The sequence below is a fragment of the Podarcis gaigeae genome (assembly GCF_964106915.1).
Source record: "Podarcis gaigeae genome assembly, chromosome: 12".
Lineage (NCBI taxonomy): Eukaryota > Metazoa > Chordata > Lepidosauria > Squamata > Lacertidae > Podarcis > Podarcis gaigeae.
The window spans coordinates 61,366,555-61,510,733 of NC_139688.1; the positions used below are offsets into that span (position 1 = coordinate 61,366,555).

The window sequence follows — 144,179 nt, forward strand, 5'->3', positions numbered from 1 at the left end:
GCTGTGCCGCTCGCCTGTACATTTGAACTTGGCGCGCGCGCCCAGCCGGTAACCTTCCTCCTGACCGTTTCCCCGCTCTCCGATGGAGGCGTGGTCAAACCTGACTCATCTCCTCTCGCTGGTGGTGAGAACACTGGTCCCGATTCCTGGGACTCCCCCTCCCTACTGCGCTCTGGTGGGGAAGCTGGTCCTGATTTCCAACTGCTGCTCAGGGAGTCCCCGCTGGCCCCTTCCTCCTGGGGTTTTCCCCCTGGAGCCCCCCTTGCCCTGGCCATCGGCGCTCCCTTCTGTGAATCTTCCGATTCGCTGGAGAGGCTCGTGGAATGACTCTGGCCACTGTCACTGCCTCCATCCCACTCGGATTCCTCCTCCTCGCTCTCCATTTGCTCCCCCTCCTGTGTCTCTGCTCCTGAACCCCTGACACATATAAACACTGCATAGAAATCAGGTAGAAATTCGGACCTAAGTTAAAATGATTTCAGTTTTTAATAATAAATTATGCCAATTAAGATTGTTCAGGTTATTGAACTTAATGGTTGGAACATTGTTAGTGGATGATGGTCCATCAAAGGGGCTATTGTGGCTACCTAGCGTTCAAGGGAGGAAATGCACACAAATTCAAGGAAGTAGGGCCACTGAATATCCCGTCCATTTCCTGCAGCTGATTTTTTTAAGCCTCTGCTTTTTACTTCAGTCCTTATGACTAATACTGTGTGTTTCATGAGTCTCAAGTGTGTGTGCTGACTTGGCAGCAGCCACACTTGTTTTTAACAGCTTAATGGGAGCTGCCTTGTTCTCTAGAACAACTCTGGTCATCTGTGAGGCCTGCTTTGGTGGCTGTCTCAAACATGGTTGCTGTGATACACCCAATCTCACTGCTTGGAATAAGGCTTGCTGCCACCACAAAGGTAAAGGGAACCCCTGACCATTAGGTCCAGTCATGGCCGACTCAGGGGTTGCGGCGCTCATCTCGCTTTATTGGCCAAGGGAGCCAGCGTACAGCTTCCTGGTCATGTGGCCAGCATGACTAAGCTGCTTCTGGCGAACCAGAGCAGTGCATGGAAACACCGTTTACCTTCCCGCTTGCACTTTGACGGGCTTTCAAACCGCTAGGTTGGCAGGAGCTGGGACCGAGCAAAGGGAGCTCACCCCGTTATGGGCATTTGAACTGCCAACCTTCTTATCGGCAAGTCCTAGGCTCTGTGGTTTAACCCACAGCACCACCCGTGTCCCTGCTGCCACCAAAGCACACTGCAAATTTGCCTTTTCTAAAGCAGCAGCTGCTTCAGCACTTCATTGATCCTTCCAGTAACAACAGGGAGCCTGTCATGAACCTGATGCCTCCCTCCTGTTTTGTTTACTACTTCAGAAGTACTACAAAGGTGGAGGCATTTCTTGGGGCAAGCTCAGCCAAATTGTGCGAGCCTACCCAGATTCTGCAGCTATCCCTTCAAGCTCCTATTATGTATCCTGATGCCTGCTCAGTTCGCCCAAGTCTAACTAGCCTGCTCTTGAATGTCAACAGCTAGTGCCTTCCTTGGAGGTTTTTAAGGAGAGGTTGGATGATTCTGTGATAATACACAAATCTTTGGGTATTCTGGGAAGATTTAAAATTAGTTCTTATTTGTTGGGTGCTTTACAGAGATGACTTCACAAAGATGCATTTGATAGTTTAAGTTCAGTGGATAAATGTCAAATGTCCTAAAATTATGAAAACATTTATTCTTACTTTAGATCCTCTACAATCAAGCAGATGTTTAGGGAGACAAAGTCAGCTGTGTGATCAAGAAAAGGACATCTATACTTGAGGCCCTCACTGCTCATTGTGCTGTTGACTGAAGATGGGAAAAGGGATGAAAATTGCAAACCTGTAAGAGTGATGGTAGAATCAAAGTTGGAAGTGACCCCAAGGGTCATCTAGTCCAACCCACTGCAATTCAGGAATCTTCCACTAAAGCATCAGGACAGGTGGCCTTCCAACCTCTGCTTAAAAAAATCAAATGAAGGGTGGTTACTGGTGAAAGTTTCATGGGGGTTCATGGATTTGAACCTATGCCTCCAAGTTCTGCCAAGCATACTGATTCTTGTTGTCATCTTAGGTTGAATCCACCCCAGCTGTAAACTCAAGTATGTTTTTGATTCAACATTCTTCCTTTTTAGGAGGCGGGACAGTTTGCTAGCAGTAGCTGCAAATGATAGTTACAGGCTTTACTACAGGAGAATCCATTACATTCATTGACTCATAGAGTTGGAAGAGACCACAAGGGCCATTGAGTCCAACCCCCTGCCAAGCAGGAAACACCATCAGAGCACTCCTGACATATGGTTGTCAAGCCTCTGCTTAAAGACCTCCAAAGAAGGAGACTCCACCACACTCCTTGGCAGCAAATTCCACTGTCGAACAGCTCTTACTGTCAGGAAGTTCTTCTTAATGTTTAGGTGGAATCTTCTTTCTTGTAGTTTGGATCCATTGCTCCGTGTCCGCTTCTCTGGAGCAGCAGAAAACAACCTTTCTCCCTCCTCTATGTGACATCCTTTTATATATTTGAACATGGCTATCATATCACCCCTTAACCATTCAGTTTGATCTGTCATGGCGAGTACCTAACATGAGCTTTTTCTCAGCCAAAAGCTCAAACACACTTTCATCCAGGCTTGGACCTGGATTAATGATGGAAGTAGACCACTTAAATTCAAAGTTCAAGTATCCTTTATTCAAGGTTTAAAAATGTACCATACTGCATTATTGCAAAAGTTCCATGGTACAAAACAGGGTTGCAGCTGGTGAGAAGGCAATAAAAAGTTGATTTAAAATTTGTCACTATAAATTACAGGTACAGTACTTTGCAAATTCTGCATTTGAAATTGCATCAATTCAATCTTCAAAAAAATTGCCCACAGTACTAGAAACTCCTGAAGATAAGGCAGCTGTTTTACAGAAGAGGTAGTTGGTATCAAGGGATCTCCATTTCTCTTTCAATGCCTACGTACTTGAGGGCATCAGCCTGGCTGTATCTGAAACAAAGTACAAAATGATTTGTTAAATTTAGGAGTTTCTAAAGTGTCAAAACAAAAGGAAAAATAAAGATGAAAAGCAATTTGTCTGCAAATTGAGTTTACCACTCAAAACCTCTACACAAGTCAAGTCAGATTAACAGGGCAGTTTGTGGAAGATCCCAGGCTGGAGCAAGTGCTGTTGGGTGTCAGGGCAGAAATATTTTCTGGGTGGCACAGAAATGACTCCTGTAGTCAATCATTTCTGTCATCTGCTAGTTCTTTGGCTACCACACTTTCGGCATTCCCTTCTTGGTAAAATGATCAGCAGGTTGCATTCCGAAGACCTAAACGCTGAAACACTTGATAAATTTGGGCTGTTGAATGAGAAATGTGGTTGGTATTGAACACGCTATACATACCTATAATCAAAAAACAGTTCTTCACCAGTCTGAATGGCTCTCTTAGCAAATATGCCTATTCTGTGATCTCCATTAACCATCATAACTGTAAAACAAAAAGTGCAGTTGGTGCAAGGCTTTTAAAATATCTTGAGTGCTAATCGGATTCCTTGCTCATTTAGCTATACTCCCGTAAAATGTATAAACACTCACCTTTTGCATAGCAGTTGGGATTGACTGAATGGTTTGCAAATCTTATTTTGTTACCCTTCCTTGTTGCATCAACCACAAAATCTAAATAAAAAAACTGTTGTTAAAATGTCTGCAACAGACTGAAAAGTGGATACTATGGCAATATTCACTGAAATTGCTATTTGGAAGACTGTCACTACAGTTAAAATGCTATTGTCTCTGGCTTAACTTGTAATAACATTGAACACAGCCAGTTTATCTATGAAAATGTTTACTTGTAATCTTACATACGTGTCTAATGCTATACAAGAAACTTATCTTACACATGTTTTTAAAAGTTTTTAATTTCAAACAATGGATGCTTTTTAATGAAACACTTTCTCTGCTTCAGTGGTGTGGCCTGGGTTGCCAGGGCCCAGGGCCGCTCAGAGGGTGGGAGGGAAAAGGACGGAGTACGCCTGCGCATTCAAATGCCTAACGGCATCTACATCACCCAGGAGATTGCAGCCGCAGAGGTAAGAAAAGATGTTCCATTGTCTGGAGAGGTCACTTCCTGGTTCACATGGAGAAGCTGCTTTCAGCAGCAACCACTCCTGTGCCCCCCACCCCCACAGGCTACATCACGGCTCTGCTTTCCTTATATACCTTATATATATCCTTATATATCCTTATATATATAGCCTTGTTTATCACACCACCTAAAAAGGTTTGTTGTGACAATCTATGCAAGTCTGGACTAAATGTTGACACCCCCAACAAGGTAGCTAATTTAAATATAAATGCTGTTCTGATCCCATGCCCCTCCTACAGTCTGAAACCTGAGGATGCACTTTGCTGGAAACAGTCACATGAAAACAAGCAATTTTTTATATCCCAAGAGAGGCTAAATAGTGGAGGGATTAAGAGTAGCACACATACCGTTATTCAGATTGAAGAGAAAACTGCACATATATTTGTCATATACTTTGCCTCGTCTGTCTGCTTCATCCTGAGAAATTATCTGAAAGGAAGATTTTGACATTGTTTTGGTAACATGCACAAACAGAACTGTCTCTCATCCCCCAAATTACCAGCTATCTTTACACGATTGCTGATTCAGCAGTTGAGTAGAGAAACTGCCTTTTGGCAACTTTTGCAGAAAGTCTCACAGGGCTCAAAGCCAGATCAAACCTGTGTGCCTTCTAGGCAGGTGCATTCAGATACAGTGGTACCTTGGTTCCTAAACGGCTTGGCTCCCAAACAAATTGGCTCCCGAATGGCGCAAACCCGGAAGTAAGTTTGCGAACGTTTTTTGGAACCCAAATGTCAATTTCAGCTGTCAGCATTATTTCCAGGGCTAATCAACCAATTGGAAGCTGCGTCTTGGTTTATGAACGTTTTACAAATCGAACGGACTTCCAGAATGGATTGAGTTCGGGAAACAAGGTAACACTATATTTAGATATTTCCAGCAGTTGCATGCCAAAACTGACTTTTAATAAGATTCTAGGGAAAGCGTATCCTAATACTCAGTTTAAACCTTGGCATGCAGTACTTCATGCTGATATGTTAAAACAATAAAGTTGATACATTTTTATTGAAGATTTGTATTGCTTATTGGTACACCCTGAAAGGCATCTTATGTAAATAGGAAGGTGGGATTTTTTAAAAAATAGTAATTTATCATCCTCCACCACCACATTCTGTCAGCATTTGCAAGTCTGCTATTGCTTTAGGCTATCTGCACCAACAGCATAAAAATCAAGTTACTCTCTTTTTCACATCTGTCCCTGCTGTCTCTCAAAGTCATGATTTATTTGAAAAAGGTCTGAGGAACTGCAGCTTGACATACAGCAGAATTACAGTGGTACCTTGGGTTACGTTACCTTCTGGTAACATAGTTTTGAGTTATGAATGCAGCAAACCCAGAAAATGTATACTTCTGGGTTTTGCTGTGCACGCATGTGCAGAAGTGGCGCCTCCCGATAAGGATTTTTTGGGGTTAAGTACGGACCCCCACGACAAATTAAGTTCGTATCTGGAAGCTCCACTGTATTAACTAAGAGGCATGCAATACAGAGGACTTTCCTGAAGATTGGATTATGAAGTAGTAGATGAAAAGGCTAACTTTATTCAAATTTTGTTTCTTACCTCACCACAATATTCAGAGATGAATTCGTTTTTCTGCACTGGATCCTTAATGAAAATGCCCCAGCCTGCCACATCAGAAGGTGCTAGCAGCAAATGCTAGCAGAATGAAAAAGGAAGCCCCTTAAACATGCAGAAAAGATGTAACTCTATCCAAATACCTATGCAGCTGTTACAGAAAAGGAAACCAGCTGGAGTAAAGTAACACTTGCTTTGCTCAGACAAATGTTCCTGTCAGCAGTCTACTTGGGTGAATAGTGTCACGCTCTGGCTGAGACTGACAGAAGGGCTGGCATGTTCCAGAGGAGCATCTCCTCCCCAAAGCTTCCTTGCCAGAATGAGTCCAGCTCTGCAAGCCACGCCGCCAGGAATGGAACCTGGGTGTGCACACAAGGACTGTCTCAGGTGGTACAGAACGATCCCAAGAGCTAATCCCTGCAGAGCATGCTCCCAGGTAAGGCAGGCCCTAGACCATTCTTCTAGCAGTGTATAGCATTTATTTTATATAACTAGTTCACCTCTGCTGCTGTGTGTGTTCACAGCTCTACTGTCATGTATTTTATTTTCCCACCAAAATCAGTATCTGGAGATTAATAATATGTGAATTATATTGCCATAACCTCTAATCCTGGTTTTCTTTAAATACATAAAATTATTATTTTAAAAGTGTGTGGCCACTTTTCAGACATTAAATAATGAACGGAAATGGGAAAGCAAGCAAGAGGGAAGTTCAGTATTGGGATATAGGAAGGGCTTTGCAAGTGACAAATGAAAGATTAGGTAGCAGTCTTCTTGATAGTTATGTTACTTTAGAACTACCTGTTCACAAGAATTCTGAATCTGCTAATTTCTGTTGAAATTAATGTAGCAATCCCTAGAGCAGGGAATCTGTGACTCTCCTGACGTGGGGCTGCAGCTCCCACCAGCCCTAACCCCTGACCCCAGTGGCTGGAGCTGATGGGAGCAGGAATTCAACAGCAAGTACAAAGCCAGTTCTTGAATGCTCCCCTCCCCCCAGTTTCCTGCCTGCTACAAGAATGGCCCTGTTCACACATAACAGTAAGACAAACCACAGCTAAGTGTGAACAAACACATTTGTGGGTTCCTGGAGCAAGGATTGCAGCAGCAGCAGCCCACTCCCAGGCCATTCTTCCTGGGGCTAAACTATGGCTTGTCTTAGCATTACACCTGAACCCAAGCTTGCGATTTGTCTTCCCCAGAAACCTCAAGTTGTAAGAACAAACCTTGCTGGCTTCTCACGGTATGTCTAGAGCAAGACAAACCATGAGCCAAGTTCAAACAACACTAACCACAGCTTAGCCCCAAGAAGCCAGGGAGCAGCAGGTTTGGGAGAGGAGTGCTGCTGTCGTGATCGCTAGATAAGGAACCCACATCCTTGCCTCTGTGTGCAACATCATGGTTTGGGGCTTAGCATTACATGCAAACTAAGCTACTTAAGCTATCATGAACAAATTCTTCAAAGGTGGCCTAGGATTGGGGGGGTAGTTAACCCATATCTGGCGGTATTATGGACCAATCCTTATTAGAGTGCAGGTGGTTATTGCACGGAAGCAGTTCACACAACTGCACGAACCTACAATCACAAGTAGTGGTGTCTGTACAACTCCCCACTTGCTGTTGTCATCATTAAGCAGTTAAAAGGAAAGATTGGTTTACCTGAAGTGTAGATTTGTGAAATGGGGACACTGAGGACAGTGGATTGGGTATTTCCTCTCACATGACCTCAGGCAGGAGCAAAGACTTGTGGGAGGCAGGCACTTCCTCAGTTTTTTGGATTTGCCAAGCAGCAATGTTCACCGAAGCACCTGAAAGAATAGCAGCCTCCCTCCCTTCCCGGCTCATAAATCAATAAATAGAGCAGCAACTGAGTACCCCTATTATTGGGGAAAAAACCAGTGTGACTGCAGACCATCACAGGGATGGTTCCACTGTCCCCAGCATCCCGATTTAACAAATCTACACTTCAGGTAAGCCAATTGTTCTATTTATTTCATGGGACGCTGGGAACAGTGGATTGGAACATACCACAGCACTTCCCAATAACTGGGTGGGTCCACACGGCTGACACACTGATTACCAAACTTGGTATACACTGTGCGGCCAAAAGCTGCCTGAGCTGAAGACATTTAGTTTAACTCACAATGCCTAGTGAAAGTGGAAGGAGGAGACCAAGTGGCTGCCCTACAACTCTCTTTATCAGCCATAAAGGCAGCAGAAGTCGAGGCTGACCCAGAGGACTGCGCAAAATATGAGATGGGTGGGGCAATTTCATAGTATCATAAGCTAAGAAAATACACACCCTAATCCCTCTAGATAAGGAAACTGAAGTGACCTTTGCTCCTAAGCAAAGGACACAGTAGAGAGCTTTACTTTGGACGCGGAATCAGCATGTCTGTTCTTAAGCCAAAGCATGCATTGTGCCACTATTTGAGAGGCCATAGCTCTAGCTGCAAATTGTGTGTCCATAGTTGTGTCTGCCATAAAGGCTTGCGCTTGTAAAGGTTTAGAAATGGCTTGGCGCTGATGAATGGCACCTGGGGGAAGGGAGTGCAAAAGGTCCTTGAGCCACACACTGCCAGCGTCAGCGTGTGCAGGAAGATGCTGCGCAAGATGCCCTTATAGACAGGGCAGCTGCAGCATGGATTTTTCGAAGTGCAAACTCCAACTTCCTATCAGTTACATCCTTCAATTGGGCGTCTCTTTCTTTGGGAACAAGATTCCAAGAAGACAAAAGTAAAACAGGACTGTCTACTGTAGGTATCTTAATATATGATATGAAGTCAGGATCCAGATCATATTGTTTACAGGCTAGAGATAAATTCTTTTTGGACTGCATAGGGGAATCCAACTCTGATTTGACTACTGTTTTTAGCACTGAAGGAACTAGCATATAGTTAGATTTTGTGCGGTTATCAATGAGCAGAGTAACTGGACTCTCAGAGGCAGGACTGGGAATTGTGGTAGGCTTGGGGGCCATTTCCAGTGCATGCATTATGCATTTTGCGTTTTAAAATAGGAGCATTAGCTTCCTGGAACAATCTAGTGGAAAGACAGAACTATCAATCCACTCCGCCTCAATTTCTGACTCTAGAAAAGATATTTGGGAAGAAAGTGCTACTTCCTCAGCATCAGATAAATCCTCCCCCATAGAGGGAAATGGATTGGGCACAGAGCCCCCCCCCCCGATTTAGCCACACGTTGAGAGGAGGGCACCTTTTTAACCACAGAGGTAGATTTTTTAGGTTGTATGTTAAACTGTAAATCCTCTGATAATGAAGCAATCGGTGCCCGTTTCAACTGTTCAATTGGAGTGAATGGAAAGATGGGAGCTGAGAAAGCTGGCCTGGTCTGAGAGTGATGTTAAAGACCCTTTTGCACCCTGGTCATCCGTGAATCCTAACATTTCTGGTTCAGAATCAGATATATCTTCTATATAACGCCCCTTCCAGTAACATAGGGTGGAAGAGCAGAATCAATAGCAACACACACAGACTGATTCCTATGAACTGGAGTCTGTGGAGGGCCAGGCTCATTAGCTTGCAATAAAACTGCAGTTGAAATATTTTTTCTTGGGGCAACAGAAGTAGTAGAAGCTTCATTGCGCCTATTTCCCTTAGAGGGTAGGACGTGTTTAAGCTTTTGTTTAGCCTTTTTGGGAAGAGCTTCAGGGGCTCCTGGTATAGGCTCCATAATAAATCAATAAATGGAAACAAATGAATTGTTCTGCACGCAGCCTCACAGGGCAGACTGAGTAGCATTCCCTTCCAATGCCACAAAAGTGGACTATGGGAAAAGGAAAAATATACGTCTCTCCAATGCTGTCACAAGTGGACTAGGAGGAAATAGACCGCAAGTCACAGAATAATAAGTGTAAAGAATAATAATGAATGAATGAATCACTCCTTAACTAGGAGGTTCAGAAGCAATCTATCAGTGCCTGCTCACTCCATCAGCACAACTGCGAACCGGGAGGAGAATATACTGCTGAGGAACAATAACCCCTACTCCTTCTGCTGTGCCACGGACTAGGAGAGCAGTCAATATGAAGCCTTAAATGATACAGAAAATAATGGCTAAAGGCTGTAGAAATCACCAAAGAAATGAGGTGGTGATTTCAATGGCCAGCGGCCACTGAAAGTGAGATGCAATTGCAAAAAACCTCAGGTAGAATTCTGCCCCCCCAACTTATCTTTAAATCTGATTTGTAAAATGGCACGCGGCAAAACGGAGCCACAGTGTGCCAAAAACAAGCATATTCAACCCTGTAGGAGAGCAGTATACAGGGACGCTCTGCAAGAAAGTAAACTAAATAAAATAAAAGCGAGAAGAACTAAGGTTGCTAAAGGGAAAAAATGGTGGCAGGGAGGGACAAAATATTTTTTGGAAGATATATATTCTAAAAAAATATTTTGTGTGTGTGTGTGTGTGTATGCGTGCAAGACTCAAAGACAGGTGTTAAGTTGCTAAAACTAAGTAAGATTAGATAAAATAAAGCAACAATAAAATGAGATCCAAATTGAAAAACTTATCTGAAGAAGCAGGAGAGCCAGGCGAACCATACTACTGAGTCAGGCAGGAGAAAAAACTGAGGAGGAAGTGCCTGCCTCCCACAAGTCTCTGCTCCTGCCATAGGTCATGTGAGAGGAAATACCCAATCCACCGTCTCCAGCATCCCATGAAACGAATTACAAGCGTTAATCACCCTTGGGGTCAAAAATTAGAAACGGCCAATGTGAAAGTTCTAAAGGAATCTACGTGGTGCTATACAATTTGGTTTAAGTAGAAACCATATTCCAAACTGTTGGCCAAGAAAGCACTTGCTTTTATAGTGGGAGGCGTTTTCCTGAGCTGTTGGGGATTAGCATAAAAAGTAGAAGCACCTTTTTGGATCCTCGCTGAATGCTGCAGTTCTTGCAAGACACATTTTTGCTGTCCCAGTGATCTGCTGCTCCGCATGTCAAGCAAAGGTCTGGATCACACTCACGCACAGCCAAGTAGCACGGACACTGCTTCGTGTTGCACTGAGCTTTGCAGCGGCAGCCGGGAAACCTGTTTTGGCCTTTAAGAAGAACAAAGCAGGAAGAATGAGCAGCTTGGCCAACATTGTATTTTGCATGGAACAGACCTGCCCTGTACCTGAATTTTGTTCATCTGAAAAGTTACAAATGTCATTTAAGCTTCAATTTGATATGCTTAGTACATTAAAATAAATTTATTTTCACACTAGTAAATTTATTTCATGCAACATGAGACCTGATAAATCTCTGAAGTGGCAGACAGTATTTTCAAATAGGCAATCATCTACATTGGCGTGGGGGTTGTGTTCTGAGGCACCGTGTGTGTCAGCCCACCCCCTTCCGCCCCTTCCGGATCCGAAAACAGTGCACGTGTCAGTGGTTGTGAGTGCCTTGAACACATGCAAATGGGGAGTTGCCTGTACGTAGCTGGAGCTGTCTTCATTTCTCATATAGCAACAATAACTTTCTTTGACATGCCAAAAAAAAGATGTAGACAAAAGTCAAATTTGAAAATAGTCATAGCAAAATGGCTCTCTCAGAACTTCCTGGGACAGAGCCTTTTAAACTTTTCACCATCTGCAAACCCCTAACGTATTTGGTGAGGAACACTGCATCTAGTTTGGTCTGAACACTTCCATCCCTACAAGACATGAAACTTCCCAGAGCTTTTAAATTCCACCAACTCATGGAAGCATTGACTCTCATACAATATACCCATTTCCAAAATCACTTACATTCTGAACTGCACTGACAGAACTTCTCACAGAAATTTTGAGCAATTACACAGGGACACGAGCTGTCACAAGGCTGACGTGGGTGATCACATGGCTGGTAGTTGTAAACATGATTGGATGACCCATCTGAATAAAAAAAATAACATTAAGACAAATTTAAGAAAATGGCATTTGATAGAAAAGATCCTCTGAAAACCGTAGCTATAATACTTAAAAGTTTCAAGTTGGAACAGATGAACGTACTGTAAAATGAACCTAGGACTTTAACCGAGTTTACTTGTCTGGGCCTCATTACTTTACAATGTATTAAAGTTACACCGTTATGAATGTATTACAGAGAAAGCATTTCCATGCTTGTAAATTAACATAATACTGCAAACATGTCTATTTCACAGCGTATTTGCAGCATAACAGATAATGCAAATCTAGATGACAAAGCCACAATTTTATTTTTAGAATCAAAAGCCTACAGAGATAGAACACATGTACATATAGAGAAGTCACAATTAACAAGACAGCAACTTATACTTTTTCATCTCTCTCAAACTATCTTTAAAGCCTACCTCTTCTTTGCAATTCAGCACCCCACCTGCAATAGACATATAAATCTTCCTGCTCACCAGGACTCATGTTCCTATGCACACATTCCTTACTAGGGGGGGATACAGTTTGCTTCCCTGAAATCAACTGGGAAGCCCTGAGAGACAGGAAACTGCCATGTGTGAAAGGGAGAACGCTTGTTTACAAGGATTCCCTGGAAGAGGGATTTGTATGCTCTGGTTTCCCGGGTTGTTCAGTATTATTGTTATTTAAAAGAAACACCCTCTGAGAATTTCTGGACATAAAGTAGAATGTAAATATGCTTACCCTTTTTCAGCTGTATCTTTCTGCAATGAGCAGCCCACAATCTGTAAAAACACAAATGGAGCATGAGGTTGGCAGGCTGTACTGAGCTGGAAAATGCAACTGTCCAGCTGAATCTCAGAAAGTGTCTTTGAGAGCCTGTCTTGTACAAGTAAAACAACAAGCTAAACAAAGAGAAAAATTATCATTTTCTACATGTGGGTAATAAAATATCCTGTAAAGATAAAATTTATTAAAATGTTATCAGAAATCTAAATTTGCTCTGAAGTTGGGCTGAACAGATATTTTCACTAGTCAAACTATTCTACAGTATTTAATCATCCTACAGTTAAGTTAGAGGCTAAGATTTCAGGGACTTCCGGGACGCCGCGGCCGCAGAAAAGGAGTGTGAGATAACTCCTCTGGGGGAGTCTCGAACAGCATGGAGATTTAGAGGGGTCGCGAAGGCTACGTGAACCCTGAAACCACAGGAGGGAATCCTGCGGGACAAGGTACCCTGCGACGCTGCCTGTGCTCGCCTGTGTTGCCGGCGTTTAACAAGGCTGGAGCTGCAGTGTAAAGGGGAGGCAACAGACTCCATGCTGTGAAGCCTCAAGCTCCGAGGGAAAGCGGCGGACCTCCAACAACAGCGGAGAAGCTGGGAAGTAGCTATAAATCACTGTGGAAAAAGCAGTGGGGACAAAAGAAATATTGGAAATTACTTAGATAAGATTAAAGGAATGTTTTGATAAGAACCCAGCGGAGAAGAAATAATTGGTGAAAAGGAGGAGTCGTCCATTCCTGGCGGTAAGGTGAAAAGAAAGTATAGCAAGACGGTGGCAGAGAGGAAACAAAAGAGGAAAAGAGGAAACAAGCTGCCAGTGAGTGTGTGGTGGAAAGACCTCAGACGCAAAGTATAAAGTGTCAGAGGCAAGGCAACAGTTGAACTATTATATTGACTAGGGAGAGGGGAAAAAGACTTTTCTGTTTCATCGGGACGGAGAGCGCTTTAGCCAGCACAGGTTTCGGTGGAGGACTTTTGCTTTTAAACCTCAGGATTGGGGAGAATTGGGACTTAAACGGAGTGTGGAATATAGGTGCCTTAGCAGCACTCTGTGTTTAAAGACAGGGACTGTGAGACTGTGTTTAAAGTTTGTTTAAAGTTTGCTTAAAGATGGTGAGACTGTGAAAGGACTGCCATATTGAGTGAGTTAAAGGGGACCCGCCTTCTTCATCCCCAACCGGATACGTTCTTGAGCTTCAGAGACAGCTGTGATTCTCTTGATTCCTCGGGATTTAAAGAGACATACACCCCGGGATGCAAAGTTAAAGAATACGTTTTCGCAGGACCTTGCTCATGAGTTTTCGCAGGACCTTGCTCATGAGTTTGAGAACCCCCTGAATCTGGAAGTGTTTCTGGAGGTTCAGGTGTTTACTACATTTAATTATAAGACTCTGAGGATTCAAATACGTGTCTGAATTTAGGTACAGTTAAAACTGTATTATTAATATCTGATCTTAATTAAGGGTTAATTTTTGTGCTGTACCAATTTAGTCAATTTTGGAATCCTGTTGTAATATCTGAGAGACGTTAACCTTGTTAACCTTGTTACCTCTATATCTTACCCACATAGTATATTACATTATACAGTATACTAGGAAGAACTAAACTTAAATATACAAATGCCGAACGGTTCTAAGAAGGGGGTGGCAACACCAGTGGAAAGGAGGCCTTCAAGACAAGAAGAGGGGAAGGAGGCAAGAGAAATTAGAGATTATGATAGCTTGATGGCCGAAATAAGAAAGGAATTTAAAAATAATGAACAGTATATTGAGAGAAAATTGATGGAGGTACAAGATACTCTAGACAAAAAATTGGAGGAAGTGGTAGGGGAACTGAAAGGGAAAGTTAAGGATCTCTCGGTAAAAGCTAAGGTTTTGGAGGACTCAGTGAAAAGGGTTCAAAAGGATACGAAAGACAGTAGGAAAGAGATGGACAGGATTAGATTAGAAGTTAAAGAAATAGGAGCAACACAGGAAGAGTTGTTGGACAACATGGCTATGACGCAGTTGCGACAAAACCAATCTAACCTAAAACTTAGAGGAATACCAGAGGATCTAAATGAGAATATTAGAGTTAAAGTGGTGAAAGAGCTGGCAATATGGCTAGATAGAAAAGAAGAAGAGATAAACCATTGCTTGGTAAACATATTTCGAATAAGAACAAAATCGGCCAAGGCCAGAGGGAAAAAATTGCCAGGAGATGTAATAGCCATGTTTAACTCATTGGAGATAAGAAACGAAATTTTGAAACAGAACTATGTCAAAAGGTTATATATTGAAGAAAACCCAATTATTATTTACAAAGAGATTCCTTCGAGATTCCTTCGAAGGAGGGACCCATATAAAAAATTAACAAATCAACTGAAGAAAAATGGGATCTTGTATAGATGGGAGTTTCCGGAAGGTATTTCATTCTATTTCAAAGAAAAAAAGTTTAAACTGTCCACTATCTCAGAACTTCAAAAATTTGCAAGGAGATACGAGAAGGACCTGGGGAAAATGATGGGGGAGGAGGAGGTAGAGAACCAGCAAGGAGAAGAAAAAGGAGGGAGTGAAGAAGAAGAAAGAGAGGAGAGCTCAATAGGAGAAAGAGAAGAACTAGAGGAAGGAGACAAAGAACACTAAATTGTATATAGGTTTAATAAGTTAATTAAATAGTATATAACAGATGGCATTAAAAATACTAAACTGGAATGTGAATGGATTGAACAATAAAAATAAAAGGAATCAGATTACACACATATTACTGAAAAAGAACTGTGATTTAATATGTCTCCAAGAGACGCACATAATAAATAAGCATAAGAGATTACTAAGCAATAAGAGATTGGGAATAGATTTTGTGACATCAGATAGAGTGAAGAAAAGAGGGGTGGTAATATACATAAAGGAAAAATATGATCCACAATTATTATACAAAGATGACCAAGGGAGAGTAGTCATTGTTCAAATGGTGTTTCAGGGAGAAAAAATAATTGTTGTGGGAATATATGCTCCAAATGATAAAAAATCAGCCTTTTATTTTTAATTAGGAGACAAATTGATGGAATGGACGGACCAAAAAATGATATTGATGGGTGACTTTAACGGGGTGGTGTCCCCAAACCTAGATAAGTCAACAAAAAAACATGAGAAGAAGGAAGGTAAATTACCGAGATCCTTCTTTGATATGGTAAGCAATCTGGGACTGATTGATGCGTGGAGACTTAAAAACCCCATTACAAAACAATATACTTTCTTCTCAAACCCAAATCAGAGTTGGGGAAGAATAGACAGCATTTGGATTTCGAAGGAACTAACTCAAAATCTAACTAAATCGGAAATTCTTCCAAGAACTATATCTGATCATAATGCGGTCTCCATTGAGCTAAAAGGTAGGGATATCCGAACGGTTAGATGGAGAATGAATGAATTTTTATTTAATGATCAGAAGATTGTAAATAAGGCAACAGAGACAATAGAAGACTATTTTAAATGGAATCTAAATGGGGAAACTGCTATAGAGACTGTGTGGGACGCAGGAAAGGCAGTTATGAGGGTCTTCTTAATACAGAAAAATAGTCAAGTAAGAAAAGAAAAAGAGACAAAGAAGGAACAGATCCTAACACAGATTATGGAAAATGAAAGAAAGTTGACTATCAACCCCAATGAGGAGATTGCAAAACAGAATATAAAGATATTACAAGCTAAATTTTCTACAATAATCGACCAAGAGGTAGAATGGAAAATTAAAATGATGAATCAGAGAACGTTTGAGTCAGCAAATAAGATAGGAAAATACCTGGCGTGGCAAATAAGAGAAAGAAGAAAACAAAATACGATTAGTAGGATAAGGGAAGGAGAAAGGATTGTGGAAGAGCCAAAAGAGATAAGAAAGATATTTCAAAAATATTACAAGGATTTATATAAAAGAGGAAAGGAAACAAAGCAAGAAATAGACCACTTTTTGCAAATGCATCACCTAAAACGAATTTCAAAAGAAGAAAATGAGATATTAGACCAGACTATTACTCAAGAAGAGATAAAAAAGGCTATTAAAAGGATGAAAAGTGGGAAAGTCCCAGGGCCAGATGGCCTTTCGGCCAAATACTATAAAACACTAAGTAACCAAATATCCCCAGTGCTAGGAGAAGTGATGAATAATATATTAAAGGAAGGAAGGATCCCGAACACCTGGAAGGAAGCATATATTACCTTGATTCCTAAAAAAGATGCAGATACCCTGGAAGTGAAAAACTATAGGCCAATTTCATTATTAAATAATGATTATAAATTATTCACAGATATAATGGCAGAAAGACTAAAAAAGGTTTTGAACAACAAAATACATAAAGATCAAACGGGTTTCCTTCCAGGGAGGCAATTAAGGGAAAATGTAAGGAATCTGATAGATATTATTGAATATTTGGATATGAATATAGACAGACAAGCGGCCTTGGTATTTATAGACGCTGAAAAGGCGTTTGATAACATCTCATGGGAGTTCTTGAAGAAAAGTCTGGAAACGATGGGAATGGGAGAGAAATTTAGAAGAGGGATAGAAGCAATATATAAGGAACAGAAGGCAAAATTGGTAATAAACAACATCACAACAGAATATTTTGGTATATATAAAGGAACTAGACAGGGTTGCCCCCTGTCTCCTTTACTGTTTATAACGGTACTAGAAATATTGAATGAGAGACTGAGGGGGGCAACAGAAATAAAAGATTTCAAAGTTCAACCATGAGAAGGCTTTTGACCCTTTGTATTTCTATTTACACATCTAGTTTATTTTTGCTAGCCTAAATAAAGTCAAGATAACAAGAGATTTCAATATGTTCCATTTTTAAAGAAATCTATCTGAATACTGTACATGTATTTTTCTTAGTAAATAAAAAACTTCAATAAACAAACACTGTTACCTAAGAACCATCAGTGAATATTTCAAATGAACAGGGACACCTTTTGGGGGGTACAGAATTCTGTCAACTTTCTATTCAATACAGGGCTAGATCACACAATACTTTCTCTATGCAAACAGCCTCTCCTTGGCTACACAAATGTACTAAGATAACAATAAATGTTTGAATAGAATGATCACTGAAAATGGAAGCAGTAAGTCCTATGATTCTGCATGCTGTGTGTGTAATATTTCATGTTCACTTCAGTGCATATCTTAATATTTTTACAATTTGAATCATAGTCATTTCAAGCACAATCCAATTCAGTTAGGTATGCTTGTCCATCAATTTCAGTGGGCTTAAACACATTTAAGTGTACGTTTCAATTTGGATAGTTGCTCAGTACAATGGTACCTCTACTTATGTTCACCTCCGGTTACATATCCTTTGGGATACATGCACGGCAAACCTGGGAGTATTTTTCCGGGTTTCGCTGTGTGTGTGTGTGTGTGTGTGTGCGTGTGTGCACGTGCGTGCGTGCGTAGAAGCGTTAAACTGCACGCATGTGCAGAAGCGGCATCTCGGGATCCGACCAGAGCTCTGGAACGGATCCCGTGTGCAACCAGAGGTACCACTGTATATGAGTCTTTGTCTTTGAAAGTCAATGCTATCATAAATCATTGTTAACTCTACAGCTGGGAAATTGAGACAAAAACCTAAGTTTATCAACACAGACATGGAACTTTATGGATGGATTGCCTGGGGTACATTGCATCTTATACATGATATTTCCTAAACTATGAAGCCAGATTTAATTTATTTACATCATACATGGCACTTTACTTGGTTGGACAATGAATTAAATACTGAAATGGAATGATACATATCAAAATGCTTTCTGGTACATTGCTGAGTTTTGCACTCTTTTCTACCCATTGTTATAAAGAAAAGAAGTCATATCAACACAGTATCTACTGGACCAATAGTGTGTCTAAAGTTCTCTCCACCCACGCAAGCCTTTCTCTGATTTGGCTTATGCTCAAAATTAGACAGGATATCTGAAGCGGAGGCACGAGAGGCCTATCCTATTGAGGGTGGCCTACTAGGGTGAAAGTCTTATAGCACAACCAGTGATTGGGATTCGTTATCTCCTAATAAGTGTGAGGGGCTTAATGGGGTAGGGGAACTCCTGGAAAGAAAGAAAGGGTGAATTGGATGTTGCTGGAGTGAGTGGCATAGCTGTGCACATGTATATCTATGTATGCTGGCTGGTTTAGCATTTTGGTCACCATCCCTGATGCCCAGCAATCATATTAGTTTTACATTACTGCCTGTTTGATAGCTTATTGCAAATTATAGTTTTTATTGAGCTTTGCATTTTAAGAATATTTCTGGTGCGCTCTGATGCTGGTGGCGTAGGCCCTTGCTTCCTATTTACCAAGAGGATCTATCAGAACTCTTATAGCTGTGGTGTGGCATTGGAGAGCCTCAGCTCATCTAATATCCTTTTCCTGGCCAGTCAGGTCCTTGTCCCGCCCCTCCATAATGTGCCTGCTCTGAGGGACTGCAGCATCCACACCAAGGATGCCTTCAGTGGGCTATTTCAGGACTCTATGGCTGCCAGAGAGCTGTTTTCGTAAATCATGGCTCCAACATGTAGCACAGGCAGTGCCTTTGATCTGGTGTTTGCCACAGGATGGGGGGAGGGGTGCTCTGGAATGAGGTGGGTTGTGATGACCTCACTATCATAGTCAGACCACTTCCTGGTCAGATTCAAATTGATATTGGCAGTGATTGCCTAAACATCACAATCACAGTACTAATTTGAATTCTCTGCTTCTCCAAAGTGGATGATAGGGAGTGTTAATGAGAAAGATAGTGACCGAGTCATTCAGAGAGCTGAGAAAAAGCTGGTGGCTTACTCTCTTATTACTCCAAGGTAAAGAGAAAACATTATTAGTACAAGACCACAAACGCAAGGTGGGATTTCCAGAACAAAAATTCCACCAGGATTTGCTTGCAATGCCTGAGCAAACACTGCATTGGTCATTTTATGGGCAGGTTTGTGGCTGATCTACCAAAAGCACTTATATTCACGTACAGAAAATTTTGTGATCAGGCCATAAAACATGCAAATACAATTAAAAATGTGTTTTCTACATTGGAAAGTTAATATTTGTTTAGTCCCCCACCTGTTTGATTGTGGCATTACTTTTTCAGTGCTGTTCTTTCCCCTTAAAAAGCTTTTTAGCCCTCAGTTTGCCAGGAAGCCGGCAGTCCATTGGTTTACCTGTGTTTCCTCTTCTTCTTTCTTGGAGGAGTATCAACATCTTCAGCCGGGGCAGGAGCAATAATACTAGATTCCTTTACTCTAAACTCATAAACCTGTAAAGACAAACATACTGTGGACTAGATCCTCAATGGCAGACGTCAGCCAATTCCCATTAGCATATATGTGCTTCTTCCACCTTGGGCGAGACTGCATATTTACATAGGCAACATATTAACATAATGAATTAATTAATTCTGTTAATTAATCCTGTTGTTAAAAGTTATTTCTCTACTTTTGGGAGGTAACCAGGGTAACCTTGATCACTGCACTGTGCTACATCTGGCATGACTGGATGTAAACAGTGTAAACCAGAAGGGGCTTGGTGTGGCTGCAGGAACTGACTGAATTTGCTAACTCAGCCTCTGCCTCCACAGAAGGTGACAGATGGGAGAGAGGTAAGCAGAGCAGCAGTGAGCAGTGGCTCAGGAGGAAATTCACCACAGCCCCAGAGGCAGCAAAGAAAGGGGCAGACCTACTGAGTGGAGCAACTGCACAACCCTAGGGAGCAGAGGTGGGCAGGGAGGGAACAGTGGCTTTAGAGCCTGGAAGGTGTTTAATGATGCACAACTAGGTTTTTATTAAAACAGTGTGTCATTTGCTTGAACTCTACAAAAAAGGCTAAGCATCAAGGCACTACTCAGTTGGAAAGCATTCTCTTTTAGTTACCATTTCACTCTTACCTGCCTACAAGTTTTGGTCCCAATTAACCTCGCAATTGCACAGAAATTGTCATAGTAGGTACCAATGAGAACTCTAAACATGGAAGCTTCAGCTCCACTCCACTCCACGTTCTCAGGAGGCTCAATATTTGGCTTCATCTTGATTGGCGTTTGACACCTGGAATTTGCTTCTGCAATATCAAAAACAAAACACTGAAGCAGTTCTTAAAAGACTCCTGAAATAACACCTATGTACAAAAAAACAGAGACCATATATGGAATAGGCTGCTGCTTCATATATAAAAGCACATGATTTGACTTGACTTTGGCCCCAGATGAGCTCCTAAAAGGTAGCCTAGCTCAGGGTTCCCAAAACATCTGTCAGCTGAGGGACACAATATTTTTACTTTAAACTAGCAGCACCTCCAGAGCAACGACACAGCTATTTCCTTGTGGGGTAGACAATCATATTATTCATTCACACCTGATTCAGCGAGAAAGCAGGATAACATGCCCTCAGAGGAGTCAAGACTGGAAGGAGGCATGGCTGGAGCCTATGGGGAACCTTTAAGTGTATAATTAAATTGATTTCTCATGGTACCCCAGAGGTTCTCTCAAGTCACACTTGCGTGCCTCAATACACAGTTGGAGAATGACTAATCTAGCTTTTTCAACCGTCCCTGCAGGAGACATGCATGGACTGATTGCCACACTTGACCTCTTGGTTTTAAACCTCAGCATCCCAGGAAGAGTGCCCTGTTCACGCAGGGCCCTGTACACAAGGAGACCATATCCTTTGGAGCACTGAAACCTGAAACACAAACTTGAACTGTCTGGAGTTCAACTCAGCCCTTCAAACTCTCATTCTCCACAGAATCTATAGCAACATAATGCAAGGAATTAAAGTGCTGCAAATCAATTTTAAAGTTTCACAAGCAGATAGGTAAAGGTAAAGGTACCCCTGCCCGTACGAGCCAGTCTTGCCAGACTCTGGGGTTGTGCGCCCATCTCACTTAAGAGGCCAGGGGCCAGCGCTGTCCGGAGACACTTCCGGGTCACGTGGCCAGCGTGACATCGCTACTCTGGCAAGCCAGAGCCGCACACGGAAACGCCGTTTACCTTCCCGCTGGTAAGCGGTCCCTATTTATCTACTTGCACCCGGAGGTGCTTTCGAACTGCTAGGTTGGCAGGCGCTGGGACCGAGCAGCAGGAGCGCACCCCGCGGCAGGGATTTGAACCGCTGACCTTTCGATCGGCAAGTCCTAGGCGCTGAGGCTTTAACCCACAGCGCCACCTGCGTCCCTTCACAAGCAGATACTTGAATACAAAAATCTGTAAGGAGCCTCCTGTCCATCAAACACACACATCCCCCCTCCCAATATGGAGTGACTGGGGCAACCTAGTCAGATGGGCGGGGTACAAATAATAAAATTGTAGTTGTTGTTATTACTGGAAGAAACAAGCATTTTAAAATATGACTATTTTTAGTAAAATCAGCAACCCTCCACATTTGTCTCACCAGAGGAGCTTGAAGTCTCATCTTTCTTCTCTTCCTCTTCCTTGTCATTATTTTCACCTCCTGTTTCAGTCCCAGCTTCTCTGTCACTGTCTGTATCCTTAGATTCCAGCACATTTATAGTGGGAGTGCTAGGCCTGCTGGTGTTATTTGGGAGCCTTCCCCTTCGACGACCTCCTGGGCGTTTTGGCGGTGTTTTTATTCGCTCAGCAGTCAAAGCAGCTGCAAATTCTTTGGCTCCTTCCTACGTAGGAATAGAAACACATGCACGACATGGATTTTTAAGGAAAGGAGAAAAAAGTATGGCTAATGTATCCTAGCTGAAAAGAGGCTGACCAGAGCCAAAGAGCTGCAATGGGGGCTCAGGGTGATTTCCTGCTTGCTGCCTTTTGCACCTTTGGAAAACAGATGCTTACTTTTGTGCCAGACCTTAAAATGTAACATTGCTCTTGAAAAATCCAAGTTCAACCTTCCTTGGATGCACAGTGGTAGTCAGTTCTTTGGCTGAAGTTATATTCCGTTATTATTCTATTGTTTAGACAGCAAATGTTGAGTGCTTGTAAATGCAACTGCTTAGCTGAATTTCAACTCAGGATAATTTTCAGAGAATCCTAGAACTGTAGACATGGAAAGAACCCCGAGGGTCCTCTAGTCTAACCCCCTGCAATGCAGGAATATCAACTAAAGCATCCTTGACAGATGCCACTCAACCTCATACTCACAAGGTACACAAGAGGGATGCACTATTAAGAAATATTTGTTTTATGTAGCTTTCATTTTAGTGGTCCACCTACATTCTCTTTTTAGTTATGTTCTGAGCAATATTTTTGTTCAAAATAAATAAATAACAGTTCAGTATAAATGCTACTCATATAAGTGGCTGCAGGAACCATTAGCCTGATTTGTTCATTCAACACATGGGGTGATTCTCATTAACTCCCTAAGCTGATGAAGTTATTGAAAAGCAGTCCACTCTTGTCATAAAGTAGAGTCCACGCTTCTCCAGTCTTAGAAGCCTCAGTGTTAGGAGGCTTTCAGTGTCTGAACTACTGAGCAGCTGAAGTGACAATGGGAGGGCATTCCTGCTATCAATGTAGCATGGAAAGATGGGGATACTTTCCAGGCACTTTCACTTGTAGGTAATTTCTTTTCATCTAGTGTACACCATCTGATCGAATAATGAAAAGCAAAGTCCTTCATACAGAAAGGAAGATATGAAAGTGGTGAAACTCTGATGAGAGAACAATCCTTCCAAAGAACTGAGATTATCTGGTGTCATATCTTTGTTACTGAAAGTGAAGATACAGTGGTACCTCGGGTTACAGACGCTTCAGGTTACAGACTCTGCTAACCCAGAAATTGTACCTCGGGTTAAGAACTTTACCTCAGGATGAGAACAGAAATTGCATGGTGGCAGCAGGAGGCCCCATTAGCTAAGTGGTGCTTCAGGTTAAGAACAGTTTCAGGTTAAGAATGGACCTCCAGAACGAATTAAGTTCTTAACCCAAGGTACCACTGTACTCATCTCATCACATGACAGATTTTTTTAGAAAGAAAAGCAAGAAAGCAGCTTTTTCAGACATAGCTATTTCTTCACAGGACTGTGCCACTTGACCTGCGGCCTGGACAAGGACAAAGGGAAGACAGCTGATTCGTTCTTCTCTTCTCTCTAAAGAACAAAGTGAGGGTGCAAAATCTGGAAGTGAAAAGCTTTAAGCAAAGTGGGGTCATGAGACATAGATCAACCTATAGAAAGGTAATAAGTAGGAGGGATAACCCAGAGAGCTCAATTTGTGACAATTTTTATTGGGTGTGAGAAGAATTAATGGATCATGGCCTTCAGAGCTAAACAAAGCAGGAAGATGATTACTGCTGGTCAAATAAATGGCTGAAATTAAAGAGGAACTGAAAAGCCACCTAGCCTTGCATACGAAGCACTGCAATGTGCTTATTCCCAAGGGCTCTGTGAGTTTGAGTGTAGAAAGTAGGTAACATTTGACAGTTTTCACAAAATTACTAAAGACTGCTGCTAGTAGAGATCAAAAAGCCAAGCAGTATGGAGGCCAAGGCTTTCTCCATTTGTTTCCCCATAAACCACTCCACTTCTCCAGTGCTTTTGTTCTGCATATTAAGGTAGGTGTAAGAGGCATCTAATGCGTCCAATCAAGCTCCTATGTATAAACTCTCTCTTTTAATTATAAACTGCCTTTATAGTCCTACAAATACCCTCAGTGTAATATGAATCAGTTATGAGTGCGAAATGGTTTAGCTCAGAAAAACACACACTGCTACCAGGAAAGAAGCAACGATAAATATTAGCTTCATCACAAAATTTGGTATTCCAACACTGCCAGCACAAAACTCTAAGTGCGCCCAAGCTCTGAAGAAATATCCCAGAATCAGCACATACTTGCTCACTAGTCTTGCAAGACCAAGGTCTCTCTGACCATGTGTAGACAGCTTGTGGTCAAGAAAACCCCAAAGTGTGAAAGTGGGAGGTGTAAGCCAAATTAGGTCAACCTTTTTAAAAATTATGCATCCCAACCATAGAATCTGAAAAATACAGAGTTTTGAGCTTTTGTTGAAGAATTCACAAATTAGTTGACAGCAACAGCAACACGCAATGATCAGAACAGTGCCAGTTTATTCAGCCCCATCTCTAGCCAAATGACAGCTCAATCGACACAAGGATAAGCCAAAGATGCTGTTCAAAGCCAGTAGGAGGTTCCTCAGGAATTTTCCCATAAAGATGTTAGCATTCAGCAAATAATAAATCCTATTTGATTCCAGCACTTTTTTCCTGGGAACAGCTAAATAAAATCAACTTTATCATCAGCTGTACCTTTCTTTCTATTCCAAGAGTGAAAAAGAGAGCTAATTAACTCTTAAGCCAAAGGAACATTTGTCTTACCAGATGTTGATAACAGTGTGGCCCACAAGGTTTATTATCTATTGCTGTTTCCGTATTTTTCCGTTTGTAAGTATTAGGAGTTGCATGGAATGCTACAGAAAATTGTTTAAAAAGAAGAATAAGCAGTTTTCTTAGAAATACCTTCAAAGACCATAATACTGAAAAAGTTGATAATGAATCTTCATTTAAACAAAGAGTCTCCAACCAGCATGAAACAATATAAAAACAATGTAATAAATTATAGGTACCCAGGATTTTACAGGCTACTTTGCATTGCAGGGATAATAATGGCTACACTACAATTTTAAGAAAACCCTTTGCATAATAAGCTACAATCCAGAGCATCACTGGCACCATGGTATACAGAAGCCTAGGTGCTTTAGAAAGTGTTGCATAACACATTGCTCTGTGAAAAGATAGGCCCCACATCATTGACGGAGAGGCCTCCAGCTGAACTGGGGGTGGCGTGATGTTTGTTTAATTAATTCTTGGTGTTGGCCATGAGCACTTGCTTGCTGAAAGATGCAAGGAAGAACAAACTTAATATTTGTAAGGAGAAATTATATTAAAAGTGAAATTACCTGGAAGACCACCTAGCAGAATGGTACAGAACGGTAGTAACACTTGGACTGAGCAAAGACAAGGTGGTTTCCCCCAGATGCCACTGGACTGCAACTCCCATCAGCTCAGCCAGAGGGAAAGATCAGGCATGATGGAAGTGGTGGTCCAACAGCCCCTGCAGGTATCCCCTTCCATTGGATACCCCTGATGGAAGATCCAAATTCTACTTGTGGTTCTGTGCTCCATAAAATGTCCTAGGTCGGTGACCCCAAAATGGGAGTCTCCCACTCTTCTCCCTGCAACACAGAATGTCCTTCCTTCTGCCACACATGAGACACTTGAGGCATCTGATAAAGATGTAGCTTTTTGTTCCAGCTTTTGTTCCAACATTGTTTTCGTTTGAAAGAATCACCATAATTCCTGTTTTACAGGCAACTCCCAGTTTAGCTATGTCCAAATGATGTGGGACTGCAAACATGTGCCATGTGCACAGCACCAAACCCAGAAGCAGCTCCCATACATCATAAGATTTCATGAAAAGTGGCAGAGAGGGCTTCTGTGCACCCTGCCGACATGCACAGGGGTCTGGAATGGAAAATTAGGATTGACTGTATATGCCTTTATACTATTTTACTGGTTTTATGTTGTATTTTTATTTTAATTATATTGTTTATTGTTTTTATATTGTATGCTGCTTGGAGATTTTTTAAAACTTTAGAGTTTACAAACATTTTAAACAAATAGGCAAACAAGTGAACAAAATATGGTCACATAAAGAAAACCAAAATAAAATAAAATTTGAGAGGAACATTTAAGTAAACTGATTCAATAGCCAAGAAAAAAACGATGTGCTCTCTTAAGAGCTTTTAACACTTTTTTTAAAAAAATGGCCATGCTTTTATTTGTGGAGTTGTTTGTCTGTTTCTCTGAGTGGGCGGGGGGGGGGAGGGTGTTAATTTTTTCTCTAGACCATTTTCTAGGGTGAAAGGCTGGATGTGGTGTGGAGGGATGTGTGGTTCCCTGGTTGTGAAGAAAGAATCCAATCCTGCATGAAATTGGTGAGGTTTTTATCCCAGACCCACTTGCGGGCCTCAGGAATGCCTTCCCTCAGCCTCCTTTCTTTCCTCATTCTGACGAAAAGTGAAAACCATCCTCTTCAATCAGGCTTTTTATAATACTTCCGTCTTTTATTTTGCGCCCAGATTTTGTGCATTCTCTCTCTCTTCTCTGGTTGTACATCGCACTGTGCGGCATAACTGACTGTGGGATTTTTGTTTCTTTTATTTAACATACAGTGGTACCTCGGGTTACATACGCTTCAGGTTACAGACTCCGCTACCCCCAAAATAGTGCTTCAGGTTAAGAACTTTGCTTCAGGATGAGAACAGAAATCATGCTCTTGGTGCGGTGGCAGCAGGAGGCCCCATTAGCTAAAGTGGTGCTTCAGGTTAAGAACAGTTTCAGGTTAAGAACAGACTTCCAGAACAAATTAAGTTCTTAACCCAAGGTACCACTGTATTGTACTTTAACCTGTTATATACTGTTGCAGGGGTGTACTTCTGGCTGAGAAAGGGCATAAAATCAAACTTTAATCATCTCACAAAAGTGGATCAATTAGGCAGGTGACATAAATCATGCACACTTAAAGGTTCCAATTAATATACAGCCTTTTCTATTGAGTTTAACAGCTGGGGTAGCCATGACTTACTTACATAAAATTTATTTATTACATTTGTATACTGCCCTTCATCCAAAGATCACAGGCTAGTTCACAACATAAAAAATAAGATGAGAATTAAAAATACATAATAAAAACAAAAACAAACCAACACGCCCTCCCACAAACATATTTAAAAGGACATAGGCAGTCCAAGGCTTGGGGCAGATAAAGCAAAATATCTCAACGTTCTTGAGTACAAGGGACAGACTGAAATATTTTAGTACTTACGATGTAAGAAGCAATCATATTTGAAACATCGTCTACAGAAGAGAGTATGAAAGGAGTGTAGACTCTGCTCCCTCTGAACAGATTTAGCATTTGGTCCATCTATGTTTGGTGTGCACTCGGGAGGAAGGGCTCCTGGAAGCTGCTGTTCTGTAAGTTCTTTGTATCTACAGAAGTAGTAAAAATGTTCCTATTTTATATGCCAAAAGCCCGGCTTTATTGTCCTTGCAGGAAAAGTACAGCTTATGCAGTTAATCTAAATAATGGGCATTGACATAAATGACATTTGTCTGGCTAAAACCATTTACTTCATTGGTTATTTCATTGATCTGTGATGCTGTAAAGAAAAGGGAAGAAGTTGCCTAATCAAATAGCCAACACTGACATTCTTTAAGTGCTATGAGGATGGCATTGCCCTAGCCAAATTCTATTTGTTTCAGGGAGAGGGAATTATAAAGGTGCTCAGCAAGCCTATCAGTATCAATGGGCCTTTGAATTCCTTAACTTTGCTGGATCACGCCTGCTTGCAATAATTTATTCTGGTAATTTAATAAATCTAGAGAAATACCCTATGTGAGGTTACAGCTGCACCCATGAGATGTTTTAATTAAAAAAGAATAAAACTAAACAGGGTTCCATTAAAGTGACTCCCTGCCAAGTCATCTCAAAATTACTTAGATTCCATATCCCATACCAAAGTAAACCTTTGTACAAAACTTGGTCAACAATTCCTATTTAAACATGGGGGGGGGGCAGCTGCCTCTCCCTGTCCCCCTTGGCTATGTCCATGTTCAAACGGTGTATGGGTTTTATGAAATAAATAAAATACACCTTACTTTTCTTTCAGTTCCTCAGCCGTACCCTTATCTGGAAACATTGAGGAAATGGCTTCAAATATCTTGTCAGAAGGAAATTTACGAGGAGGATGACTCTCTTTATCTACATAGAAACAAAAACACAAGCAATGTTCTCTAAAGCTTAGAATCTTCCCACATTGATTCTCAAAGGGGCAGGCAAACTGAATTGCGTCAGACGCAGAATTCCACACTGACATCTCATTCACCCCAGGGCAACGAAAATGGAAGTGCTGGAGGTGGACAAGGCATTAGCTTCCCCCCTCCTTTAGAAACTGAAGGCAGGGGCTGACAGAGTGCTTGGCTTCCTCATTCCGCTTGCCTTTATTTTTATTTTTTAACTTTTATTTTGCTTTAAAGAGGTACATGTAAACAGGTACATATAAATATAGACAACCAAAATTACAAAGAAAAATTCCTTAATAGTAATGGGAAAAAACTACAAAAAACTACAAAAAAATCAAAGTACATGACACAGAACATAAGCAATTATGGGATAGATAAAAGAAAAGAATAAAGAAAAAGAAAAAAAGAAAAGGAAAAAGGAAGATGAGCCAAAGCAGGAAAGCTCATCTATTGTACACTTCCGTCAAGCTCACAACAGATCATTATCCTTATCAATTGACTCTATCTGCATTCCAAAGGAATCCCTCATCTTGGTATCAGGGAACATTTCTCTATGCGGTATCATTCTAAACATAGTCAGGTCTTTCTTGTTGAGCCCCTGTCCCCTAAATAATTATTTAAACATTCCCATTCTTCTTTCACCAATTTTTTAGGTTTATCTCTTATTGCATCTGTCAGCTTTGCGAGCTCCAAGTACTCACACAATTTGACTACCCATTCCTCTTTAGTGGGTGTATTTTTATCTTTCCAGTGTTTTGCCACTTGCTGACGTTGCATACATAAATAGCCTAGTTTTGTTTTTGGGAATATTATCTGAAACCATTCCTAGTAAAAATTCTTCCGGTTTCTTGCTAAATGTAGTTTTTATCAATCTCTTTATCTCTTCATAAATCATGTTCCAAAATCTTTGTATCTCTAGACAGGACCACCACATATGGTAGTATTTTCCTATCTGTTCCTTACATCGCCAGCACTTGTTATTATTTATTTATTTTTGCAAGTTTTACAGGGGTCAGGTATCACCTATAGTACATTTTCATAAGATTTTCCCTTAGAAGGAAACAAGCCGCGAATTTTATATTTTTAGTCCATAATTCATTCCAAATATTGGGTTTGATCGTATGTCCCAGGTCCCTCTCCCATTTTACTGTAATTTCTTTGATATCTTCCTCCTTTCTTTGCCAATTCAATAGTAGTTTTAGAAAGTGTCTTTTGATTATTATATAAAATATCCTTCTCCAGATAGGATATTTTTTTGTCAAATCCTTTGGTTCTTTTATCCTTTTCAAGGGCGGCTTTTAATTGGTAATACTCCAGCCAGGTTATTCCCTTCTGTTTCAATTCGCTTAGGTCCTTTATTCTCGGATCACTACTTGTTTCCTTTACTAAATCCTTATATGTTAGCCAATCGCTGTTCATATTCAGCCTGTGGACCGACATAGATTCCATTGGTGACAGCCACCATGGTGTTTTGGTTACTACTGATTTTTTACTCCTATCCCATACTTCATATAATGCCCTTCTCACAATATGATTTAAAAATCCTTTGTGGGATTTAACCTTGCCATAGCCTATGTAGCCATGCCATCCGTACACAATATCCCATCCCTCCAGATCTAGGACTTCCGTGTTTTTAATTAATATCCAGTCCTTAATCCATGTCCAGCACGCTGCCTCAAAGTACAGTTTAAGGTCAGTTTACCTCAAAGTACAGTTTAAGGTTAAAAGGAAGCCTCCTTTTCCCTTCAACTCTGTTAGTAGCTTAAATTTTATGTGTGGTTTTTTCCCTTGCCAAATAAACTTGGCAAGGTCTTTCTGCCAATCCTTAAAACACTTTACGCTTCTAATTATAGGTATTGTTTGGAACATAAAAATCATCTTTGGCAATACCATCATTTTAACTGTGGATATTCTCCCCCACAGGGACAGATTCAATTTTCCCCAAGTCTCTAATTCTTTTTTTATTTCCTTCCACCTCTTCTCATAATTGTCCTTATATAAGTTTATATTCTTATTGGTGATCCAAACCCCCAAATAATTTACCTTATTGGCTACCTTTAAACCTGTTGTATTTTCCAGTTCCTCTTGTTCCAACTTACGTAAATTTTTCATTAATAATTTGGATTTTCCTTTATTCAGTTTGAACCCAGAGACCTTCCCAAATTCTTCCAGTTGTGCAAGCGTTTTTTGGATACTTTCCACTGGATTTTCAGTGGTTACAATTACAACATCGGCAAAGGCTTTAATTTTGTAGTATCGAGTTCCTAGGTTAATTCCTCTTATATTTTTATCCTTTCTTATTGCTATTAATAGTGGTTCCAAGGTGGCAATAAAAAGAAGTGGGGAGAGAGGGCACCCCTGTCTTGTCCCCCTTTCGATGCTGAACTCTTCGGTGATCTCGTTATTTATTAGCAATTTTGCTTTTTGGTTATCATATATCGCCCTAATTCCATTAATTATTTTCTCCCCTATTCAGACCTTTGAAAGTTTCCAATAGGAAATTCCATGATACTCTATCAAAAGCTTTTTCTGCATCAACCAATAACATGGCCATCTTTTTACTTGGTTTCATTTTGACATATTCCAACAGATCAATTATTATTTTTGTATTGTCTTTTATATGTCTATCCGGTAAGAAGCCTGCCTGGTCTCTGCTGATTATTTTTTAATCTATTAGCCATCACCCCAGCATAGATTTTATGGTCTGTATTCAACAGGGAGATTGGTCTATAATTTTTCATGTCTGTCAACTCCACTCCCTGTTTTGGGATTAGAGTGATCAGTGCTTCTTTCCATGATTGTGGTATATCTTTCCCTCCCAGTATATTATTCATTATTCTTTGTAATATAGGGAGGAATACTTCTTCCAGATTCTTATAGTACATTAATGTGATTCCGTCAAGACCTGGCGATTTGCCACTCTTCATTTTTTTTATTACTTGTGCTATTTCATCTATTTCTATGTTGGAGTTTAGGGCCTCAACTTCTTTTTCAATTCTTGGTAATTTATTTTGCTGTAAATACTCTTCCATTTTATTAACCTCTAAATGTTCTTGTTTATACAAATCTTTATAAAAGTTTAAGAATTTTATTATTATTCTATTATTTTTACTGGGTCTGTTATTCCTCCCCTTGGTCCAAAATTTTATTTATAGCTTTTTTTGTTTGCTTTTCCTTTATCATCCATGCTAACAACTTACCGGGCTTATTGGCGGACTCAAAATACCTTTGTTTTGCCCATTTTATTTTATTTTCTACTTTCTTATTTAATATACTAGAGATATGGGACTGCAATATCTTTATTTTTTGTAATATTTCATGACTTTTTGGATTTTTGATCAGCACTTTTTCATTAATTCTTATCTGTTTAGTTAGCTCTTGGATATTATTGTCTTTTATCTTCTTCAGCCTAGGCATTAGTTGTATTCCAAGAACCCTCATGTACGCTTTACTTGCATCCCAAACTACATTTATATCTGTATTTTGTTTCCCATTTATCTCGAAAAAGTCAGCTAACTTGATTTTTGCTTGCGTCACCCATTGGTCGTCTCTCCATATCTCATTGTTCATCCTCCACCTTCCCTTCGTTTGCTTTTTAATTTCCATATGTATTGTTACTGGATTATGGTCTGATATAGTCCTTCCCAGAATTTCTGCTTTTTCTAAGAAGAGGGTCAGCCCTTTAGAGATCCAAATACGGTAGCATATAACCTTCCCCCTGATTTTTTAGCTTCCGAGAAGTGTGTAATATCTTTCCCATTAAGGTGTTTAATTCTCCATGAGTCATAGAGGTCAAAATTGTCCACCATCTGGAAAAAGGAGAGCAGTAATTTACCTTCATTGGTAAGTTTCCCTCTAAAAGTTCTATCCCATTTGACCGAGACCACTCCATTCCAATCTCCCATAAGAACAATATTCTCCCCAATATAATTCCGTAACTTCTTTTCCAGCTCCTTGAAAAACTCTGATTATTTATTATTATTATTTATTATTATTCGGAGCATAAATGCCCACTACGATTATTTCCCCCCCTTCTATAGTAATCTGCATTCCGTTTGCCTTTAATGTGTGCCTTCTAGAACCAGGTACACACAGCCAAGCAATCTGGTTTTTCTTATTGTCAAAGAATGCCCTACCTGTTCTTATTTCCTTGACTTATGACTGCTTTGACACAGTTGCCATGCAGTATGGGCAACTTACTCCCCTACGCCAACACTCAGGCAAAGTTCCAAGCTATTCTACTGTTTTGCCATGGCATCGATGGAGGGAAAATGAGAATTTGAGCTATCAGAAGCAATCTGTTTTTATTCTTCTATAACAGCTGATTGCTTAATTAACTCTCATCTCATGACGCAGATGAGCACACTTATTAGAATTTGTGTCCCACTCTATGCTCTGGGGTTACAGCAAGTTCAAGTTTTATACATAGATCAGGTGCACTCAACCATCAGCATGAGACCAGGGCCACTGGGAGCTGCCCTTGACCCAGACAGGATTATTTGAATCCTACTGTGAAGGTTGATTCCTGAGAAGGGTCTTAAGAGCAGCCTCAAAAAACAGGAAAGGAGGTCAGAATTGTTATTGTTGCTTGTAGCCTCTCCCTGGGCTGGACTTACAGCGATATTTTGGATGAAAGCCAAGCAGGAGGCACTGGAGCCGTGGAAAAGGAAAGGGGAAAAGAGAGAGAAAACTGAGGGCTCAAGACCCTGATCCAGAAAAGTTGTCCCTGTGATCAGCTGGAGGCACCTACCAAGGAGGGCCTTCAACACCTCCAAGGAACTGAAATCAGAAGCAAAATTCACAGTTATGTTCCCAATGGGATCTCCACTACTTAACTTTGGATGGACAGGTTAAGTAGCTGCGTGTAGAAGAGAAAGGACATTCTGTAGCAAAGGCAGCTGCTGCAGAAGTGTGCGAGTCAAGTTTGCAACCATCATGTGACTGCCTAATGAGGCAGTTGAAATGATACCAACAGTGAGGACTATGCAGCTGGATTCTATAGTAGTGTTCTATGAAAAACTCTCCAAGCTTGGAAACGTAGAGTTGGAAGGGACCTCTAGTCCACCCCCCTGCAATGCAGGAATCTCAAAACACAGTAAATATTGAAGGTGGTCTAAACCCCTGAGCCTCTTGGGCTTGCCGATCGGAAGGTCGGCGGTTTGAATCCCCGTGACGGTGTGAGCTCCCGTTGCTCGGTCCCTGCTCCTGCCCACCTAGCAGTTCGAAAGCACGTCAAAGTGCAAGTAGATAAATAGGTAGCACTCTGGAAGGTAAACGGCGTTTCCGTGAACTGCCCTGGTTTTGCCAGAAGCGGCTTAGTTATGCTGGCCACATGACCCGGAAAAACTGTCTGCGGACAAACGCTGGCTCCCTCGGCCAGTAAAGTGAGATGAGTGCCACAACCCCAAAGTCGTTCACGCTGGACTTAACTGTCAGGGGTCCTTTAGTCTCAGAGCCACCTTGTAAATGGGAGAGGGTGTTTTGCCTGAAGGTCAAGCTGAGAAGTGTCGAAGGTCCAATACATGATGCATTGTTTTAACTGTTTTTAATTGCCTCCCCTGTCTTACCTTTTTAATTTGGGGGGGGGGATTTGTTGCTGTTGTTTGTTTTCTTTTTTAAAAAAAATATTTTCAAAGTTTCAAAAAACAATAATTTGTTAAACACAGACACACTTGTTTACATTAAACCGGGGTCAGCAAACTTTTTTAGGAGGGGGCTGGTTTACCACCCCTCAGAGCTTGTGGCGGGCCAGACTGTGCATGCAGACACACATATGCAGCGGGGGGGGGGGGTGTGTGTTCTCTCTCTCCCCCAGCCCTGCCCCTCCCCCTGCTCTCCTACCTCCTCCTCTGCTCTGCCTGCGGTGGTGGCATAGCTGCCAAGTGTCCCTCATTTGGAGGGACAGTCCCTTATTCCAGCGCCATGTCCCGCTGCTGTCCCTTATTGATGGATGTCTCTTAAATGATGTTCCTTAAATTTCAAAGGAAGCAGCTCCTCTCCCTCCCTCCCTGCCGGCCAGGGAGGCTCCAACTGTGTTGCTTGGCTGTGTTGCTCACCCAATAAGAAGTCTAAGAACGACTGGGAGCTTGCATGCCTTCTGCTGATCAAATCGGCTGCGTTGCCTGGGGACTCTCCGCTTCCCAGCGGAGAGGTGACGGTGATTTTCCGTGAGTTTGGCTGCTGGCTGGGCTTTCTGCCTTTGGCTCAGAGGGGCTCAGAAGTTGAACATACCTGTGCTGAGTGCTCAGATCGGAATCGGATGGATACATCATCGACGGCCCACTCCCTTTGCCAGCGAAAAGGTCTGTCTGGAGTGGGGGCACATGGTGGGGGGGAAAAGGAAAGGAGATCTTGTGGGGGGGGGCTTTTGAATTTGTTCTGGAGGCTCCTTCGATTGACTTATGAGGGAAAAGGAGCTGGTTGACTAAAATGGTGGGTGACCGGCGATCTCATAGCGAGGGGGGAGGCTGTGTGTGGGTGGCTAGTTAATGCAAGCTGAGGGGTTTTTTGAATGCTGGATGCCATTTTGTTGCACGTGCTGCTGCAAACTTTGCAGTGCAAAGCCAGGCCAGGGAGCCATCTTAAGTTGAGGCTGCGTAGGCCTTGTGGTGCATGTGATTCAGATTCTATTCAGTTGAACCTCTTGGTTACAAAGTTGGTTGGACAGTGTTCTCGAAGTTACCCAGCATGAGTTTGACCAGACTGCAGGAGGACAGGAAGAATGGAGTGCCTGGAACAGGTGAGGCTGCAGGTCCCTTATTTTGGCTGCTGGTCCCTTATATTCAAATCTGTAAGTTGACAGCTATGGGTGGTGGTGGTGCCTCTCCTTTCCGGATCAGCTTTCCTGGGCAGCAGATGCGCCAAGCTCCAGCCAAAACTCCGTGATGTGCCCGTCATGATGCCCACAGCGCAGCCATGGACAGAGAGGCTGGTGGGCAGGTGGCGAGGCTTCGGATTGGCTGGCACCAAAGCCCAGCACTCTTCCTCCACAGGGTGGGGAGAAGCTAGGAGGAGGCGCCCCCACGGTGTGTGTGAGGAGAGGGGGGAAATGGTGCCCCCCAAAATTTGCAAAAAATAAAATAATGGCACAGCCAGAATGATCACACCGATCCAAGCGGCGATTCCAGGACTGTCTTCGGGCCAGATCCAGAGGGCAAATGGGCCTAATCCGGCCCGTGGGCCTTAGTTTGCTGACCCATGCATTAAACCATAATTCATATCAGTATCTTTATGGGGTTCCCTGAATCCGCAGACTTCCCCCGCCCCTCCCTTGGCTTCCAAAATTTATCTTCCTTTTTCAACTGTATCTAATTACATTTATCTAAATTATTACATTTCAATTTTATCCTTTGTCACTTTAAATTACAAGTGCTATCTCAATCCTGCTAACGTTTTTAAATGTTTACAGTGTTCTTTAATATATTCTATAAAGTTACGCCATTCAAATCAAATCAAATACCTTTACTGGCATTAAAGTATAAAACATTTCAAGTCACTGGGATAATTAAAAGTTGTCAAGGGTCATAAGGTCACACTGTGATCGTGTGCACTTAGATATTCTGCTTCACCCTGTCTGTTCCCCAAAATGATGGATCACTGGGAAACCTTTTGGTTAAGATTGTGGCTAAAAATGAGGCTACTAAAGCAGTGATATCTTTGTCCCGATCTGCCAGGAGAAACCTCATTTGACTTCTTCTCGGAGTTATAGGCTGGAAGTCCAACATTTTCCTCAGCATCAGTTGGCGAGGTCTGCTGTGTAGAGAGCAAACTAAGAGAATGTGGTCCATTGAATCAGGTACTCCTTGGTTGCAGGCACACAAACAGGCTTGATATGGAGTATGTAAGAATCTGCCTTTGGTCACTGCAGAAGGGAAAGCATTTAATCTTGTAAACATAAAGGCTCTTCAATGGGAGGGGAGTAGTAGATATTTGGCACAGGTTCCATAGGATGTTGTAATACCTAAGGCTCCGGAGAACAGGATCTCGGAGTATGAAGTAACAAGCACTGTCTTTGGTGCGTCACATGCTTCAAGGCTCTCGAGAGCAATGCCCAAACTACGAATTTTATCTTGAATTGCTCTATACCATCTAGATGAAATGCGGTCTTCAAGCACAGAGGTTAAGAAGGAGTTAGCTGTTGTTCTAAAGTGGACTTTCAGCCAGGCCTTGGTTGTAGTCAGCCATGCTTTGGTTTCCATCAGATGTTGACCGGTTTCAACACATAAGGCTAAGTAACTTATACATTTAGGGGCACCAAGGATCTTACAAAGAAAAGTTGCTTGAATTTGTTCAACTTCTCTATTAAATGCTTGTATCCAAATTGGAATGCTGTACAATAATTGAGAAAGGACCTTGGCATTAAAAATATTTATTGTAGCGGGACCATCTGCTTGCATCTGAGGAAGAAAAAATGAAGAATCGCAAATCTGGTGCATTTTGCTTGGGTGATCATTCGGCGTCTGTGTGTTGTTCAGTTTAAATTTGACTGGTAGGTATTCCTAGGTATTTGAAAGATTTTACCTGGTCAGTGGGGTGATTATCTAGTCTCCATTTGATAATTTGATGACTTTGAGGAAAAATCATACTTTTTGCCAAGGATTTATTGGACGGTAATTCTTAGGCTGCTTCGGGTCATTTTTTTTTAAATAAAGGAGTGATGATGTTTAGCCAAACATCTGGTAATATCCTGAATTTGTCAATTAAAGTAAATAAGTTGACTAATAGAGGGGCCAACTTATGCCATTCTTTGTTGAATTTACTGTCCTATTGGTGCCTGATCTTCCCGGTCAGCCTTGCCATTTCCACATAGTCCATCAACTTCATTATCCATTCTTCTTTCAATGGGGCTCTTTCTTCTTTCCATCCCTGGGCAAATAACATTCTTACCACTGTCGTCACATACATACAGTACTTCCTTATCCTTCGGTAATTCTTCTCCTATTATACCTAATAAAAAGGCCTCTGGTTTTTGAACAAAAATTATTTTAAACATTTTTTTTCAGTTCATTATAAATCATTTCCCAGAAGGCCTTTGCTATTTTCCAAGTCCACCACATATGATGGAATGTATCTTTAGCTTTATACTTCCAACATTTGTTGGTCAAATCCTTATACATTTTTGATAATCTTGTAGGAGTCAAATTACCATCTGCACATCATTTTCATATAATTCTCTTTTAATGTACAGCAGGCTGTAAATTTTAAATCCTCATTCCATAACTTCTCCCATGAAGCAAGTTGTATATTATATCCCACATCTTTTGCCCAGTGTATTACAGATTTTAATTCCTCATCTTTTCTTTCCCATTCCAGCAACAATTTAAACATTTTCGACAGAACTTTTTCATTATTTCCCAACAGTTATTTCTGTAATCTTGAATATTCTTTACCAAAACCAACCCCTTTATCCAACCTAAAGATGTCATTTAATTGGTGATATTGGAGCAAATCAGTTAACAGATGCCTTATGTCTTCAACCTTTTTTACTTTCAATTGATTTCCCTCCATGGTCAACTCATTATACATTGCCCATTCTTTTTTCATTTTTTTTAACTGACGCTTCCAATGGTGATATCTATCATGGGGTTTTATTCTCTAATAAGTTCTTATATTTTCCCCAAACAGCATAAATTGATTTTCTAACAATATGGTTTAGAAATCCTCTATGAATTTTGGATTTTCCATACTACATACTGTCTTTTGCATCAAATGAAGTCTTATTTCCAATTCAAATCTTAACGACCTTGTAGCTGTTTCAATTTGGCAGTTTGTGATCTTATCCCATCTTCTCCAGCGTACGTCTGTACATTAGTCTCAATCTCTAATGAACAGAACCTTCTTAATGGTGGTGTAGGTGGGTTACCAACAGGCGAAGTGCTTTTGCACTCAGTGCCTCCCTGCCTCCTGCATTCCATGCCAGAGCAAAAGCCAGGTACCGAGACGATACGCAGGTGCAGCCTGTTTTCCCCATCCCTGTGGATGGAGTTTGCAAGGATAATTATCCTCAATCATCCTTGATTCATCTATGCCAACGATCTCCCGTTGTCGTGGGACCTGGCTCCATTAAGGCAGCCAGAACCGGAAGCCCCAGACTGCTGGTTCTGAGGTTCCATGCCAAAGCGACTGGCTCTGGGGTGGCTCAGGACTTCATGACTTCCATGATGACCATGGAGCTGTCCCAGCATGTCATTGGTCCAATATGGCCAGCCTAGTGATGTGAGGTGAGAATATTCTCTGCTAGAAAATTATCTGGAGAATATTCTCCACAAACTGTAAATTCTAATGTAAGAACCATTTTTACAACCCACATTTTAAAAATCTAGTAAATAATAAGTCAAGCTGTGCTATTGCCAGGGTAGTAATGAATAATTTATATTTTATCCAGTTACATTACTAGGAATTGTGTCATTCACCATAGGCAGTTCTGAAATGTGAGCTACGGAAAACATTTGTTTAAAAGTTTTTAAAATGTTATTCATTTAATTTGATGAACATTTGAATTTGTATGTATTTCAACCATATGTAATAGCCTCCCCGCCCCCCATTTTGATATGACCTTATTCTAAGCAATTCTATACCCTTGGCCATACGGTGTGATTTATTTTTTTTACAGAAACTAGCTTTAATGCTTTATACACTTAAAAGTAACTAGGTCTATACAATTATGTGTAACAGCATGTGAGGTGGCCTTGATTTAAACAGTTGAGGTTTCTATATATTTAGTGCCAGTAACTGGTTTTTGCAGTGCCATTCAATGGTACAAGGTGCTATTTACCAGAGACTGACATACTAAAATATATTATCATATATTTTATGATAATAAAATGTGGCACTTCACACTGAAAGCAACATCCTCCCAAGCACCATCCCTGGATACAGTCATCCAAGTAGGATTGGAACCTCTGGAAGCACTGCAAAGAAGTACAGCCCATTCCAGAATACAATGAATATCACTGCAGAAGAATACAAGGGTTGATGGTGTTGAAAACCACTGAGAGATAAAGGAGAATTAACAGGGATACAATCCCATTGTCTTTCTCCCAACAAAAATAGTAATACAGGGTGACCAAGGCAGTTTCTGTGCCAAAACGGGGTCGAAACTCCAATTGAAATTGATCTAGAACATCAAGTCTCATCTAAGAGAGCCTGGATGTGACCTGTGACCACACACTGAAGAACCTTGTCCAAGAAGGAGACACTAGCAACTGATTGCTTAGATTTTCTGGTCCATAGAAGTTTTCTTAAAGTTTCTTAAAGGTAAAGGGACCCAAGACCATTAGGTTTAGTCGTGGCCGACTCTGGAGTCGCGGCGCTCATCTCGCTTTATTGGCCGAGGGAGCCGGCGTACAGCTTCCGGGTCATGTGGCCAGCATGACTAAGCCACTTCTGGGAAACCAGAGCAGAGCACTGAAATGCAGTTTACCTTCCCGCCGGAGCGGTACCTATTTATCTACTTGCACTTTGACATGCTTTTGAGCTGCTAGGTTGGCAGGAGCTGGGACCGAACAACGGGAGCTCACCCCGTCGCGGGGATTCAAAGCGCCAACCTTCTGATCGGCAAGTCCTAGGCTCTGTGGTTTAAAGTTTCTTACCACTGCTTTATATAGGCAGGCACGGACAACCCACTCCCCCATGGAGGCTTTGATTGTAACAAGCTGTCCCGTCCTTGCTCGATTTAATCAGCCATGAGGGGCAAGATCAGAAGCAGTCAGCCGAACCTTGTCTGTGTCTTCAAGCCATACTAACTGAAACTTATCCAACACAAGAAGCCTAGAAAGTGTTCCAGATGCCTCTGGAAATTCATCTGACGGAACAGTGGAGTCAAGATCCCAGCAGATGTGGCTTCTGTGGCTTCTGTCCTCCAAATGCTTCACAAAGAAGTCACAGCAGGCCACCGTCAGTTCCTTTCCCCTTCAGGTGAGACTGTAAGAGGCCCTGTACTACCAAGAAAAGCCGCTCTAGGCATCATATGAACAAAGCAAAACAAAAAAAAAACAAAAAAAAAACCCAACTAAGTGGTTCTTCTTCATTGCCTTCACTGCCACCAAGTAGGCTCAATAATTAGCCGTCACACCTGGTGTTTTCCTCCACCCGCATTCAACCCTTCTCACGGCTTGCTTTGTTGCCCTCAGCTCAGCCCCCCCCCTCAGGCTAGAGCCTGAGGGTGGGCCTGAGGGGAAGCCCAACAGGAGGAAGGCCTTCAGAAGCAATTATGTCCATGATCTAGGTCCTCTGTATTCCACAAATTAACCAGGGGTTCAACAGGAGAGCCAGTCATATATATCAGCTGGAAAATCCCCCAGAGCCATCTGAAAACCATTTGGAGCCATCACCATCTGAGAGTGGACCATTCTAATACATTCCCACCTCTGCAGAAGGCGAAAGGCATTTAAATAAATGTCTTTGCACCATATTAACCTACCTATTCTGCTGGCCTCTCGGTTCTTTTGCTTTTCATTTCTCCCATCAAGATTGTCGTCTTCGCCACCATCGTCGTCGTCATCTTCATCGTCTTCGTCATCACTATACTGCCCAAGAGCATTGACCAGCTCCACAAATATCTCGTCATTGATAAACCCACATTCTGAAATCAGATATAGACATAAATGAAAGAGATATGCATTTGCAAACAGGCTGTGCATATCCTCAGGTAGCATAGCTCACTATGCAGAAAAACATTAAAAGTAAATTAACTTTGGAAACACAGGAAAATGGACATGAATAAGATCTTGTAGCTATTTCTCTTCAGCTATGCTTTTTTAGTCTTTCAGGACACAACACAGAACTTTATTTGCGCTGAATCTAGACATATATAAAAAACACTGTGAACATGCCTTTTTTTAAAAAAAAGGTAATATATATATTGAATTTCCCATTAGCTCAACATCGCCATCTAGTGTCACATTTGTATCATGCACTTAAAACCTTATATTTACAACTTTATAGCTGAGTCCTGGGATAATTCTCTTGCAGAAAATGAGAGAGTAGCCAAGCCAAAGACAGAAAGATATTTAATATTTCATTATCAATCCTATCCCTAATCACAGATAATTCAGAGCAACATTATTTTTGCAATCCTAGTCTATTTACCTGGGAATAAGTCCAGTCGAACTCAATGGGACTTACTTTTGAGCAGACATGAATAGGATTGTGCTATAAAGAACAGGTTGCACATCTAACGCTAGATATTAAAGCAGTCATCTGTTTAGCCATGTATATGGATTCTGTGCTTGTGCAGAACTCAAACAGGAAGCTTCCAAAACTGGGCTAGAGTTTTCACAGGAACTCCACCTGACTCTTTCATGTGCATGCATTAAGAAGTATTTTTCCCAATTTCCCACTCAGCTCCATTTTTGGACTGACATAGCAGCCCTGCAGGAGAGGAAGAGAAGGGCAACAGGCACAGCAGCATATGCAGCGGGAGAGGCAGGTGGGTTGTGCAACTATATAGACAAGGGAGCAATGTATTCCTTCTTGTGGTCTTTGTCTATCCCCATATACAGGTGCAGTAGTAAGCTCACTTACCAGATGCAAGGCATGTGTTATGAAATGAAAGAGATGAGCATGGTCCTTTCAGAGAAGTCATCTGCCCAGGTTTTCAGATAAAGTCAGAAATGGCAGATGAATAAAGGTTGAAACCTAGAGTTAGCACAGCAGAAGTCCATCAGCAGGACTCTTGGGGAAGACACCCTAGTGGAGTAAGATTGGACTTACTCCAGAACAGAGAACTTTGCCAAGCTCATTGTGGAGGTGAACCTTCAATTAAATCCAGAAGCAAAATGTTGTGTAGAGAGAGGTTCATTCTTCTTGCCATCTTATAGCAGATGAACTGCCACCAACTCCCCCTAACACATCAAGTAAAAGGAGGGCTCAGATCCAAGGTATATAAAGCCCTCTTTATGTCCAATGCCAGGCTTGGAAGAAATACGGGTAGGACAAGGGAGGAGGAACAATGACAAGTTTTAGAAGGAGGAAAGCATCAGGTTTCAACAAGCACTCCACCCCAATACAGAGCCAAGTTACAGCGGTCAGACCTCACTTGCCCTCAGAGCACATGCTATTACAACTAAAATGTTGCTTGTGAACAGAAACAGCTGCAAAATAAACTCACACCAAGAAAGTTGCTCATTGTCCCTGCAAATGGACAAATGACAAGGTTGGACAAAGACATTTTGCTTCCTGAGGCAAAGGATAAAATGCTGCAGAAGCTGACTGGGCCGGCTGTGGACTCTGTGACATTATCAACTCTGGCCATGGGAAAGCACCCTCAGCCGACTGGGTGCAGAACAGCCCAGGTGGTCCACACAGGTCTCTTCTCAGAACGTTCCAGGCCCAAAGGGCTTTCTGAACAAGCGACTGCTGTGGTAAAAAGTGAGAAGGAGCCACATACTTTGAAGGGATAAAAAGGTAGGACACAGGTCAAAACTCTAGCCTGGTTTTACAAGCTCCTTGAATGAGCTCTGCAGAGGCACAAAACCCTTATGTGAGAAGTAAAAAAGGGTATATTCCTGTATTCTGCAGGTGGTGCCAACTATCTGGAAAGCCAGCGAGTACAATTATTTTGCTTCATGAAAAACATGTGATTTAGAATAATAATTACATTTTTGGAAATACGTACTACTGCTCATTCTTGTTTTTAAATATGAGAATTGATGTTTATTTCCAAAGGCATAATTATTGTACTAAATCATGCCTTTCTCATTCTGTGTGAAGCAAAATAATTGTGCTTTTTATATCGTGGTTGGCTTTTTAGGTAGTTAAGCTCAGAACAGCACAGGCCACCCAGACTGGCGATCAGTAGCAGTCAACTTACAAACATACACATCTGAACTCACCTCTGTCTCCGTGCACCTTTCCGTCATAGTTTTTGATTAATTCTTCAATAAAAGTTCCATCCTGGTCAAGCACTTCATCTCCCATATAAGGAATGTTATGTAAAACTGTTTCATCCTCTACCTAGACATAAGGTAAAAAATATAACAAAGGGGGGGGGGAGAGAAGTCTCTCACCGCAAGCACAAATTTTGATCACTCATCAATCCCTGGCACGGCAAAGCCAAAAAGCAAAGCAACCAACAACTCGCATCAAAAGCAACAATTCCATGGATACTTAATCAAAATTCCATAGCCGTCCACTAATATATGGTACCTCTATATAGCAACAGGGGCGCCGACTTATAAAAAATATTGGGGGGGCGGGGGCCCATACCGACTTATAAAAAATATTGGGGGGGCCCAAGACCTCCAAACCGCTGCTGCTGGGGGAACGAAAGGGGCGAGCCCCGGGCTGCCCCGACCTTAAGTGAACCTGTGAGGGCCCACCCTTTGCGGCAGCCGATTGGCTGCCGCCGTGGGCGGTGAATATTAATGAGCTAGGGGGAATCCCCGCTTCTCGCGGGGCTGATGCCAGCCCCGCGAGATTGTTGATGGGTCGAGAGCCCGCAACCCCACCCCCTCTCTAGATCGGGAGTGGCTTTGTTTTAACTCTTTACTGAATGTATTTTAAAAGGTAACTATCGTCAAACAAGGAAAATAAAAAATACCAACATAATTTTGTGATTTTACAAAGCATAATATAACTAATAATTTTCTTAAATTATTGGGGGGGCGGAGCCCCCCAAACGAATTTTTGAGGGGGCTCGGGCCCCCTCAGGCCCCATGGAGTCGGCGCCTATGTATAGCAAGGTCTCCTAAGAATGGTACCTCATCTCTACTTCGTCTTCTCATCTGAAAGCGATGTCCCTTTCATTAAGAACAGAATCAGCAAAGCCAACTGCACATTCCTTTGTACACATGCATGTGATTTTTCCATTGAAACAAAGAGGCCCGCACACATGCTAGATTCTGGATTGGGCAGTGGTCTAAATGGTCTTTACTTGCTTTCCTTTAGGCTTGTGGTAGAAATTGCTGTGCAATGAGCATTCACTGTAATAAACTGTTTTGTAAGATAAACTATTGCGCAGTTCATACTTTGTGACCCTACAAAAGTGCAGGAGGGACATCCAGATCATTGCAAGGGGTGTAGTCAGGAGTGATCTTGTAGAATATACACAAAGGGCCACAGCAATTTCTTTAGCAGACATTTCAGTGGAAATTTTTCCCAAATGCCATAGTCATGTGCATTACAGTAGTCATATGCAGTATACAGTCACCATGTGAGGCAGAAGCTCATGTAACAGCATTTCTGTGTATGTTCCTGCACATTTATGAGGGAATAGTGACCTTCTGTAGTTAATCATTTGCATAGATTAAACAGCTCTGTACTCATATTAAGACATAAAAGGCATACTGTATTTTATAATCGAATGTGTGTGTGTGTGTGTGTGCGCGCACACGTGTATGAATACATAAAATTATAGTTAAACAATACTTTTAAAAACCTATTTATTTAGGGATGGGTGGGCAGAAGGTAGATTGGAATTTATTGATAGATCTGTAGGTAATCTGCAAAGATTAGCAAGGACTCCCAACTGAAGTCTCCCTGCTCTAAATTATACTGCTAGCTAGGGGTAACCAGAAGTGAATTTTTGCTTGGGATGACGGAGCTCAAGGCGGAAGTCTATTAAGGAATGCCCTTGCTGAAAATGTTGCATAAATAATTTATTTTGTGACTATACTATTTTTTGTGCTACTACCTTTTTTCAAATAAATTTTCTCTATACAGTGGTACCTCGGTTTACGAACTTAATTCGTTCCAGAAGTTCATTCTTAAACCGAAACCGTTCTTAAACCGAGGAACACTTTCCCCGATGAGGCTTTCTGCCACCGCTGCCCTTCCACCATTCGGATTCTGTTCTTAGACCGAGGTAAAGTTCGCAAACTGGGACACTACTTCCGGTTTTGCGAAGTTTGTAAACTGAATCGTTCGTAAACAGTCCTGTTCTTAAACCGAGGTACCAATGTATATGTAGAGAAAAGGGTGCATTTGGCCTACCTATTTCTTCTAAACCAAAAATATATACCTGCTACAGTCAATGCAATTCTATAAATCAGTTTTATCTATTGCAAGCTGCTCAACTGACATGGTAACGCCAGCAATTTATTTACACATTTCATACTGCCTTTCAAATTTTCTGTTTAGTTTAATACTGGTTTTAATGGATGATTTATTTATTTATTGTTGGAGCTGTTATTTTTCAAACAGAAAATAAAAGCAAATAAAAATAGGCTTAATGATTCTTTTTAAATGCCTCTTAAGGTGTGGTAAAAGGGAATTGGATCAGGCTGGTGGGCCAGATCCTTACCTCTCTCACCCTCTGCAGGCTAATTTTAACTGGTGGGAAGAGTCATTTGCCAATCCCCTGACATCACAATGACTTCAGGTGACCTGCTATTATAGAGCTGGAAGGGACCCTGGGGTTCTTCTAGTTCAACCCCCTGCAATGGAGGAATCTCAACTAAAGTATCCATGACAGATGGCCATCCAACCTTTGCTTTAAAACCTCTAACGAAGGAGAGTCCGCGAGAAAGACACTGAAAATTGCTTCCCTTCCCACTTACCTTACGAACCATACCATCAGCCGAGAAGCACAGTTCAATGCAACTCTTCTATTTTAATTCTTTATTCTGGCTACTCTGAGTTGTCTATTGGATGCCAAATTATCTGTCCAAAATTGAGTCCTTTTGTGAATCAGCTTCTGAAGACCATAAAGCATCATTGAGTAGCTAACACTTCCTACATTTCTTAAATGTTTGGTGCAAGTTCTGTAAAAATTTCCTCAAACAGAAATGCCCAGATTTATTCATCCATGAAGAAGAATTATGACACTGTGACTTTACTCAAAAGATGCATTCAGATGCTTTCTGCAAAATCCAGTGTTTGCAAATAATAAAATTAATTTTATCAGGAATCAATTTGACACACAATGAGGTTTGCTGAACCATTAAAACTATTATTGGGCATAAAAGCACTGCAGAGTCACACTATACTAGAAAGATGGCATCAACTATTATTCAGCAGACTCTTTTGCTGGTTTCCATTTCAGTTGGTTTAGTCCCGTATTTCACTTACCATAAAGTTTTGCTGAAGGGGAGACCAAGAGTACATTATGGGTACTGAAGCAACAGCATTCAGAGTCTTGAGGGGAATTACTTGCTTTGGAAAATCTAAGTCACTGGTGACTGAACACTGGAAGAAGAGATACAATTACACTACTAGTAGTACGTTGTTTTTAAACAGCAGCAAAAACCTGACTTGACAAACAAAGGTGTGCATTTCGAAGGGATAAAGTGAAGAGTTTTAATTCAAAAAGAAATGCTAACATTGAAAAGTGCTTATAAATGTTTGCTTTTACTCAGACAGGGATGTTCCTTAGGTATGGTGCACACCATACATAGTAAAGGTAATGTGTACTTTCTAACAACATTTCAAGCAAACACATCATGTTAACCAACCTCCCTGGTCCCACGCAATGAGCTCACAGAAGTCATGATGTGGACAGGTTGTATCCGGCGTTGTTTCCATTCTTGGTTTAATATTTCTGTTCTTTCCTGGATCTTCTGACGATTAGAATTAAACATGCTCTGGAAATAAAATAATGTTTTAAGAACCGAGAACCCACAAGCATTTGTAAAGTTATTTGGGTATCTAAAAACAATGCTTGTCTGACTGTGAAAGACAGGGAAGGGATATAGCTCCATAGCAGAACATCTGCTTTGCGTGCAGAAGGTCTCAGATTCAAGCCCCTGCATTGTCAAGCAGGACTGGGAAAGTCTCCCATCTGAAACACTGGAGTTTGACTTCACTGTAGTTCAGTGGCAGAGCACATGCTTTGCACACAGAAGACCCCCGGTTCAGCCCTGACACCCACGGCCAATGATCAGACTCAGAATAAAGCAGCTTCTGATGACTATGCCATATGCATCTGACCAAAACTGCTAGAGGTTTCATTATTGTCCAGATATTTCAGGAGGCAAGGGTATTTTATCATCTACCTTAAGAGTGCTTAAACTGTGGTCCACAGTATATTTTCAAATGGTCTCTGACAATATAAAAAATGAAAGAAAACAACTAATATGTTCTTCAAAAGCAAATAATGACAAAATGCTGGACTCCAGGAGCTTAAAATAAGATGCGCAGAACCATGAGGTTTGCACTATTTGCACTGGGCAAGTTCCCAAGGTCCTCAAAACAATGATGCTTAAGAACTCTTGACCCGTACTGATTTTCAGACACACCTTTTCTCAAAAATAGTCCACTAGACTATTTTCACTGCATCTGACAAAATAAGAGGTAAACTAATTTAGGCATTCTACTATGGACAATCACAAGACTTGCTAAGCAGCATATAAAGATGGTCCAAGAGCTATGCACATACAATACCATACTTCATTATGTCAATGCTATAGACAGCAAAACCAGGTGCGAACTAGTGTAATGTAGAGCTTAAGAACATGACTTATGAACTAGGAATCTCTCCAGACAGCTTTGGGCAACCAGCCCACAGCCCCTTGCAATATATGGGTAATATTAGCTTACCATCAGGGTTATTGTTTTAAGATATTGATTAAAGAACCACATGTTCGCACCTAGAGCATTGGACTGTCTACAATTTTGATTTCTGACCGCAGGCCCTCACACTGTACCAGATGCCACTCCATGTTCTCAGACTTCTAGGAGCAACTGGCAACAGGAGGGCTGACTGATGCTATGGGAAAGAGGTCCTGAAAAGTTACAGAGTACAGTTCTTTCCAAACAATATTAAAGTGAATAAACAGTTCAAAAAGATGAAAGCTGTTTTAATAAAGCATCACCTTTAGAAGGTACTTAAATTTGTGTTCAACAAATACAAATATAATATTTTAAATTAAATTTTGCAGGACACCATTCATTCTGCTTACTCCACTTGCATTATATGGCAATTATAATTTGGAGCTGGCCAATGAGGGGTTGTGTTTTTCAAACAGCAGCCCTGTGTGCTACTTAGCAGATCCCTTCAGAAATTGACAACACTTTCAAAAGTAGTTTGCAATATGACATGGGTGTCCACTGTTCAAAGTCAGAAATCCCATTGGGCTCTTTAGAGTATAGTTGCTCTGTTGCAAAAATCCAATTTCTGTACTGACGGTGGTAAGATATTATGCACTTTACATATATAAGTATAACTTTTTCTAATGTCAATGCAGTATATGAATCTTTCTAAAAGGGACAACAATACTGAATGGAAAACAGCTATTTATTTACTTATTTTTAAAATATCTAGACTGCCCTTTGCTCAAATGGATTCCAGGCAGTGCTAGATTTAGGGCTGTGCAGGCAGCTCCCTTGCACAGGGCACGGAGCCAAGGGGATGCAATAATAATATTAATAATAATAATAATAATAAATTGTCAATGTTCTCAATGTTTGAGGGATATTCTGTTGCATTAGAATTATAATGTATTTTTTATTGTTGTACATTGTTGGTAATATTGTGCCCTGAGCAAGAATAACATTTGGTGTGTGCCCCCCTTTCTTATTTTCACAGTAATTCCTGATTGAGACAATAAAAATACAAAACAAAACAGAGATACAAAGGCAGAACAGAGGCCATAACAACAATTTAAAATGCCCAAGGGAATAACTTTTTAAACCTGGTGTTCTAAAAAAATTGTAATGTCAGCACTGGTTAAGGCTCCCTAGAAGGGTATTCCAGAGTCAGGGTATCATCAGAACTAAATAGATCACAACATGAGCAATTGTTAAAACTCAATGAGGGACAGCCTCATTTTAATGCTGAATGCTCTCATGGTTGCCCTTTTATGAGAACCAATACAGAGTGAAAGTCAAAAGCAAAATATTTTACTACAAAACTACAGTATAAAAACAAATTCATACTGAAAAAGAGTCATCTTAATACCTTATTATTGGGATTAGGTGTCTTAGTTACCTTTACTTCATCTGCCCGTCTGAATCTCTTGAGTTGCCTAAGTCGCATATATTCTGATTTTACACGCTTCCTCCAGCAAATTGGTCCTTTCTCAGATTTCTTTCCGGGCTGACCCATGATTATCCCTGCAAGGAACAGAACCTAGATATATGATCAAACACAATCAGGCCTACTAAGTGGCTGATATCTATTCTAACACCAAGGGTCTGTTTATGCATGCAACGGAGCCTATATCTGAAACGGGCTATAGCCCGTCTGCAGCACTCATTTCCAACATTACAGTGCTACTTTTTCAGCTGGAAAATTCAAATGATAGTATACTCCAGAGTCCTATCCTTAACCCTGCCTTAGTAGTAAATAAGTCTAGGCTTTGCTGCCACTCCATTCTAATAGTATGGGTTCCACAAACCACAGAAGTATCAAGATATAATCCTTGACATTTAGGTTGAGGTTCACTGTGCGGCAGCTGTTTTCTGCTCCGTTCCTTAGATTCACCACTGCAAATCTTACAAATGTGGGTTGCGTGTTGATAAGAGATTGCAGTTTCTGGTCATGACAAATAACTCCAGCAATTCATTAGTCACAAATGCAGAGTGCTCACAAGGAGTGGGGAAAAGGAACCTGTTATTAGCAGAGTTATAATGAACATCATCCTTACTCTTAAACATGAGATGATCTCAGTGCTAAGATAACTTAGCCTGGGCCTCCCAATTAGAAATCATTTTTAAGTTGTGTAGATAATCCTTTTACTATGATGAAGAAATGTTGATAGCTGCCATGGAAGCTTCTGTTAGAAAGAAAGGCACAACAGAAATTTACAAGGTTGCAGAGCTGAGTAAGCCTTAATACTTTTTAAGTTTAAATTATAGGAAATTTAAAATATTTGGATATATCAATTACACATACAAGGGCCTTTAGTATTTAGTATTTAGCTTGTAGTTGAGCAGGCCACTTTGCTAAAAAAAATTCATGCGCTCTGCCAGAGAAAAAAGAATCTGAAGCCAGCTAAAAACTTAAGAGCTCAGCAGAAGGCCCAAACACAGGCCCATGACATTCACAGCAATGCTGCCATTGCCAGCCAATCCAAACACACCACCTAAAAGGAACACTTGCCTCACTCAAAACACACGTGGCCAACCATCAGCACATGCAGAACTCATGCACATGGCTCTGCCAGCAGCGCAAGCACTCAATGATCCCCACATCAGACCAAGGAAACCTGGCACTTCACAGGGGCCAATGCAAAAACAAGCCTTTACTGCAAACAAAATGCCTTATGCAAATGTGGACTATTGCCTGGCTCCACAGCCTGCTCAGAGGGGCATTCTGGCACCCTTGTTGCTATGCAGCATCAGACATGGCACCACCACCTTCCGCTACCACAGAACCCTCCCTCCCCCGGCAGCAAGGAGAGCCCCACCGCAATGTCTCTGTGCAACTCTACCACAGTCACCACTGGCCACTCAGGTTCTGCCTCACAGCTGCTTTGGAGGCATCTGTGGTTACCCAGAGCAGTGTCAGTATGAGAACCAGCATTGGTGTGTGTTATGGGAGGGTGGCCAGAGAAGGCAGGCAGGCAGCCGGAGGGAGCCCAGCCACTATGTTCACAAAGGCTGCTGGGCCGATGGGAAGAATGCCTGCAAGGGGACCAAAGGAAGGGGCATTACTAATCCGGGTCCAGGGAACCATCCCTGTGCCCAACAAAGAAGCCCTTAGGGGCTACCCCTGGAACACAGGAAGACATGCACAAAACTCACTTTCCCTGTTGGGGCTCTAAACAAAAAGAGGAAAGGGATGGATGGGCAGACCAGGCAGGCAGCTTCCACACCCTCCACCACTTCCTCTGCCGAACCACCATGCTCACAGGTGCAGATGGGTCACCAGCATTCTGCTGACTGTCATAGACATTCTGGGTCAGCATGGGATTAACAGGAACTGGACAAAAAGACTGAAGGAGAAGAGGCATTACCACTATGCTTGAAGTAACCCCAGTATCCACCACCTGTGTTCCCCACTCCATTAGTGTGTCCCTTCTGTAAGGGTGCCAACACCACTGCCGTGCATTGGCTCACAAGACATGATAGGTGTGAGTGCCTTCTTGTTCAGTGCCTTCTGGAATGACATGCCTGAACAAACTTGATTTCCCAAGCACACAGTGTTATTACATCACTCGAACATGCAATCCCCAATGGGGGGTGCCCAGGGTGCTATTCTTCTCAACAGCATTTGTGTACCATTTCCTGCTGCACTCCTTATCCAGGCCCCCATCACGAATGCACAGGACCACCTCAGGTTTAGCCACCACAATCTGGCACAAAAAAGGACTATTCCTGAGGATGCCAGTTTCTCCCGTCCTCTGGAGAGGCACGGAGGTCCAAAGGTCCCTTCCTGGTATCTGGGACAGAACTAGTTCTGTTGTATCCTAACCCCCTCCAATGGATCTCGGGTTTGGATGGCACAATAATTGGCATTGTTCTGCAAAACAGCAATTAATTCTGAATCTGATTATCGCATAAACCCAAAGAGCAGAAATATACAAATGAGTAAGTTTAAGAAAGAGAAAGTATATCAAACCAAAATGAAGGAAGTCAATTATGCTACATTCAGAAACTCTTGACTGCCCCAATAACTTAAAAAGGAACTAGACAATTACAAAGCTGTTATTATATACAAAGCTGCATGTATTTGGTATACAGCAGTCAATACTTAAGTCAGTTACAAAGACCTTCTCTAAAAAAGTAACAAATGGCTTGAACATTCTCACACTGAACCAAGACAAAACACAGCCCATGACTATCCCAGACATCATGCAAACCAAATCAAAAGGCTACAAGTCCAGGCCTGGGCTGTTACCAGCACAGATTCCAATCCTCTTATCTGTATCAGTCCCTTTTGACTAATTTAATTCCTATACATTTCATGTCCTGCAGCTTCTTCATCAAGTAAAGACATTTTTGTGCCATAGGGAGCTTCACTGCATGCTCAAGAAAGAAAACACCATCTGCATGAATTTTCAGAGCACAGAAATTCTAGTACTGTATTACTTCTATAGAAGAAATAACTTCACTGTAAAAAACAAAAGGACAAGTTCCTTTACGGAACATTAGTTAACACTGCAGAACAGACTCCAAAGCTGCAACAACATTCACAACTTCTCAAAGTAAATATAAACATACTCTACAGAAAAGCAGGCAGAGCTAATCTGCAGAGCAGATAAGATTTGAAATGGAGACGGTATTCCCATCACTTGCATCAAAGTGGGGAAAAGTTTCCTCTTCTTTGTTCTGCTCCTCCACAAAACTGTTGTGTTTCACACAAAAAATAGCAAGACGGCAGACAGGGCTGTTATATACAAACTGTGATTTGTTTAGTTTTCCCAGACCCAGATGTTCAGCCTAAAAAGTCATCCCATGGCATTGGTATCATTTTATAAACAGGGTATCTGAAAACCAAGGATACGCACAAGGACCAGCTATGTTCTCAAATGTCTAAGGGACCACTGATTTCCTTCAGTGTCTCCTTCCAGTTCGCTGGCTCAAAGAAAGAAAGAAGTCTAAGGAACTGTCGCCATGCAGCTCCCATAGTGCCCCATCATCTGTTACCCCAGGGAAGTCTGCATAACCATCTTTTTGTTGTTTAATTGTGTCCGACTCTTTGTGACCCCATGGACCAGAGCACGCCAGGCACTCCTGTTTTCTACTGCTTCCTGCAGTTGGTCAAACTCATGTTGGTAGCTCCGAGGACAATTTCCAACCATCTCGTCCTCTGTCGTCCCCTTCTCCTTGTGCCCTCAATCTTTCCCAACATCAGGGTCGTTTCCAGGGAGTCTTCTCTTCTCATGAGGTGGCCCAAGTCTTGGAGCCTCAGCTTCAAGATGTGTCCTTCCAGTGAGCACTCAGGGCTGATTTCCTTAAGAATGGATAGGGCAGAACCATCTTACCCTGAGCCAAATAAGAAGGGGCGGTTACATATTTTTTTCAAAACAAACAAGTTGCCTTTTCCATTCCATTGCAAGTTTTTTTTAAAAAATGATGCTTATTATTGAAATAATTTTATGTAAACTGCCTTGTGAGGTCTACCTTAAATGTGGTATATATACCGTATTTTTTGCTCTATAAGACACACTTTTTCCCTCCTAAAAAGTAAGGGGAAATGTGTGTGCATCTTATGAAGTGACTGCAGACAGGAGGCTCTGCTCCCTTCTCCCTCCTCGGGGAAAAGCCCCCAAGAGCCGCACACACACTCCACGGCTCTTTAAAGGGAGTGTGGCTCCTGGGGGAGCCTTAGCCGCGCGCAGCCTCTCACGAGCAGGGGATGAAGGCTCCCCTTGCCCGGAGAGGCTGCGCACAGCTAAGCCAGAAGCCAGGACAGGGAGCGGGATCGCTGCGCAGCGATCCCGCTGGCTGTTCTAGCTTCTAGCTTAGCTGTGTGAAGCCTCTGCAGGGGAGTGGGGAGCCTTCATTCCGGTCCCCTGCGGAGGCTTTGCGGGCTACCCCAGAAGCCAGAACAGCTAGAGGGAACACTGCACAGAGGGAGCACTGCTTCGCGGGAAGCCGCCGCAGCGCACGGAGAGCCTTCATTCCGCTGCCCTGCGGAGGCTTCGTGCAGCTATCCCTGGCTTTTGCGGGAGGTGGGGGAAGGGAGAGAGCGCATGGTTCTATCCCTTCTCCCACCTCCCAAAAAAGCCCCCAAGAGCCGGGGGAAAGCCTGCAAGCGCCACACACACACTCCACGCGGCTAGTGAAAGGGAGCGCTGAGCAGAGCCTGGGATGCATACAGGCTCTGCTCAGTGCTCCCTTTAAAGAATACTTTTTTCCCTTGCTTTCCCCCTCTAAAAACTGGGTGCATCCTATCCTCCGGTGCGTCTAATAGAGTGAAATTATTGTAAAAATAAAAATAAAATCTCAACAGGCAAAATGAGAGCACACTCAACTTGCGAAGTATTATTAAGAGGACCATAAAGCTCATGGTTATGTTGAAGGGTGGGGTTTGAAGAAAATGAACTAAACGGCAGCTCTAGTTGTTTAGGGCGTTTCTGCAGAATTTAAACTTCATTAGAATTGCATATAGAACATGGTGAACGTATTAGCCAGAAGCCACGCAAGCATCAATAATGTAAGTAAACTGACGCAGCGAGGTACACAATGTAAATGTCACTGTCCTCAACTTCATGTCCCTTTAATTACTATTCCAAGAGCATTTCATTCTAGTACAGTGGTTCTCCTTTCTTTCAACCAGACCACTTGAAAATTGGTAAGTGTCTTGGCAGACCACTTAATGGTTTTTCTGCCTGTTGTTTAGCATTTGTAATCTGCTGCACTAAATGCTCAACTTTTTTTTAAAAAAAAAGGATATGGAATTCAGCATGGTAAGAAAAAGAAGTACAAATACAATTAGAGGCAATTTAAAAGCAATGGAGATGTTAAACATTCTTCAATGTTTGGTGTAATCTATGTCAGCTTGATGATAGAATGATCTCGATATGAATCCAAGGCAGATCTTTTAACATCACAGTAATCCAAGTTTATGCACCAACTACTGGTGCTGAAGAAACTGAAATTGACCAATTCTATGAAGACTTACAACACCTTATAGATGTGACACCAAAGAAGGATGTTCTTCTCATTATAGGGGATTGGAATGCTAAAGTAGGGAGTCAAGAGATAAAAGGAACAACTGGCAAGTTTGGCCTTGGAGATCAAAATGAAGCAGGGCAAAGGCTAATAGAGTTCTGTCAAGAGAACAAGCTGGCCATCACAAACACGCTTTTCCAACAACACAAGAGACGACTCTACACATGGACATCACCAGATGGGCAGCATCGAAATCAGATTGATTATATTCTCTGCAGCCAAAGATGGAGAAGCTCTATACAGTCAGCAAAAACAAGACCTGGAGCTGACTGTGGCTTAGATCATCAGCTTCTTATAGCAAAATTCAAGCTTAAACTGAAGAAAGTAGGAAAAACCACTGGGCCGGTAAGATACAATCTAAGTCAAATCCCTTATGAATACACAGTGGAAGTGAGGAACAGGTTTAAGGATTTAGATTTGGTGGACAGAGTGCCTGAAGAACTATGGATGGAGGCTCGAACTATGGATGGGTGGCAAGAATACACAGAGGAATTATACCAGAAAGAAATGGATGTCTCGTATACCCCCAGTAGTGTGGTTGCTGACCTTGAGCCAGACATCCTGGAAAGTGAAGTCAAATGGGCCTTAGAAAGCACTGCAAATAACAAGGCCAGTGGAAGTGATGGTATTCCAGCTGAACTATTTAAAATTTTAAAAGATGATGCTGTTAAGGTGCTACACTCAATATGCCAGCAAGTTTGGAAAACACAGCAGTGGCCAGAAGATTGGAGAAGATCAGTCTACATCCCAATCGCAAAGAAGGGCAGTGCCAAAGAATGCTCCAACTACCGCACAATTGCACTCATTTCACATGCTAGCAAGGTTATGCTTAAAATTCTACAAGGAAGGCTCAAGCAGTATGTGGACCGAGAACTCCCAGAAGTGCAAGCTGGATTTAGAAGAGGCAGAGGAACCAGAGACCAAATTGCAAACATGCGCTGGATTATGAAGAAAGCTAGAGAGTTCCAGAAAGACATCTACTTCTGCTTCATTGACTATGCAAAAGCCTTTGACTGTGTCGACCACGGCAAACTATGGCAAGCTCTTAAAAAAATGGGAGTGCCTGATCACCGCATCTGTCTCCTGAGAAATCTCTATGTGGGACAAGAAGCTACAGTTAGAACTGGATATGGAACAACTGATTGGTTCAAAATTGGGAAAGGAGTACGACAAGGCTGTATTTTGTCTCCCTGCTTATTTAACTTATATGCAGAATTCATCATGCAAAAGGCTGGGCTGGATGAATCCCTAGCCGAAATTAAGATTGCCGGAAGAAATATCAACAACCTCAGATATGCAGATGACACAACCTTGATGGCAGAAAGTGAGGAGGAATTAAAGAACCTTTTAATGAGGGTGAAAGAGGAGAGCGCAAAATATGGTCTGAAACTCAACATAAAAAAAACGAAGATCATGGCCACTGGTCCCATCACCTCCTGGCAAATAGAAGGGGAAGAAATGGAGGCAGTGAGAGATTTTACTTTCTTGGGCTCCATGATCACTGCAGATGGTGACAGCAGCCACGAAATTAAAAGACGCCTGCTTCTTGGGAGAAGGGCAATGACAGGCCTAGACAGCATCTTGAGAAGCAGAGACATCACCTTGCCAACAAAGGTTCGTATAGTTAAAGCTATGGTTTTCCCAGTAGTGATGTATGGAAGTGAGAGCTGGACCATAAAGAAGGCTGATCGCCGAAGAATTGATGCTTTTGAATTATGGTGCTGGAGGAGACTCCTGAGAGTCCCATGGACTGCAAGAACATCAAACCTCTCCATTCTGAAGGAAATCAGCCCTGAGTGCTCACTGGAAGGACAGATCGTGAAGCTGAGGCTCCAGTACTTTGGCCACCTCATCAGAAGAGAAGACTCCCTGGGCACAAGGAGAAGGGGCGACAGAGGACGAGATGGTTGGATAGTGTTTTCGAGGTTACCAGCATGAGTTTGACCAAACTGCGGGAGGCAGTGGAGGACAGAGGTGCCTGGCGTTCTCTGGTCCATGGGGTCACGAAGAGTCGGACACGACTTAACGACTAAACAACAACATGTCAGCTTGAGTCTTCAGTCGGAGTCCGCATTCATTCTGCCCATGCACTGACACTCTGCTCCTTAAGTGCCTTGTCAGCCTCTTTCCCCGGTTGGGACCATCCCCCATGTTGCTACCAATTGCAGCTTTGTCCCTCTGGGAAGACAAAAGGCACCTCGCCACCTCGGTCATGTTCTGCTCGTTCTAAGAACAATGGAGCACACCATTGCTCACCTGCACAGCTATCCTGCTCCACAGAGCTGGGGCCACATGCCACCTAAGTGTAGCTCACAGACCTTTGTTGGTCTGTGGACCACGCTTTGGAAACCCCTGTTCTAGGAAGCCAAGAGCTTTGCCTATTTTTCACTTGTCCTATCTAAGTTAGAGCACTTACTTGCAACATTTGCAGCAGACAATCCAATGGAAGTTTCTCATTCTCTGGCCCAACACTACCTATACCAAGCAGAGATTTCCAGGGGGTCCTCCATTCACACCGTATTAAAGCAGGATGCTCCTCACTTTATGCAATTTCACTGATGCATGCGGGGGCACAGCCCATTACCCCCGTGTAAGTGGGGGGCAATGCCTGTATATATTCAAATAACAATTAAAATAGACGGTATTTAGTTACTACAGCAGAGCAACAATGCATTGAAGTCCCCATTCCTCTTCTCTTAGCATTACAGCACATGGGATGCCAAACCTCCTTTTGGAGCTGAATTTCCTGCTGTTGAAGAGGCTAGGTGTCAGTCTCACACAAGCCAGGATGTCCTCCCTGGGTGGCTGCTACATACGTCTCTCACAGCCCCGGCACTGGTGGCAGATACAGGAGGTATGGGCTGTAGTAAAAATGCTATGTGCCTCCTTCCTACTTCTCAGCTGTTCCAACAATTGCGATGTTGTGATTTGGCACTGTGCTGCTGGCAGATTTATATTCATCCGCCTTCCTAATGATCCCTCCTCATGCTTAGCATCTGCCCTTTTCACATTTTCATTGAGCTGCCCCCCTTCCCCCAAAAAAAGACCCCTTTCTCGGCCCAGACACTGCAAGCCCCAATTTATGAGTGGAGAGGAATCATTGTATAACAACTTCTATAATAATTATAGGTGTGTGCAAGATTTAAAAAGAAAACCCAGCTAAAAAAGTTATCTGAACCTGGTGACCTCATTTAAAAAAAAGTTTAAGTAAAGATAAAAGATTAAGAAAGATGAGACAGTGGCCAAGGCAGGAGATGCAAATGATATATCTATGTGACAACTGCAACGGCAATGAGAAGGTTGGTGCCTTTTTAGTGACATACCAACTTTAGCAATAAAACCTCATCAGAGTAAAAGTTTTCAGTTTTAGATGTAGACTACAGAAGGTACCAGAAGTAATTTGAATTTTTTTCTAATGTAAGGAGTTGGTATGATAGGTGTTTGAAAGTTCTGCATATACTATGTTTGTTCTTTTCAAAAGGATCTTAAAGGCAACTGCTTTTTCTTGACAATATGCATGTTCAAAACTAACAGGGAAGGAGATGAACTGTCACGGTATTCCTTTAGGTCTCTATCTTGCCCATACTTTGAGCAAATAAACAGTTACTGTGCTAATATGAATTTTGGATTTTTTTTCTTATGGGAGAACAGGGCTACTTCAACATTTGTAAAATTATTTTTGTACACATACAGAAAGGTCTGTGTAAAGTTAAATCCTATACAATAAACAAACAATGGAATGCTGGAAGATATATATGGCCTGAGATGCAATAATAAATAGAACTGGAGATCACATTATCATTGTATTTTACATGTACCCCATCTATCTCCAAAGAGATCATAGCCTTTGCCTTCTTTTCAAAATTAAATTCATTACAACTAAGTAAGAATAACACCGTAAGAGCCAGTGTGGCATAATGGTTAGTGTGTTGGACTAGGACATGGGAGACTAGGGTTCTCATCCCCACTCAGCCCTGCAGCTCACTGGGCGACATTGGCCCAGTCACCATCTCCTAGCCTAACCTACTTCACCAAGTTGTTGTGAGGATGAAATGGGGAGGAGAATCATGTGGACCACATTGAGGTCTTTGGAAGAAAATAGCGGTACATAAATGTAATAAATACATAAATAAATAGTTGATAGTACACAAGCCTTTCCTTAACATTCTTAAAGTAAGTGATCTGCATGTTAGCAATTGATACCCCTCAATTATTTATTTTAAACGTAATAGGCTTTTATAAGAATATTAAGATAATTCTTCACCTACAATTGAGAACTGGGATAGCTCAGTCAGGAGAGCATGAGATTCTTAATCTCAGGGATGTGGCTTCGAGCCCCACATGGACAAAAGATTCCTGCATTGCAGGGGGTTCGACTAGCTGACCCTTCTGGTCCCTTCCAATTTGTGCAATTCCATGATTCTATGGAGGTGAGTAGCTGAAAACATACATCCCTTTTGGAAAGGGATGATAAAAGTGAAGGCTTTTCATAGTATGGGGTTACATAGAATATAGCTTCTTTCCTAATTAGATTCCAAATTAAAATAAACCACACACATTAATGACTGTGTAATTAGTAGATCTGCTTCATGTCCTGTCAGGCTTCAGGGACACAGCTTCCTTCCCCCACCTTTGGCCGTAGATAAGCAGGACAAAGTGAAAAGAGTCACTTACAATTTAAAGATTATTTAATGATCACAGCAAAAGAACAAAGCAGCCATTCTCAGAATGAAGATGTTCCCAATTAAGGTTTCCACCAACTTCCCCCCTAGTCACCTCCGTGCCTTGCAACCTGATCTCGCAACCTCTGTGCTTTTTCTGTAGCTACCTTATCTGCTCTACGTGACCTTGGACTGATAGACTGGACACTTTCCAGCGAGAGTCTGTTAGCTCTCTCTTCCAGTTCTTCTTTACCTTGCTGTCCCCCCGCCCCCGTTCGCCCCAACTTTTGTCTTCAGAACTATGCTCCTCTGCAAAACCACTGTTCTAAATCTATATTGTTCCACTGCTCCTGGGCAGCTTCAGGATCCTGGTCAGGAGCAGGGGGAGGAAGAGGCTCTCACCATTCCTCATCAGAGCAGTACTCCTCAGCCTGGTCTCTGACATGTCTATGCCCTGGGTTGTAATAATGAAGACATTATAATTGCATCTGAAATAAGCAAGTTTCTGTAGCTATTTTAATAAATATATAGAATTGGCATACAGTGGTGGAAGCAGCTAGTAACATTGTTCATAAGGAGAAGGAAACATACAGGAAACTACCAATATATGTGAGGATTACGTTCCAGGCCTCCCCGCGTGTAACCAAAATCACATATATTGGGAGCACCCTGGAGGGGCAGCGGGGCTTGCACCACGGATGCATGGGGAATCTTCTTCCCCGTGCATCAGCTGAGCTGCTCAACAAGATCCACTGTCCCTCCGGCTCATGAGGAGACCCTCTCCAGAGCCCAAAGAGGATGTCCTCTTCGGGTTCTGGGAAGGGTCTCCTTGTGAGCCAGGAGGACTCCCCAGGATGCTCCCCATTTCTGGTTTACACTTCTGGGTTCCTGGAACCGCATGGGTGTTCGGTAGCATGCATGAACTCAAATCAAGATCCTTAGGTACCTTATTTTATTGCCCTCTGCTAAGTTCCTATTCATTTTCTAGTACAATTTCACTTGCTAGCCTTCCAGTCATGAGATGTGCAGATTTCAACCCAATAAATATGCTAAGAAACACAATGCCCTTTTCTTAGACTCTTGGCCCTTGAGATTATCCTTTCAATAACAGTACTTGGGAGTACTGTTTCTTTGCATACTTATTGGGTTGAAATCTGCACATCTCATGACTGCAAGAACAACTATTGTCTAACATGCCACGCTGTCTTAATTCTGATAACCATTCTGGCTCACCTTAAATATTCAACCATTTGTATTGCTTTTCTTAAGAAAAAAGAACAAATACAAAACCCTGCCTAATGGCCACCACATGTATGCTATGTTGAGTCAACCGACAAATGGGACCACCAGAGGCTGTATGTGGCTCGCACTGCAACACCATGCAGTCCAGACTATTGATTAACAGCAGCAATATCTAAATGCCCGACTTAACAACTAGTAACAGGGCCAAGCCAACAACTTCTCTTCCTTTCCTTTTAAGCTCTATTTTGCTCCTATTAGGCACAAGTTAGATCCTGATAATGGAATACTACACAGGTATGCTCCAACAGAACCCCCCCTTTTTTTATAAAAAACAACAACTTTTATTAGGCTTTATAGAGAAAAATACAGAACTTAATATCAAATATCTTTTCCCATTTTTTGTCCAAACTATGACTTTGATCTAAATACAATAAAAACATTGGGGTGGGGGAAAGAAAGGAATAAAGTAAGAGATTTTTAAAAAAAGAAATAGAAGAGAGGTTAAAAGAGAAAGAAAAGGAAATTTAGAAGACTACGGACTTCTTTTTTTAAAGGAACTCGCTTAAAAGGCTCATTTTAACAAGGTTTGTAGGATTTTAAAATATGACTAACACAGTTCTTAAAACAAAAAAAAAATCCTTCCAGTAGCACCTTAAAGACCAACTAAGTCAGTTCTTGGTATGAGCTTTCGTGTGCATGCACACTTCTTCAGATACACTGAAACAGAAGTTTCCAGACCCTTCTATATAGTGAGAAGGTGGGGAGGGGTATTACTCAGAAGGCTGGTGGGAATGGGTGATTGGCAGATAGCTGTGATGAGCCTGTTGACGACTCTTAACGACTGCAATAGGTCTTACAGGAAGAAGCAAGGGGTGAAAAGGTGAAAAATGGCTTTGTCATGTATAATGAGATAAGAATCCAAGGTCTTTGTTCAGGCCAGGTTTCTCCATGGTTTTAAGTTTGGTGATAAGTTGTAATTCAGCAGCTTCTCTTTCCAGTCTATTTCTGAAATTCCTTTGTAGTAAAACAGCTACTTTGAGATCTTGTATAGAATGTCCTGGGAGATTGAAGTGTTCTCCTACTGGTTTCTCTGTCTTGTGATTCCTGATGTCCGATTTATGTCCGTTTATTCTTTGGGGTAAGGTCTGGCCTGTTTGTCCAATATAGAGAGCTGAAGGACACTTTTTCACCTTTTTTCACCATTTTTCACCTTTTCACCCCTTGCTTCTTCCTGTAAGACCTATTGCAGTCGTTAAGAGTCGTCAACCAGCCCTCCCCACCTTCTCACTATATAGAAGGGTCTGGAAACTTCTGTTTCAGTGTATCTGAAGAAGTGTGCATGCACACGAAAGCTCATACCAAGAACTGACTTAGTTGGTCTTTAAGGTGCTACTGGAAGGAATTTTTTTTGTTTTGACTATGGCAGACCAACACGGCTACCTATCTGTAACAGTTCTTAAAACTACTTTTAAAACTACCTACATGCATACTCTTGGAATAAGCAGGATCATATTATTTTTACAAAAACTGTGTGATAAATTAATAGCTTCTGGGTCTTGTTCTCTCCACACCCCACTGGCCATTAAGTCCATATTCCTTCCTCTCCCCCAATTCCATACGGAAACACTTTATCCAAAAGCAACCAAGTCAAACTTTGAACTCTGCCACTTTGTCACATCAACTAACTAAACTATTGCTCTGCTTCAAGAGGGCCAGGTCCTGCTACCTGGATTCTGATCCTAATCTTGAAGTTACTACCAAGAAGAATTTGAAAATATGGAAGAGAAAACAGGACGCAATTTCTGGGTGCTATGGATCTCGCTCCCCTTGCATACCAAAATGCACTGCAATGTACATGTTTTCAGATTATTACAATAATAGCTTGCTGATTATTTAGAAAAAGGAAGCTCTGTTATTACATCAGCAAGTTTAAAAATGTTTAGTGGGTTATGAACACAGATGTTAGTCAAGCGCACATTAGGAATGTGCTACCATGCCCCGCAATACTCAGCAATATATAATTGTCAAAAACTTCCCCTAAATGAGAAACTGTGATATGAAATGAATACAGTTGCCTCTTAGGCTTTTGAATGTATTCACAGAACTTGTGACTGCCAAATTCAAATGCAGTCTATCAGCCACAAATGGCAGCCTACAAGGGGCCCCCAAACTAAGGCCCGCAGGACTCGTTTATCCGGCCCATGGTGACCCCCACCGCCCACTGCCACCGCTCGCTCTTACCGGTGCTGTGCTGCGTGGCTGCCCACTTCCGGGTTGGAGGAGCACCGGAAGTAGCTCCACTGCGCTCCCCGGGTTTCGGGCTGCAGGCTGCTGTCTGCAAGCCTTGGGAGCCCGGCGGGAAGTCGCGCCGGGCTCCCAAGGCTGGCGGATAGCTTCCTGGACAAAATTGCATATTGTCAAAAAATGTACTCTAGCTGCACCTCTGACTGCTCTCCCAAGATGAGGGCAATGGCAGATTTTTTACATATTTGGCCAAGCTGAATTTGCACAAGTGAAACGTGTGTATGTTGCCAGTAAACAGTATATACTGGAAATATGTCATATGACAGAAAGTCACAGCCAATTAGGCATACTCTATAAACATGCATCAAACTAAACATCCTCCTTGTGACTTTTCCACAATGAGTAACAGTGGCACTAGGACACAGTTAAGCTGGCTTCTCTCAAAATTAGTATTGCTGCCTAAGAAAAGTAATGTCTATCTTCACAATGTGGTATCTTTAAAAACCACAAAGAAAGACAGTTGGACATGCTATTTCCTTTTAAGTATCATGCTCATTTTGTTCAATTCATTAGCCTACCCATTTTAAAAGCATCAAATTGTTATACCTACTAAACATACCGGGGAGAGAGAGAAAATTATTTTTATATTGCGCAAGAATAAGCTTTGTGGGAACATATTAAAGTGGGCTAGAAAGTGATACCAGTTTAATAAAGCTTGCAATGTTTGTTAATTGGTTGACCAACCAAAAATCTTCTGATTATTCCTGATCAACTTGGCAGCACATTTTTTAAAAGAAACTGATAATACAACGATACACCTGTCAACTCTGAAGTAACTGAGTTCAATTAGGCCTACTCCTTAGCAAGTAATGCAGAGCTTTCCAAACTTTTCATGTTGGTGACACACTTTTAGGACATGCATCATTTCTTGACACAGTAATTCAGTTTTACTAGCAAACCACAGGTTAAACTAGCACCTTTCCAGCCCTGAGAGGAGCAGGGGGTGGGGCATTCGCGCAACACACCTACACACTGCAGCCTAGTGTGTCATGACACACAGTTTGGAAAGCTCTGTAATAATGTATGCCTAGGACTCCAGTCTGATTTCTATTTCATATAAAGCTTACAAAAACCGCTGATTGCAGCTGGCTTCTTAGAATAGGAATTCTTCCTTACCTTACAGCAAGAAATTTTTGCTTTATTTATTAAATTTCTGTATCACCGTTCATCTGAGGATCACAGGTTGGTTTACAATATAAAAACACAAGAATACTAACATTGTAACAAACAAAAACAATCACTCCCCCCCTCTACACATGGTTATTTATTAATTAAAATACTTCTGAGATGGTACCTACTGCGACATATACAGGCATTATCTAAAAAGCAAATGTTTTCCTTTCCATGTTGCTCATTCATTTGCAGACATAAAATCCATCCATTGTTTGTTTAATCAAGTGACACCTTCAAACACAGTTGAAGCCATCAGATGAATGTCAGGACTTCCACTGATGGAAATTCTAGTGAAAGCCCACAATGGGCTACACTGTATTTTCAGGCTTCACACCAGCCACAAAAATTAAGAACTATCACTGCCATCAGCAGGACTGGATCTGCTTAAATCCATCCTCCGGGTTAACAAAATTGTGGATTACTTTAAAGCAAGCATTATATTAATCTTTTCTACCAATACCAGTCACACAAAAGACTTGCAGCACAATCCTATGCATGTCTATTGTGAAGTACACATGTACAGGAATTCTGCTTTGATACGCAAGGCTTTTCAATTTTGGAAACAGTAGCGGCAACAACTTATTCAAAATTCTTCCACGGCATCACCCATCATGCTTCTGGCAAAGTGGGAAAGCACCTTCCATTCAAAAGGCTGAAGCGTCCTGGGGTGCTCTGGTGCGGGGGCACTACTGAGGGGGATCAGAGGCGGGGTTTGCACTGACTGGATTCCCCCCAGAAAAGGTAAATCCCGGTTATAGCGATTAGCATTTTGAAACTGTAAAGCAGCATGTCTGAGGAGCAGCCAGCGCACGGAGAATGCATGGAAGCCCCTCTTGCTCCGGGGTCCCCTCCCTCACCCCGCCCCCCGACGCCCAATGAAGCAGGCAAGGGCGCGGCGGCGGCGGCGGCGGCGGAGAGAGGGACGCCTCGCCCGGAGCCGGGCTTCCCGCTCGGCAGCTTCCTCGGGCGCGCGGAGGCGGCGCCCATTCAAACAAAGGACAGTTCGGCGCCCGAGCCCAGCGCCGCCGCGTCCCGGGCTGGGAGGAAGCGCCCGGCCCCCCCCCCCGCCCCGGGAGGGAAGGAGGCTCCGGACCCCCCCCCATGCCCGCCCAGCGCCCCCTCCCTACCTGCTGCTCCCCGAAGAAGAGGCGGCGCCCCGACCCCCCCCCGCCCGTGGCAGTTGCAGGGGGAGGGGCGCTCTCTCCCGGAGGGCAGGCCCCGCCCCTCGGCCCCCCCCCGCGCCCCCTCAGGCGCCCGCCCGCCCGCCGCTCACCCTCGCGCCCTCTGCCGCCGCCGCCGGCCTCGCTCTCTCCCTCGGGCGCCCTCTCTCTCCGCCCGCGTCTCCGCGCGCTTCTCCCTCCGCCGCCTCCTCCTCCTCCTCCCGCTCAGGACGAGAGCGCGGGCGGCAAACTCGGCGGCGGCGGCGGCCCAATGGGCAGCGCGCTCCTTGGCGAGGGCCTGCCGGCGCCCCGATTGGACGGGCCCGCCCGCGCGCGCGCCGCGCAACCCACCAACCGGCGGCCGCGGGAGGCGGGGCCAGGGGCCTGTTCGGCCCCCCACGTGCGGGCGGGAAAGGGCGGCGGGAGAAGCTCTTTGTTCTCGCGCGCGGCGCGGGGGGGGAGGGGAGGGGAGAGTTCCCCGCCCCTCCCCCCCTCCGCCATGCTGCGCGCCCGCGTGTCTTTCGGGAGCCCCTCTCTGCCCCCCCCCGCTCCTCAGTCGGGAGGCGCGCAGCCGTCAACGGCTCCTCCGGCGGCTCCGCCAGAGAGTAGGCGGGGGGGGGGGAGGGGGCTTCCGCCGGGGTCTCTGCCCCAGTTCAGTGGCATTACTCCCGTGGAAAGAAGCGGGCATAGACGGCAGCACTTGGGGCAACCCCTCTCTCTTCCTCGCAAGTAAGCCCAAGTTTTTGAACTTGTGCATTTTACCATTCCTGCATCCATTCAAACCACGTGTAGACACAAAAAACCCTGTCGAAGTTGCGCCGCAACGTTGGGGCAAAGGCGAACGAGCGCCGCCAGCGAAGTCTCTCCTCAGCAAGCAGGTGATGCGGGCGAAGTTATTGCAGGGGAGGGGAAGCTAACAGATCCCAGGAATCCCTCTGCTTTGAGTGACTCCGCCGTGGGCCATGGGCCCTGGTAATCATAAAAGTAATAATAAAGGAAGATTCGAGGGTAGCCATCAGGAACATGGGGAGAAGCGAGTGTCATAACGAGGGCGGTGGAAGTAGCTGCCTATAGTTGAAGCTTCCTGAGATAAGCCAGAGATAAGGGCAAGGGGGGGGGGCTCCAGGGAGATGCGCCTAGAATTATTCAAGACAGCAGCTATGAGAAAGTGTTTGGGGTACATATGGATGCTTTTGAAGTTGTTTACAGGAACATTTGCTTTGACAACAGATTTGTACATATGCATGATTTTATACATAGTGACAGAAGTAACATATTACCAGGCGACATGCTTAGTTTTCTCACTTGCTTCCAGTTGTGGAAAGTGGGTTTTTTCCACAGAACTCAGGCAAATGACATGCAAAGCCTCCCTGAACTTACCTCTAAGGGTCTCCTAGCACCTGTCTTCATGGAAAGTTATTCCCCTTCTAAATAGGTATTAGCCATAATTTAGAGCAGACTAAATGTTTCCGGTACTTAGGGGTTGTTGCTTCACCACACAAAGCCTTGGAGCTTCCACTGGCAGATTAGCTGTCAGAAGGTGGGGATGAGCAAACTTGCAATATGCTCTGCCGCCCCCCCCAAAAAATAGAGGTCAGTATGTTCCATCAGCTATAAGAGTTTTTAATGCAAAATCTGTTTCCCAACTCCTAAATGCTGCAAATGTCTGGTACTGTGGTTCATTTCCAAAGCTAGACAGGTTCCAGGCAAAGTTATTTCGGTCCCTATTTCAGGTCCCAAATTGTGTTCCTGATTCAGTTCTGTTTCTGGAAACTGATGAGTGACTTCTTTCCATCCAAGTGTGGCAGGCTGTTTTGAAATACAGTCGTACTTTGGTTTTCAAACAGAATGCGTTCCGGAAGTCCATTCAACTTCCGAAATATTCAGAACCAAGGCTTGGCTTCCAATTGGCTGCAGGAGCGTCCAGCAGCCAATCAGAAGCCGCACCAGACATTCAGCTTCTGAGGCAAAGTTTGCAAACTTGAACGCCTACTTCCGGGTTTGCGGTGTTTGAGTTCCAAGTTGTTTATTAACTAAGCTGTTCGAAAACCAAGGTACCACTGTACAGTCATACCTTGGTTCTTGAACGCCTTGGTGCTCGTACATTTTAGCTCCCGAACGCTGAAAACCCAGAAGTACGTTTTTGAACGTTTTTCGGAAGCCAAACATCCGATGTGGCTTCCACTTGAGTGCAGGAAGCTCCTGCAGCCAATTGGAAGCTGCACCTTGGTTTTCGATTGTTTTGGAAGTCAAACGGACTTCCAGAATGGATTACGTTCAAGAACCAAGGTACAGCTGAACTGATTAAAGATGTCAGTTTTGGCCTGGATAAGGGATTACTGGGACATTTATCCAATGAGGGGTTTATCAACCCATGGTCGAAAAGTATGGCCCAGAAAGCCTCCTCAACTGTGCTCTCACCGTCCTTTTTATCGCATTTGGGTATATAGATAGCCCTTAAATCCTTGAGGCAGAGGCTATGACAGATATTGCATACAGCGATCTTCATTCTTGATCATATGTAACCTGAGGACCATTTGCATCCAGAATTCACTATGGGCGTGTTTTCTGTTTACCCTCATATCTTACGAATTTGTTAGTACCAAAGCTAGATTAAATGTATTCCCATCTGAAGTTGTAAATGGCAGACTGACTGGTATACCTTACCAGAATAGACTCTGTTTATGTTCTCAGGCTGTTGATTGCATGAAACATTTTTTACCACACTGTGGACTGTATAAACAAGCTAAAAAGGTAAAGGACCCCTGACAGCTAAGTCCAGTTGCGAACGACTTTGGGGTTGCGGCGCTCATCTCGCTTTACTGGCCGTGTTTGTCTGCAGACAGTTTTTCTGGGTCATGTGGCCAGCATGACTAAGCCACTTCTGGCGAAACCAGAGCAGATCACAGAAAGACCATTTACCTTCCCACCAGAGCGGTACCTATTTATCTACTTGCACTTTGAGGTGCTTTCGAACTGCTAGGTTGGCCAGAGCTGGGACCGAGCAACAGGAGCTCACCCCGTTGCGGGGATTAAAACCGCTGACCTTCTGATTGACCACAGAGCCACCCGTGTCCCTATAAACAAGCTAGGAACCATTTAATTAAGCCCTCATTGGTAAATTTACCTGGAAACTCTGATATATTTTATCCCAATTATCTCCTTTTTTATAATATATTTTTATTAAAGATTTCTTGGTTTACAAAAGTGTGTGCAATGTTTCTTTTTTCAAGCTACGTTTTCTGCAGATCAGGTTCATTTGTTGAGACATTAGTGTTACATTAGGAAGCAAAGGGGGAAAGAGGTGGAGGGGGGAATGGTGAGTGGGTGGCAATGCTTCTATTCTACGTAGTGTATGTGTGGGGTTTTGTGTCAGCGTCACTTGTGTGGGTTCTCTTTATTATCCGCTTGTATTTCTTTGGTGGTGAGAGAGGTTCGGGGGTGGCTTAAGGTGTGGTTGGTTGTCTTTGATTGGCTGTAGAGAAATTTGTTTTCATGTGTGAATGGGGTGGGTCTTTTTGGATTTTTTTTGGATCAGGTTAGCCAGATTGATTCACATGCTGTTGGCAGGTTCTTGTTTTGTTGGGCTGTGTATGTGATGTAATATGCTCCCATGTTTGGGATTCCCCATCCTCCTTCTAAGGAGGGGCGGTCTAGGTATTTGGGGCTTATTCTTGGTTTTTTGTGTGAGAAGATAAATGAATGTAATTTTTTCTGCCATTTGCAAAGTTGGGCTGGGATAATCCAGATTTGGGGGGGGGGGGTGGAATAGGTAGGTTAATTTTGGGAGGATGATCATTTTGATCATGGATATCTTGTCTGAGAGAGTGAAGTTGGTGTTGTTCCATCTCCTCAGGTCTTTGTTGATTTGTCACCACAAGGGGTTGTAGTTGTGGAGGTATAATTTGTTGAGGTTTCTGGTTTTTTGTACCCCTAGATATCTGAACTTGGTGCGGCAAAGTTTTATCTTGCTGATGTTGGAGAATTCTTTTTGGGTATGAGGGTGGGTGTTGAAGCACATAGCCTCAGACTTTGCAAAATTTACCTGTAGGCCCGACACCACTGCAAATGTGCGCAGAACACTCTGTTGCTCTCTGTGCTTGCACAGAAGCGCTGCTCTAGTTGTAGACTTTTCAGGGTGCGAACAGCACCCCGGAACGGATCATGTCTGCAACTAGAGGTACCACAATAATGTCAATTCCGCCCATTCTCACTTGGAAATAAGCTCCATCTAAATCTGTGGCACATCTGCATGTGTACCAGGCCTGAAAGTGTAATAAATAAACTACTCCATTGATGACATTAAAAATTAAATATTTACTTTTTGTAATACCTCTTAACATTCTGATCCATGTTTACTCAGAAATATGTGCCTTTGAGTTCAGTGAGGTTTACTTTCTAGTTAGTTGTACATAGGATTGCAGATTTAGGACAGAGCTTAGGATATTATGTGTACTCCATTATGTTTTTCCACAATCCTGTGAATGTCTGTTCAGACGTAAGTCCCACTGAGATCAGTACAATGACCTGCACTGGTTGCAGCCTCGAATTTCTTTTTGTTTTCTACAGTGTAGCCATGAAGGCTGCAGCCTAGAGCAGAAGATAGGGGTTTGGGACAGAGTTAAGAAGCCAATCTCTCCATCTTCTGGTACCCATGTCTGTTTCCTTGCAGAATAAAAGAGGGAAAATGGAATGAGGGGAAAGGGTTAAAAAGTCCCATTGGTCTTTCCATTGGGCTTGCTGCCTCAGTAGCCATGCTGCACAATGGTGGGGAATCTGAAAAAAAAGAAAAAAAGAAAATACATACACCATGTATGTATACTGTTCATTCAAGTCACGTACAATGTCTCCATCTTTGTTAAGGCCAGTTTGAACATGGCCTTTGAACTCTATGATTCTATGGCCATCATGTGAATACAGCAGCGCTTCTACATGGCTCTATGTAGTACGTAGTTATAACTTTTGAAAACTACTCTGTGCATGAGCTTGCCTACTTGCATGGAGTTGCTTCAACTGAGTTGTATGTTTCCTGTACAAAGTGGTTTTAATTCAGTGGAGTTTGCGTTGGTCCAGCTCTTTAAGCTCTGACTATAACACATGGCTTTTAGATTGACTTCAACTGCCATTGGATTGATGAAATAGTCACAAAATATATATGACACACTTTTAGGCCCAATCTACCATTTGGGAAACACTTGTTTCAAAACTCCTGATTAATGGCTTCTAAAATCAATCATAAATATATGGAAAGATGGTGCTATGACATTCATTTCAATTATTTATTGTCCATTCTTTATATTTTTAAAGGCTGTGGCTGCTGTGGTGGCAGCAGCAGTATTACTTGTCACATCAATTTAACAAATTAACTTATTAGTTATCTTTCTGTCCCTTTTTACAGCAGAACTCTCACAAAGCAATGTACAGAAAGAAAAACAATAGACTAGAGTGGTACCTCGGGTTACATATGCTTCAGGTTACATATGCTTCAGGTTACAGACTCCGCTAACCCAGAAATAGTGCTTCATGATGAGTACAGAAATCGTGCTCCGGCGGCACGGCAGCAGCAGGAGGCCCCATTAGCTAAAGTGGTGCTTCAGGTTAAGAACAGTTTCAGGTTAAGTACGGACCTCCGGAACGAATTAAGTACTTAACCCGAGGTACCACTGTAGATCAGTGGTTCCCAGTTGGTGGTCCATGAACCCCAGGGGGTCCACGTAACCCACTCAGAGGGACTGTGGCACCAGTCACATAACAAAAACTACCATAGATATATCAAAAATGTTAAGTACGGGGTCCATGACTTGGCTTTTGAAAAACGGAGTCTGCAGCTAATTGGGAACTACTGTAGTAGAATATGAAGAACTGAGTAGATACAGACAAATAGATGCATGAGATAAACTGAATTAGAACATATAACTCTCCTAAAGCAAGGACATAGTTTTTTTAAAAAAGTATTTAAGGCTTTCTTGAATGCCATAACTAAAGAGACTCAGCAGATGTCCACAACTGCGGAATCACCACCAAGAAGGCCCTGTCTCATGCGACTGCCAGCCTAACCAATTTCACAAGTAGGCACGCAAACAGAAGGACCTCCAACATGGTTCTTAGATTATGAGCAGGTGCAGACAGTCCTTTAAGGAACCAATCCCCAAACACAGTCTTAAATGTTAATACAACCACTTTGAATTTAGCTCAGAAAGACGCTGGTAGCTAGGGCAATTGGCACAGAAGTGAGATGAAATGTTTAGACCTTCTGGTCCCTATTTGGATTCAGGGGGCTGCATTTTGCACTAATTGACTTTTGCAGGCCATCTATATCCTCCACATTCAGTGCATTGCATTGCAGTACAGGCATCCCTACAACTTATGCAGGGGTTATATTCCGGGGGCCCCACACACATAAGTGAAATCACATAAAGTGGGAGGCACCATCTAAACACCCTTTAAACACCCTCTCTGCTGCTCTCTCTTCAATCTAATACTGTATCAAAAAATATCCACAACTATAATTGAAGCTGGGGCTGGCAGGAAGCTGGAGGATACATGGGAAAGCGGCTGCTTTGCTGCCCCGCAGATCAGCTGTTAGGCAGGGAGGCTGAGCAGCGTAAACAAAGCCCTGTTGTCCCTTCAGGGCTTCCTCCGCCCTCACTGACGTCCTCTTCGTGCTCTGCGGAGGGTTTCCTTGCGAGCCATGAGGACTCTCCAGCTGTCTCCTTCCATTTCTGGAAGGAATTTTATCCATGGTTGCGCATGAGTTGATCGCATGGAAGTGGGGGGGATGCCAGTAATCCAGTTTGAAAACAATAGAGCCAAGAAGTGTCATCTGTATCATTCTTGTAGGATTTCACCTTTTTGAACAACATCTGTTCATAATGAACAAATACCACGAGAACAATGCCAGTTATTTCTAGATCACAGGTGTCCCCTCCATCCAATTCGGCACAGATGCCATAAAACAGCATAGCCAGTGGGAATTAGTATAGAGAAGAATAGAAAGTCCAGGCCTGTCCATAGCATAAAATCAAGTCTTGCTCCTAACTGCCGCTCCTGTCTTTGACTGTTGTGTCAACAGACAAGAAGCAAAAACCTCCCATAGTGAAAGCTATATATACTGTAGTGCACACTAGAGTAGCAGCCCTAGTAGAACGAGATTTTCCTGAACTTGACCCTGGAGGAAGATTTGTTCATTTGCACAGGCAGTGGTGAGTGCACTCTCCAAGTGGCTCTCCTGCTCAAGTCATGCAGTTTTTGTACATAGCATAACACAACCTTTTGAAAGTTTACTCTGAATTAAGTCCCACTCAGTAGAATTCAGTCCCAAGTAAGCATGCATCAGATTACAATTTAAGTATTGCTGGAGCAGATATGTGTTCCACAATGAAAAGGAATAGTTCAAACCTACTCGACTAATTATGCAACCAAATTATACTCTGAGTCACACTGGTGTGCACTCAGAAGACTGGGAGAGGCAGTTGCTGATCTCTCAAAACAGATCTCGTGCTACAAGCAAAATTCACCATGTGCTGTGTGTGTTAGACAGTGCCTAAGCACCACTTAAAACCCACTTAATTTAGAAAAAAAATAACTCCATGATATTTCAGTTATTTATTTTTCATAGCGCAGTGTTTGGAAACAAGATCTTACTCCTGACTCTTTGCACATTTGTAACTCTCTTGATTTGTCTGGCATTACTCCCAGTTTCTCTTGAGAGTTCAGAATCAAACCCAGCAAGTACAGATGAATTCAATGGAGTGAATTAATCAGGGGCTAATTATGTAAATAAGCTACTGTGCTATTATGTGTTTCTGTGATCATTTTTATGCATCAGTGAATGACTGTGTGGCTTATTCAACATAGCATACACTTGTGTGGTCCTCTCGTCCTTTTCAGAGAATGAGGAACAAATTATTACCCCTCATATTTGTATCCAGCCCTTTCTCTAAAACTCAGAACAACATATATTGTTGTTATTCCATGTTGTTATCACACTAACTCAACAAGGTACATTGTATGACTGAACAGATATTTTAATTCTGACCTCCATGGTACAAGCGCAACACCTGAGCCACTCCACCAGTGACAAAGTATTTACAGTACTCCTGAAATATGTAAAATTAACACCAAATTTACAATTCTAAGCCTATTTACTTATGCTTCAGTCTCATTCAAATCAAAGTGACAATTCTCAGTAAAAGTATGTCAAATAGAGATGCAGAACTGGCCCTACTTTAGGACAACAGTGAACACAATTGACTATAATACTTGGCCTCCTGCTTCATTCATTTAGCTATACAGTACAATTTTGAAACTACAAAAGAAAGAGTCTACTATCAGTCATAGCAGATAGCTCAAACTGCAAAAAGAAACCAGGTAATCCCCACAGCTTTGAAAAACAGGTGGGAAACAATAGTTTTTTTGGGGGTACACGGTGAGACAGGATTCTTTGCCCCCCACCCCACCCCTTGTCGATGCTGTGCTCTCCTGGAACTTCCACTTCACAGAACTTCATCACAAGCTGCATTGGGTTGTGCTCCTATCATATCTAGTTTGATATGATATCAAAGATGTTATGGTACTCCAACTATGATCAGCCCCAGACAGCATGTCCAGTAGTCAGGGGCAATGGGAGCATTGGTCCAGCAACATCTGGAGGGCCAAAGATTAGCCAACTTTGCTGTAAATCCTAGAAAAAGGTTTTTAAACTTTAGGCAATCTTAAACAAGCAGAATGAACAACACACACAGTTATTCTCAAGTGTTTAAAGCCCTAAAGAGCCTCAGCTCAGTATACCTGAAGGAGCGTCTCCACCACCATTGTTGTGCCCGGACACTGAGGTCCAGCTCCGAGGGCCTTCTGGCGGTTCCCTCACTGCGAGAAGCCAAGTTACAGGGAACCAGGCAGAGGGCCTTCTTGGTGGTGGCACCCGCCCTGTGGAACGCCCTCCCACCAGATGTCAAAGAGAAAAACTACCAGACTTTTAGAAGACATCTGAAGGCAGCCCTGTTTATGGAAGTTTTTAATGTTTGAAGTTTTATTCTGTTTTTAATGTTCTGTTGAAAGCCTCCCATAGCATTACATTATTATTATTATTATTATTATTATTATTATTATTATTATTGCCAAAAGCTGCAAGAAGTCCTGTGGTACCTAAAGACTATGGGTGCCTCCAGAATGTCAGTATTTTGACGGAGGGATTCAAGCACTTATAGGAACTTTCTGTTTGTGCCTTTAACATTAATTAAAGTACTACTATGTTGCCCTAGCACAGGGATGAGGAACCTGTGGCTCTTCAGGTGTCGTTGGACCCCAGCTCCCATCAGCCCCAGCCAGCATGGCCAGTGGTCAAGGCTGATGGGAGTCCACTCACATCTGGAGGGCCACAGGTTCCCCATTCCTGAACAACAAAACCACTTTTTAAACAACTGATTAAAAAAAAGATTTGGAAATTGATAGGGAAATTCATTTTTTGTTTTTATTATATTTTATAAAAAATTTCAAAAAATCAACATGTGCAGTCCAGTATAGCATGAATTTTTCTTTTGTTTTTGTTGGCTTCCCACCCCTTCTATGGTGTTTCTTATTTCTCCCCCTTTGTTGTTGCACCCTATCTTCTGCCCTTTATACCATAACAACAATACAAGAATCTCTAATTCCTTCTGTTGCTCATCATAGGTTCTCTTACTTTGATTGTTAACTTTGCCGATTCCGCATAATCGTGATAGGGATATTCAATAGAAAATGTGGGATGAATCAGTTATTAATGGGAAGACCAGTAAACACTCCACACGCAAATCAGGATGAACGGTCATTGTCATGTAACTGTCCCATAAACAAATCATAATGAATGCTTTAAAAAAGAGTGGATATAGTCTAACCACTACTTAAGCGAGAAAATCAGAATGAATAGTGCATCTGGAGGAGCTCTAAGAGATGTATTTGTAGCACAAAGCTTTTGAGGCCAGAACCTACTTCATCCAATGATGAGCAAACAAAGGTTGGCTGGATATTAATAAATAATCATTCATGTAAAAGAATGTGACTTTAACATTCAGTTACTGGTTCAGTGACAACACCACAGCTTATACTATAGTCCACTTAGAAATATTTTCAACAGGCTGTTGCACAATGCCAGCGCTATGACTAGTCATGCAGGAGCTTCCTTGTCATGGTTACCTGACAATGCATGGCACAGTTTGGGTGGTGGGATTACTGTGTGAACTACTTCATGTGGTAAAATTCCTACAAGGCACAACTGGGCTTCATAGTTCACATATACAACAAAATATAGAGATGTGAGAATAAAAAAATGGCAAACTAGGCATTCAATTTCCTACTTGCTAGTGTTTTTGGAATTTTGTCAAATTGGAAGCATTCTTGTGGCAGCCATGTTAAAAACTCCTTTAGGAGTTACTTCATTACAAATGTGGTCATACACACAAACACAAATAAAAAGTGGAAATCCTCTAGTTATCATGCTTGACAAATGAAGACCTAGACAACATGAACTATAGAACACAGACCACCAGCAATGATTAGTGACTCACATCTTCTGGTTTTGCTGGGTACCTGACAAGGCCAGATTATAATGTACAATTGGAGAAATTGTACCAGGGCTCTTGCCAGAAGAATAGTGAAACCGTGGAATAAGTGTAATGAAATGTGTTTGCCAAGAGTCTCATGAACCTGATCAGGAGAGCTTTAAACTAGATCATGAAGGCGAGGAAGACAACACAACAGATGACAGAAGAACACCTGGTACTGGGGATAAAACTTCATTGTACAGGAACTTTCCATGTACAGAAAACTGAGGAGGGTACTGACAAGCTGGAACATCTACAGAAGAGGGCAAGAAGATGATCAAGGGTCTGGAAACCAACCCATATGAGGAACAGTTGAAGGAGCTGGGTATGTTTAGCCTGGAAAAGAGGACAGTGAGAGGAGATAAGATAGCCATCTTCAAATATCTCAAGGGCTGTCATATGGAAGATGGCACAAGCTTGTTTTCTCCTGCTCAAAGGGTAGGACTCAAACCAGTGGCTTCAAGTTACAAGAAAGGAGATTCCAACTAAACTTCAGGAAGAACTTTCTGACAGTAAGGGCTATTCAGCAGTGGAAAAGACTCCTTTGGGAGGTTGTGGACTCCTTCCTTAGAGGTTTTTAAGCAGAGGTTGAGTCTGCAGTTAGTCCTACAATTAGTCCTGCAGTCATTAACAGTCGTCAAGAGGTTTACCATACCCATCTCCTACTACCATTCTGAAAAAACCCCACCCCACCCTCCCACTATATATAAGGGTCTGGTGACTTCTGTTTCAGTGAATCTGAAGAAGTGTCCATGCACACGGAAGCTTATACCAGAACAAACTTGGTCTATAAGTTGCTACTGGACAATTTTAAAAAAATAATAATTTTATTTCGACTGTGTCAGACCAACACGGCTACCTACCTGAATAGGTAATCATTATTAGGGATATGCTGTACATGGGGAAACAGCTCCCTTCACCCCAACAAAACATCTGGGCACCCAGGTGAGCTCCAAAGATGGCACAGCTGCTGTCATTGCTGGAAGTTCATGGCTAGTAACCTTCTTGACTTGCAACTTATCCCACGTCATACACATAGCTGCTGCACCTTACCTGTGCCATCAGCCTTTCCTTTCAGGGCAGTTCATTTGCCACAGGGGACTGGAACTTTTGCTGCAATGTGTGGCACGGTGTCCTTAAGCAGTCTACAATTGCTTCTCCAAAACATATTGTTACATAATGGGTGATGATAGGAACTTCCAGAGGTGACCTCTTTATGGGTCTGTTTACTTGTAATGAGAGAGCGCTGGAAACCTGTGGCTTTTTGAGATCTATTTGCTTACAAACTGCCTCCTAAAGTAGGCTGCCGTTCATTATAAAATCCCCAGGCTGAAGGCTGCTTCTGGCTCAGCTAACTCCAGCTAAAAGCTCTTAGCTCTCCAAATGTCACATCCACATTTCTGTTTACCCCGCTGCTTTACCCTGGGAAAAACTAAATGAGAGCAAACAGCAATCAGGGTTTCCATGGGCTGCTGTTTCTTCCAATTTAGAACTGAAGAGGGGTTTTCTGGGGGAAAGCGGCAAGGCAAAGGCAAAATTGCTCCAAACATTGCTTTCTAGGCACGGGACAAGTGGGAGTTTGGATCAGTGCTAAGTGATGGGTTCTCTGCTCCTATCAAACTTTCCTCAAGCTGTCTCCATCTCCCTCCCTTAGACTGTGATGAGTGAGATTTCCACTAGGTTACTTTTGTCTGCCATTAGGGTGGCAGGTTATACAAAACAAAGGGATAGACTCAGTGCCGGATTTACGTATAAGCTACACAAACAATAGCTTAGGGCCTGAGTGGCCCCCCCAATTAATTGTATTTCAGTTCAACAATTACTTTGATAAAATACATATTTTGTTATGTACATATGGCTATAGATTAGTTCATAAATTACAATATAGCATATAGGTAAATGTAAAGGGACCCCTGACTGTTAGGTCCAGTTGCGGACTCTGGGGTTGCAGCACTCATCTCGCTTTACTGGCCAAGGGAGCTGGTGTACAGCTTCCGGGTCATGTGGCCAGCATGACTAAGCCACTTCTGGCAAACCAGAGCAGCACACGTTTACCTTCCCGCCGGAGCGGTACCTATTTATCTACTTGCACTTTGATGTGCTTTCGAACTGCTAGGTTGACAGGAGCAGTGACTGAGCATCGGGAACTCAACCTGTCATGGGGATTCGAACCGCCGGCCTTCTGATCAGCAAACCCTAGGCTCTGTGGTAAATGTAATGAAAAGTGTTTGCCAAGAGTCTCATGAACCTGATCAGGAGAGCTTTAAACTAGATCATGAAGGGGAGGAAGACAACACAACAGATGACAGAAGAACACCTGGTACTGGGGATAAAACTTCATTGTACAGGAACTTTCCATGTACAGAAAACTGAGGAGGGTATTGACAAGCTGGAACATCTACAGAAGAGGGCAAGAAGATGATCAAGGGTCTGGAAACCAACCCATATGAGGAACAGTTGAAGGAGCTGGGTATGTTTAGCCTGGAAAGGAGGACAGTGAGAGGAGATAAGATAGCCATCTTCAAATATCTCAAGGGCTGTCACATGGAAGATGGCACAAGCTTGTTTTCTCCTGCTCCAAAGGGTAGGACTCATCATCACCAAGTGGAGCTGTTCATTGGAGCTTCTGGAATACAAGAATATCACAGGGGATTTTGTCAAAAGCCTTATTGAAATCAAGATACACTAAAGCCACAGCATCCCCCCGATTCATCAAGCAATGAGATTCCTCTGGCAGGGCTGGTTTTTGAGAAACCCGTGCTGAGTCTTAGTAGTCACAGTAACCACACCACCCTTTTCTAAGTGCACATGGACAAACCATTTAATTATCTGTTCAAGGATCTTTCCTGGTATCAATGTCAAGCTCACCAGCCAGCCAGGCTTCAGCCAGCCTGCCCAAGATGGATATTTTCCCATCCCCCTTTCTTCTTCGCAGAACACCTTGCTAAAAAAACCTCTCTTTTCCTGTCACTTCAAGCAAACAACCCATCAGCTTGGCAACATCTGTCTCCTTAGGCCAAAGGATTTATCTCAGATGGCCCATTAATCCCTTTTGTTGTGTTAACAGATTTGCTCTTTGCTAGGCCAGCCAGGCTGGTGTGTGTAAGCCAGCCCAGGAATTCCTGGGCTGGCACAGTTCTGTAACTTCTACTTTCATCTATATCGCAATTAATCAAAATTCTACGATTTATTAATTTCTAAGGTTTAGGGTGTTCCCCCCAAATCTATAACAATATACAGTGGTACCTCTGGTTGTGAACGGGATCTGTTCCAGAGCCCCGTTTGCAACCTGAAAGAAACGCAATCCGCATCTACGCGGGTCGCAATTTGCCACTTCTGTGCATGCGCATGACATCATTTTGCGCGTCTGCGCAAGCGGCGAAACTCGGAAGTAACCATTTCCGGTACCTTCCAGGTTGCCGCAGGACACAACCTAAAAAGACATAACCTGAACTGAATGTAACTAGAGGTATGACTGTACAGTGGTACCTTGGGTTACATACGCTTCAGGTTACAGACTCCGCTAACCCAGAAATAGTACCTCTGGTTAAGAACTTTGCTTCAGGATGAATCGCACAGCGGCAGCAGGAGGCCCCATTAGCTAAAGTGGTGCTTCAGGTTAAGAACAGTTTCAGGTTAAGAACAGACCTCCAGAACGAATTAAGTTCTTTAACCAAGGAACCATTGTATATTATTTTATGCCTATACAATTATTTCCATCATCTTTCCTAAAAAGGTAACATATAACATTTTAAGACTGCAAAACTTATAACCTAGTAAAAATACAAAGCATCATTAAACACTTCTTCAGCCGCAGTAGAACAGTACTGAGCAGCACCAGGCCACATCCTAAAAAGCTTTTGAAAAGAAAAAGTTCTAAATACATTCATGAGATTTTGCCACATGCAGAGGTCTGAAGGACATTTACTGCTATATCATTTTATGAGCTCAGTTCTTAATGGCATACTGATCAGCAAATCAGTGATATAACTACAAATGAGGTCAATGATGATAAGGCAGAAATATTGCCACCTGACAGCTGTTGCTGTCTTATATAGTAATGGCCCAATTTCTAGAGACAGAACAGCAATCTAGCTGTAAAGCAAGTATGATTTGCTCATAGAATCTACGAGCTGGAAGTTATATTAATAACACTACTTAGCATGCAAAGACATGCATCTTTAGAATATTTTAAGTACTCCACACATTAAGTAATCCTTGCAGCTCCCCTGTTATCTGAGCGGGTTTTATTTTCAAATTGCAAGGGGTGGGGGAAAATATCTGCCAATAGCTTCTACTTTTGAAAATCATCCTCAGTGCTTTGGAAACTAAATGGATCTATGTAAAGGAAGATCATTCAAAGTGCATTGACTAATCTTTGGATTATCACAGAGACCTGATTGTACAATTCTCACGTTTCCTGAAGCACGCATGCTGATTACGGTATATCAAGGATATGTGCACCCTGTTAAGAGACCTAGGATAAGGGATATGTTTGGAGGTAGCAGTTTTCTTCAATCAGTCTTATACACAACGGCCTTCACTTTCAGTTCTGCTATTTTGTATTGCTTCTCTAGAGTCACATCATGGAGTCATATTTAAATGTAGATGAAAGGGAGTATCATCTACATAACTACTTTCACATTGTGGTGCAACTGGAGTTTCCAGTTTTTACAGATGCCACGCATCTGAACTACGAAAGTGAGTAATACAATACATGAGTAATATCTATATACCATAAGTATGTCCTGAAAATGACATAATTTGGAAACTGTTAGCAAAATCAACTATTCTGAAGTCATTTCCACCCAATGGTTCCCACTCAAGGAGTTGGTTACTGCACTTGTAACCAAGGTTCAAAGGTTGTTAGGTAGGAGATTGTCTAGGATTATTGTATTTCAAATTAATATATAGGTTTAAGATTTGTGTCAAATCCCATGTGATAGCATTCTATCTAATTCAAGAAAAGTATCAGATTTACGGAATGTGGACCAGCCTGGGTCCACAAGTCAGACATGTCAGACTTATCTTCTTACATTTATATCCTTCCTTTCTTCCATGTGGTTCCAAGGTGGTCTCTTATCCAGGCACTGTCAAGACCCAGACCTGCTGAGCTTCAGCAAAGTGGTGGCGGCATTTACCATATTTTTCGCTCTATAGGACGCACTTTTCCCCCTCCAAAAAGGAAGGGGAAATGTTTGTGTGTCCTATGGAGCGAATGCAGGCTCCTTGGCTTCAGCGAAAGCAACGTGAAGCCTCCAAAGCGCAGAGGGAACACTCCCTCCGCGCTCCGGAGGCTACGCGTTGCTTTCGCTGAAGCCTGGAGAGTGAGAGGGGTCAGTGCGCACTGACCCCTCTCGCTCTCCAGGCTTCAGGGATAGCCGCCTGAAGCCTTTGGAGTGCAGCGGGACCTCGCGCTGCGCTCCAAAGGCTTCGGGGTTAGCTGCGCAAAGCCTCTGCAGGGCAGCGGGGTGAAGGCACCCCGCTGCCCTGCAGAGGCTTGAAAGGCTGTCCCTGAAGCCAGAACAGTGAGATGGGGCGCTGCGCAGCCCTCCGTCTCACTGTTCTAGCGTCGGGATGGCTGCGGAGGCTTGAAAGGCTGTCCCCGAAGCCAGAACAGCGAGATGGAGTGCTCCGTCTCGCTGTTCTAGCTTGGGGATGGCTGTGCAAAGCCTCCGCAGGGCAGCGGAGTGAAGGCACCCCGCTGCCCTGCGGAGGCTACAAAGGCTGTCCCTGAAGCCTCAAGCCTTTGGAGTGCCTTTGCACTGTTCCCCGACCTGCTCTTGAACGCACCTTGAATGCTCCTTGTTTTAGAGGAGGAGAACAAGAAAGAATTTTTTTCCCGTTCTCCCCCTCCTATGGTCCGGGGCGTCCTATAGAGCAAAAAGTACGGTAGTCTTCACAAGATCTTGAAGGACATCTGATCATGAATCCATGCGGTCATTCCAACTTTACACAAATGGAAGTTCAGTGATCACTTGAGGAAGGCTCATACTTGCATACTTGCATTGTAAGCTAAAACTACACTATCACATGCCAACATGGGCTTAGCCAGATTTTTAGTTGGGGGAGTACTTTTGTTAGCGGGGCAGAACCTCAGTTTGCTGTGTATTTTTATTGAATTTTATTTATTTAGGGGCAGCAGCTGCCCCCCCGCCTACGTCCATGCATGCCAACATATGGAACAAACACCAGCAACCACTTCTCTGCCAAACAGCCTTGAGTGCAGCATTGTAGTGCAGAAATGGTGGCAGGGAGTGGTTTCTTTTGCAAAAAAATCTCCAGAAACCTGTGAAAGGAGAGTTGTAGAGAGAAAGAGGTTATTAAGGAAAAGCTTAAATCCCCTGCCTGGTTACTAGAAAAGCTAACCAACAGACTAAAATTGACACGGGGAAAAATAGAAGATGCCATCACCCTGGTATTGCATACACAGCCCAACAAGTCAATGACAAAAACCCACCAACAGCATGCGAAGCAAAATGGCTCACTTGAGCCAACAATCACCTCCCCATACAAACAAATCTCACTTCCGCCAACTAAATACCAACCATGCACCCCCGCCAACCATGCACCCCCCTCACTACCAAGGAAATATAATAAACGAATAGAAAGAGAACCTACCCAAGTGACACTGAATTGTAGGACTGATTTCATTGCCTCTTGTTTACTGAATTGTAATCTCCCATATTCTATTTTATCGAACACTGCTTCAGTGACTTTGTTGCGAAGAGGTTTATAAATCTGCAAATGTGCCTTTACATGGGCTTATTTCAAAACGCTGTCAATGGTTTAGAATCATAGTTCAGGAGTCCTCTTCTATGCTCATATGCTTGCCCAAGTACCAAACTCCAGAACGCTGCTTTAAAGAAACAAAATCCAATTTCTTCCTATGTCACACACTGGCCTTTAGAATGCCACCGTGGTCCGCCTTCGAATACGAGGACTTTTGTGCCCCTGTGTGCATCTTCACAGAAAGGTAGTTTTCAAATCTCCATACCGCCATTGCACGGCACCAGTCAAAATCCTCCACTAGGAAGCGTCCAGAACCACAGAAGCCCTAATGAGGTGAAGCTGATCATCCTTGGTACATCTTGACAGGCCCTTTGAAAGCGACTAAGCTGTAGAACAGATCTAAAGGGACATTTCAAATAGGTGAAAGTCACGTGGTACGTTAAAATTGGTATTTATACTTGTAGAATACTACACACTGTTGCAAGATCAACACACGGGGTAACACGGGGTAGCTGATTCCCTGGTGGCACGCTGGAATGCGGAGTTAACCAGGGCTATTGACTGTCTGGCTCCGAAGCGCCCTCTCCGATTGCATGGAGCCCGGACAGCCCCGTGGTTTTCCCCGGAGCTGAGGGTGATGAAACAATCGTTGAGACGGCTAGAGCGCCAGTGGCAGAAAACTCATTCTGAATCAGACCGGACACAGGTTAGAGCTCAACGTCGAGCCTACCAAGTGGCAATGGCGACGGCAAAGAGGGCCTTCTTCGCCGCCTCCATTGCATCTGCAGAAAACAGCAGCAGGAGACTTTTTCAGGTGGTTCGCAATCTATCAGAACCACCGGGGCCTGGTAGGGACCCCAAGATCTCCTGCAATGCTTTTGCAAAATTTTTTGCAGATAAAATCGCTCAGATTCAGAAGGAGGTAGACTCCACCGTGGGAGCAGGGCCAGGGCGGGAGAGTGCTAGAGTTCTGTCTGGTTCTGTTACATGGGATCAATTCCAATGTGTTACCTCCGAGGATGTGGACAGGCTGCTTGGACGAGTGAAACCGACCACCTGTCTCCTTGATCCTTGCCCATCCTGGCTGATAAAAGCGAGCCGGGAAGGGCTGAGCGATGGGCTCTGCGGGGTGGTGAATGCTTCCCTCTGTGAGGGAGCCTTCCCAGACCCGCTGAAAGAGGCGGTCATTAAACCGCTTCTTTAAAAAACATCTTTAGACCCGGCCAATTTGGCCAACTATCGCCCAGTCTCAAATCTGCCATTCTTGGGCAGGGTGATTGAGCGGGTGGTTGCTGAACAACTCCAAGCACGCCTGGAGGAAACGGACCATTTGGATCCCTTCCAATCAGGATTCAGGCCTCACCATGGGACTGAAACTGCCTTGGTCGCGCTGGTTGATGATCTCCGGCGAGCTAGGGACAAAGGTGAGAGCTGTTTCCTAGTTCTGCTGGATCTCTCAGCGGCCTTTGACACCATCGACCATAACATCCTTCTGGACCGTCTAGAGGGGCTGGGAGCTGGGGGCACTGTCATACAGTGGTTCCGCTCCTTCCTCCTGGGCCGTGTCCAGAAAGTGGTGGGGGGGTGAGTGTTCAGACCCCTGGGCTCTCACTTGTGGGGTGCCTCAGGGTTCTGTCCTCTCCCCCATGCTTTTTAATATCTATATGAAGCCGCTGGGAGAGATCATCAGGGGGTTTGGACTGGGTGTTCATCAGTATGCAGATGACACCCAGCTCTACCTCTCCTTTAAATCAGAACCAGTGAAGGCGGTGAAGGTCCTGTGTGAGTGCCTGGAGGCGGTTGGAGGTTGGATGGCGGCTAACAGATTGAGGTTGAATCCTGACAAGACAGAAGTACTGTTTTTGGGGGACAGGAGGCGGGCAGGTGTGGAGGATTCCCTGGTCCTGAATGGGGTAACTGTGCCCCTGAAGGACCAGGTGCGCAGCCTGGGAGTCATTTTGGACTCACAGCTGTCCATGGAGGCACAGGTCAAATCTGTGTCCAGGGCAGCTGTCTACCAGCTCCACCTGGTACGCAGGCTAAGACCCTACCTCCCCGCGGACTGTCTCGCCAGAGTGGTGCATGCTCTAGTTATCTCACGCTTGGACTACTGCAACGCGCTCTACGTGGGGCTACCTTTGAAGGTGACCCGGAAACTGCAATTAATCCAGAATGCGGCAGCTAGACTGGTGACTGGGAGTGGCCGCCGGGACCACATAACACCGGTTCTGAGAGATCTGCATTGGCTCCCAGTACGTTTCCGAGCACGATTCAAAGTGTTGGTGCTGACCTTTAAAGCCCTAAACGGCCTCGGTCCTGTATACCTGAAGGAGCGTCTCCACCCCCATCGTTCAGCCCAGACACTGAGATCCAGCGCCGAGGGCCTTCTGGCGGTTCCCTCATTGCGAGAAGTGAGGCTACAGGGAACCAGACAGAGGGCCTTCTCAGTAGTGGCGCCCGCCCTGTGGAACGCCCTCCCATCAGATGTCAAAGAGATAAAGAATTACCTGACGTTCAGAAGACATCTTAAGGCAGCCCTGTTCAGGGAAGTTTTTAATATGTAATGCTGTATTGTTTTTAACACTGATTGGGAGCCGCCCAGAGTGGCTGGGGAAACTCAGCCAGATGGGCGGGGTATAAATAATAAATTATTATTATTATTATTATTATTATTATTATTATTATTACACCACAGGTGCTTGGGGCATCATCACTCTTTAACCCCTGTGAATATCAAGCTATGTGACATGCTACACAGCTTGAGTTTTCCTTGTACAGTACTGCCATCTGCTGCATTTTGACATTATGACCAGCAGCAGTGGAGAACCCACACACACAAAAATTAGAAAATAAAAGATATTAAGTCCACTCAAAAGTATATGCCTTGTGCCATAACTTTCTGTTTCTTTAATTTTGCAAGCAGCACTCTGTGGCATCATCTGCAGAAATATTTCAACAGATGCAAAAGGGCAGAAACTGCTGTTCAGAAATTTGCTTACATTTCCCATCATGCAAGCTTGTGCATTACAAATCTTTTTTAATTTCCTGATTTTGTGAACAAATGCAAACTAAAACAGTCAACCATTCTAGTTTGCGACACACAGCATGAATCCCACTTTCTAGTTATTCTTTGGGCTCACTTGTTAAAAATTAATCATCCTAATGTTAGAAAACCTCCTCTTGAGAGCTATATATAAAAGCTGAGCAAACTCTTCTTCTGGCTGGTCCGAAAGTAGTGGAATACCAGACATTATTACAGTTAGTTTCACTAACCTAAGTTCCATCCCACTACTAACTTTGACTGGTCTTTTCCCCCATCCCTTTTTTGGTTTTTTAAATAACCAGTTTTATAAACAAGGATCATAGGAATAAATGATAAAAATAAATAGACCATGTCTTATGTCATTTGTTTGTCGCAAAAATAGCAGAATAAATTTACCATAATATCTACAACATTCAATGTGTAAGTTTTTGAATCATAAACTGGTTTTAATAAAAACAAAAACAAAGGGGAAACAGGATAGAAGAGATTTAACAGGTAACATTCAACATCGCATAGCTAAACCCTTTGTAGTTGGCTTAGAATAAGTATGAAAGATAGTCATTTTTCCTTTTATGTTACCAATGGAACAATATAAAGTTAGTCTATTGATGAACGTGGAGGGCGGGTGGGGGGGAGTTCAAAGTGAAGAGGTTTTGCGAGACTGGAGGTCACCTCCGGGGGTGAAGAAGTCAGCAAGACAATCGCAGCTCCTGCTGAGGCTGCAGAGATGGTAACTCAGAGCTGCTGCCTTCCCTGCTGTTTTGCTGCATAAGCAGCGCTGCCGAGTGACCTGGGCAGGGGGCCTCGAGAGCACCAGCTGGGCTGCGGGAGTTGCCAGGAGGAAGCGTAGGAGGCGCCACCCAGGAGCCTTCGGGACTCCCTTCTCCGCTAGAGGGCAGGGGCGGGACGGAGGCGGCAGGGGGCGCTGCGGGCAAGGCGGCCTCCTGGCGAAGCCGACTTCCGCCCGATGGTGGGCGGGGCCGGGGGAGCCGCAGAGCTACGAAACAGGGGGAGGGGTCCCGGCCCGCCCTGCGCCGGGCACTTCCGGGCTCAGGCTGCCTTCCATCCACGCGGAGACGGGCGCGAGTTGAATATTGATGCCGGAGGAAGGGGGGCAGCTCGGAGGCCCGTCTCCCTCCTGGGGGAGGCGCCCCCGCTTGAAAGCAGGGCTGGTCCCGGAGCCCCCCCCAGGCAAGCCGGCTCGGAGCAGGGCTCTCCTGGCAGGGAGGACCACCAACACAACACGGGTGCTGACCCTCCGCACGTGCCGAGGAGGCAGCGAGCAGGGGAGATGGCAATGCTGTCCTCGTTGTGCGGAGCTGGAGTAGCCTTCACGTCTCGTGTGGACGGAAGGAGAGCCGTTTTCCTGAGCTTGAGTCTGGACTAAGGATTCGGAGCTGCTGTGTTCTGATTCCATACAGGATGTTCAATCACAGAACTTTTCAGGATTTGGGCCTCTGCCATTGGCCCTTGAACTCTTGAGTTGTGATTCGCAGGTTGGAAGTTAAGACAGCCAATCACGTTGGAGGTGGGAGTGGCCCAGGCTTTCAGAAATGTATATAAGCAGTTGCTTTGCCCGTTTCCCAGTTACGTAGTTCAATAAAGGTTCTTGCTGTTATCACTGTCTTGCCATGTGGGAACCCACCTACACTTCAGGGCACCAGCTAGGCTGCAGGAGTTGCCAGGAGGAGGCAAACAAGTGGCTTGAGAGACAGGTGGTAAAGTAGCAGATAAAAAGGCAAATGGCCTTGGAAAGGTGAAAACCCCAGAACAGAGGCCTCGTGGACCTTTTTTTTGTACTTTGCAATGGTGTTTTTTTACAGCAAAACCCAATCGTCAAGAGTAATCCAGTATTAAATCCAGAAATCTGAACATGGCAGAGCAGTTTTGCATCCTGGTCCACCAAATATTAAGAATCCCAAGCAAGCAAGTTTATCCTATTTCTTGTAGTGGCCGGTGCTTCACATGGTGCCTTACAAATAGTGCAAGCTTACTTTATTACGCCATGTCTGCACATTATTTCAGCCTTGCAATAAAAAGCATAAAGCCTGTTAGTGACTGAAGTGCCTGTTGAGTCCACCTTTTCTCTGATGTGCAAAGGTTGAGCACGGAGTCCTCCTCTCTGCTGGTACAACATACTGTGCCTTGTTATAGGCAGCTTCCCGTCTCCCACATTGGATGAACCTTTCCAAAGTTTCAACCAAATTGTAAGGGACAAAGAGGCAATATGTGGAAAACCACATAAAAATAAGCACATGACTAGAGCACAAGAGACCATTTCAATGGCTAGTATGCCTTTATTCTGGTCATTTTTTATTTTTTACTGTTAATGATCCGTTACAGCCTCATAACAGGAACCTCTTTCGGCTGAAGAGCAAGGTTTTTTTAAATTCCCTAAATCTAGACATTTAAGGACTTGCAAACCCAATTCAATAGGCAGCTTCCATTTTAAAATTTCAGTATGCTAAAAGCTTTCCTATTCGACAAAACTCATGCAGGCAATTGAGATATTTTAAGACCTCATCTCTGATTTAAATTTTTTTCTTTTTACATGGCTTTTGTGTCACTGGTTTCAGCAGCTATTAATGATGATATAACCAAAATGCAAAGAGAAACATCTGCAGCCTGCTCCTAGATCTCTGCTCCTGGGTGGGGAGATATTACAGGAAGGGCTAGAATCTGCACTCATAGTTTATTCACTTATGAGAATATATACCCTGCCTACTAACTGAAAGATGTGAAAGGGTGTGTGTGATTATAGCAAAACCAAACAGGAAAAGAAAAGAGTGCTCTGCAGTTATAAATTGATTTTATTTTGAAAATAATGCTATTATTAATCCTAGAAGGATAGGAGGAAAGCTTCAGAATTAGGCATTCAAGAAGCGTTTGTTAAATCCAAAACTTTTGCTATATAAAAAGGTGATAATGGAACTCCCTTGCATTGCTCCTTTAAAGCAAAAGGTTACCAACCTCTCTTCAAAGCCTGACACCTTCCCTGCATCTTCCATATAAATATATCTTTTAAAATTCTTCCAGGCCTTTTAAACCCCTGCAATTTTAACAGATTATGTGATTGTCATGTTTTGAGCTATTGCTTACAAGCCGTGTAACTTTATCTTTGCTTCTCTTTCTGCCAGGAAGGATTTTCTTTAAATGCTGCAAGCTGTAATTTTTATAATAGAGGAAGGTAAAGGTAAAGGTACCCCTGCCCGTACGGGCCAGTCTTGACAGACTCTGGGGTTGTGCGCCCATCTCACTTAAGAGGCCAAGGGCCAGCACTGTCCGCAGACACTTCCGGGTCACGTGGCCAGCGTGACATCGCTGCTCTGGTGAGCCAGAGCCGCACACGGAAACGCCGTTTACCTTCCCGCTGGTAAGCGGTCCCTATTTATCTACTTGCACTTTGAGGTGCTTTCGAACTGCTAGGTTGGCAGGCGCTGGGACCGAGCAGCGGGAGCGCACCCCGCCGCAGGGATTCGAACCGCCGACCTTTCGATCGGCAAGTCCTAGGCGCTGAGGCTTTAACCCACAGCGCCACCTGCGTCCCCCTATAATAGAGGAACCCCCCCCCCAATTAAGTGTGTTCAATTCATGCACAACTGTGCATATGCGTAGCACCAAAAACCCAATGGGGGAGAGACCTGAAGAGCCTCTACAAAACCCCAATGTACCTCCAGCCGACAAAGACTCCCTGGAGCCCAGAGGGCGTCCTATTTAGGGTCTGGGAAAGAGCTGCTTGCAAGCTGAAGTCGCAGCAGGGTGCCCCCCATTTTTGCACATTTCACTTATGCGCGCAGGGGACCAGAACGTTACCCCCGTGTAAACGGGGAGTCGCCTGTACAGAATTTCTAAAAGGTTTTAGTGTTTTCATGCTGGCTCTTTACCGAGCAGTCATCTCTAACTAGAAGCCAGAAACACATAAGGATGCATTCAGTGACAAAGGCAAGCAGACTGCAGTCACAAGAGAAGCCCACGGGGGGGGGGGGGAGGCAAGAGCTGAAAAAGCAGATGCAAAGGTATGAGAGAGGAGCCAGGAGGTGCACCCAGTGAGGAACTGGAGAGTGATGGCAGAGACCAGTGAGGAAGAAGATGTGTCTCAGCATCAAAAGCATCTGGAGGTGTTGGGCACAGGTGTGCAGACACACAGGTGGCTTTGCCCCCACCGATGATGATCCTTAACAAGGTCATGTAGCCCCTGGGCAGGAAAAGGGCTTCCTCCACCCCCCTTTCAAACTCCAATTCCCAATTAAGCCTTTGCTTAAGTCCTGTGCCACAATGTTTAGGAAGACCCTTGTGGTATCTCGGAGATTTTGTCCAGTGACTTCAGCAGTTCAGCCACCAGCTGCAGCTCTTTCGCACCAGAGAGCAGCTGCCTGGAATGAAAACAGGAGGTTGTTAGAAAGAAAGGGGGGGGGGATGAATGTGAGAGTGACTGCTTAGGCCAGGAATTACTTATTTATAAAAATATTTGTATGACCACTGTATCATAAAGATATATATCAAAGCAGTTTACAGCTATAAAAACATAAAACCATACAATAAAAACCACAAAAAAGTTAAAAACAAACATCCATTAACCATTGTAGAAGGATGCATTCTAAATTGTCCAAACAAAAATGTTTTCAGCAGGCGTTTAAAAGTTGGCATTGAAAAAGTTGGCTTGCTGAATCTCCAGTGGCAGAGAGTACCATAGGACTGGAACAAAGACAGTAAAGGCTCAGTTTCTTGTTGCTGTCAAATGAACCTCACCAACTAAGGAACGCCCAACAGCCCTCCTGCAGATGATCTTGGTGATCAAGCTGGGGCATAAAGGTCTGGGATAGAAGAGTCCAGGGGCTCCCTGAGGCACCCTGGGCCTATTGAAGCTGGCACAGCAATAAGTGGGCTTACTGGCAACTCCCTTATCCCCAACTGCACCCCTGGCAGGTTTTCAAGGAGGCCATGAAAGCATTTGGTGCAGAGTAGAAGCTGGCCTGCGCAGACATGGACATCTGAGTGAACTTTGGGGAACCTGGATAAAGTGGAGCAGAGACTGAGCTGCGTTCCTAGCACACAATTCAAGAGAAGCCAAAGCTATTCCTTCCATCTCTTTCGATTACAGATACAGGTAACTCCCATCCTGAATGGTAAGGGAAGTGCAGGGCTTGGGGGGGGGGGCTCTGCCAGGGTCCCAGCCCCCCCGCCTCCTCCTCAAAGCTGGGCAAGTACTTACAAGGCTTTGGCATGTCATACCAAGATCAGACAGATCATTTAAAAAACACAATACTCCCCTAGTGACACAAACGGGACTTAAAATGCTGGGCTCCCTCTGTTTCCACCCAACTCGGACTTGTCCACACTGAACATCCGTGGCTCTGTGGGATTTCACACAGGAGGCCGGAAAATGCCAGAGGCAGAACTTGGGAGAGTCTGCCTGCAAAACTAGCCCTCTGCCCAATGAGCTACAGCCCTTCCCAAGTTTGTCTTGATGGCAAGGGCTGAGGACTGAAACCAGGCTTCATTTTCAGGGGAAGGGTTGTAGCTCCACACGCAGAAGGTCCTGGGTTCCATTTCCAATGGAATCTGCAGGAGACCCCCTGCCTAAAACCCTGGAGAGCTGCTGCCAGTCAGTGTAGACAATACGAAGTTAGATGGACCAATGGTTCTGACTCTGTAGAAGGCAGCTTCCTACGTTTCTACCCTGTTCCCCTTTTTAACACATGGCTGCTGCTTTGAAGTTTCAGAGTCTTCAATGAAGCGGCTTGTTGGGGTCTTGTGGAAGTCGGCTGGAGTTCATCACATCTCTCGCTGTGTGCGGGAGGCCCAGCAGTCTTCAGAGATGCCTCGGCTATGGGTAAAACTCCTCTCCCACACAGTTCAGAGGAACCAAGTGTTTCTTGTCTCCACACGCAAGACGAACCTAAACACTACTGACTACTGTACTGGCCCGAATATAAGCCACACTTTTTTTTCCAAATTCCGACTGTGAAAAGTTAAAGTGTGGCTTAAATTCGTTACCTTACAAAAATTGGCTTTTACAATATCGCTGCTGAAACAGACATATGGTAAAATGGAACATTTTTTTATTATTATTATTGCCGATTTGCAAGCTTGAGACTGTTGTGCAATTAACCCACAGGATTTTATTCTACATTTGCCATTTACAGGTGTGAGTGCCTGCGGAATTGTAGCAACTGAATAGCGATTTCAGTGATTGTTTGGTAACTTTTCTGGATTGCAAGATTGAAGGCTTAAATTGGCTCAGAGTTACAATTCTACCAACCACAGCAATTTTCAGCCTGTAACCCAATTTTAAGGGAGCGGCTTATATTCGGGTATTGTCTTTTTTTCCTCCCCCCCCCCCAAATTTTAAAGGTGCAGCTTATTTATGGGTATGGCTTATATTTGGGCCAGTATGGTACTATATAGTTCTTTAGGTCTCTGAATTAAAGGTACATGTGGACAGAGAGATCTGCTAACACATGGTGCTGATAATGCCAAAGTTGCAGGTTCCCTCCCTGCATGGGACAGCTGCATACTCCTGCATTGCAGAGGGTTGGACTAGATGATCCTCAGGGTCCCTTCCAATTCTATGATTCTATGCTAGCTAATGCTACTGAGTAAAACTCATCATCACAGACTCAGTCAAACAGGACCGGACAAGGAGAAGACAGAAGCAATGCCCTAGAGACTGTTATCCTTGTCTTCTCATTCCTGAAACAATGAGGGCAAATGTCTCTGCAAGTCATACCACTAACCGCTGATGTTGCTATGTTGCCTGGCACCTTATCTCAGAGCATGTGTGTGATGTGCTAACTCAAGGCCTGGACTGCGTCATTAAACTCATTTGTTTACATCACACAAGATGGCTCATCCATCTCTCGTTGAGTTGCAAGTTGACTGGGGTACATGTAGATTTTAATCTACAGATGCCGGATGTTGAAATGTACCTGATGGATGGTTGGGACTTTGTGATGACGGCGAGGAGATTCTGCAAGGCAGCACTGGCATTTTGCTGCACTATGGCCAGGTTAGCCGAGTGGCTAGATTTCAAGGCTTCATTTTCTAATCTGTAGTTCTCCACCTGAACCTTTAAGGTAAAAAACAGGAGGGGGGATACATCAGTGGCTCACCACCCCCAGCTACGGAGACATGTGGATAAAAAGCACAGAGGAGCTAGCTCAAAGGATCCTGGAGATGCCAGCAAGCAAGATTAGTTGAGAACGTTATTGCAAACAATGCAAGTCTGCTAAGCAGGTTTATTTTTTTTTTAAAAAAGCATTTTTCACCCTGCTTTTTCTGCCAAAACGTGTATTTAAAGCCCTTGGCTTCCCCCAAAGCATCCTGGGAACTGTAGTTAACCCCAAAGAACTATAACCCCTAGCACCCTTAAACTACATTTCCCAGGATTCTTTGGGAGAAGCCAGGTGCTTTGAATTTCTGGCGTGTAGCTAGCCACACACACAACACGTGGTCTGGGCAAGTTTCCTGGCAAAGGAGTTCAGCCATGTCTCGCCTTCAACCTGCAACGCCTCCTCAGCCTCATAAACAGAACAGGAGAAGCGCCTGGGGGCTGGGTCAGGCCAGGGACCCGTCTGGTTCCTCATCCTGCTCTCACAGGGCCAACCAAATGCTCATGATGGGAAACCCGCAAGCAAGAGCCAACTTTCCCCTCTCGCCCTTTCCAGCAACTGGGATTCAGAAGCTGCCTCTGCCATCCTGGCTAGGAGCCAGCTTAGTCCTCCCCCCCTCCCTGAATCGGTCTAATTCTCTTTTGGAGCCCTCCAGGTGGGTGACCCTCATGGCCTCTTGCGGGAGAGTCCCCCAGTCTAACTCTCCACCCTCCTCAGCTTTGCCTTAGCAGGTGCTCAGAAACACAAATGTTTGGCTTTTAAAAAGAAGAAAAGGAGACCCAGCGGAGGAGGAGGCCCCCAGGCCGTACCTGGAGGAGGCTGTTGTGCTGCTTCAGCTTCACAGTGCTGGTTTCAGCCTTCATGGCCCGTTTCTGGAATAGAGAAGAGCAGGGCTGGTCACTGGAGCCGGAAGAATAAAAGGGGGGGGGGGGAGACCCTGAGGTCCCGCTATCAGTCAATAGGCCTCTCACGACCAGCCACCTGGAGCCCCATGCCCTCCTTGTGGGCTTTCCACGGGGGGGGGGGGGGGAGCAGCGTCCCACCAGAGTCTAGGAGCAGAATCCCCCCACCTGCTCGCTGTTATGAGTCAGCTTCCATTACAGATGGATCACATTCCCATTTCGCACAGCTCTCCAGGGGCCACAGGAAAGAGTGCAGAGCAGCTGAGATAAAATTGACCTTTTGTGCAGTTGGCATCTTTCTCCAAGCCCTCAGAAGGCAGCCTTCTCTCAAGGACACCGTCCAGGCTGGCAGAAGCCCTCAAGGGGGCAGGAAGTAAGGCTGATTTGGGGGTGGCCTGTGGAGGGTCTTTGGGGCTGGCAGCCTCTCCACGAGCTGCTGGGAGGAGCTGGGGGCAGGTAGAGAGATCTGAGATCTCAGAAACAAATTGAGGATAACAGAGACCACTGTCCCCTACAAACCAGGTGTATTATTCAGCAGTTGAGACACAGGGAAGAGTGCCCATCACAGAGCCATCCCAGGGCTGGGAGGGCCACGGTCCTCCTCCCCTGGCAGGCCAGACTCACCGCCATCAGCTCAAGGTTCTCCTCCACCTGCTGCACCATCGCCTCCAAGTCCCGCGTCTCCTTCTCCTCTTTCCGCCGACTCTCCTCCAGGGTCCTTTCCAGCTGCTTGATTCTAGTTTACAAAAGGCAACAGCAGGGAATCAAGCATTGCCTGGGGGGGGGGGGCTCCCTAGCTCAGCAATTCCCAAACTTTTGGGGGCCACCACCTCCTTGCTTCCATATATTCCTCCCCCCTCGGTGCACCCTACCCTATAAACAGGATCATTCAGAATAGTGGTTTGCACAGCACACTAAGGTAACAGCACAAAAAAAGTTCAAAACAGTAACAATTTATTGCACCTTCATTCAAGATCAAATTAAAACTATTTAAAACAAATTAACAATTGAAGCTTTTAAACAAAACAGATTTGCTGCCTCCTCCTTGCCTCTTAGCACCCCCCCCCCCAATCTCACTGCCTCCCAGTGGGATTGGCCATTTTAGTAATCACCTTAGCTGATAAAGCACCAATTCAATTAGTATAAATTTGCAAGAGCATAGCAATACTTTGCAAGTGTGAAAGCCATCATCTCAGAAGAGATGACTCTCCCCCCGCAAGCCCATTCAAGGCAAGAGAAAATGACTCTTCAAAAGATTCAAAAAATTGCAGGTGCAAATATTAAGGACTTATATTAAAAATAATAACTATATGTGCTGCTCAATTGATTGGGAACACATTTTAAGATGACTTAAAGGCATTCTTAATCAATGAATCCAAGTGACTGATTCACTGTTGAAGTCATAACAAAAATACTTTTCGAGGTTTGGTTTGGTGTTTTTTTTTAAGGGCTGTGTTGGATGATTTTTTTTGCAAGAAACACAGTATGTGTACCTCTCTGCCTGACTCTCAGAAACTGCTTGAAGATGGCTGATCTTACTCCTAAACTTGGAATTTTCTTCTTTTAACTGCAAAAGGAAGAGCAAAAGAAATACCTAATTGAACACATGTTTGCCTCGTATATCAGTAGCAAAGTTGTTTGGATGAAACTGGATTAAGACAATGTGTATTTTGGGATAAAGAAAAACATGAATATCCAAATTTTTGGTCAAGGACCCAGGTTTGACTCTGTTTGCTCTGTCTGCAAAATTAAAGGGATTTTGAATTATTGGGGGGGAAGGAACCGAGGAAGAATCCAGAGTTCACGGAGCCCAGAGGGCCAGTATGAAGTCAGGATGTTGAAGGTGCCTTTAGGGTAGCCATATTTCAAACAAACCAAGACATATCAGGAAGCCTACTTTAAGACACCAAAACCCCACCTCTCCACAACCAGGTTCCTGGCTGGGATCCACACTAGCACAGGGCCTCCAAGTAGCCTTTGAGCAGTCCCTGGGGCGAGTTTCAAAAGTGTGTGTGATTTGGGGAAAGTGGGGAGTGGAACAACTCTCACTGTTAATTATAATAACCTTCTGATGTTTTTAAATACTAGTTTACAACAGTCTTGTTAATAATTTTAATGTTTATTGCAAGCTACTCATAAGATTTGTTACATTCAAGAGGCATATGAATATAAACAAAAAAATTAATGGGGGGGGAGATACTGCTCCTCCCGAAAAGCCTGAGGTGAACACAGGCCCCTGGGGGCCCATATGGTCCAGCCTGCATAGAGGCCCCAATGGAAAGCCCACAAGTGGGGCCTGAGTGCAACAGCAACTCTTCAGCTGTGCTCCCTCCAGCTGGCATTCCGGGGTAGACTGCACCTGGGCAGGGAGGCTCCTGCTATCCCACTAAACCAGGCATAGGCAAACTCAGCCCTCCAGATGTTTTGAGACTACAAGTCCCATAATCCCTGACCACTGGTCCTGTTAGCTAGGGGTGATGGGAGTTGTAGTCCCAAAACATCTGGAGGGTCAAGTTTGCCTATGCCTGCACTAAATGTTCATATGGAGAGCTAAGCTGGATTGGCCCAAAGGGAGCCCATCTGGTCCCGCCTCCTGTCCTCACAGTGGCCAACCAAGATGCTGCAACGAGAAGCCCCAAAACAGGACTGGAGCAAGAGCTCAGAAGCATTACTGCCTCCAACAGGGGCGGCGGCAAAAATAAATTGGGTGGCAAGAATTAAGAAGGGCTACAGAACACTTCCTTCCCTTGCCCAGCCTGGGACTTGAGAACCTCGAAGCAGACCCATTTGCCAGGGAGCAATCCTGGCCTCCCAGCTCATTCAGGAGACGTGGAAGGAGGAGCATTAGGAAGAGACCAAAGCAGCCCACAATTCAGATTCCCATCTTCCTCACTTCTTCGTAAGTCGGCTGGCAAGGAGGCAGATAAAAGCTGTCCCCCCCGGCAGCTCCATCCACAGGCAAGCTCTGGTCCTCCTTGGCCCCCAGCTTCCACGGAGTAAGCCTCTGGAGCTCAGACAGATCAGGGGGATTGCAGCAGAGAGAGTCACGGGTGCTGTCCAAGGAGGTGCTGGGCATCCTGCCCAGGTGGGCCTCTTCAACGGCTGATGGCTGGTAGGTGCTGCTCCATTCACTGTCCTCGTCTTCATCCTCCAGCGAGGAGTTAGTTGCCATTGGGTTCGGGGGAAACAGCTTGTAGAAGGCCACATCCAAAGACCCAGGGGACGAGGTGCTGTCGTCCAGGAGGAGCGAGAACCTGGAGGAATCCTAAAATGTCAAAGGGGGGAAATCTGTTCTCAGCCTAAGGAAGAGCCTTGGGATACTTCAAAAACTCAGGAAAAGAAACCCATGGATACCTGACTGTAGTTGCTTAAGAGCAGCCCAGAGAGAAGCGGCTCCGCTGCAGCTCCCAAACACTGTGTGTGTGTGTGTGTGTGTGTGTGTGTGTGTGTGTCACACTCTCCTCTCCCCTGCCTTTGCCTCCCAGAGGGGGCTGTAAGGGCCTGCCTGAGCCTGAGGGGGTGCAGGCAGCACAGGCACAGCTTTCCCACCGCTGGAGGAGGAGGGCGGGGAAGGAGGAGCCATGCAGGACAGCAGCGCTCCCCTCTCACCGCGCAGCCCCTTGGCATCTGGGGCAGGTCTCTCCTCCCGGCCCCCCCTTTCCTCCGCCAGTAGCCTTCTCTCTCCACCTGTGGCGCAGGAAAGAGGAAGGGCTGTGAGTGCAAGGAGGTGTGGGAGGTTTCTTGGGGGGGGGGGGGACTCAGCCACTTGCTCCCTTGATTCCTGGTGCCCCCCATCGCCCGCTTTGCCCCCAGGCCTTACCTTGGGGCTGCTGGTGCTTGACCCCGAGGAGGCCAGGGCAACGCCACTCAGCCCCTTTGCTTCCTCTAGGACAGGGGCTGCCAAATACTGGTTCTTGCTCCGCACAAACTCCTTGAAGGAGAAGGGGTTGGCCTCTTCCTCCTCAGGTGCAATGGAAGATCCAACTGGAGGAGGAAGCCAAGGAAGGAACGAAGCCTTACAAACAGGGGAAGGAATAAGAGGGAAGATCTGGGACTGGGGGGGGGGGGGTGCCCAGCCCCACCCCAGGGATGCTCATTTTGCTTGCAGCTGCAAACACACACCTGCCTTGACTATGATAAGGGGCGACTTTTATGGCTCCCCCTGGAAAAAACAGGAGAGACGCCTAGCAGTTAGAGCAAGGGTCAGCAAACTTTTTGAGCAGGGGCCAGTCCACTGTCCCTCAGACCTTGTGGGGGACCGGACTATTTTTTGGGGGGAGGGGATGAACAAATTCCTATGCCCCACAAATAACCCAGAGATGCATTTTAAATAAAAGCACACATTCTACTCATGTAAAAACACACTGCTTTCCGGACTGTCTGCGGGCCAGACTGAGAAGGCGACTGGGCCGGATCTGGCCCCTGGGCCTTAGGCTGCCTACCCATGAGTCCGAGCTTCAGGCTCGGGCCTGGAGAGAGATTCTGGTGGAGTCCCCAAGGGGCATGGCCTGGGGAGCCTCACCTACCTCACAGGGCTGCTGTTGTGCGGATTCAGTGGGGAGAACTGCCCAGGGGTTTTGGAAGAAGGGTGCTGTACTAATTTAATTAGTTAATAATGAAAATAATGCCCCTTTTAACTCCCTGGGAATACAAAAGCAGTCAAAAGCAAAGGACTAGTCCCAGAGGGGACTTCCTCCTCCTCTCTCTCGCAGGAGCCTCGGCTGCCACTTTCCTTTTTACAACAAAGCGCTTTTTACAGCAAAGACCCTGGTTGTTCTTGCCGAGGCAGCGCTCCAGGCAGCTACTGCTGAGCCGCTTCCAAGGGAGGCGCTCTGCACGCGCTCAGGAGCACCGCCCTCCGAGCTCTGCTCCGGACCCTCTTCGCTCCCGGAGTCCCGCCCAAGGCGCAAGGCGCTCTGCCCCTGCTCAGAGTCCTACCAGCGGGGCCGGCCCGGGGCTGCTGGCGCCCGAAGGAGGCTTCGCCCGCGGCGGGAGGGCGGCCGGGCCCCGCCATGGAGCCGCGCCGAGGGAGCCCCCCTGCCCGCCCCCTTCCCGGGCTCGAGCCGAGGAGGCGCTTCCGGGCGGGAGGCAGAGCCAAGAAAGGGCAGAGGCGCACGCGCGGGCCACAACTTCCGGCACTCCTTCGGCACTTTCTCTCGAGGACGCGCGTCAAGCACGACCCCCCCCCCCGCTGCTCCTGGGAACTGTAGTTTGTTCCGTGTGGCAGGAAGGACTGCGGAAGCAAGGGGCTTTCAAGCGAGGGGGAGAAGGTGCTGCATCCTCCGGGAAAGGCCACGTGCAGCTGGAAGGGGCCCCGAGGCTCCTAGTCCAGCCCCGGCAAGGAGCAGCGGAAACAGGATCAAATCTCTTTTCTGATGAGAGCAGCTTTTGCATCTCATTTGGAAAGCAAGGACCCAGAGTCTGGAGGAAGAATGGGGAGGCACACAATGCCAGATGCTTGAAGTCCAGTGTGAAGTTTCCACAGTCTGTGTTGATCTGGGGAGCCCTGTCATCAGCTGGTGTTGGTCCACTGTGCTTCAATAATTCCAGTGTCAACGCAGCCATCTACCAAGAGATTTTGGAGCACTTCATGCTTCCTTCCGCAGACGAGCTATATGGGGATGCTGACTTCATTTTCCAGCAGGACTTTGTCACCTGCCCACACTGCCAAAAGTACCAAAACCTGGTTCAATGGACATGAGATTACTGTGCTTGATTGGCCAACAAACCCGCCTGAGCTGAACCCCATAGAGAATCTATGGGGCATTGCCAAGAGAAAGATGAGAGACATGAGACATGAGACCAAGCAATGCAGAAGAGCTGAAGGCTGCTATTGAAGCTTCCTGGTCTTCCATAACACCTCAGCAGTGCCACAGGCTGATAGCATCCATGCTACACTGCATTGAGGCAAAAGGGGCCCAAACCAAGTACTGAGTACATGTGCATGCTTCTACTTCTCAGAGGTCCAATATTTCTCTATTTGCAGTCCTTGTTTTGCTGATTTCATTTAATATTCTAATTTTCTGAGATAGTTAATTTGGGGCTTACATCAGCTGTACACCATAAACATCACAATTATAACAAATAAAGACTTGACATATCTCGTTTGCATGTCATGAGTCTATCTCATATATTAGTTTCACCTTTTAAGTTGAATTACTGAAATAAATGAACTTTTCCACGATATTCTCATTTTCTGAGTTTCACCTGTAACCTCCTGTATTCTATTTTATCGAACACTGCTTCAGTGACTTTGTTGCGAAGAGGTTTATAAATCTGCAAATGTGCCTTTACATGGGCTTATTTCAAAACGCTGTCAATGGTTTAGAATCATAGTTCAGGAGTCCTCTTCTATGCTCATATGCTTGCCCAAGTACCAAACTCCAGAACGCTGCTTTAAAGAAACAAAATCCAATTTCTTCCTATGTCACACACTGGCCTTTAGAATGCCACCGTGGTCCGCCTTCGAATACGAGGACTTTTGTGCCCCTGTGTGCATCTTCACAGAAAGGTAGTTTTCAAATCTCCATACCGCCATTGCACGGCACCAGTCAAAATCCTCCACTAGGAAGCGTCCAGAACCACAGAAGCCCTAATGAGATGAAGCTGATCATCCTTGGTACATCTTGACAGGCCCTTTGAAAGCGACTAAGCTGTAGAACAGATCTAAAGGGACATTTCAAATAGGTGAAAGTCACGTGGTACGTTAAAATTGGTATTTATACTTGTAGAATACTACACACTGTTGCAAGATCAACACACGGGGTAACACCACAGGTGCTTGGGCATAATCACTCTTTAACCCCTGTGAATATCAAGCTATGTGACGTGCTACACAGCTTGAGTTTTCCTTGTACAGTACTGCCATCTGCTGCATTTTGACATTATGACCAGCAGCAGTAGAGAACCCACCTTCCTAATGTGTGTGTGTATACACACACACATGCACTAAAATTAGAAAATAAAAGATAATAATTTATTATTTATACCCCACCTATCTGGCTGGGTTTCCCCAGCCACTCTTCCAGCAAAATATTAAAATATAATAATTCATCAAATATTAAAAGCTTCCATGTATCATTTTGCTTTGTGGTTTGTGTTATTACGATGGAAAACGTAATAAAATTTATTTTTAAAAAATAAAATATATATATTAAAAGCTTCCCTAAACAGGGCTGCCTTCAGATATTATATAATAATAAATTATTATTATTAAGATAAGTCCATTCAGTGTACAGTGGTACCTCAGGTTACGTATTCCTCAGGTTACAGACTCCGCTAACCCAGAAATAGTACCTCGGGTTAAGAACTTTCCTTCAGGATGAGAACAGAAATCGTGCTCCGGCAGTGTGGCGGCAGCAGGAGGCCCCATTAGCTACAGTGGTACCTAAGGTTAAGAACAGTTTCAGGTTAAGAACAGACCTCCAGAATGAATTACTTTATTAACCTGAGGTACCACTTTACTGAAGGCAGTGGCGTAGCGTGGGTTGTCAGCACCCGGGGCAAGGCAAGTAATTTGCGCCCCCTAACCCCTGCGAGCGCGCCCCCCCAATGTTGCGGCCGCCCCCCTGCACCCCCACGCTATGCCACTGGGGCTGGGGGCGAGCGAAGGAGCCAAGGACCCCCCCCCTTAAGGCTCAGCAGGAATTTATTAAATTTATTATTTGCGGAGCCCCCGCGGGCCGAGGCAGCCGAAGCCCCCTCCCCTCGGGCGCCTCCCCGCCCCCTCCTCTCCTTGGGCTGTAGGTGGAGCCCGCGCTGCTCCAGATCCGGGCTTGGCGAGCGCCTCTCCTCCCCCCGGCCTGGTCTGGGGGCTTCCAGCCGCGCTCCGTCCTTGCCCGACACCCCCCCCCCCGCGGCTGAGACTTGCGGAGCCAGCGGCGCCCCCTTCCGCCGGGAGACCCTTGCCTGCCCACCGGCTTCCTCTCGGAGGGTTTTGGGGAGAGCAGGGCGCGGTGAGGCCTCTCGGAGCTCTCCTCCCTCCCAGTCGGCAGAAGCAGCCGCCGCCTGTGGCTGGGCCGAGGGGATGGCGGCGGTGGCGGCGGGTGCAAAGGCTGCCCGTGCCCGGCCAGGCGTTGGTGGCGGCATCGGCGCTGCTGCAGCGGCTGCTCCTCCTGCGAGCAGTGAGTGGAGCGCAGCCGCGGCGGCGGGGGGCGCGCACGCGCTAGGGCGCAAGGCTGGTGGTGGCGGCGGGGAGCCCAGCGGAGGAAGGAACTTGTCCCTTCCCTCTGGACTCGCGCCCCCCCAGATGTTGCGCCCGGTGCGGCTGGCACCCCTGGCACCCCCCACGCTACGCCACTGACTGAAGGGAACCAGGCGGGGGGCCTTCTCGGTGGTGGCGCCCTCCCATCAGATGTCAAGGAGATAAAGAACCAGGCGACTTTTAGAAGACATCTGAAGGCAGCCCTGTTCAGGGAAGTTTTTAATGCCTGACATTTTATTATTTTGCTGGAAGCCACCCTGAGTGGTGGTGGAAGCCCAGTCAGATGGGCGAGGTTTAAATAAAAACATTATTCTTATTTCTTATTCATTACTCTGCGCCTGCCTTTCCCCCTCACTGACTGGAAGCAGCTGCAGGTTGGACCCCCGGCGCAGGGGGCGCCCTCTCTGCCCTTCTAGGAGCTCCTCTCGCTGCACGAGGCCCCTAGGGAGCACTTCCGGGGCAACCGGGGCCATGACCCCCTCGCCTGGCCGCGCCCTTCCCGGCGACGCTCCGACTCGCCCCAGAGCCCGGGAAGGCGGCAGCCCCGTCGCGGAAGGGGGCCGCTCGGCTGCCCGGCAACGGGCGAGCGTGCCCCGCCCTCCTCCGCGCCTCCTGCCCCGTGGCCGGTGCTGCCCAATGACGGCGCGGTCCGCGGAGCTTGAGGTTGGCCGGCGCCGCCGAGGCCCCAAGGGAAAGAGGGACTGGCAGAGAGAGGGCGGGACTCTCTCAGGGCCCGCTGGACGCACAGCGAGCAGTCAGGAAATAAAAGCTGTGACTCAAGGCAGTTCAAAAACCAGCCGCGCCGGGGTCTGCTTTGTGGTTTCATTCCGTATTTTTATCCTGGGAACCGGCCTGAGATCTTCAGATGAAGCGCAGTATACAAATGCAATAAATAATATAAAATAAATAAATAAATAGGTTAGTAGTGGGCGCACAGATGAGTATCATCCTCATTGGTTATTGCCTTCTCCCTAAAGGTAAAGGTAAAGGTACCCCTGCCCGTACGGGCCAGTCTTGCCAGACTCTGGGGTTGTGCGCCCATCTCACTCAAGAGGCCAGGGGCCAGCACTGTCCGGAGACACTTCCGGGTCACGTGGCCAGCGTGACATCGCTGCTCTGGCGAGCCAGAGCTGCACACGGAAACGCCGTTTACCTTCCCGCTGGTAAGCGGTCCCTATTTATCTACTTGCACCCGGAGGTGCTTTCGAACTGCTAGGTTGGCAGGCGCTGGGACCGAGCAGTGGGAGCGCACCCCGCCGCAGGGATTCGAACCGCCGACCTTTCGATCGGCAAGTCCTAGGCGCTGAGGCTTTAACCCACAGCGCCACCTGTGTCCCTTGCCTTCTCCCTACTTCCATACAAAAAGAAAAATACAAGTTTTATCTGGCCAATGATTCTGTCCTCAAATACCTCCAGCCTGGGACAGTCTGCAAAATAACCACTAGACAGGGATGGACAGCCATCGCCTCCAACCCACATGGCCCATGGCAAAGGATGAGGACCAGAGTCCAGCAGCATCAGGTTTTTCCCATCCCAGATGTAGACAGAGGTTGCATATGCACCATTTATTTAAAGCACATGGCTACCAAAGACTCCCTGCAACTGTAGTTTGCTCAAGGGAACTGTAGTTAGCTCTAATAGTCAAAACTACAGTTCCCAGGAGTCTTTCACAGAAGCCAGAAGCTTTAAATTTATGCTTTGTCCATGAGCATAAGCGGTCATTCTTCTTAAGGACATTCTTAAGGACAAATAATTTTGTGGCATAGAAAAGAATATCCGTTTCACAAGCGAAGGAAGATGTCTAGGGTTGCCATATTTTGAAGAGCAAAGAAGAGGATGCTATGACAGCCATTCAAAGCAAATACGTGCAATTTGTATCAAATTTTACCCCTGAAAAAGAGGGTGTGTCCTGGAAAAAGAGGGCACTCCTAGTTTGGGAGGTGAGCGTGGGAGCCTGACGATAATGTTGCCCTGACTGATGTGGATGCAAGCAGAGCAAACCTGCCCACTTCTCACTAGGGAAGAGTATCCAAATGGGCCCCAATATGAAAGGCAGCAATGATGCTAGAAGAGGCCATTTTTCCTAGATGGCATTCATGTTTCTTGCATTGGGCACCTGAGAAGGTAGCTGGCTGAGCCTCTTTCTGAAGTTACAATCCAAGCAGGAAAGCTTGCACAGCCCCCCCCCCCCCCCCGGGAGACCAGGCTTGCATCTCCCAGGGCGTTGCATGAAGACTTGCTGGACACAGAGGAATGGTGGGAAGCACCCTTTGGGGAATTCCCAAGGAAAGAAGGCTTAGAGCTTACACATTGGTGGTGGGACCATGATGGGCGAAAAGAGGGAGAAGACTGAGGAGTTGGCAGAAGCTGAAGAGGTAACAGGTCTTAGTGAGCAGGAAGTGTCTGTTGCAGAGAGAAGACCAGAGTCAGTATCAGAAACTGAAGCAAGAGAGGAGAGAGGCCAAGAGGCAGAGATGAGTCAGACTGGTGAAGAAGCCAGGGTGTCTCCTGTGACCAGTTCCCCTCCCTGCTGGTCTCCCAAGATGAGAAGAGGGATGAAGAGGGAGGAGCAGAGACAGGTGTGCTGGCATATTCTCAGATTGCTTGGAAAGGACCTGGTAGCAGAGGGAATTTTGGCAGCTGTGGAAGGTGGGGACCTTCAGCCTCCACAACTGCCTAATAGAGGCAAGACCTATGAGAAGGGTTGCTGTGCTCATTAGGCCTGGCTCCCCTGAGCTGGCCTGGTTTCACATACTCTGTGGATTTCTGGCTGACTGGCTCCCTGACAGGTAGGACCCACACCAATGGATTCCAGTTACATGAAAGGAAATTCCAACTCAACATCAGGAAGAACGTTCTGAGGGTAAGAGCTGTTTGACAGTGGAAGGGACTCCCTGGAAGGGTGGTGGACTCTGCTTCTCTGGAAGTTTATAAACAGAGCTTGGATGGCCATCTGCTAGGGATTCTTTAGTTGTTATTCCTGCATTACAGATTATTTCAGGGTTGCAAAGATCTGTTAAAGATAACTTTTTTGAAAAGCAATTTTGCTTGAGAGGAACAGGCAAAAAACCTAGCAGAGGAGCAGAGGATCTCCCTGCTTAGGCAAATTCTTCGCAGGAAAGCCTGTATTATAGGACTTTTCATTCTGTTTAAGCACACAGTAGAGATGGAATTTGTGCTGGTCCCGGGGGTAAGGTACCGTGGGCGTAAGCAGAGTCCACACGAAGAGGGGCGAGGTCCGAGGCAGAGAGCCGGGCGGGGAACAGGAACGCTGGAACAGGAGGCCGAGCAGGGAACAGGAACACCGGATGGTCAGGAACAGGAGGCTGAGCAGGGAACAGGAGCACCGGATGGTCAGGAACAGGAGGCCGAGCAGGGAACAGGAGCACCGGATGGTCAGGAACAGGAGGCCGAGCAGGGAACAGGAGCACCAGATGGTCAGGAACAGGAGCAGGGAACAGGAGCAACGGATGGTCAGGAACAGGAGGCCGAGCAGGGATCAGGAACACAGGAAGGTCCGAAGCCAACAACGACGTTGCTCCCGCAACCTGGGCCGGGCTGACTGGGCTTTTATCCTCTTCTAAGGCCAGGGGCGGTCCCGGCCCCCAGGAGCCCCGCCTCCTCTGGCCTTAAGGTGAGCACTCCTCCTGGGAGCAACCAGTTCCCTTCGCCTCTCTGCCCTAAGCCTCTGCAGATCAGGAGAGGCCGAAGGGTTACTGGGCCCTGGAGGAGGCTCACCTGTAGCCACTGAGTCCTCAAGCCCCTCTGGGGCCAGAAGGGTTTCACCTGGGGCCAGCTCCTGGTGCTCTGCTACAGGTGCCGGCTCTTCAGCATCTAGGCCTTGCCCCAGTTCAGCCGGCCCTGGAGGCGGGGACTCCTGTGCAGGCCGGGATTCCTCTGGTTCGTCCTCTGAATCGGAATCCCAGGCCATCACACCATCCCCCCTCCCAGGCCCCCCCCTCAACCGAGGGTCCGGACCCGGCTTGCCGGGGTATGTCGCATGGAACTCTCGGAGGCAGGCAGGTGCGTGGACGTTGGCCGCTGGTTCCCAGGAGCGGTCCTCCGGTCCGTACCCCTTCCAGTCAATGAGATACTGCAGCTTTCCCCTGCGGAAACGGGAGTCCAGGATGCGTTCCACCTCGTACTCAGGCTCTCCCTGAACCAACACTGGCTGCGGTCGGGGACGGTTCGGGTGGAACTCGTCGGGTGGGGCCACCGGACTCAGAAGGGACCTGTGGAAGACCGGGTGAACCTTCAGGGTTGCGGGCAACTGGAGACGGAATGCCACAGGAGAGACTTGGTCCACGATAGGAAACGGGCCGGTGAAGCGGGTCGAGAGGGGTGGAGGTGGCGAGTGGAGAGCCAAACCAGGTCACCGACGCGAAGTTCCGGCCCCACCTGGTGGTGGCGGTCGGCCTGGGCTTTGTATGCTTCCTTGGCCTGGTGCAGTTGCTCCACCAAAAGCTGTTGCTGGGACTGGAGCTCTTGAAGCCACTCCGTCACCGCCGGGACCGCGGATGCCGGCAGGACCTCTGGAAACAGCCGTGGATGATAACCGTAACTGGCCTGGAACGGGGTCTGCTGGGTGGACGCATTCACCGCGTTGTTGTAGGCGAACTCCGCCAATGCCAGGTGGTCGACCCAGTCATCCTGCTGGTAGCTGCAGTAACACCGGAGGTACTGCTCCAGCACCGCGTTCGCCCGTTCCGTCTGTGGGTGGTAGGCTGACGAGAGGCAGACCTCTGTCCCGAGGGTCTGGTGTAATGCTCGCCAGAACCGGGATGTGAACTGAACGCCTCGGTCGCACACCACGCGCTCAGGTAGGCCATGCAGGCGGAAAACATGCTGAAGGTACAGCTGAGCGGTTTCCTTGGCTGTGGGTACAGATGGGCAGGGGGCGCAGTGCACCATCTTGGTGAAATAGTCGGAGAAAACTAGAAGGCAGGTACAGCCACGAGACGGGGGTAAGTCCACTACAAAGTCCAACGAAACCGTGTGCCAAGGGCGTGGTGGAACTGGCAATGGCTGAAGTAGGCCGGGGGGTCGCCTGGTAGGGCCCTTGGCGCGCCGGCAGACATCACAACCAGCAACGTAGCGAGCCACGTCAGCCTTCAGGCGGGGCCACCAAAACTCGCGACTTACCAGATGGGTGGTCCGATACCGTCCAAAGTGCCCCGCTGCTGGGGCATCATGGGCCATCCGGAGAACCTCCAGCCGCAGTGGCCCTGGCGGGATGTACAGACGACCGTGGTGCAGCAGAAGGCCCTGATGCAGGACCAGCCCCGGATACTGTGGGCTGGACCCTTCAGCCAGCTCCCGGAGTAGTTCCTGGGCCCAAGCGTCGACCCGCTGCTGTTCCCGCACCCGAGCCTGCAGTGGCTCCGCCTCCTGGGTGGCCAGGAATGCAGCTGGAGGTATGATCGTGGTGGGATCTGCTTGCTGTACCGTGTCTGCGTTGTCTTCAGGTTTCCGGGACAGGGCATCCGCCTTCTGGTTCTGAGAGCTAGGGATGTAGCGGATCCGGAACTGGAACCGGGAAAAGAACAACGCCCACCGGATCTGTCTTTGGTTCAGCTTGCGGGTGGTCTGGAGGTACTCCAGGTTCCGGTGGTCGGTTCTCACCTCCACTGGATGTCGTGCCCCCTCAAGATGGTGGCGCCAGACCTCAAAGGCCACCTTGATGGCCAGTAGTTCCCGCTCCCACACAGTATAGTTATGCTCCGCTGGTAGGAGCTGGCAGGAATAGAAGGCACAAGGTAAGAGTGGCGCTTCAGGTCCACTCTGTTGAGACAAGACGGCACCGAGAGCCGTACTGGAGGCGTCGGTCTCCACCACAAAGGGTCGAGAGGGGTCAGGATGTTGTAAGATTGGCGCCCTCTGGAAGCAGGCCTTCAACCCCTGAAACGCCTCCTCTGCCTCCTTGTCCCAGGAAAACGGCGTCTTTGGGCGCAGTAGCCGGGTCAACGGGGTGGTGCGATGAGCATAATCTGTGATGAAGGTCCGGTAGTAGTTGGCGAACCCCAGGAAACGCTGTAGGTCCTTGCGGTTCCGGGGTGCCGCCCATTCTCGAACCGCTGCCACCTTCCCAGGGTCCATCTGCACCCCATCTGGAGAGAGCCGGTGTCCAAGGAAGTCCACAGTCCGCTGATGGAACTCGCACTTGCTGAGCTTTGCGTACAAACGGTGCTCACGCAAGCGCTGCAGCACGGTCCGGACATGTCCCTCATGGCGAGCCGGGTCACGGGAGTAAACCAGTATGTCATCCAAGTACACCACCACGTATTTGTCTAACAAGTCCTGGAACACGTGGTTGATGTAGCGTTGGAACACAGCAGGCGCGTTGCACAAACCGAAAGGCATAACCAAGTATTCGAACTGCCCGTACCGGGTCCCAAATGCTGTCTTCCACTCATCCCCGGCTCGGATCCGAATCAAGTTGTAGGCCCCCCGGAGGTCCAGCTTGGTGAACACCTGTGCCCCTTGCACCCGCTCCAGCAACTCCGAGATAAGGGGCAAGGGGTACCGGTCTGGGATGGTAATTTTGTTCAGGGCTCGGTAATCATGGCAAGGGCGGAGTTCCCCACATTTCTTCTTAACAAAGAGCACTGGTGCCGCGGTAGGCGAGGTGGAAGGCCTAATGAACCCACGCTCCAGGTTCTTGCGCAAGAAGTCCTGCAAAGCCTCATGCTCTGGCTCAGTTAGAGAATATAAGTGACTCACTGGTAAGGGCGCTCCGGGCTGGAGGTCTATGCCGCAGTCAAAAGGCCGATGCGGCGGCAGCTGGTCTGCCCCCCGTTCCTCGAACACGTCCTGGTAGTCCTGGTACACGGCTGGGAGCGTGGGTGCTGCCTCCTCCGTGGGTGCGGCCGCTAGCATCTCGGACTGAGCATGGGAACATGGGTCTGGGAAGTGCACGGTCCGTTTGACCCAGTCAATCTGAACGTTGTAAGCCTCCAGCCAGTCCATTCCGAGCACCAGGGGGAACCGGGGCATGGAAGCAATGTCCAAGGTTCGCACCTCCCGGTGCTGCTGGAGACACAGGACCAAGGGCTGGGTCTCCCGAGTGACGGCACCCGAACGCAGGAGCCGTCTGTCAATTGCCTCCACCTGTACCGGTTCTGGCTTGTTCTGAAGTGGCACCTGATGATGAGCGGCAAAGGCAGCGTCCATATAGGAGTGGGTTGCCCCCGAATCTACCAAAGCGTGGGTAAGAATCCAGGGCCCACCTGGAGGGTAGAGACGCACCGGTACCATGAGATGTCGCAATTCCACTGGTGAGGGCCCTTCTTGCATGGTTTGGGACCCCATGTTGCTAGGGCCTTTGGCTACCGAGGTTGGCGGTCTTCCTGTGACTGGTAGCTTCTCGGGACAGGACCGAGCGTAGTGTCCACTTCCGCCAGAGACATAGATTTCCCTCCCGACGCCGCACCTTCTCTGCGGGGGAAAGGCGTGGCCGCACTGCCCCGAGCTGCATAGGCTCCTCCGTTAACTCAGTTGTGACCGTGGGGCTGCCGGAAGAAACTGGTGCTGAGAACTGGAAGTGTCGGCGACCCCGGGCCTGACGACGATCCTCCAGCCGGTCGTCTATCTGTAGACTCCGTTGAATGAGAGTGTCTAGCGTGGTGGGGCGTTCCATTGTGGCCAGCTGGTCCAGTATCTCGTCCGAAAGCCCTTCGAGATACTGGTCCCGCAGTGCCGAGTCATTCCAGGTCAAGTCCTGTGCCAACAGCCGAAACTCCGTGGTATATGCGGCCACCGTGGACTTGCCCTGTTTCAACCGTCGAATCGCCCGGTTGGCTTGACTCCCTTTCTGGGGGTTGCCGAACGCGGCCTCCAAAAGATTGCAAAACCCCGTATAGTCTGCCAGCAAGGGGGAGTCTTGCCTGAGTAGCGGCAACGCCCACTTGGCCGCCTGGTCCTTTAACAAACTAATCAAAAAGTGCACCTTGGTGCGGTCATCAGGGAAGTTCCGGGCTCGCCCCTGAATATACAGCTTGGCCTGGGCAAGGAACATGGGAAAGCTGGCCGGGGCCCCATCAAATTTCTCAGGCAAAGCCACTGGGTACTTGCCAGGAGCCGGGGCGTCGGCCCCAGGAGCCGGTAGGGCTTCCAAGCGCTGCTGAAGTGCCGTAACCGCGTCACTGAGCTGCTGCACGGTGTGAGTCAAGGCCTGGTTCTCCTGGGCCAAAGCCACCAGCGCAGCCGCCTGGTCAGCCATGGCCTCTGGCTCTTCCCGAACGCACCCCAACGAAGGGGGAGTGCGGGTGTGGCGGGAGCAAACTGTGCTGGTCCCGGGGGTAAGGTACCGTGGGCGTAAGCAGAGTCCACACGAAGAGGGGCGAGGTCCGAGGCGGAGAGCCGGGCGGGGAACAGGAACGCTGGAACAGGAGGCCGAGCAGGGAACAGGAACACCGGGTGGTCAGAAACAGGAGGCCGAGCAGGGAACAGGAGCACCGGATGGTCAGGAACAGGAGGCCGAGCAGGGAACAGGAGCACCGGATGGTCAGGAACAGGAGGCCGAGCAGGGATCAGGAACACAGGAAGGTCCTAAGCCAACAACGACGTTGCTCCCGCAACCTGGGCCGGGCTGACTGGGCTTTTATCCTCTTCTAAGGCCAGGGGCAGTCCCGGCCCCCAGGAGCCCCGCCTCCTCTGGCCTTAAGGCGAGCACTCCTCCTGGGAGCAACCAGTTCCCTTCGCCTCTCTGCCCTAAGCCTCTGCAGATCAGGAGAGGCCGAAGGGTTACTGGGCCCTGGAGGAGGCTCACCTGTAGCCACTGAGTCCTCAAGCCCCTCTGGGGCCAGAAGGGTTTCACCTGGGGCCAGCTCCTGGTACTCTGCCACAGGTGCCGGCTCTTCAGCATCTAGGCCTTGCCCCAGTTCAGCCGGCCCTGGAGGCGGGGACTCCTGTGCAGGCCGGGATTCCTCTGGTTCGTCCTCTGATTCGGAATCCCAGGCCATCACAGAATTTAGCCTTGCCATTTCTAAAGAATGAGGCATTACATCCTATCGGCTTTAGCCAACCTTGCAAGAATTCTTATGCCAAGAATTTGTTTGCAGTAACAAGTTCCAAAGGCATCCCTTTTCCTTTGTTATGCATTAGTTACAAGCAACCCTAAGCAGAAATATTTGAGGCCTCCTACAGCACCAAGCTCTTGATCCGACCATGTCTCCATGCAGCCTTCAAAGTTAGTGCACATTTATGCTCCAGAAGAAGGACATGGCAGGAACAGGATAAACAGAAGCCACAGGGGTACTGACTGCAAAGGATCCAAGCATTTGGTTTGCCCCTCAGATTTGAGCCTGAGCTGACTCTCGTGTATGTGTGGTTGTCCATCCACTCCTTTGGGGTCCAGTCCAAGGAGGACTTACTGCAGCTCTTCCTAGACCAGACCAGAAAGAGAGGAAGCTGCCATATGCACAAAGGTATTTTTGCCAGCCGTGTCAGTGAACAGGACCCTGCTGTCAAGTTAAAATTCAGAGGCCTGTCTTAGTTTGCCTCAGTGTCACGGTGAAATAGGTGGTGAACAATCAATAGGTGAGCGTGGAAGCCTGACGTGAACCAATCTACAGAAACTGGGCTATATCCCTTGAATTGCTGGGGTCCTAAATCAAAATGCTGTCAGCTAAATTCAGACATTCCACATACCAATCATACTGTGCATGAATTAGGCATCCACAACCAAAATAAAATAGACAAACTAAAGACGACAGCAATGAACCTCAAGTTTAGGATTGAGGAACCAGCTGGTGGAAGCAGAACTTCCACATCTGTGGCCTGGAGGAAAAACAGGAAGGGTCAGAGCTCAAATCTTATCTCATAATGTGGCTTAATAACCTACCCATAGGCATAACGCTAAACCTGTCACACATCAAGAGATCCTACAGGATCCCCACACGGCACTCTCACCCCACACGGTGTCTCACCCAGAGACACCATCGCAAGTTTCAAGAGAACTTACACATTATGTTATGTTATGTTACATTTATATCCTACCTTTCCTTCAAAGAGCACAAGGTGGGAGACATGGTTCTCCACTGCCCATTTTTTATCCTCACAACAACCCTGAGTGTGGTGGTAGGTCAGGCGGTGAGGCAGTGACGCCCAAGGCCACCCAGTGAGCTCTGTGGCCAGTTGAGGATTTGAACCCTAGTCTCATGGGTCCTAGTCCAACACACTAACCACTGCAACACCCTGGCTCCCATGAGAGACACCATATATAAAGCTCTGCAAAATATCAAAGACCTAACTAGTGGAAATAATATAATCTCAGTCTTCCAAGACATCAGCATGGACCTGCTTCAGAGACATTCCTTGCTTCATCCCTTCACAGGCGACTCTCAGTGCGCATGGGGGCTACGTTTTGGGGATCGTGTCTAAAGCCAAAATTGTGTGTAGTCAAAACACATTAAGATTGCTAATGTCCCCTCGCCCTTAATTCCCCAACTGCATAAAGCTGAATGCACACAAATTAAAGTTGTGAGTTACTGTACTTCATGACAAAGGCATATCCTACCACTGGGGATTCCCTTTCAAATTGATTACTCAGCATAGTAGAAGGACACTGGCTGCAAATAATACCACACAGGCAGAGCACCTATTAATAAGATAGCATTTCCCTTACCATCCCTTGCAGCTACAAACTCTGACTCTCAACAAAATGGTGGCACTCATTCCTGGAAAACAAGGAGAAAACAAGCTTGTTTACTCTTCCATGTGACAGCCCTATCTGAAAATGGCTATCATATCCAGAGCCATAGCTAGGTGATCTTGCACCCCGGCAGAATTGTCCAGATTGTGCCCGCTAGCCACTTACAAATTAGCTCTTCTTTCTGCCTCTTCTCCACCCCCCCTTCAATTCATGCTCTATTAGAAACCTTTTCTTATGAGGCAATCAATATTTTTATTTATGGACATATTTTAAAGCTGATTTTGCACCCACCCTCGCCTGCACCCTTGGCAGGGGCCCACCTCACCACCCCCTAGCTACAGCCCTGATCATATCTCCTCTCAGTCTTCTCTTTTCCAGGCTAAACATACCCATCTCCTTCAACTGTTCCTCATAAGGCTTGGTTTGCTTGATCTTCTTGGTTGCCCTCCTCTGCAAACGTTCCACCTTGTCAACACCCTTCTTAAATTGTGGTGCCCAGAATCAGACGCAGGACTCCAGGTGTGGTCTAGGAGTGGAACTATGACTTCCCTTGATCTGGACACTAGACTTCTGTTGATGCAGCCTAGAAGAGCATTAGCCTTTTTTGCTGCTGCTTCACATTGTGGACTCATGTTCAGCTTGTGGTCCACTAAGACTCTTAGATCTTTTTCACATGTACTGCTAGTGAGCCCTGTGTCCCCCATCTGGGTCTTAGCTTCCAGAATTCCAGCATTATGTCCATGTCTGGCCATGGTACCCAGCAGCAAATGTGGAAAACATGAAGAGTGGGCACAGTCTTTAAACATGCAGCAGACATTGGAGGTGGCTGATTGAGAGCCCCAGTGTGTGCTCTACATTTTTCAGGGATACAGGTTGTGCTGTGGTCTAAACCACTGAGCCTCTTGCTGATCAGAAGGTCGGTGGTTCGAATCCGCGTGACAGGGTGAGCTCCCGTTGCTCTGCCCCAGCTCCTGTCAACCTAGCAGTTCGAAAGCACACCAGTGCAAGTAGATAAATAGGTACGGCTGCAGCGGGAAGGTCAACAGAATTTCTGTGTGCTCTGGTTTCCCTCTGTGTTCCTGTAGCAGTTTAGTCCTGCTGGCCACATGACCTGGAAAGCTGTCTGTGAATGATGCCAGCTCCCTCGACATGAAGGGAGATGAGTGCCACACCACATAGTGAAATTTGACTTTTTACCTTTACCCACATTTTGCCTTCACACTTTGTTTTTATTGAATGAAGCACCAAATGTAAAACAGCTCTATGCTTGCAATTTAAAATCAATATTTGCCGTCCTTTGATTTTTGCACCTTTGATTTTCTGCAGAGTCGTCAACTTAAGCACTTTACAGTGGAACCTCAGTTGTCAAATGCTTCGGAAGTCGAACACTTCAGCTTTCAAATGCCGACAACCTGGAAATGAATGCTTCCGTTTTCGAACGTGCCTCAGAAGTTGAATGGCTTCCGAGGCGCATTTCTCCATTTTTTCAATGGATTTTGCCGACCAGCAATAGCGCCTCGGTTGTCATACGTTTTGGAAGTCAAACAGTCTTTCGGAATGGATTATGTTCGACAACCGAGGTATTCTTTAGGAAGTTAAGCTAGTGACTGGCTTCCCCCTTCCCTCTTCTAACCATTTTCCCAAAGTGGTACTACTATTTTTATCCTCCTTTAGCTGCGTCTTGCATGGCGGAGTTTAGCTGACCCAAGGGCAGATGTCTGGCCTGCCAGGAAGTGCTGAATGAACATGATGATTAGGGGAGGACCACTAGTAAACACTCGTAGCATATTTGTCAATCAACAGGAAATTAATGGCATGATATATAGCAGGAATGAGGCACAAGCTTTCTGGCTTTTGAACTGTAACAGGTTAAGAAAGCAGGGCAAGAGTAATATGAAAAGGACATTGATTTGCAGCCCCGTGTTCTAACAGAGGCTTACCTACTTGCAGCAAAAAAGGGCTCATGCACAACGAATCATAGGAATGCAGCCTCAAGCCTCAAGGCCTGGAGAAGAGCCAGCTATAAAGGTTCCTTCCTTAAGTTGAGCCTATTCACTCAAACACAGAGGCCATTTAATGGATGTTAAATTTTGCAGAGTGACCATGTTGCAAAAGACCCAAAATAAATGTGACTTGCTATTTAAACTCCACAAATGTAGTTCACGTTTGTTTAAAGTGACAGTTCCCAGGCCTCTGAGGCAGGAATGGTTGGGAAATGGATTAATTGCCCTTGCAGGCTTGTGTGTATAATGCATCTGTTGACACATGCAAATAATGGGTACTATAGTATATTTTGGTGTATAAAGCCTATATTAACATTCTCTAAGTGATAAAAGGGTCAACTTTTTTTGAAATGCAGAAAAAGGCTCCAGGTTCATGAACACAGCATTGTTGGCTGCCACCCCAATCTCTAAGTGGTGCGAGATTCCAGAGGTTCCAGGCGTGTCCCCAGGGTTCGTATTTCCTTTCGGGAATGAGGCACAGCCGAGACTGTGATGTCTTTAAACTATACGGCTTATTTACACATATATACAACCTGAGCCTACAATGAAGGGGTTCACAGCATGAACACCCCGAGATGGTCTAGTTTCCCCCATAGCTGTAGCCTTGGATTCAAACACAAATCAAACGTTGGGCTATATCTCTGCCTTTTCCAGCTTGCAACCTTCTCCCCAGGTCGCATCACAGCCAACTCTCTACTCTGGCTTTTGCCTTTTCACTATCTAAGAGATGGAGGAGGTGCCCCTACCATCTGTTGTCTGGAGCTCCCTCACCTTAGCTTCTTAATGGGCCACCCCCTTTCTTTTGTTTTCTTAGTGGCTCATCACCGTGGGTGATTCCCTCACTAGAAGGTTGGTCCGCCTTAGAGTTTAACACTTACTGGACCCAGGAATTATAGGTGTCTGGTACCACAGAACTCATGACACTATATTATTTAGGACAGTTTGCTATGACAGATTATGTTTTAGTAACCCAATTACGGGGTTTGCAGGGAGGGTGAGTCAATGAAATAGTATAATTATGATTAGGTTCAAGAGTGGAAGTTCCTATCCAAGACTTACAAGAGGGTGTAAATATTCAGATAACATGTACATAACCTATGGAGATCACTATCACCCAAGATGTGTTAGTAGATGCTAGGAGAGATAGCACTGAAATGGTTTAGATAAGATTTATAGAGGATAGGTCTATGTACAGATATTAAGCACAACACATTCTAGCATTGAATGACAGGTGCTGTAGTGCCAAATAATTAGGGGGAACTATTGCGTCATATTCTGCTGATGAGCTTCTGAGAGGCACCTGGGTTGTCATTGTTCTTTCATTATTTCCCTATTTACTTTATACAATTTCTTACCTGCCCTTCACCATAAGGTCCCAGGGTGGGTTACCACAATAGAATAAACAATTATAAAAACAGCCCAAACTATTACAATTATAAATCAAGTAATAACGTTCAAACATATTATGAATAATAAGAATTCAGCGAAAGAGCTGGTCCGAAAACTATCCCATGACAATGCCTAGTGCACTTCTGAGGGTAGGGAAGCCAACCATTTAGGGCTGCCACTGTGGGTAGGCTATTTCAGAGATTTGTGGCCTAAGTGGTTTAAACATCCCTAGTCTCTGAGGGGTGAAAGACTCCAGGGGTGCCTGCACTAACCCAGGTTTTGGTTTCTCCCCCCCCCCCCATTTTTTTTATTGATTCTCCAAATTTATAACAATCATGACAACAAACAAGAAAAACATTACAATATCAAAAAGCAAGCAAACAAACATTTATCCTAACTGTTATAGTCCCACTTTTATTATCATTTTTGGGTGACTTCCTCAGATCCCCCTAGCTGAGTTTCCATATAGCTCATTGTAGCAGTTTTCCAACACTATTTTCATATAAGATTTACTTGTTCAATTAACATCTTTCTTTTCATTTGACTTCTATCCATAGTAATATACAATTTCACATCTTTAAATCCTAGGCCAATCTGTTACTCACAAGTAATTCTGTTTAAATAATCTTAACATATTTAACTAAATAATCTTTAAATTTCTTCCATTCCTCTTGATACTCCTCGTCCTTCTGGTCGCGGACTCTTCCGATCAGGTCAGCTAGCTCCCAAAAGTCCATCATCTTCATCTGCCATTCCTCCACTGTTGGTACTTCTTGTAGTTTCCAATTTCTGGCCAGCAAAATTCTAGCTGCAGTTGTGGCATACAAAAGCAATCTAACATCTTTCTTGGGCAATTTCAAACCTATTATTCCAAGTAGAAAGGCTTCTGGTTTCTTAATAAATGTATATTTCAACAGTTTTTCAATTCATTATAAATCTTTTCCCAGAAGTCTTTCACCTTGGGACATATCCACCACATATGGTAAAAGGTACCTTCTTTTTCTTTACATTTCCAACATAGATTATCACTCTTGTGGTAGATCTTTGCTAGTTTTACAGGGGTTAAGTACCATCTATACATCATTTTCATAATGTTTTCCTTTAACACCGTACATGCAGTAAACTTAACCCCTTTCTTCCACAACTTTTCCCAATCTTCAGGTTTTGGTTTCTTGGAAAGAAGGTCAATTGATACGGTGATGTTCTTAGGATATATGGCTTTATTTACACATATATACAACCTGAGCAGGCTGGAGGGACCCACAGCATAAACACTCTGGCAGTTCCCACTTCCCCATTAGGTTTACTGGGAAGCCCCAAGTCACATCTTTCAGCTTCCAGCGCCAGCCAACTCTCAAACTCCCTTCCCCTCTTTGCCCTCTTGTTCCCTGGCAGCCAGCCAGGTGAGGTGGGAAAAGGCCCACCCATTTGTCTCGAGGGCAACCTCTTTGGATTTGTCAATGGCCAGTCTTACTTCACAAGCCTTCCTGAAGGAACTGGCTTGGCTGGTTCACCAGTCTTTTCTGGAGATGAGTGTATAATCCCTATCCAAGATCGGATATTAGTCTTACAAGAAACATTTTGGTTTCTCTCACTTTCATGCTAAAAATCTATATTGGATTTAAACCAATGACTTTAGTAATGTCTCACAATGAATCCTGGGAATGGCAGTTTGGTGAGAGTGTTGAGAATTTTGTGAAGGCTTTCCTTGCTCCCAGGCACACAACTGCATTTGTCCATGTTATTTGAGGAGAAACAATGGCCATGAAACCATTTACAAATGCACCAGAATATACTCTGTGATTAATATTGGGGGTGATTTCTATATACTGCCTCCCTCCCCACCAAGTTTCCCATTTTAAGCAGCGTATCCCGGATCACAGAAGCCAATCCTGGCTTCTGTTTGGATCCAAGAATGTCCCATATTTTTGTCCAGCACTTTGATGCAAGTCCTTGTTGCAAAGCATTAGACCAAAAGGCACTCCTTCTGGCAGAAGTCAGCAGGGACCAGAAGGCACTCTGGCCCAACCCTGTGGATAATTGCCTGGACCAGAAGGCACGCCCTTCCTGACGTCCCAATTTTGGGGACAAAAATGTTGGAGGGTATGCCATTAATATTTCTCCACAAAGTTGAATTCTGCTTGTTGATCCCTTTGAGTGAATCCATTTGCTGTACAATGCCATGTGTTTAATCCCATATCATCTATAGAATTTCTGAGAACAGAAAAAAGGAATTCAGTCACACCCATGTCATGAGATGGAAACAAGGCAGCTGGAGGGTGTTAAGAAGAAGATTGTCCCATGATCTCTCCTTTCCAGAATGTTCTAGTCTGAAGTTTTAGTGGTGCATTTTCCCTTTCCATGCTGTACAGAAGAATAAAAGATACTTCTTCATCAATAGATACTTATATTCCTTGTCAGTGTCAAGTCCTTCCCAGAATGAGAAACAGAACTGGTTAGATTGACTAGAAGCAGAATGCATGGCACCTTCCATGTTTCCGTCTCATTGGTATGGCCTGAAGTTGTGCTTTTACTATCTCCCTCTTAACAAACTCCCAGCCATCATGAACTCCCTTTCCTTTTAGTATTACTGTCCATGGGATCTCACCCAGCACTTCCCTAAGTTTTATGAAGTCGGCTTTCTTAAAGTCAAGAAATTGAGTCCTAGTATGCTTGGCTGCTCCTTTCCGCTATATAGTAAACTTCAGAAGAGCATGATCACTCGCGCCTAATGATCCTTCCACTTCTACCCCACTAACCAGGTCATCAACATTGGTTAGGACCAGATCTAAAATGGCTGTTCCTCTTGTTGCTTCTCCCACTTTCTGGACAATGAAGTTGTCTGCAAGGCCAGTGAGGAATCTGTTTGACCTTATGCTCTTGGCTGAGTTTGACATCCAACAAATATCCAGGTAATTGAAGTCCCCCATTACTACTATCTCTCTTCCTTTTGCATGCTTGGCCATCTGTTCCAGGAAGGCATTATCTATGTCCTCCGTTTGGCTTGGGGATCTATAGTAAACTCCCACAATGAGGTCCCTGTTATTCTTCTGTCCATTAATTTTGACCCAAATGCTCTCACTTTGGCTTTGAGGTTCTAAATCTTGGATCTCTTCATAGGTATACACATCCCTGACATATAACGCCACTCCTCCTCCTTTCTTGTCTGGTCTGTTTCTCTGAAATAGATTGTATCCCTCCATTATTACATTCCAATCATGGGACTTATCCCACCAGGTTTCAGTGATGCCTATTATGTCATATTTAGTTTGCTGTACCAAGAGCTCAAGCTCATCTTGTTTATTTCCCATGCTTTGCGCATTAGTGTACAGACATTGAAGTCCATTAATCATTCCCCCGTGTCTCTTATTTAAGGATTTTTTCCTCCCACCACTAGGTCTGTGTGCTGTTTGCTCCATTTGGTCTATGACATTTGGATGATCATCTTCATCAATTGATAGACTCCTACCTTCAGGAGCACTGTCTCCCTCCCCCACATTAGTCAGTTTAAAGCCCTCCTGATGAGGTTTCTGAGATTTTTGGCAAAAACATTCCTCCCAACTGTTGTGAGGTGCAGCCCATCGCTTGCCAGAAGTCCATCTTCAAGAAACTGCAGTCCGTGATCTAAGAATCCAAACCATTCCGGTTTACACCATTTGCGAAGCCAGCTGTTCACTTCCACTATTTTCCCTCTCTCCCTGGGCCACGTCGTTCAACTGGGAGGACAGATGAGATGACAATTTGTGCATTTAATTGCTTCAATTTCCTGCCCAGAGCCTCGTTGTCTCTTTTGATCTTCTGGAGGCTATTGCTTGCAGTGTCATTGGTTCTCACATGAACCAAGAGGAAGGGGTATTTGTCAGTGGGTTTTATGATTCCTTGCAGTCGTTCAGTTACATCTTGTATCTTAGCCCCGGGGAGACAGCACACTTCCCAAGACATCTTGTCAGGCCCACAGATCACCGCTTCTGTTCCCCTCAGTAGGGAATTCCCTATCACCACTACATGCCTCCTCTTAGGTCTGGTCGGGGTTCTTCCGTGAGCTGTCCGTTCCAAGGTCGCCTGCACATTTCCTGAGGACTGACTTTGCTGCTCGTCTTCATATACCTGATCGACTGTAATAAGGGAGAGATCCTCAAATGGAGTCTGCTCTTCATCTTCCATGCTAGGGGAGAGGACCTCAAAGCGATTGTGTATTTCTAAACAATCAGAGCGAACCCTGGGCCTCCTACTTCTTTGAGTCACGTTTCTCCATATATCTGGCTCCTGTGTTGGTGAACTAGCCTCCTTCTCAGGGGAGTCCCCTGTCTCCTCCTTGGTGGAGACGGTGTGCTCTGTTGCTTCCAAGAAGAGCTTCAGCTCTCTAATTCTTTGGAGTGTAGCTACACGTTCCTCCAGTTGCTGGACGTTGTCTTGTAAGAGGGCAATCAACATGCAATTGCTGCAGGTAAAGCTGCCGGCAACCTTTAGCAGGATGGCAAACATTGCGCAGGAACCGCAGGCGACTGCAGCTGTTCCCTCACCCTCCATCTTGAGAACGTGTCGTTGGGGGTGACTACAGCGGTCCTCCATCATAAAAAGCGTGAAGACAGGACAAATAACTCCCCTCCAAAAAAACCTAGGTCTCCCCCAACAAACGTTTGAGACTAGCTCCCCTAAATCTAAAAGATGGATCAAACTGCGCGTGCCACTAGGCGCGTGTCGCTGCCCTGCAAGCTCTGATAAGCTGGTCCCACAGAAACCCTGCCCCCTCTGACCTTTGCACAGGGAGAGCAGCTAATCAGCCACAAGAAACACACACAAGAAAACCCTTTTTGCTCCTTCTTCAGGTGCTGCCCTGCAAGCTCTTATAAGCTCCTAGTTGTTATGTATTTGGTCAAAAGCATCCAGGACTGGACTGTATTAGATGCAATTTGCTAGTTTTGTTGAACAGCTGCCCTGAGCCAAAATAGCTATTCATTTATTGTTTTCCGGTGAATTTCTAACTATAGCTATAATCAGTGACACAAACATTGCTTTGCCTATTTGCTTCTTTATTGCAATTATTTATATACATCCCTCCAAGATAAGCCACCCTAGGATAGACCTTACAATTTAATAGTTTGACTCAACTACGTGTTAATACTCTTAATGTATTCTATCTACTCTAGCATTCTTCTATCTACTCTAGCATTCAGTACTGTATTAATAGGGACGCGGGTGGCATTGTGGTCTAAACCACTGAGCCTCTTGGACTTGCCAATCAGAAGGTCAGAGGTTCGAATCCGTGCAATGGGGTGAGCTCCCGTTGCTCTGTCCCAGATTCTGCCAACCTAGCAGTTCAAAAGCACACTAGTGCAAGTGATAAATAGGTACGGCTGCGGCAGGAAGGTAAATACAGATTTTGGGACAAAGAAGCAATGGCTACTCCCCAGTTTGGAAAGCATAAAGCACAACCATTGCCCAGATCTGAGCCACAACTTAAGTGAAACATAACAGAGAGCAGACGTAGAAAGTACCATGACAGTATTAATAATACAAGTAAAGACAGATATTAATACAGTAAGGTAAAGGTAAAGGTAAAGGTAAAGGACCCCTGGACGATTAAGTCCAGTCAAAGGTGTCTATGGGTCTGTGGCGCTCATCTCACTTTCAGGCTGCGGGAGCTGGTGTTTGTCCGCAGACAGCTTTCCTGGTCATGTGGCCAGCATGACTAAACCGCTTCCTGCGCAGCAGGACACCGTGATGGAAACCAGAGCACGCAGAAATGCCTTTTGTAGCACCTAGCAGATACTTAGTGAACTGACAGTGTCCATCTTTTAAGTTTGCAGCTGGTTTTATTCCCATTTCATTTGTGTAGTCAACCCTAACAAATACAAATCTTGCTGCTTTCTCTCTGTAAATTCAGGTTTAACTGATACAAAGAGAATCTGATAAGGCAGGGGAAATCATGCTCCAAACAACAGCACTTGGCGTCACACACAATATTGTGATGAGTTTGGGGGATTCCTTTATTTGAAGGAGCCAGGGAGGTTTCTTGGTAAGTTAATAGACCCTACATATGGGTCTTTAGTAGAAGGAAGTTGTTCTGTGCTGGAGGGCAAATGGGTGGGATCCCTACTGTCTGAAAGTGAGAAGGACAATAGCCAGTAGAGTGTGTGTGTGTGTGTGTGTGTGTGTGTGTGAGAGAGAGAGAGAGAGAGAGAGAGAGAGAGAGAGAGAGTGTGCTGGGCTAGAAGCAGGCAGAAACCAGAGAGGGAGAGCTATGCCTGATTTCTGCTGGAATCCAAGGCTATGGTTAGGAGAGAAGCAAGTCCCTCTTGGGGTGTGAATGCTGTGAACCCCTCTATCATAGGCTCAGGTTGTAGATTTGTGTAAATAAACCATATAAAGACACCACAGTCTCCACTGTTGTTGTTGTTGTTGTTGTTGTTATTATTATTATTATTATTATTATTATTATTATTATTATTATTATTAATAATATGCTGCCCATCTGACTGGGTTGCCCTAGCCATGGAAACCAAACTCTGGTTAAACACATTGAACTCCTGAAATCTCACACTATTCAGAGATTGGGGTGGTGTGTAACAATATGTTTCTGTGTTTTGGGGTGCATGGATCAGTTGTCACTTTCTGCTGCTGCCCTTTCTGTGCCCACAATTTCCTCAGTGCTTTCATTTCTTTCCTGGCTGTGCTCATAACTATTGCTGGTGTGCTCCTGAATGAATATATATTTCTCTCTCTTTTGAATTTTAAGACCAAGCCTGTCAGTTAGCTTATTCAGTTAAAGTCAGTTCAACTAGTAATCTGGAACTTCATGCTGGAGGCAACCACATGGCAAGAGGAGTCAAATGCATTGTGTGAAGGAAATATGGGAGGTATTATGGGATATTTGAGGGCTCCATGTCCTTCACTGGTCTCAATTGAGGCAGCTGAGGAATGGAAGAGGGAGTGGGGAGATATACTGAAAGGAAAAAGGTGTCTGTTTTAAACCATGGCTGAAGTTTGAGTAAAGCAGGGAGAGGCCAAAGTCGCTACTCCTGCGGATTCAATGTGCAGGGTTCGACTACGCCAGTCATAGGAGCCAACTGCTAGGTGTTGAGGGGGCTTCGCCCCCCCAATAAAATATTGGGGGGGGGGGATTGCCATTCAAATGGTGTGCGCACACCATGGCATGTGATCAATTGTGAAGGGTGGGGCTTACCTGCCCCTCCCATATTTTTTTCAAGTTTGCACGCCTGACTCCAATTTTCATTTGAATGGGGAAAACATGGATTAACAGCTAACTGATGCTCAAATGTGGGCAGCCAGCCCTGAATGTCAACACTGACCTTATCACTACAATATCCACCCTAATTTTTGTATTCTTTTTGTGCTTTATTTTCCTTCAACCCCATGGCTTCTTGCTTTGTGTAACACCTTGCCAATGAAAAATTCTGGAGACCTCAAAAGCTTACAACAGTTTTGTGATGTCTTGGTTGGTCATAATAAAGTCCATACAGGGATCAAGTTCTGTCTCAGCTAACACACCATGACTCTGTAGTAAAAAGTTTTGCCCAACTGTGGCTTTTGGAATAATAACAATAGTCTCACATATGAGATATTGCACAAATCACTATATGTCACTCTCACCCTCTTCACCTTGTTCCCTTAATTCCAGACAAAACCCCAATAGATTACAACCAAAGAAATTTAAATCAGGCTCCATGTGGTGGACTTTTAAACCTGCTTTGAAAATTAGGTTTGCAAAAACCTAAAAAGGAAGAAAAATGGTCCAAGTGAAGCTTAACAGGTCTGATTTCAATAATGTCAAACCCTGAATTTTATGTAGCATGTGTAGGGAGGGGGGATTAAGAAGAAAACAGAACAGAATGAAATGAAATTGAGATGAAGGGAAAGCGAGACTATGAATTCATGACTTTTAAAAATTATGTCTCTCTTTCCCATCCCCCAGTGCAGGATACTCTATAGCAAAATATAATGAATCAGCATTTGTTCCCCATTCATTTCTCAGGCAAGGGAAAGCAGTGGAGGGCAACATTCAGAATGAGGTCTGGTTAAGTTTCATGTAAGGGAATTCCTGTGTGAATGGCCTTTGTGTTGGCTTCACACCTGCTGAGCTAGGAGAAGCATAAGAGCTCCTTTCATTGCTCCAGTTAAAGCCTGTCACAAGGATGACATCATTGCTCCCACAGACATTTTAATGTGGGGCTCTGGAGCCAGCCTTTCAAAATGCTTGACAGATCAGAATCTGAACATCTTAAAAACAAAAAAGCAAACCCAATTGTGTTTGGCTAGCGTGCAAGAGCCAGCACAGTTAAGTTACAGGGCTGGTTCGGGGAATTGTGCTTCGAGAGGGCAGGGGCTAAACAAACTTTCCCATGTTGTTTTTAGACAGCGATGGGGTCCGTGGTGAAAAGTGGCTTTTATGCTTGCCTGAGTCTTGGTTAAATATCTCAGATACCACAAGAGCTTGAGTCTCAATGACAGGGAATGCCTGACTTTGGCTTGTTCTCAAATCCTCAGACAAAGGACACCACAGATGGCCATAGTGGGTGTGAGTAGATAGATAGATTAAGCAAAGAAAGAAAAAAATCATTAAGTGAGACTTATGAATACAGCCGAGGGTTTTATTACCTTGAGAGGTCTTTGTTCACTGTTTTGTCTGCAAATATGAAAATCAGGAGGAAGATTTGGAGGAGGGCACCAAACATTCACACATTTCTCTTGAATTTCAGGTGAGGCTTCAGCCATGGATTCAATTTTATGCATGCTGGTAATATGAGGTTTTGAAAAAACTAGCACCTTTAAAGTCAATTTGGAAGTGATTTAAGCAACAGTCAGAATGACATGTGGAGAAAGATGAAATTTAGGGGCGGGGGGGGGGGTATATGAAACATTTGACCCTGCTATGATTGTAGAGTGACAAGTTGTGCTACAAATGAAAATCTGCTGTCCCAAATTTGAAAATTATCGAGAGGAGAGAAAATTTCAGAGGAATTCTCTTGGTTTTTGTTGCGTTTAACTTTTTGTGAGCATCCTTCCTTTCATCCTCTGAGTCATCTCTCTTGTAGTCTGCATTCTACAGCCTCACCATCTGCTCACAAATCCTGAAAACTCCATGACGTTGGAAGGTAGGAATACTGCCTGCAATGTGCTTGCCAGCTGTTCATTGTTGGTTTTTAAAGTGAAGTATTCTTAGTTTGAAATAAATCAATGTAGAAAAGTTTTTTTGTTTGATTTTTAAAAATTCCCTTCAAAACAAAATTGGTGACTGCACGGGTGTCAATCACTTGATTCCAGCCTCCTTCACTTCCTGAACTTCCACTAAAGTCCAGGCGATGGCATCATGGAAGCATGCACAGCCTGCAGAGCATTGGCAAAAAGTTTAATGGAATGAAAAATATGCAGTCCACTCTTGGTCATCTCATAACTTTAAGGTGAGCTTATCCCTGGACCCACTGAATTTCTGAATAAATGATAGAGCACCCTACAAGGAAGGCAGAAAAATGGAAGCTTTCTTCATGGGTGAAGACCACTCTCAAGAAATCAGAGGACAGGTTTCAGCACAGCACTATAACATGCAGGAAAAAACAATTGTAAGAGTAAGAGTAATGCACACCAATTGTGATTATTAATATCACAGAATTGTAGAGTTGGAAGGGAACCCAAGGGCCCAACCCCCTGCAATGCAGGAATCACAGCTAGATCATCTGTGAGATTCCTTACTGGTCTACAGGGCTTTGCAATCCCATGGTACAGAAATTCAATTCAGAGGCATATATACATTGGCGAGCCAACTTTTGCCATCTTTCCGTCTCTTCTGAAGGACAAGATTTACACAAAACAACATCATATTTTTTTATATATGCTGCCCATCTGACTAGTTGCCCCAGCCACTCTGGGTGGCTCCCAACAAAATATTAAAAATAATAAAACATCAACCATTAAAAACTTCCCTGTACAGGGAGGGCTGCCTTCACATGTCTTCTAAAGGTTGTATGGTTAATTATCCCCTTGACATCTGATGAGAGGGTCTTTCACAGGGTGGGCCCACTGCCGAGAAGGCCCCTGCCTGGTTCCCTATAGCTTCACTTCTTGCAATGGGGAAATCACCAGAAGGCCCTCGGCACTGGACCTCAGTGTCCGGGCTGAACGATGGAGGTGGAGATGCTCCTTCAGGTACACAAGGCATAGGCCATTTGGGGCTTTAAAGGTCGCCACCAACACTTTGAATTGTGCTGAGAAACATACTGGAAGCCAATGTAGACCATAGATCCTTTAGGACTAGTGTTATATGGTCCTGGTGGCTGCTCCCAGTCACCAGTCTAGCTTCCACATTGTGGATTAGTTGTAGTTTCTAAGTCACCTTCAAAGGTAGCCCCACGTAGAGCGCACTGCAATAGTCCAAGTGGGAGATAACTAGAGCATGCACTACTCTGGCGAGACAGTCTGTGGGCAGGTAGAGTCTCAGCCATTATACCCAGTGGAGCTGGTAGACAGCTGCCCTGGACACAGAATTGGCCTGCGCCTCCATTGACAGCTGTGAGTCCAAAATGATGCCCAGGTAGTGCACCTGTTCCTTCAGGGGCATGGTTACCCCATTCAGGAACCGAGAGCCCACCCCCCCCCCACATACCCTGTCCCCCAGAAACTTCTGTCTTTAGGGATTCAATTCAACCTCAATCCGTTAACCACCCTCCACCCTCCACCCACCTCCAGACACTCACATAGGACATTCACTGTCTTCACTGGTTCTGATTTAAAGGAGAGGTAGAGCTGGGTATCATCCACATACGGGTGAACACACAGCCGAATCCCCCTGACGATCTCTTCTAGTGATTTCACTAGGAGAAACAGTTTAATAACCACTAGTTCAAGGGGGTCTGGGAAGACTCCCTCATAGAGGGAAGCAATCACCACCCCAGAGCCCACTGCCCAGGCTGGCTCACTTTTATGAGCCAGGATGGGCAAGGATAAAGCATCCTTTGTCCAAGCATCCTGTCCATATTCTCGGAGGTAACAGGTTTAAATTGAACCCATGCAACTTGACTAGCAGAGCTCTGGCACTCACCCGCCCAGGCCTTGCTACCTCCTGAATCTGAGCGATTTTCATATGGATTGACAGATTCATAGAAAGACAAACTGAGGACGATTGCAGAAGGTCCAGTAATCTGAAGGATAGTTACATGACTTGTCCTTAGCTGCCCCCCTTTCATTTCCTTCCAGCCTATCTCTCCAGGAAGCTCAGGAAGAAGAGACATGCAATGCATTCCTGTGCTTCTTACTCGCAAATGAGCCCTGCTGTGTTCAGTGGGGTTTGCTCACCAGTTAGCGTGTTTCAGAGTGCTTACAAAGCTGAAGCATACCATAGTACCTATTCATACATGTTAGGTATCTTTGCCTACTGAAGCCAGAAATTGGTTACCTGCAAAGTGTCAAAATTGTTTGCTGCTTCTGCATTACCCCACTGCTCCCCAATGTACTGTAACCAACTTGACTTGCCCTTGTCCTAATGGCAGGCATAGAAGATGGAATTGGTATACATTTGCCATGTTCAAACAGCTCATGCATGAGGGGTGTGCAGCTGAGGTGGAGGGATTACAGGGTCATGGATGTAGGTCTCCTTCTAGTCTAGTGGAGATAAGTGGAATCTACATGGAGAGCCTATGCACATGCTCAGAAACACCATTTTTGGCCACCTACTATACAGGCGAACTAATATCAGTGGAAGAAGCAAAGATCACCAGTGTTGAAGCAATGATTCTTCAACATCAACTTCGTTGGACTGGTCATGTTGTGCAGATACCTGATCATCGTCTTCCAAAGCAACTACTCTATTCTGAACTTAAAAATGGAAAGCGTAATGCTGGTGGTCAACAAAAGAGGTTTAAAGACTCTGTCAAGGCAAATCTTAAAAAATGTAGTATACCGTATTTTTCACACCATAGGGCGCAGCGGACCATAGGGCGCACCCAGTTTTTTGGGGGGGAAATAAAGGGGGGAAAATTATTTTCCCCCCAGGCGCAGGGCTGGGGCCGGGGGAAGCTCGAGCTTCCCCCGACCCCAGCCCCCAAACAGGCAGCTCTCTGCAAGCCGTGGGAGCGCTCCCGCTGCTTGCGGAGAGGTCCGCGAAACCTGGGCGCGCTGAGCTCAGCGCGCGCAGGCTTCAACATGCAGGCAAGTCTCCGCAAGCAGGGGGAGCGCTCCCGCTGCTTGCGGAGAGGTCTGCGAAACCTGGGCGCGCTAATCTCAGCGCGCGCAGGCTTCGGCATGCAGGCAAGTCTCTGCAAGCAGCGGGAGCGCTCCCGCTGCTTGCGGAGAGGTCCGCGAAGCCTGGGCACGCTGATCTCAGCGCGCGCAGGCTTCGGCATGCTGGCAACTCTCCGCAAGCAGCGGGAGCCCAGCACTGGGCTCCCGCTGCTTGCAGAGAGGTGTGCGAAGCCTGGAGAGCGTGAGGGGTCGGTGCGCACCGACCCCTCTCACTCTCCAGGCTTCAGCGAAGGCCTGCATTCGCACCATAGGACGCACACACATTTCCCCTTCATTTTTGGAGGGGAAAAAGTGCGTCCTATGGTGCAAAAAATATGGTAATCACTGATAACTGGGCAACACTGGGGGGGCCACCAGGGGGCGCATTGGAAGATGGCCGACAATAACATCTCTCTGACCCACACGAGGTAATTAAGAGGCTGCTATGGGAAGTATGCAGTCTTCCTGGCCCCCCAAGGGGATGGGGGGGACTGCCTTGCCAGCAGTGTCCATAATTCACCCCCGGATTCGAAAGAAGGGGGTGCGGACACTTGGCGCAAGCCCTTGTGTGAAGTCGGCTCTTCCCGGACGCTGTCTCCAATCAGCGCACTGGTTGCTTTAGCTCGAAACAGATAATTGGAAATATATAATTGGAAAGAAGCTAAAGCACATACATCAAGTGAAGATTGGGAGTTAAGACTGCTGATTAATGGATCTCTGGGAGCGGAGCGACGGGCGGGACAAATAAATCAAGTGATGAATCACCATTAAAAGACTGGTAAGTTTGGTGCGAAACGGAAAGGAGGGTGGAGGAAAAAACTTTTCTTTTTCTTTGCCTTATGTGAGTATTAATAACCCTCCACCCCAGAAAGAATAGTTACAATTTATTAATCACAAGCAGGAATTCAGGAACTGTGTGGAGTGAATTATCGATGAAAGAGAGGATTGGTAAACATCGGAGAATGGAGGAGAACGGAGGAAAGTTTTATGACGCAGTTTCAAATGGCGTCTCACTGAGACAGGCTTGCCTAAGAAGGATGGGGGAGGAGGACCAGGGTCATTGGAATGTGAATGCTTATAGGAATGCGATCTAGACCTTGGCAGAGCCCTCTGAGACATGTCTGGCAAGCCTGGGAAAATCAACGGACAGACCAAGGGAAAGTCTCTTTACGGAGGTGTGGAAATGGTGGCTGTCCTTATGTGATATGATCTTTGGAGAGTGTAAAACCCACACAGAGGATGTTTGTTTTCAACCCGCTTGTGAAGATTATCAGAGATCGCAAAGAAAGGAATATATGATAACAACAAGAAGAGGAGGAAAGTAACAAAGAGACTATCTGGACAGAACTGGATAGATTTGTCTAATTAAAGCAGCAATATAAGTGATGTTTGGACACCTTTTCGGAGCTTGAAGTATGGGTACCCCCAATAAAAATTTAAAAAATTGGCTGCATAATTTGGAACTGATGTGATTTGGAAATGATGTGATTTGATTGGCCTGTTAATAAAAATTATATATATATTTTTAAAAAAGATAACTGGGCAACACTGGCCTGCGAGTGCTCCAATTGGAGAACAGCCTTTACCAAAGGCTTTGAAAACACACAAACTCAGGACGAAAGGACATGCTAGGAGGAAGGCATGCTTGGCAAACCCTCACCTTGATCAACCCCTGCCCAGAAACCTATGTCCCCACTGTGGAAGGACGTGTGGATCCAGAATTGGCCTCCACAGTCACTTGCAGATTCACTGTTAAAACTGTGTTCGCGGAAGACAATCTTACTCGGCTACAAGGGATCGCCAAAGAAGAAGTGACAATTTACACACCCTTGGTTTCATGAAGCATTTAGAGCAACCAGCTTCATCTGGTTGCTTTTGAATCTCCACTTCCCAGGTCCAGCTATTTCCGTTAAAAAAACCCAGTTATCTGCTTCACATATAAAAGATTGAAGTGTGTTGACATCATTGGAGCCTAACAGAACATTTCAAGTACAATGGACTCTCCAGTGCTCTCTCCTGTAGCTGCAAATTACTATGGATATAAAAGTAAATGGAATATGATGATATACATGACAGCCAGACAGAAAACATTATGCAATATTCAATACTCAATGCAATTTCATAAACAGAGGGAGATCAATGCACACAAAATGTAATCAAATCATCAAGATGTGTTTGCTTGAATGCATCTATGGATAGTGCATCTATCTTGCTCTATTCAAATATTAAACCAAATATTAAACTGAAGAAAGGTGCATACTTGAGTAGCCTGCTTTAAAGGGAGGCATTAACGGCCCTTAGCATCTTCAAAGGAATGTGATAACATAAGACCATTGATTTCTCAACAATAACAGCAGCATTCAGTTCCTGGAGATGCTTTGCACCTTCCTTCTTGACATTTGAACCCACTATTGGTCTTGCCAGCTCAATCCACCAGGGCCTGTCTTCATATGCAGGGGAAGTCCTTAACTCCCTGAGGGTTTGAGACCCATTAGCCACCTTCACCTGGTTACATACAGGCCACCATGAAAATGTTAACCCTTCAGCTGAGGAAACAGAACAAAACAATATTATGCAGGCCACCCACCTCATCTCTCAGCAGCAGCATAAGCAATCACTCCCCCCACTCATCTCACAACCAGGGGTTATAAATGCTCTGGGACATCTCAGTCTCTTATACTGGGCACCCCAAAAGCATAACCTCAAGGTTTCCATATGAACCTACTTGGACCCTGAGATCAACTTCTGAGGTCCTCCTTCATGTGCCCCCTCCTCGAGAGGTCCAGAGGGTGGCAACACGAGAAGGGCCTTCTCTGCAGTGGCTCCCCATCTGTGGAATGCTCTCCCCAGGGAAGTCCGCCTGGTGCCTTCATTATACATCTTTAGGCACCAGGCAAAAATGTTCCTTTTTACCCAGGCTAGTGGTTGATCCGATTTACATCATATGCCCTTTTAAAATGTGTTTTTTTGGGCGGGCTGTTGGGTTGTTGTTTTTATTTTTATTACGTATTTTGTGGTATTGTATCTTGATTTTATTCTGTGAACTGCCCTCAGACCCCTGAGTATAGGGTGGTGTATAAATTCATTAAACAACAACCCTAAGTATGGAATACATACATTCAGTCTCTGACACACCTGGAATACTTGCTGCATACAATGAACATTAGTGCGGGGGGGGGGCTTGAATGTTGCGCTTGGGAATGGGGGACCATTCAAATCTGTGATCCTTCCACCTGGAGCCTGAAGTACAGTCCAGGGAATATTAGCTACGGTTCAGTTATTCTTTTTTTTTACAGGAAACCTACCATAGAGGATTCTCGTTTTGGCCACTTCCAGAAACATTTCCAGGCTACGTGAGCTGTAAAAGAATTTGGCAGCTCTGCATTCTAAGCAACAGCAGAATGAGAAGTCCATTTCCCAATAGGACATTTTGCTTGGACCCAGCCCAAAGACATAGATTCCACTCCAACATCTCTCTTTCCATAGGAAAAGTTCATACTCAGACAATGTGGCTGAGACCCATGCCTAATTGAAACTGTCCAAGCTCAGTTGTTTACATTTTCTTTTGAGTAAGGGAGCATGTGTTGCAAGACACCCCCCTCCCCAGAACGTCCGGGGGGGGGGGAAGAAAAACACTAAAAAGGCACAAAACAAAACTTTCAAGATGCTGAAATTTAGTGGAATCCATTTGGTTAGCAATGATCGGTTGCTAAAACATTTGCAAAGAAAAGACATTGTGTGTGGATGTGGATTAATTTTTCAGTATCAACAATCATGCCCTCTTATTCTGAAAGGCACATTATGGAAGGAAATGTAGTCTATGAAGCAGCTGTTTTAAATAACTATTTCAAGGGTGTACATTCAGGTCATGGTATCACAGCTGTTCAGCTGCAGCTGCAAACAGTTCTGTGACATGGAAAAGGAGGAGAAAACTCACAGAAGGAATGTTAAAAGAAGTACTTTCCTTTCATACCTGAATTAATAGAGCAAAAATAAATTTGAATATTCAGAAATAAAAGCCTGCCCCATTTCTAACATTGGGCTTTGTACTATTAGATTTGCAAACATTTCTTTGATATTAGCAGTTGTATTTGAAATGCAATGCTCTGAGCTGCATCATCTGTTGGGGGAAGAGGAAAGTTTATGTGTGTGTTTTTAAATAGTCTTTTATAAGCACTCAGCAGGCAGAAACCCACCATTAAAATAATTAAAATGAATTAGCATTCATAGCATACAAAGATTAATGCAGACAACCAGCTACAAAGTGGTGACTTGACCGTTGTATTTATGTAATCACATAGCAAGTTGTGGAGTCAGCTGCCCATCTTAGCATAGATCTGGACTTGCCTGGTAAAGCCCTTGTACACCACCTCAGAGTTTTACTACCAGAAATCTGTGTATATGTTTTATAAACTAAGATCAATAAAGGACCTCCTTACCACTTGCAGGGTAATGGAGCAAAAGCAGCCCTACCAAGTGCTGAAGAGAATTTCTTTACAAATCCACACTGGGTTTGAAATTTAAGGAAGCAGAGTAGCAGCATAATATAATTCTCACTACCTAGCAAGATGCTATAGACGAGCTGAAGAAGTGGTCATAGCCATATGTAGTTACAGAAATTTATGTTTGTTTGTTTGTTTGTTTGGAGAGAAGATGGACAGGAGCCTGTCAGTCACTGGAAATGTATTGATATTATTGAGGGTGACATGACAAACTTTGGAGGCTCTAGTCTAGAGGCTTTCGGACGTTCAAAATCCTGGCACGGAGATGCCCCACTTTGCATCTTTTCCACTTTTCTCCCTCCTCTATGTGACATCCTTTTATATATTTGAACATGGCTATCATATCACCCCTTAACCTCCTCTTCTCCAGGCTAAACATGCCCAGCTCCCTTAGCCGTTCCTCATAAGGCATCGTTTCCAGGCCTTTGACCATTTTGGTTGCCCTCCTCTGGACACGTTCCAGTTTGTCAGTGTCCTTCTTGAACTGTGGTGCCCAGAACTGGACACAGTACTCCAGGTGAGGTCTGACCAGAGCAGAATACAGTGGCACTATTACTTCCCTTGATCTAGATGCTATACTCCTATTGATACAGCCCAGAATTGCATTGGCTTTTTTAGCTGCCGCGTCACACTGTTGGCTCATGTCAAGTTTGTGGTCAACCAAGACTCCTAGATCCTTTTCACATGTACTGCTCTCAAGCCAGGTGTCACCCATCTTGTATTTGTGCCTCTCATTTTTTTTGCCCAAGTGCAATATTTTACATTTCTCCCTGTTAAAATTCATCTTGTTTGTTTTGGCCCAGTTCTCTAATCTCTCAAGGTCGTTTTGAAGTGTGATCCTGTCCTCAGGGGTGTTAGCCACCCCTCCCAGTTTGGTGTCATCTGCAAATTTGATCAGGATGCCCTTGAGTCCATCATCGAAGTCGTTGATAAAGATGTTGAATAAGACCAGGCCCAAGACAGAGCCCTGTGGCACCCCACTAGTCACTCTTCTCCAGGATGAAGAGGAACCATTGATGAGCACCCTTTGGGTTCGTTCAGTCAGCCAGTTACAAATCCACTGAGTGGTAGCATAGTCAAGACCGCATTTTACCAGCTTCTTTACAAGAATATCATGGGGCACCTTGTCAAATGCCTTGCTGAAATCAAGGTAGGCTACATCCACTGCATTCCCTTCATCTACCAGGCTTGTAATTCTGTCAAAAAACGAGATCAGGTTAGTCTGACATGACTTATTTTTCAGAAATCCATGCTGACTATTGGTGATCACAGCATTCCTTTCTAGGTGCTCACAGACTGTTTGCTTAATGATCTGCTCCAGAATCTTCCCTGGTATTGATGTCAGACTGACTGGGCGGTAATTATTTGGGTCCTCTCTTTTCCCCTTTTTGAAAATAGGGACAACATTTGCCCTCCTCCAGTCTGCCGGGACTTCGCCTGTTCTCCAGGAATTCTCAAAGATGACTGCCAGTGGTTCTGAGATCACATCTGCCAGTTCTTTTAATACTCTTGGATGCAGTTCATCTGGCCCTGGAGACTTGAATACATCTAGACTAGCCAAATATTCTTGTACTATCTCCTTAGTTATTCTGGGCTGTGTTTCCTCTGCTGAATCATTTGCTCCAAATTCTTCAGGTCGGGCATTGTTTTCTTTATCGGAGAAGACTGAGGCAAAGAAGGCATTGAGGAGTTCAGCCCTTTCTGTGTCCCCTGTTTGCATTTCACCATCTTCTCCTCTGAGTGACTCCACTGTTTCTTTGTTCTTCCTTTTGCTACAAACATACCCATAAAAGCCTTTTTTGTTGCTTTTAACCTCTCTAGCAAGCCTGAGTTCATTCTGTGCTTTAGCTTTTCTGACTTTGTGTCTACACGTGCTGGCTATTTGTTTGAATTCCTCTTTGGTGGTTCCCCCCTTTTCCATTTTTTGTACACATCCTTTTTTAATCTTAACTCAGTTAAAAGTTTTTTAGATAGCCACCCTGGCTTCTTTAGCACCTTCCATGTTTCCGTCTCATTGGCATTGCCTGAAGTTGTGCTTTTACTATCTCCCTCTTAACAAACTCCCAGCCATCATGAACTCCCTTTCCTTTTAGTATTACTGTCCATGGGATCTCACCCAGCACGTCCCTAAGTTTTATGAAGTCGGCTTTCTTAAAGTCAAGAAATTGAGGCTGCTCCTTTCCGCTGTATAGTAAACTTCAGAAGAGCATGATCACTCGCGCCTAATGATCCTTCCACTTCTACCCCACTAACCAGGTCATCAACATTGGTTGTCCCCATCTTCAAAAGGGGGGGGGGAGACCCAGGTAACTTGACCAGTGAGCTTGACATCAAAACCAGGAAAGGTCCTAGAACAGATAATTCAAGAGTCACTCTGTTAGCACTTAGAAAAGGATGCTGTGATTACTAAGACCCAGCATGGGTGTCTTAAAAATAAATCATGCCAGACGAACCTCATTTCTTTTTTTAATGGAGTTACAAAATTGGTGGATAACAGGAATGCTGTAGACATAGTGTATCTTGACTTCAGCAAGGCTTTTGGCAAAGTCCCCTATGATACTCTAGCAGAGAAGCTGGTAAAATGTGGTCTGGACTCTAGACAATGTTACTGTTTCGTGGATTTGTGGCTGTTTGACTGAGGGAACCGAAAGACTGCTCACTCATGGCTTCTCATGTGGGGTGCTGCAGGGTTCTGACACCAAACTGGGAGGGGGAGCTAATACCTCAGAATCAGGACTAAAGATGACCGTAAGAGATTGGAGAATGAGGCCAAAACTTGAAAATAAATTTCAGTAGGGACATATGTAAGATTCTACACTTAGGCAGGAATAACCTGATGCACAAATATAAGATGGGAGACACCTGGCTTGCCAGTAGTACACACTTCAATGCTTTTGAAGAAATTAGAAAAACCACTCATATACCTGCTTTTTCAGTGATGTTGCCAAGACAAATCCCTGAGCCAACAGTATGAGAAAATAATTATCTCCAAGTATATATTGTCTAAGCACAGGCCCTAACAATTTATCCTGTCAACATTTGCATCCACCCAAGTGTTGGCATGCCTACTTTTAAGTACAGCCTTGAGCAATTAATAATAATAATAATAATAATAATAATAATAATAATAATAATAATAATATTATTTATACCCTGCCCATCTGGGTGGCTTCCAAAAAATATTAAAATACTGTAATACATCAAACATTAAAAGCTTCCCTAAACAGGGCTGCCTTCAGATGTCTTCTAAAAGTCTCGTAGTTGTTGTTCTCTTTGACATCTGGTGGGAGGGCGTTCCACAGGGAGGGTGCCACTACCGAGAAGGCCCTCTGCCTGGTTCCCTGTAACTTGGCTTCTCGCAGTGAGGGAACCGCCAGAAGGCCCTCGGAGCTGGATCTCAGTGTCCGGGTAGAACGATGGGGGTGGAGACACTCCTTCAGATATACTGGGTCAAGGCCGTTTAGGGCTTTAAAGGTCAGCACCAACACTTTGAATTGTGCTCGGAAATGTACTGGGAGCCAATGTAGGTCTTTCAAGACTGGTGTTATGTGGTCTCGGTGGCTGTTCCCAGTCACCAGTCTAGCTGCTGAGTTCTGGATTAGTTGTAGTTTCCAGGTCACCTTCAAAGGTAGCCCCACGTAGAGCGCATTGCAGTAGTCCAAGCGGGGGATAACCAGAGCATGCACCACTCTGGCGAGGCAGTCCGCAGGCGGATAGGGTCTCAGCCTGCATACCAGATGGAGCTGGTAAAGAGCTTCCCTGGACAAAGATTTGACCTGTGCCTCCATGGACAGCTGTGAGTCCAAAAAGACTCCCAGGCTGCACACCTGGTCCTTCAGGGGCAGTTACCCCATTCAGGACCAGGGAGTCCTCCACACTCGCCTGCCTCCTGTCCCCCCAAAACAGTACTTCTGTCTTATCAGGATTCAACCTCAACCTGTTAGTCACCATCCATCCTCCAACCGCCTCCAGACACTCACACAGGACCTTCACCGCCTTCACTGGTTCTGATTTAAAAGAGAGGTAGAGCTGGGTATCATCCGCTTACTGATGAACACCCAGCCCAAACCCCCATGATCTCTCCCAGCGGCTGCATGTAGATGTTGAAAAGCATGGGGGAGAGGACAGAACCCTGAGGCACCCCACAAGTGAGAGCCCAGGGGTCTGAACACTCATCCCCCCCACCACTTTCTGAACACGGCCCAGGAGGAAGGAGCGGAACCACTGTATGACAGTGCCCCCAGCTCCCAGCCCCTCAAGATGGTCCAGAAGGATATTATGGTTGATGGTATCAAACGCCACTGAGAGATCCAGTAGAACTAGGAAACAGCTCTCACCTTTGTCCCTAGCCCGACGGAGATCATCAACCAGTGCGACCAAGGCAGTTTCAGTCCCATGATGAGGCCTGAATCCCAACTGGAAGGGATCCAAATGGTCCGCTTCTTCCAGGTGTGCCTAGAGTTGTTCAGCAACCACTCGCTCAATCACCTTGCCCAAGAATGGAAGATTTGAGACTGAGTGATAGTTGGCCATCGTGGCTGCATCTAAAGATGTTTTTTTAAGAAGCGGTTTAATAACTGCCTTTTTCAGCGGGTCTGGGAAGGCTCCCTCACAGAGGGAAGCATTCACCATCCCACGAAGCCCATCGCCCAGTCCTTCCCAGCTAGCGTTTATAAGCCAGGATGGGCAAGGATCAAGGAGACAAGTGGTTGGTTTCACTCGTCCAAGCAGCCTGTCCACATCCTCGGGGGTAACAAATTGGAATTGATCCAACACAACAGGACAGGACTCTAGCACTCTCCCGCCCTGGCCCTGCTCCCACGGCGGAGTCTACCTCTTCTCGAATCTGAGTGGATTTATCTGCAAAAAACTTTGCAAAATCATTGCATGAGATCATTTGGCCCGTATTGGGCCCTGATGGAACAGGTGGTTCCGCTAAATTGCGAACCACCTGAAAGAGTCTCCTGCTGCTGTTTTCCATAAATGCAATAGAGGCAGTGAAGAAAGTCTTCTTCGCTGTCGCTGTCCTCACTTGGTAGGCTCGACATTGAGTTCTAACCCGTGTCCGGTCAGATTCAGAATGGGTTATCTGCCACCAGAGCTCTAGCCGTCTCAGCAATTGTTTCATTGCCCTCAGATCCATGGAAAACCACGGGGCTGTCTGGGCTCCATGCAATCGTAGAGGGCACTTCAGAGCCAAACAGTCAATAGCCCTGGTTAACTCCACATTCCAGTGGGCCACCAGGGAATCAGCTGAAAGGCCATCGATATGGGATAAAACATGGGTTTGCAGCAGTTGGAAATAGATTTTTACATGAGTACTTTGGGTTTTCACAATGAAAGAAAACACGCAGGTTTAGGCTCACAGAACAAGTTAAAGTCATTGTGACCATACAGGGAAACAGAAGCAGGACACATAATGTTGGGTGAACTGCGACACATTTGTTTAAACCAGGGGTCAACAATGTTTTTTGAGGCCAGGCCGGTCCACTCCCTGGCAGACCTCTCATTGGGCTAGAGTGTGCGCGCCTGCGTAGGTACACACACTATTTCCAGCACATTTCCGGGATGGGGGAGCGCCTGTGTACAGGCGCACACACTTCCGGATGTCGGTCCCTGCAGCGAGAAAAAAAATGGCACCGCAGGAAAAAAGCACGGAATCCCCACGCCGATCCACAGAATGGCCATGGGCCTTAGGTTGCCGACCTCTGGTTTATACATTTAAATGCCAAACTTATCTGCATAGTCTCAATGGTGCAGAAGAGTACATTTGCTTTGTTAAAATGTTTGGTGTCATATGACTGCACACGAGCAACTTTACTTACTAGGAAACGGAAATATCTGAATTCTGCAGCATACAATGGATGAATGAAAGTACATGAAGCCATTACAGGGATTTCCTATTATTATTGTTATAGATCGGGGGGGGGGGGGGGCTAAATGCTTGGGTTTAATAAATGTTTGCATTTAATTAGAACTGGTGTGTTAGGACAGGTAATAGAAAGACACATGCATATTTAAGATGTGGACTAAAAGGTAAAGGTAAAGGACTCCTGAGAGATAAGTCCAGTTGCTAGGGTTGCGGTGCTCATCTCGCTTTACAGGCTGAAGGAGCCGGCATTTGTCCACAGACAGTTTTCCCGGGTCATGTGGCCAGTATGACTAAGCCGCTTCTGGCGCAATGGAACACTGAAACCAGAGCAGCACACAGAAACGCCATTTACCTTCCTGCCAAAGCGGTACCTATTTATCTGCTTGCACTTCTTGGCATGCTTTTGAACTGCTAGGTTGGCAGGAGCTGGGACTGAGCAACTGGAGCTCACCCCGTCGCGAGGATTCAAACCGCCAACCTTCTGATTGGCAAGCCCAAGAGGCTCAGTAGTTTAGACCACAGCACCACTTGCATCCCTCAAGATGTGGACTAGCCATTGTTAAACCCCTGGAATTAGCATGTGTGTAGAGTTAATTAACCTAGGCACACTAGCCAGTGTGGTGTAGTGGTTAAGAGCGGTAGTCTCGTAATCCTGGGGAACTGGGTTCGCGTCTCCGCTCCTCCACATGCAGCTGCTGGGTGACCTTGGGCCAGTCACACTTCCTTGAAGTCTCTCAGCCCCACTCACCTCACAGAGTGTTTGTTGTGGGGGAGGAAGGGAAAGGAGAATGTTAGCCGCTTTGAGACTCCTTAAAGGGAGTGAAAGGCGGGATATCAAATCCAAACTCTTCTTCTTCTTCTTCTTCTTCTTCTTCTTCTTCTTCTTCTTCTTCTTCTTCTTCCTGGGTTGTGTCTTGGACATTGTAATCTTAGCCAAATCAACAAGTGTTAATGAACACAAAGGCTGACTTCCTTGTGAGGTGATTGTCCGAAGGGGATAAACAGGGAGTATCAAAGGATTAGGTGTGAACACAACACAGTATCAAAGGAAATATGTGTGAGAATGCAAATGTGAGGCCTCTCCCTGAGGTAGAAAAGGAGAGCAGCGAAGCTATGGGCTTAGAGCTGGAGTCAGGCAACCAGGAGACAAAGAATGGGGCAGTTAGGCTGGGTTATGCTCTGCAGTGCAAGAGAGGCTGCAGAGAAAGGAAGGTGCTGTTATTATGGAATAAGTTGTCCTATGGGGTGCTGCTGTGAGCCCCCCCCCATAAGTAGGCTCAGGCTGTATATATGTGTCAATAAGCCATATTTGTAGCTGGTTGATAGACAGAACCCAAGAAACCCTGAAAATCCTCAAAAAAAGTGACAAGTGGGGTGCCATAGGGTTCTGTCCTGGACCCGTTGTTGTTCAACGTCTTTACAAATGACTGAGAGGATGCTCCTTAAATTTGCAGATGACTCCAAACTGGGAGGGGTAGATAATACATGGAAAGATAGAATCAGGATTCAATATGACCTTAACAGATTGGAAAACTGGGCACAAGCTAACAAAATGAATTTCAGCAGGGACAAATGTAAGGTTCTGCCCTTATGCAGGAAGAACCAGATGCACAAATATAAGATGGGATATACTTGGCTTGCCAGCAGCACATGTGAAAAGGATGTAGGGGTCTTAGTAGACCACAAGCTTAGCATGAGTCAACAGTTTGATGCAGCAGCAAGAAACTATTCTCGGCTGCATCCACAGACGTATAGTGTCCAGATCAAGGGAAGTCATATTCCCACTCTATTCTGCCTTACTCAGACCACACTTGGAATACTGTGTCCAGTTCTGATGGGAGATATGAACGGGGTCGTATCAACTAACATGGATAAGTCACAAAGCCAAAATGTTACAAAAGACGGAAGACTACCAAAGACCTTCTTTGAAATGACAGACAATATGGATTGGATTGATATCTGGAGAATGAAGAACCCCTTGGGAAGAGAAGGAACATTTTTCTCTGAAGCCCAGCTGACTTGGACAAGAATCGACCAAATATGGATAACTAGAGGTCTGGCACCTAAGGTCAGAAAGGTGGAAATCTGCCCAAAGACCTGCTCCGACCATAATGCACTGAAAATGGACATGACATTATTACCAACCGGTTCCTTTAGATGGAAGATGAATGACAATTTGTTTAGAGATCAGGAGATCATTAAGAAGGCCCAAAAAGTTTTGAAGGACTACTTTGAGATAAACATGAACACTACGGTGGAAAAAAGAACTATTTGGGATGCAAGTAAAGCCGTGATGAGGGGGTTCTTGATACAACAGAATGCTGTAAAGAAAAGAACACAAAATGAGAGGAAAGATAAGATCTTGGAGAAAATTAAAGAATTAGAGAAGAAGTTAAGATTAAATCCGAAGTCACAGCCGATTCTGAGAGAAATCAAACTTCATCAAGCACAATATTCTAAACTGATAAATCAGGAAATAGAGTGGAAGATTAAACTAATGAAACAAAAAACTTTTGAATCGGCAAACAAATGTGGGAAACTGCTAGCTTGGCAGTTGAAGAAGAGACAAAAATTAAATACAGTTACAAATCTGGAAATTGAAGGAAGAAATATTCAGAACCCCGTGGAGATTAGAAAATGTTTTCAGAAATATTTCAAGAAATTATACACTCAAGGGCCGTAGGATGAGGTTGAGATTAAACAATTTTTGGAAAAAAATGGACTAAAAAAACTGTCGCAAGAAAATAGATCACTCCTGAATAGCAAAATAACACGACAAGAGATTGAACAAGCCATTCAGAACATGCAACTGGGCAAATCTCCAGGGCCAGATGGGCTGACCTCCAAGTATTATAAGACATTAAAAGACTACTTGATACAACCACTGATGGAGGTCAGCAATGAAATTATAGAGGGGAAGAGGGCGCCGGAATCGTGGAAGGAAGCTTTCATCACATTGATACCCAAATCGGAGTCTGAAAAGACACAACTTAAGAACTATCGTCCCATCTCCCTTTTAAATGTGGATTACAAAATATTTGCAGATGTTTTGGCAAGTAGATTTAAAAAAGTTTTAAATGAAGCAATTCATAAAGACCAGGCAGGCTTTCTCCCAGGTAGACACATGTTTGCTAATACAAGGAACATTATTGACATTTTGGAACTCCTGCAAACAGACATAAACACAAAAGCAGTGCTAATCTTCATAGACGCAGAGAAGGCCTTTGATAATATCTCTTGGAAATTTATGAAGGGAAATTTAAAAGAAATGGGAGTGGGACGGGGTTTTGAAAATGGGATTGAGGCAATATATTCAGAACAAAAGGCCAAATTGATAGTTAACAATGTGGTTACAGAAGAGTTCAAAATTGAAAAAGGAACACGACAAGGCTGCCCGATTTCCCCTTTGTTATTTATCTCGGTTCTGGAAGTGCTCTTAAATATGATTAGAGGGGACCGGTTGGTGGAAGGGATTCAGGTCGGAGCGAAACAATATAAACTTAAAGCCTTTGCAGATGACCTAGTTTTGACCCTGCAGGAGCCAGAATCTAGTACAAAAAGAGTATTACAATTGATTCAAGACTTTGGTCGGGTGGCGGGATTTAAACTAAATAAACAGAAAACTAAGGTGTTGGGAAAAAATCTGACAGATACAGAGTCAGAACGGTTTCAGAGAGAAACAGAACTAACTGTGGTTAAAAAAGTAAAGTACCTAGGGGTAAATATAACAGCAAAAAATCTGAGTCTATTTAAGGATAACTATGAAAAATGTTGGTCTGAAATTAAGAGAGACTTGGACAGTTGGACAAAATTGAAGCTTTCTTTGTTAGGCCGAATTGCTGCTATTAAGATGAATGTATTGCCAAAAATGTTGTTTTTGTTTCAAACATTGCAGATTGTGGACAAGACGGAGTGCTTCCGGAAGTGGCAGAGAGATATCGCTAAATTTGTCTGGCAGGGCAAAAAGCCCAGAATTAAGTTTAAGATATTAACTGATGCAAAAGAAAGAGGGGGCTTTGCCCTGCCAGACTTAAAGCTGTACTATGAAGCCGCAGCTTTCTGCTGGCTAAAAGACTGGCTACTTCTCGAAGACACTGATGTATTGGACCTGGAAGGCTTTAACAATGCTTTTGGTTGGCATGCATACTTATGGTATGACAAGGTTAAGATCAATAAGGCCTTTAAGAACCATATTGTCAGGAAAGCAGTATTTAATGTCTGGACAAAATACAAAGACTTATTGGAAAACAAAACTCCAAGGTGGCTTTCACCTCTGGAAGCTAAGGCCCGAAAAAGACCCAATATGGAGGCCAAATGGCCAAAATATTGGGAAATATTAGAAAAAGATGGAGACAATTGGAAATTGCAGAGTTTGGAGAAAATGAAGGATAAAGTGCGAGACTGGTTACATTATGCTCAGATTAAAGAAGTCTTTAAAAACGACAAAAAGTTAGGGTTTCAGGTGGAGAAATCGAAGTTGGAAACAGAATTGTTAGAACCAAAGACTAAGGTACTATCAAGAATGTATAACTTGCTGTTAAAATGGAATACACAAGACGAAATGGTTAAATCGGCTATGATAAAGTGGGCACAGGACATTGGGCATAACATTATGTTTGAGGATTGGGAAAGGTTGTGGACCACTGGGCTGAACTTCACTGCATGTAATGCTCTGAAGGAAAATGTAATGAAAATGATATATAGATGGTACATGACCCCAGTTAAACTTGCCAAAATATACCATTTGTCTGAAAATAAATGTTGGAAATGTAAAGAAAGTGAAGGAACATTCTTTCACCTCTGGTGGACTTGCCCTAAAGTGAAGGCCTTCTGGGAAATGATATATAATGAGTTGAAAAAGGTATTTAAGTATACCTTCACTAAGAAACCAGAGGCCTTCCTTCTGGGTATTGTCGGTCAGAAGGTGCTAAAGAAGGACCGAACATTTTTTATGTATGCAACAACGGCAGCAAGGATACTCATCGCTAAGAACTGGAAAACTCAAGATCTACCCACACTAGAAGAATGGCAGATGCAACTGATAGACTATATGGAACTGACCGAGATGACCGGCAGAATCCAAGACCTGGGAGAAGAGAGGATTGAAGAAGACTGGAAGAAATTCAAGATTTATTTACAAAAATACTGTAATTTGGTTGAATGTTAAGAAGGATGCTAGATCAAAATAACTGTCCACCACTAAATTAGATTTGAATTCGATGATAAGTGAGATTAAGGAAAATATAAACCTTTTGGAGAACTGCTAGATTGTATTTAAATGAGCGGATATAAGATCATAAACAAGATGATAATTTGCTTGAAAATTTTTTTAACGATGTAAGTGGGAGCGGGAGACGTGAGGGAGTCCAAAGAAGTGATGAAATTATGTTATGATATAAGTAATGTTGTTTATTATTTATGCATTTGTATTCAAAAATTTTAATAAATATTTATAAAAAAAGGAATACTGTGTCCAGTTCTGGGCGCCACAATTTGAGGAGGATGTTGACAAGCTGGAGCGTGTGCACAGGAAGGCAACCAAGATAATCAAGGGTCTGGAAACCAAGCCTTATGTGGAAAGGTTGAAGGAGCTGGTATGTTTAGCCTGGATAAGAGAAGCTTTATCCCCTTCATGGATCACTGCCTTGCCGTGGCGAAGGGGCTTGAAGAACTCAGAGAAGCTATGAACTATGCCGAGCAGGGCACCCAAGATGAACAGGTCATAGTGGAGAGTTTT

At 44.9% G+C, this 144,179-nt stretch overlaps 2 protein-coding genes and 1 long non-coding RNA gene across 11 annotated transcripts; all 3 read right to left on the reverse strand.

The window, feature by feature from the left end:
• Positions 1-2,692: 2,692 nt before the first annotated feature.
• Positions 2,693-65,491, reverse strand: EZH2 (enhancer of zeste 2 polycomb repressive complex 2 subunit). Of its 8 annotated transcripts, none has more exons than XM_083706286.1 (20): positions 65,333-65,491; positions 49,017-49,171; positions 46,573-46,701; positions 46,190-46,306; positions 43,015-43,135; positions 40,602-40,763; positions 28,037-28,139; positions 27,204-27,367; positions 24,695-24,786; positions 21,787-22,027; positions 20,289-20,458; positions 19,567-19,661; positions 12,355-12,395; positions 11,488-11,613; positions 10,616-10,794; positions 5,718-5,813; positions 4,506-4,587; positions 3,609-3,689; positions 3,417-3,501; positions 2,693-3,015 (listed from the first exon to the last, which is right to left on the reverse strand). In XM_083706286.1, the coding sequence occupies exons 2-20, from the start codon at positions 49,161-49,163 to the stop codon at positions 2,955-2,957; spliced, it is 2,292 nt and encodes a 763-aa protein (XP_083562412.1). In that variant the 5' UTR covers positions 49,164-49,171; positions 65,333-65,491; the 3' UTR covers positions 2,693-2,954. The 8 variants fall into 8 exon arrangements, with proteins under 8 accessions (XP_083562412.1, XP_083562416.1, XP_083562415.1 ...); XM_083706290.1 differs by having other exon boundaries at positions 46,600-46,701; positions 49,047-49,171; positions 65,333-65,490; XM_083706289.1 differs by having other exon boundaries at positions 49,047-49,171; positions 65,333-65,490.
• A 16,168-nt stretch (positions 65,492-81,659) lies between these two features.
• LOC310828705 lies at positions 81,660-86,424 on the reverse strand. The gene is made up of 3 exons (XR_014557075.1): positions 86,247-86,424; positions 82,421-82,930; positions 81,660-82,088 (listed from the first exon to the last, which is right to left on the reverse strand). It is a non-coding gene; the product is annotated as an uncharacterized lncRNA (long non-coding RNA).
• Positions 86,425-89,125: 2,701 nt separating this feature from the next.
• Positions 89,126-98,681, reverse strand: LOC310828664 (endosome-associated-trafficking regulator 1-like). 2 transcript variants are annotated; one of them, XM_083706383.1, is made up of 8 exons: positions 98,527-98,681; positions 97,409-97,572; positions 96,482-96,853; positions 95,082-95,155; positions 94,213-94,324; positions 93,496-93,558; positions 92,504-92,643; positions 89,126-89,947 (listed from the first exon to the last, which is right to left on the reverse strand). In XM_083706383.1, the coding sequence occupies exons 1-8, from the start codon at positions 98,600-98,602 to the stop codon at positions 89,854-89,856; spliced, it is 1,095 nt and encodes a 364-aa protein (XP_083562509.1). In that variant the 5' UTR covers positions 98,603-98,681; the 3' UTR covers positions 89,126-89,853. The 2 variants fall into 2 exon arrangements, with proteins under 2 accessions (XP_083562509.1, XP_083562510.1); XM_083706384.1 differs by lacking the exon at positions 92,504-92,643.
• Positions 98,682-144,179: the final 45,498 nt, after the last annotated feature.

Coding starts and splice junctions, on each gene's coding strand:
- EZH2 (XM_083706285.1), bottom strand. CDS start 64,848: ATGCTGCTTTACAGTTTCAAAATGCTAATCGCTATAACCGGGATTTAC. Junction 28,140..40,601: donor CCGAGAGGCCAGCAGAATAG/GTAGGTTAATAT, acceptor GTTTCTATGTAG/ATAAAGAGAGTCATCCTCCT. Junction 20,459..21,786: donor TGAGACTTCAAGCTCCTCTG/GTGAGACAAATG, acceptor TTGATATTGCAG/AAGCAAATTCCAGGTGTCAA.
- LOC310828664 (XM_083706383.1), bottom strand. CDS start 98,602: ATGGCGGGGCCCGGCCGCCCTCCCGCCGCGGGCGAAGCCTCCTTCGGG. Junction 95,156..96,481: donor GCCAGCCGACTTACGAAGAA/GTGAGGAAGATG, acceptor TTCCTTTTGCAG/TTAAAAGAAGAAAATTCCAA. Junction 94,325..95,081: donor TCTGAGAGTCAGGCAGAGAG/GTACACATACTG, acceptor TTTGTAAACTAG/AATCAAGCAGCTGGAAAGGA.